General features: G+C 37.3%; 1 protein-coding gene and 2 long non-coding RNA genes across 4 annotated transcripts in view; 2 read left to right on the top strand and 1 right to left on the bottom strand.

The window, feature by feature from the left end:
* Positions 1–22810, bottom strand: part of ARID2 (AT-rich interaction domain 2) — a 169422-nt gene extending 146612 nt beyond the window's left edge. For both annotated transcript variants that reach the window (XM_077870350.1, XM_077870349.1), the window contains exons 1-3: positions 22569–22810; positions 22289–22382; positions 21008–21105 (exon numbers count right to left, since the gene is read on the bottom strand). In XM_077870350.1, coding sequence (XP_077726476.1) covers positions 21008–21105; positions 22289–22382; positions 22569–22660 — 284 coding nt within the window. In that variant the 5' untranslated portion in view covers positions 22661–22810. The remainder of the gene's footprint in view (positions 1–21007; positions 21106–22288; positions 22383–22568) is intronic.
* Positions 22811–52244: 29434 nt separating this feature from the next.
* Positions 52245–65159, top strand: LOC144296954 (uncharacterized). The gene is made up of 2 exons (XR_013363910.1): positions 52245–52508; positions 64788–65159. It is a non-coding gene; the product is annotated as an uncharacterized LOC144296954 (long non-coding RNA).
* A 19964-nt stretch (positions 65160–85123) lies between these two features.
* LOC144297592 (uncharacterized) lies at positions 85124–105196 on the top strand. Its single transcript, XR_013364557.1, has 3 exons — positions 85124–85217; positions 103454–103549; positions 105044–105196. It is a non-coding gene; the product is annotated as an uncharacterized LOC144297592 (long non-coding RNA).
* The last annotated feature ends 29551 nt before the right edge of the window (positions 105197–134747 follow it).

Genomic DNA, 134747 nt, shown 5'->3' on the forward strand with positions numbered 1-134747 from the left:
GCTAATTCACTATCAAGGTTCATAACCTTATGACTTTAAAAGACTCCTCTCTCAAAGTACCCTATTCTCCCTTAGTATAGTAACTGCATCTTAAATCAAAGCCATTAAAATTTGGCTTCTCTCTTTTTTTCAACCAAGCTATCTATGATTAATCATGTTTCCCATGCATCTCAGAACTGGGAAAGCAATGGGCTTTCACATCTATCTTAGTAAACTAAGCATTTTTCAAGACCACTCCAGCTGGGTCTATTTTATCTAGCAAGTTTTTTGCTGACGGCAGCATTTTACAGTAACCCTGTAAGTAGATATGCATGCTGGGGGCTGGTGAGGCCAGGAGTAGAAGGGATGGGACAATATGGGCTCAATGTGTCTGGAAAATTCCATAGACAGTCATAAGACACATTATAAGCACACTGGTTTTGAGAAGTGTTGCAGAAAAGAACAATTTTTAACTCTTCTAACAAAGTTTCCAAACTGTACTTAAGTCAGAATACTTTTTCCCATAGCCCACCTAATTAACAGTTTGAGAATACTGGCCTAAAGACCCTTTGTGAAGACAACCAGTCCTCAGCCAACCATCTAAAATTGTGCAGTGAAAGAGGACTTGACATTTCTTCAGGAGTGTAAACTCCTTTTCCTCTTAATAATGATGCTGAGAAGGAACTGGACTGAGCTATTCTCAACCCAGGCTGTAGTTTGGAAGGCTGACTCCTTCCTGCTGGGCAGCAAAGGGAACAATCCTGAATTTTCTCTGAATATCCTAGAGAAAGCTCCATATTTTGTCCATGTCACAACTTCCTCTGCTCTTACAGGCAAAATTAAACCCATTCCTTGGGTGTTACAGCTAAAGAAGCACAGAAAAAATCATCTTCATTCTAAATGTTGGATTTATCGTCATTTGGGAATATCAGTACTCTCTTTATTTGTAGTCAGAATGTTTCTCAGTAATGAATTTCTTCATATATTAAGATGAGTTAGAGTGGAGGTAATTTTTATTAGTCCTAACCTTTGTGATCACTGAAAAATCACTTACAAATGAATATAGAAATATCCAAACCAAATCAAATCAGTTTATTGTCAAAATAAGACTACAAATAATGACAAAGCACTTACAGGAGAATTTTGATAAGATATGGTCCTATGCACATCCTACCAGACCGTTCTCCTCACTCCTAAGCACCCTTTCCAAAATAATCCTTTTTCTTAACCACACATAATAGTCACACAAATGTGTGTCCAAGAATATCCTAAGTTAGAAAACTTATTCTAAAGAACTCTAAATCTATCAAATATGTTCATCTGTCTTCAGTGCAGCCTGTTTCTGTCAAGAGGATATCTACTTATCCCCACTAGACCTTACTCATATGGTTTTAGAAAAACAGAATGGAAAATATTGCTAAATTATTTGAGCAAATAAACAGAAGTGCTAAGTTCCAAGCTTAGGGAAAGAAGTGAACTCAGAGAGGAAGTTATAAAAAGTTCCTTCCAGCACAGAGAGAGAAGATAAACTGAATTTACATATAAAATGAATCTACATATAATCTAAAATTTTGCACAACTGTAAACTAACGATGGACCTACACTCAAAAAAATAAAATGAAGTACCACAAGTCAGTTTATTAAACTTGCCAGCACCTGGAATTCTCTAGTACTCTATCTTCAGTAAATTGACAGTTCAATGAAAACTGTTACATTATTTACAATAAATAACCAACACATGGAAACCACTTATATGTCCATCAATGGATGAATGGACAAAACAAATGTGGTATACACATACAAAATAGAATATTGCCTCAGCCTTAAAAAAAAAAAAAAAAAAAAAGGAATCTTGCCATTTGTGACAGCATGGATGGACCTTGAGAGCATTATGCTAAATGAAACGTCAGACAGAAAAGGATAAATACCATATGATCTCACTCATATGTGTAATCTAAAAAAAAAAATCAAAAAACAAAAACACCCTGAGCTCATAGATATACAAAAAAGACTGATGCTTGCCTGAGGCAGGAGGGTGGGGAGTAGACGAAATGAGTGAAGGAAGTCAAAAGGTACAAATTTCCAATTACAAAGTAAATAAGTCATGGGGATATAATGTACGGTATAGTGACTATAGTTAATACTGTATCGTATATGTGAGAGAATATGATCCACTAGGAGATGGATCCTGAAAGTTCGAATCAGAAGAAAAAATTAACTATGTATGGTAACAGATGACATCTGGACTTATTGTGGTGATCATTTTATAATACATACAAATATCAAATCATTGTACTGTACACCTCAAACTAATATGAAAAAAGAGCAATTCATATTTATCTGAAAACTCGATTAATACCCCATTTTCTGATCAAACCAGACAAGTGTGTTGGTATTCCTGTCACTATCTGCCCCATCTCAAATCTATCCTACACACCAATGTAAGATTAATGTTCCCCAAATATTTTCATCAAGAAACTGTTCTGCTAAAAAACAACAATAAAAATCTCACATCCTCACTATATGCAAAATGATAAAGGTCAAACATCTTGATCTGATTTTCAAAGTCCTCCATGATATACTACCAAATGTTGGTCTCTATCTTACCTTAACCCCAATCACATGCACAAACCCTCTAAGGCAATGGGATTCATGAATATAACTAAAATACATTGTGCATACCCTCATTTCCTCATACTTAAAAAAATCTATCCTCCTTTATTTCCCCATTTGAATCCAACTGGTCTTTCGATGCCAAGCTTGAGACCTCTTCCATAAACTCCTCCCTACTCTTAAACCAAAGTGATTTCTTTCTTTCCTTATTTCCAAGGACCCTTTCTCCAGCATTCATTCATTGATTCCATTAGCCACACATTAACTCCTATGCACTAATAATCACTGTGTTATGATAATGTGACTACAAAGATACATAAAACTAAATCCCAGAAAAAAAAACAAAAAAAAACAAAAAAAAACAAAAAAAAAAAAAACAAAAAAAACTAAATCCCGGGCAGCCCAAGTGGCTCAGCGATTTAGGGCTGCCTTCGGCCCAGGGCATGATCCTGGAGACCCGGGATCGTGTCCCCACGTCGGGCTCCTTGCATGGAGCCTGCTTCTCCCTCTGCCTGTGTCTCTGCCTCCCTCTCTCTCTCTCTCTCTCTCTCTCTTTCTCTGTGTCTCTCATGAATAAATAAATAAAGTCTTTAAGAAAAAAAAGTTCATTTCTCTGATGAGCATTAAAAAAAAAAAAAAAAAACTAAATCTCTACTTCCTTCGGCTTAAAGTGCAATATGGGAGACAGACCTGAAAGAAATATATTATAGCAACATCTATAATAGAGGTATACATGGGAGGAAAAGTGGGATCATAAGGATCACTTCAAGCTGTTTGGTAAGATAAGAAAAAGCTTTTCAGAGAAGGTGACATTTACGTTGTTTCAAAGATGGGTAGGAGTATGTCAGGCAAAAAAGAAGGGAAAGGAATTCCAGGCAGAGAAAACAGCACATGCAAAGGCAGAGAGGCGAGAAAAACTTGGCATGTTTAGACCACTATAAATAGATGAGCATGGCTGGAGTTCAGAGCACATTAACTAAGTCTACCAACACTTATTGGCTTCCCATTCACCAAGCCTTAAAACAAATGAAAAAGTGCGGTATCTCTTAAAAAAAAAAGTGCAAGAATATAGCGCCCAATTGTTGGCACAATTAATTTAAACAAAACAAGCAGTACTGAACACTTATTATGAACTATGTACCTACGACAGAGAAATAAAGAGCTAACATTTTAGCAAAAGAGACAGTCAGCTTTCAGTAGATAGGTTTTAAGGTTTAATCCTTATAACAAAAGACTAGGAGAAAACACACTACAATTATTAATTGTGCTCAATACTTTCTCCCTCTTTGTATTTCCTAGATTGTGTACAATGAGCAAGTGTTACTCTACTTTGATAATTATGGAAAATAGTTTATAACTGAAATAGTACAAAAATTGACACCCGATGGGTTCTCCGTAAGTCTCTCGAGTAGGTGTCTGCTAATTAAAGTCTCAAAAGTTTCAGATTCAGAACTTTAGATATACAAAATATGGCTACTTATCAACACCTCAAGAACTATGAATCTTGTTGGTACAAACCAAAGTCATATCTCATCTGGATTATTCAATCAGCTCCCTAACATGTCTCCTTGCTTCTGGCCCTGACCCCCCCTTCATCTATATATAACAAACACCCAGAGAGATCCAGACAATGGCACATCATCCTTAAAATCCTCCAATGGCTTCAGTATAAGGGAAAGACCTTACAAAGGCCCTACAAGATAAGCTACTAGCTCATTCTCCCTCCCTCCCTCCCCACCGCCCAAAATTGCCTCTCTACTGTTTCTTGAACACACCAGGCATACTCCATTTCTGTCTGTTCACTCTTATCCCAGATATCCACTGCTGTCTGCTCCCCTCATCTCCCTTGAGTCTTTATTCAAATGTCTCCCTCTATTATAAAGGCACTCTATCTAAAGAAGTTGCACTCTCTCCATGCAAAAGCTACCTCCTTCATTTGCTTTATTTTTCTCCCTGTGCTTTTCTAATACACTGTGTACTATCAGTCTCCTTTCCTGAGCTCCAAAGGGGAAATATTTTCCTCTGTTTTCATTACTGATTTATGTCCAGTGCATAGAATGGTGTCTGGCAAATGAAAGATGATCGTTATTCACTGATTTGAATAAAGGGCAGTACTCTGCCTCGTGGTTACAAGCTTGGTCTCTAGGGGCGTTAAGACTGTTATCAAATTCCAGCTCCACCACTTGGCAGTTGTGTGACCTTGTGAAAGCTACTTACCCTCTCTCAATCTTAGTCTCCTCATCTATAAAATGATGATGATGGTATCAATCTTAGAGGATGGTTTTGAGGATTAGAATAATGCAGGATGAGCACAGTGTCTTGCAAACAGTAAATGTTCAATAAATGTTAGCTATTACTATGATGATAATGAACATTCCTGACTCTCAAAATCTTTCCACTGAGTTATGACATCATTTCCAACACCCATTTTTTTCAGAAATAGTAGTTACTTGGCAAAATCCTTGGCTCCTCATCTGCCAGTTCGAAACAAAATCTATTATTACGCTGGGTCAACTCTTACACAAGATTCTATTCTGTTGTAGTTTACAAAGAGATGGGGAAATGTTAGCGTCTATCTTACCTAAAAATAAATAAATAAACAAATAAATAAATGCATGCTATATAAAACAGCACAAAGTGCCACATTTATCACAATGTTAATCTTCTACTCTACAACTAGAACTGGCTCTTGGTCCTTGTTTCATAAAACCACACAAGAAAAGGTTAGGCTTAGGACCTGATCAATGGAATGCTACACTTCTAATTCTGTATTTTAGAATTGTTCAATTCTTTCAGAATTCTCAAATTAGATTTTCCATTTGCTGAAAGGCCTATGATGCCTATCTGGGTTCATAAGGATCTCCCCAATGGCAGAGGATCTAATTCGGTTCAACTGTAATGTGTCAAATATTGAATTAGGGGCTTTAAGAGGTACATAAAAGTAAAAAATAAATACATACAAATTTTAAAAATCCTTGACCCCAAGACTTTGGCAGTAAAATAAGAGAAATGAATTATAATTTGCAAAGCTAAACTCCAATCCTGATACTACTACTTTTTAGCAATGGTAAAGGCTTTTTTCCTCATCTAAAGGATAATACCTAACTTGTAGAGTTATGAAAATCCAGTAAGATGAATAATTATAGATATAAACTATAAATTGCACTGCAGCACACAAGTTCTGTTGAAAAAAGATACGTTAAAGAATTTTTTTAAAAAATAAAGGCCACAATCCCACAGTTACAACCATTTTCATACTTTGCTTATTTCCTTCAAGTCCTTGTCTTCATACACTTTTTTATCAAGTTGTAATCATGTGCACTCGGAGAAAGACAACATAGCATACCTTTTCTAAAGTCAAATGGCCCAGGTTCAAAGACCAGCTCATGAACTTACTGTATGGCCTTAGGCAAGATTCTTAGACCTCTCTGTCCTATTTCCTTTTCTATAACATTGGCATATTAATAACAGTGCCTACATCATAGGTAAGTACAAAGAAAAAATGAGTTACAGTAAACCATTTTAGTACAGTGTCTGGCATATGATAAATTCAATACACAGCTAAAAAGCAAAACTCAAATATAAGCTTGGTATTCTGCTTTATAAAAAACTTAAGATGATGTCATAAAACCAAAAGTATACTATTATTATCTAAAGTACCATAAGAAAGATTCTTTTAAAAGGACTCTAGGATACTTTACATTGACTATTTCTGAAGTAAAATTCCTTGCCATCCCTTTGTCTAGATATTTAATAATGTATAATAGAATCCATCTATTGCTTCATACTTCCAGTAGAGGTCTCCATCTAAAAAATAATGTACCAGACTGAAAACTTTAAATTAGTATTCCTGGCTATTAAAAAAAAAAAAATTATCAAATATGTAAGTTTAAGTGTTTCCAAGCAAAACATTTAAAAACAAGGAATATCACCCAAGTAAAAAGTGACTTTTTTTCCCCCACAGTGATTGTTATACGTTTTGCTATGGGCTTTCCAATAATACTTACTGTCTTATAAACATAATCTTTTGCACAAGAAGGGGAAAGAGATAAGAGATAAGACTGTTGAAACAAATGACAAATCAGATACATAATTATCACTGCTACTGGCCAACAATTTAAAACCTATGCCTCATATATGGTATAAGTCAGTAGAATCATCTTAACATAAAAATAAAGGTCACATTTTATAGTGGCAAAGAAATCTCTTGATAATCTACATTTCCTCCTTTTAAGTCAGAATAGAGTAGCTAGAGTAATAAAGGCAGCTCTGGCTTCTACTTTCCCCTTCCATTATTCAGTAATAGTGATTGTAGGCAAGTTAATTATCCTTATGTAGGCCTAACAGAAAAAATATCCTTATTTCTAGCTTACGAAAAAGCATGGGGTTAGACCACTTTCTTAAAATCCCTCTAAGTTCTAAGAATAAAGATGCTATGAATTGATAGATTAGGTAGCCATATCCAAGTCTTTCTAACTATATACTTCTTGTTCCTATCTTTAGGAACCTAAAGCTATACTACGAGGCCTCTAAATGTAACATCTGCAAATAGTATCTAATGTCTACCTCAGCTTCACCCCTTAAATGTATAAGATTTGGTAATATCTATAAGAGTTGGTATGTCCAAGTACTGACCAAGAAATACCAAGCTGTTTGCTTAAAGCTAATAAACAGTATTGCATGCACTTGTGCACACACATACAGGCCAACTCTTATAGATATTACCAAATCTTATACATTTAAGGGGACACACATACCCACACACACACCCATTTAAGTTAATTCTCATAGTTTATAAAAAAGGAAGGATGTTCCAAGCAACTCTCAAAATTAATAAGACTTTAATATCCAAATTATAACTAAATCTGAGGATCAGATACGCAATATAAAAACATAACATTTAACTTTGTGGTAATGGATTTGAATGGATTCACTGAAACAAGCATGTAAGATTTCTGATTATAACTAAAATATGAATTTGCTTTTCATCTCTACAGGGTGGATAACCTATAAAGAAAACTTTTAGACAAAAACAATGACTTCTCATCTTGAGAATATAAAAATTAAACAATGATTGAATCATAGTTTACACTAGTTTTAACAACATAAAATCAGCAATGAATTAAATTATCTTGTTTTCACATAGCAGGTGATGCAACGGCCAGGCCAGCAAAGAATAAAATAGTAACGACTTTTTAATGGATAGATAAAACAGAAAAGGTAACCTTCCTCTGAGGTTATCATTTAGCACTGTAGCTAATTTTTATTTATATGTTAAATTCCTAGAATATGAGAAATATTCACATTCAAATAAATATAAGCTGTGAAATGGGACTTAAAATTTTTAATATTCAGTTTTAGCTCTTCTCTTGAATACAGTTAATAAAGAAATAATTACAGATTAAAAAAAGCCAAATTCTAGTAGATAATACATATGAAGGTTATCTCTAAATCTGACTTCTAAGTCTCACAGTATTGTTCATCCAATAAACAGATACAGAAATACTATGTTAGTACAACATACAGAGTTAAGACTATATCAAGAACACATAGCAGAGGGTGCCTGGGTGGCTTAGTCATTGAGCATAGGTCATTGGTTTCAGTTCAGGTCATGATCTCAGGGCTGTGAGATCAAGCCACAGGTTGGGCTCTGTACTCAGTGCAGACAGAGTCTGCTTGAGATTCTCTCCCTTTCCCTTTCCCTCCTCCTCTGCCCCTTTCCATGCTCAAATGCATGCTCTCTCTCTAAAATAAATAAATAAAACTCTTAAAACAAAACACATAGGAGGCAATATCTTAGTCAATAAGGAAATGCTAGAAATACCAAATTAAGGTCAGCATCAAGGCAAAGACATCACCTTTTCAACTATTGAACAGTGGCCAATACAACTGGACAAAAGAAAATAATTAAGGACATAAAATAATTGAAGGCATAAAATTTAGGAAAGAAGTAAAACCATCTCTATTTGCAGAGTACATGTTAGCACACTTAAAAATTCTTAAAAATCGATGATAAAACTAATATAAACAGTAAAACAATTAGGCACCTGGGTAGTTCAGTTGGTTAAGCAGCAGACTCTTGATCTCAGCTCAGGTCAGAATCTCAGTGTTGTGAGATCAGCCCCCCGAGTGGGCATGGAGCTTGCTTAGAATTCTCCCTTCCCTTCTGCTCCTTACCAACTTTCCCTCCCCCTCTCTCAAAACAAACAACCCCCCCCCCCCAACAAACCCAGTGAAAAAACAATTCAGAAGGGCAGATTATAATATAAAAACTTTCATCTAAATAAATAATAAGATTAAAATGAAAGAAAAACCACATTTGTAGTAGGAACAAAAATTATATCTAAGATTAAACTTTAAAAATGTCTAAAACCTATAAAAGGAAAATTTTAGACTCTTGCATAACACAAAAAGATCTGAATGGGAGGACTTCTGTAGTTCTTGGATAATTCAACTCAATATCATCATCTCAGTTATCTATAATAATTTATAAATTTACTGCAATCTCCATTCAAAAAAAACCCCAACAAGTTCCTTTTTTCTGGAACTAGAACAAATTGATATTAAAGTTCATATGGAGGGGATCGCTGGGTGGCTCAGCGGTTTAGCACCTGCCTTTGGCCCAGGGCGCGATCCTGGAGTCCAGGGATCGAGTCCCATGTCAGGCTCCTGGCATGGAGCCTGCTTCTCCCTCCTCCTGTGTCTCTGCCTCTCCCTCTCTCTCTCTCTCTCTCTCTCTCTATGTCTATCATAAATAAATAAATAAATATTTAAAAAAATAATAAATAAAGTTCATATGGAAAAACAAACATAAAGCAGCCAAGAAAACTTCACAAAATCCCCCCACACAAAACTCTGCAATGGAAACGGCACTACCAAATATTAACACATGCTATCTGTGGGATGCCTGGGTGGCTCAGTCAGTTAAATGACAGACTCTTGGTTCAGCTGAGGTCTTGATCTTAGGATCATGAGATTGAGCTCCCAGAAAGGTTAATGTGGAGTCTGCCTGTCCCTCTCCACCCCTGTCCCTCCCACTGCTCACACGTGCACACGTGTTCGCTCGCTCCAAAATAGTAAGTAAAATCGTAAAACACGCTATGTATGCCACAGCAGTTAAAATATAGTGAGATACCATTTTTTAACCCCTCACATTGGAAAAACTTAAAAAGCATATGGCAAGGCTGTGGGAAATAGGCACTTCCATATACTGTGGTAGAAATGCTACATAGTTTCCACAAAGACACTTTGGCAATATTGAACAAAACTGCATATGCATTTATTCTCTGATTACTACATCAACACTCGCTTTGTGTAAGTGACTCTGAAGATGCATCTCCAAAACTTTAAAAATAGGTTTGCATAAGGTTACTAGATTTGCAGAAGATTACTCATACGGCATTATTTCCTATTCTAAATATTGGAAACAACTTAAGTGCCACTGTATGGGGAATTGATTGGATAAACTAGGAGATATATATATATATATAATGGAATACTATGCAGATGTTAAACAAAGGAACAGGACTTTATGAATTTGAATTTATTTAGAGTGATATTTGAGATACATGAAATTAAAAAAGCAAAATGTATTCTTCATTTTTATAACAGATATTAAGATAACCGGATACTAAGGAAATTGGTTACCAACAAAGCATGTGTGGGAAGAGGGTAGAAGTAAAAGGAAGGGAAGAGGATAACCTCCAAGTATCTTAAATTTTGATTTTAGAATTTTGTTAAGTGTCTTACATATTCATAAATAAAACTTAAAAAACAAAAGTGGGGAAATCACAAAATTGAAATACAAATGGAAAAAATGGGAATTTCACTGTATTTTTAAGTGAATAGCAGTAATGGGAAAAGAAGAATCTAACCACTGTAAATCTGTTAACAAAATACTAACATTATAGCTTCAGTCTGAACACAAAAAAAATTGCAAAGAAATCTGTACCTCTACTTAGCAGGTTTGTTGTTTGTAGTGGTACAGGTATAACAGTTCTGAAACTATACTCTGTGTATTACAGATCTGACAAGATGAGTAAATATGCTGGTGTTAGAACTACAGTTCTCAATGCAGAAGAAGGAAGATACATCCACGGTATGGAAGAAGGCAAGAAGAAATTTGTGTGGATTTGTAGCCAGAGGTATCAGTATATACAGCATTGTGATTTTTAACCTATGTATGTTTATGTTTAAAATAAACTTCCTAGCTCTTACTCTGAAAGAGCCTGGAAGAAAGACAACTCAACAACAATTAGTACACCTACCAACAAGACGTTGGTTTCTGTATACCATTCCACACTAAAAAAAAAAAGAAAAAGAAAAACCACAACCTAGGGCACTCCTTGGGAGAAATAGATGATGCGAGAGATGGGTAAGCAAAACACAAGTTGACCCTGGAAGGTCTTGTCAGAAAACACAGAAGAGCTTAAATATGAGGACATGTTAAAGACATAGGAGCCAGCTTGAAAGGGCTCCTACTGGCCAAATTTAAGCAGCAATAATTGATACTAATCCACTGTATAAAATAAAGATAGAATAAATAATAAGAACGAAAATATTTTCCTTATCATAGATTGCTAACTAAGAAATGCAGAAGGAATGATAAAGTTAGAAAACAAGCGCTGCATGTCATTATAATTAACTGATTCAGGCAAGAATCATCAATGAATGTTAAAATTATTGGGTAAAAGTATAATGATGAGCAAGATATTTATATGCTTTCAAAATATCCCCACAGGTTAATAATTAATTACAAAAGAGAAAATGCAAACTTTACAGCAGAGAATCCAGGAGGATACCACCTTAAACCAAAGTTAACATCAACAATAGGACAAAGTGACATTTGGCCTCCTGCCAAAAATACCTAACCTAAATCAAATCCTGAAAAACCATCAGACAAATCCAAATTTTATAGTACAGTTGGCCTGTACTGCTCAAAAAACAGTAATATCATGAAAGGCTGAAAAACTTGGAGATATAACTAAATATAATACAAGATCATGGACTTGTGGGGGTGGGTATGATTGCTAAAAAAGACATCTTTGGGACAACTGGCAAAATTTGAATAAAGTCTATATATAATACAGATAATATGATTGTATCCATGTTAAGTTTTCTCAATGTGATAATTATACTGTTGCTACATTAAGAGAATGTTTTATTCTTAATATATACTCGTATTTAGAAGTAAACAGCACTATACCTATAACAATATCAAATGATTACACAACAGTAATAATACTGTCTGTATATATACATACCATCACATATAAAGACAAAACTACAAAGCAAATGTGGCAAAATATACCAGTATAAATGAGGTGTGAACAAGAATTCACGTTATAGTAAAAAAAAAAAAAAAAAAAAAAAAAAAAAAAATTCAACAATTTCTAAAAAAGAAAACATAGCAAGGAAGGAAAATGATTAGGTTTAGTATTTCTCACAGATTTTTTTTTTTTTAATTTTAGTTATTTATGCATGAGAGAAGCAGAGACATAGGCAGAGGGAGAAGCAGGCGGCTTGCTACAGGGAACCCGATGCAGGACTTGATCCCAGGATGCCAGGATCACGATCTGAGCCAAAAGCAGATGCTCAACCGCTGAGCCACGCAGGTGTTCCTCTCACACAGATTTTTTTTACTACCAGGCTGAACTAATGAATTGCAATGTGGAGCTACCTGGAAAAACGACTCAAATTCAGAGGTTTGACTTTTTAAAGGTATAAACTAAAGATCATACCAAACCACTTAAGCACATTTCACCTATTACTTGGGGGTACACTTGGAGGTACATACAGCCTGCTAAGGTAGGGACTTCTGTTTATGAAGTACAAAGTGGTCCTATCTGAGTTCCAGTATGGTGAAAATTCACTTAAAGTATGATCAACCTGGGCATTATTACTGATGATTTTAAATTTAGCTCCTTCTCTAAAATACCGTAAGTTAGGTATTTTCTACATAGAGCCCTAACTTATGGCCTCTTCTTTGTCCTATTTTAAAAAGTGAATGTTCCTATTCACCTCATGTATGTTTCTATTAACTTTTTATTCATTTAAAATTAGCCAATGGCCTAGGAGAGGAACAAAATAAAATTTCATCTGAAAACACTTCACCACGAAAGATACGTTAGAATTACAGAATAAAAATAATCTTTGTGCACAGAGCAGTTGACCCCTGAACACTGTAAGTAAGAAATTAACCAAGAACAACAGTAAGAACTAAGAAAGGCTAGAATCAGATACCTGCCATATTTCATAATAAGACGTATACTCAAACAATAGATTCTTATACAACTTTATTTAAATCCTGCTCCATAAGAAAGCAACATTTTATTTTGGCCCCACTAAATGGTAAGGAAAAAAATCATCTACTGATAGAAACCAAAGATGAACATACCAAGAACGTGGAATATCCCTGAAGATATGTTAAAACTGTGGATAATGATGGGTGATAAATAAGATGATGCTTTGCTAAAGCAAGGGAATCTCTAGGGAAGGAAACAGAAAGGCAAAGGGGGGAAAAGTGTGCTCTGAAAATATATTTTAAAAAATGTTTTCTAACTGGCCATTATGGTTGACACTTGAGACTGAAAGTTGGATATAACCTACAGCCTTTTTCATTTTTTTTTTTTTAAGAAGTAGCCCATATGCTCCAAAAGAGTTTGAATGGTGTAAAGAATTTTTTTTCTAAGTGCTATTTTTTCTAAGATTAAATAACAGCAATTACTTCTGAAATTTGAAATGATAAAAATAAAATCTCACATATGAAAATGGTTTGTAAAATGAAAACAGTACATTAAAAAACAAGTTACTGTTGATGTTGTTATTTGTATAGGAACTTATGCCATATAAGTTTACTCCCCTCAGCAGTACTGGGACCAATCGATAAAATCCTCACAAAGTGGAAAAGCATTCAATAAATTCAATAAAACAAATGGCATCTCATTTGGGATGAATATCACAAAGTCCTGCACAGGGGAAAAAACAACAACAACAACAACAACAACAACAAACCACCTAGATACTGAGGAAAACGTAATTACTTTTTAAAATCCAAATTACACAAAATACAGTTAGGATAAGTTTGAATTGGTTAATTCATGTGCCCTTTTATTCCCCTTAACTGAAGTGGAGCCCTTGTTAGCTTCTCTGGAGTCCAGAGACAAAGTATAGGGTGTGGTCCAAGCTCTGCTTAGAGATGACAGGTGCAGCTTAAGCAGGTGCCCCAGACCAGATGTCACCCAGAGGTTTTGTTCTGGATGTAACCCTGGCCAATATATTGATGCCAAGTTAAACTGGTTATCTCAGCAACTAAGTTATTAGTTTCATTACAGTACTTAGATCAGCTGTTCTCAAACTTCAGCACACTCTAAGAGTCACCCATGGCACACTTTTTAAAAATACAGACTATTACTATTTAAAACCACTGATCAATCTTAGCACCACTAAAATGGGACAACATAAACATTGTATGTCTCATGATTTGATGAAAAGCACAGCACTACATATAAAGTATGCCTAAAATACTGAAGTTGAATGTTACCAAGCTTTAAATCTAACTATCAATTTTCAGGAAATAAATACAGGGGATAGTGGAACAAGTTAACTGACACTAGAAGGAAGCAACGAACCAAATCCAGAATTTGGTGCAGCCTGAAGAACAAATGACCCCATTTACTTCAACAAATCAATGGCATAATAGGAAAAGAAAAAGGGAACTGTTAAGAGACTACTGAGATAAAGCAGCCAAAACAACAGATTCAGCCGCACCGCAAAATCTCTTGCAATAAGATGGGGTGGACCCTGTAAACGCTGACTTAGATACTAATAATTTATGGATCTATCATTTTGGGGCAACAATTCAGAATGTTGACAGCTACTGCTAGAGATCACCAAAAGACTGCAGTACCAGCAACAGGTTATTACAATATACTTAGTTAACAGAGTATTTACCTTGTAGAAATGAATTAATTTCCATCTCACAACATAATGAATATACAAAAGACATTTCTTTATATTTAGAAACAGAAAAATACATGTTAGACCCTGATGTTAGTAACAAAATTCTTGGAAAGCTTAGTGAAATTCACAGATAATCTGAACAGTACTGAGAGTGACATTTGCTCTAAACCATTTTTTTAATTCTAGGTCCCCCAGAAGGATAGGTAACCAAAAACAATTATCAATTGGCATATATGCATTTTTGCGCACTTCTGAATAAACAGAATCAATCTGCCTATTTTCTTTAGTTCTATTATGGATAAACTGTACTAACCATATTATTTAAATTTATTTCAAATTCACAATGCTTTTGCTTTTCATAAAAATTATGCTTTTAACTTCAAGCCATAAAATATTTGAAGATAATCTTTAATGCTAACATCTCCATTTTTAACTCCAGTAAGTTTGGTCCTTAAAACAATATTTACTTCTAAACAGCTTTTCCTAACGTCAAAATTGATGATACGACTTATCAATTTTTAAAGTCATAGAATTGAAGCAAATATAAATTTTTAACAGGACTATCACTATATTTTAACAAAAGTAGTACTATTCCATAAAATAATGTGATCAATAATTCTGCTATAATTCTTTAAAGAACCTTGCATAAACAGAAATTGTTTTAAAAATTTAAATATAAATACCCTCTTTAAAAAAAGCCTTCAGTTAGAACAATGGACAACAGCAGAAATAAAGGGCAATTACTTGCTTTTTTTTTGGGGGGGGGGTGTTGCTGATTCAAACAAGAATCTTAAGCTAAAACAAGACTAAGTGGTCAAATAAAATCAATCATTAATTCCTTTGTCATAAAGAATATCAAGCTACTATAGGAACACTGCCTAAGACTTAAAAATCTTTATCATGGACTTTTTTTTTTTTTTTTTTTGGTCTTCTGTCCTTCATCACGTTGTAGTTTAAATAATAGAAAAAAAATATTGTTATGTATCTACAAGGACAGCTTTCTCCATTCCAGACTAAGGCCACTGCTTATCTTACAGGTTCAATTTTTCTTCTTCCATCTGGACTGCAATATTTCTTTACCTTTCTTTTACTAGCAATGAACACAAGATAATTTTAATGTCCTTTTATTTCAAACAAATATTTAACAAGTATTACCAAGTAATTTTGCACAGCCATTGATAAGGACGTGAAAATGGTAACTCCTAATTATTTACGTTTATATTTATATATATCTCTCTATAAATACACATAATTACCTCTCATTTCTCATTTCCTCATAATTTTCCACATTTAAAATTTCTCTTCCTTAAGCCTCATTTCTTCGGTCTAGATCAGAGTTTCCCAAACTATGCTCTACAGAACTTAATAAGTGTTCCTCAAACATGGGGTTTCACACCACACTACTGCGATCTGTGGTAGCATTTGAGAAACACCATTTACTATGGGTAGGCAGAAGAATGTAATAAATCGTGTTTCTCCAAGCTGTCTAGAGAATCCACATGCACATTAACAATATAAAGTCTCTGGAAGTCCTGCAATAAAGTAACCCAAGTTTAGCTTTACTGCTCAAATTCATTTGGCCCTTTTTCAAGGAAACATATTGACATTTCAAGAGAACAAGTACTTCATAAAGCACAAATTGGGAATTTCTACACTAATTGATCCTAAATACCAAAGAGTATGGTGATAACGGGTGGTGGCAGATCAAAGAAGTGGAGACAGAGAAAATCCCTCTCACTCTGCCCCATGTGTCCTCTAATTCCCAATTCAGACAAATCCTATTTTTGCCAGTAAACTTCAGTAAGATCTATACCACTCTGGAAAATGCCCAGTAAGTAGACTTTACCAAATATTAATAAAAGCTCTAAACACTTCACTTAAAAATATGTACTGAGTGAGTACCTGCTTGTAGACTAACGCGACTAAATTCCAATGAATTAAAATGTTTGTTCTTCATTCCTTTTCCAACTTCCATTATCATTCAGTTTGACAATAAAAATGATTCACAGTAGTGATATGCTTTTCTAGCAAAGTTACAGTGGATTTCCCACACGACCAACTACGAAAATACTCCACAACAGAGTACAGGTAGGATTATAAAAGAGTGCTCCTATTTAGAAACAGACATTTTTAGTTAACTGCAAAGGCAGAAAATGTGAAATGTTAAGAAACGCAAATATTTTTGGGAGTTACTACGGTTCAGTTTCTAGTTGGTATACTCGGTAAAATACGTGTATCTTCGGTGAACGAACTATTTTGGTGTTAGATTTCTTTCTACTTTGTGGCAAATTTAAGCTGTTTAAACATGATTTCTAAGACACAACATTAACCCAGCCAAGTGCTGATCAGTCTTTCAACCTTCTCTGCATTCTACTCCTCCTTTCAACATGTCTGCATGCCCTTTAAAATGTAACAGAATATCCAAAGAGATCAAAATCAAGTTTGTTCAAAATGAAAGGATACAGTTTATAAGATTAAATGTAAAATGCATATTTGAATAATTTATTTAAATACAGTTATCCTTCCAATCTCCATATTACTTTTATTTTTCTTCCTTGAATAAAGCAAGCAGTGTCTGCTTAACAATTCTATTTGGCAAGTCACAAAGTCAGCGTACTACTTTATATATCACAATTGTGAAGCATTCATTCACTGAACGTCAAGTGATTCATAGAACGTTTTCTCTTAAAAGAGGTGATCTACATGGTGTACACCAACTAGAGAACACAAGTGTATTCATTCTATTTACTGACAAATGTAAACTCTTTCTATTGGTATAATTTAAGGGAGGGCTTTATTCACCAAGGGGGAAAAAACAGAATAAATTCACAATGCAATTAAAAATTCACCCTGGTGGATACAATGCTATGATTAAGTGGCCAACTTTTCTAAAGGTAGGTACGTGTAAAAAAAAAAAAAATCATTTAATATTATAATAATATCACTAGTACATAGTTTTGTACCACAAGTTTTTTAAGGTCCAAAATATTTCACCTCCTTACCAAAAACTCAAGTTTTATAATAGAAACATCAAGTTAACCTTGACTACTGTTGGCGTAAGCTACAGCAAAATTCTTCAACTAAGTATTTGAAATATTTACATAAATCTTCATACCAAAGCTTCAAATTTTTAACAGAAATAGAGGGGCAAATTGTCCCCCAATCTTTGCACCAAAACAGAAAATTAGAAACAAAACAAAAATTCATGGAGTAAATACAGAACACATCATGTATAGCTATACATTCCTATCAGGCATACATTTAACCATTTGTAACTTACAACCATATTTTAATTTAAAATCATTTGTGACTAACTGAATTCATAACAGACTAAGTATTACAGAACATGTGTCAGGAACACAACTTTTTTGTCCAGTTAACAAGTGCCCCTAAAGCCATTTAGATTTTTTTCTACACTTTTAATTTCTCCAACTACGAAATGTAGAAAATATTACCTTATCTTGTTATACTTAAAGGGATATTCTAGTAATAAACATTTGTGGAAGAAATGGAGATGTAGAGGCCAAGAAAGGAACTAAGTGAAAACAAAATATATGGACATCACAGAGGATTAATACCCAATTTTTAAATAGAGTACTTTTTACCCGTTACTTGTAGGTACTAACGTTTAAACCATCACCTGCTGATGCCTAAACAAATAATCAATCACATTTTCAATTTCAGACTGAGGAATTTTTACACGCAATCTACAACTGAATAAATGTATGCTTGATACAATCAAGCAAAGTTTTGGCAGACCACTAAACTCAAGTCTCTACGTTCAATGACTGTCTGTGTTTGTATCCAAACGAATACAGAACTATTAGAATATATACACGGCCAGCATACTAGTTTGCTCCTCTTTATTTACATGTCTGTAATACCATGAAGATGTAATCACATCTTCATACTGGCCATACTAAGCTAACAGCCATCCATCCAATTAATAAAATTACAGAGGAATGTCAGCAAATATTAAACTTACAGAGTAAATGAGAATTGATATGTAATAGCAATCTTACAATAAGTCAAATGAAAAAGCGGTCCTTATTTAAAAAAAAAAATTATTCTACCTGTGATTTAGAAAACACAATGCGCTATCTACTCATCAGAAACCATGATATTCAGTTTGATACATCAGAGAGGGAACTCACAAAGTCACTCAATTACTATTTCTTACTCTGAAGAGGCACTCTTAAGGTTAAGTAAGAGAATTACTGTGAAAGCTTGGCATCCTGTCTGCCAGTTAAGATTTTTCAGAGGAAGGTGTAAAACCCAGCATAATACATGTCCTCTAATTGTGCAATATTACACCACCATGGAAAAAAAAAAATCTTCCAAGGTTGGTAGTACCCAATTTTTGACCAGCATATTTCTCTTGTATTTCTTTACAAGCCATGCAAATCTTCACATGGCTTTATTTTCCAAAACAAATGCTTCAACTTTTTTCCTAGTAGCCTAGCTACAACCCTACAAAAACAAACCTGGAGAGTGACATATGGAGGAAAAACAAGTTTAGCTAAGGACATAGTTCAAAAAGCAGCTTCTAATGGGAGCGTAAAGCTCAAATTGATCTGAGAACAATGTAAAGAGTTGCAAACAACCCTGAAGCTATATAGTTGAAAATAGTACTTATAAGTATAATCAGTGAATGATATCATCTCAGAAATCACAACTGGAAAAACAGTATTTATGTGACTTGTAAAAAAACAAAAAAACAAAAAAACAAAAAAAAACTAGAGTTCTAGACATTTAATTGATTATGCTAAAACCCTCTTAGTATGCGTGCAATTTCTTCAGTATAACACACATCTCCTGAATCATATGTATCTTTCAGTACCTTCCGGATATTAAATTTCAATCATCAGTCAACCCAATAAGGCATAACTTTAAACTGTGTTTAAAACAGTTTAAAATCCAAATAGTTCAAACTGGTTGCCAGAAAACCAAGACCTGTATAAATAATATTCCTCTCAATGTTATAAATGGAAATGTACAAATGAATATCACCACAAATATAAAATTCTCCACTTCTCACCACATTACCAAATCAGCAGTTTGGGGGGTGAATTTCACTTTGTTTTTTGTTTGTTTGTTTGTTTTGTTTTGTTTTGTTTTAGACCTTTATTTAAAAATGTACTCTGCCACACACTGCCATCACACACACACATCAGAACAGATAACAACTAGCCATATTTAATATTTTCGAGACTTCTGTGTAACTCAGTAACTACCCACAAAGTTCTGTGAACTCTTCAGCTTCAAGCCTGAAGTCAATCTAAGATAGCCAATAGAAAGTACACCTGGGCAATTACCGCATTTCCTACTTCAGAAAGCTGAACTTAACACAGCATATCTACATTTGGGTATTGCATTTGGAGCAATGATAAATGCCAAACTCAAACTATGTAGAAGGTACATTAACTAAAAAAAAAAAAAAAAAAAAAAAGGCTATCCCTTTTTTATATCCCTTAATGGTATCATTATTAAACAGCAATAAATACGAAGAGCACCCTCTGAGTTTTAAATCACCACCACCACCTAAAGACCCTCTATGAGTAAGCAAGCATTAAAAATAAAAGATGACCTCATAATAGGTTACAATATGAAAATATTCTTAGCAGAAAAAGGAAAAAATAAAGCTTAATCAGAAAATACAATATCTAAAGCGTACCACACATCAACTAAGAAACTTACTTTGTCAAAGACTGTCAAAAAAGGAGGGAGAGAATGAAAGAAAATCCAAATCATAGTATTCCATTTCATAGTATCCTTAATCTTCCTACATATATAATAATCCTTCTGAACGTTTTTAAGTCACTCAAAAATCCCAAAGAACTTATTCTAAAAAGAATCCTGGTCACCTAAGGCACCAAACATGCTATGCTGTGTGTAAATATTCTACTGAAAAACTACTCTGTTACACGGTTCCATGCAAGAGGTATCATTTTTGTTTTGTTTTGTTTGAGAATCTTAAAGTGAGGATTTTAAAAGGCAAAGGAGTTTCCGAAGCCAAGCAAAAAATTTTCCCAGGGGATACAAAGTTTCATTAACTATCTTAACTCTTTTACTAAGCATCACCTCTCTGCCCCTCCGTGGATATCAACCAATCAATAACAATGTCACAAAAGAACGTTTACCAAGATGGGAGGTGGGGTGTCACCTGTAATGATCCCGTATGAAAAATGTAAACAGTCCTAAAATAGGCGAGGAAAACTTTCACCTTCCTATACAACCTCACTTTATGGATATTTGATGTTTGTCGGACTGAAAAGATGAAGACAAGTTTAGAAACTGGTGTGCAAGGTTTGTTTGGGGGGAGTGGGGGGCTTATCCCTACCACCACCACCAAAAAACAAACAAACAACAACAACAACAACAAAAAAAAAACACCCACAAATCTCCCCTTGAGTCCCTCAGTTCCAAATACTGTGCAAGAGTCACTACTACTCACCGCAAGTAATACTGTTTTAAAGCAAAGGCAGCGTTAGAACAACTTCTGGGAAAGTTGAACTCTTCAACAATTTCTCCCCACTGATTCTTCTCAGAAACCTGTTAAAAACACAGCCACACTTGTCTGAGAGTGCACCGTCCAGGGAGACTGCAGCCTAACCGTGAAATAAATACCCATTCTACAGAGATCTGAGGATACACCACCTCGGGCATCAGTGGGTGTTTGGGATCGATCCGTGAGGAGAACTAAGCAAGGGAGTGGGGGGGGGGGGGAGGTTGGAATCACTGTGTTTTCACCCGAGAGCCCTGTATTTAATAGCACTTGTTTTGTTTGGGGGGGGGGGGCGGCGGCGGGGGGCCCGGGAGGGGGTGTGTGGGGGAGACTGGTGGGTTTGTTTTGTTTTTGAAGCCCGGACAATAACCAATCGCAAGTCCCTCTGTCGCCCCCTTTTAAATCTCAACGCGGTCCGTTTACACTAAAAAAAAAAAAAAAAAAGTTCAAAAGGATCAATACTGTTCCGGACAGCGACGTCGGCGGGTTCCGGGGGGGGGGCCGGGCCCGGGGCCGCTCCCGATCCCTCTCCCACATCTCTCCATCTCCATAGGCCCTTCTTTGAGGCCTACAGCTTCTGCCTAGCCTTGAAGCCTAAGATGGCTATTTGGAGACAGGTCCTGGTTTCTTTTGTTAGCCGTATAAACCGAGGGCGACGGGGCCGAGGCTGTGCCCCCGGCCGCCGGGATCATTTGGCGGCCGATTATCGATGTGAAACCTGCCCGCGCTAATTTTGAGTTGCACGAAAACTGCTCTCAGAGTCTGTGTGTCTCTGTGTCTCCGCCTGTGCTAGAGCGGCAGCCGCGGCGGAGCCGACTCGCGAGCGAGCGGGCGGGCGGGCGCGCGGGCGGGCGGGCGGGCGGGCGCGGGGCGGCGGGGCTCGGCCGGGCGGCGGGGCTCGGGCGGGCGCCCCCTGCACGCCCGCGCTCCCCGCCGCGGCGCTCGGACCCCGCCGGGCCGGCCGGGCGGGCAGGGCGCGAGCCGGCGCCGGGCCGCCCGCCCGCCCGAGCCCCGCCGCCCCGCCGCGCGCACGCGAGCCACCAGGCCAAAAAAACAGCCCCGCCGCCCGGCCGCCTCCGTGCCACCGGCTGCGAGCGCCGAGAACGCCTTTTGCCCCCGCGGGCCACCGGGCCCCCCCCGCCCCGGGCCCCGAGCGCCCACTCCGGGGTCAAAGGAGACTTTTCGGAGCAGGCCGGCGAGAGGGAAATACGAATTAAAACTTCCACTCACCTTCGCGAATCCGCCTAAAGTAGTGACTCTGGTGTAGAGACCGTGAAGATCCAGCTCCTTCCCACCCACCGCAGGGATTTTTTTAAAAGGCGACCTGCGGGAGAGGAGACGAGAGAGAGAGAGAGAGAGAGAGGAGAGGAGAGCGAGAGGAGAGCGAGAGAGAGCGAGAGAGAGAGAGAAAGCCCCGCACTTGTCAGCCGGGACCCCGCGCCCGGCCCGGGCGGGAGAGCCCCGTTCGCCCCGGCTCGCCCCGGCGCTGCCCCCCCGGCTCTGCGCTCACCCTCTGCTGTGGTGGAACTGCCGCAGCTCGTCCAGGAAAGCGAGTCCCTTTCTCCGCTCGTCCGGAGGCGCCTTCCCCGTCGAGTTTGCCATTATTTTTGCAAAGGAGGTTTCAAAAAAAACCCGGATCGGCGTCTTAAAAGCGGCCCCCGCTCCCCGCGCGTCCTACCAGAGCCCGGAGCCCATTCCTCGGCCGGCGGCGGCGGCGGGGCTCAGTCATGGGCCGGCGGTGGCGGCGGCGGCGGCGGCGGCGGCGGCGGCGGCGGCGGCGGCGGCGCAGGGAGGGAGGGAGGGAGGGGGAGGAGGAGGAGGAGGAGGGGAAGGAGGGAGCCGGAGGCCGGGGGGAGAGGAGGGAAGGAGGGAGGGGAATTTCTAAAAAAGTTTAAAGAAATCGGAGCGAAACTAGAGGGGCAGGCGACTGCCGGATCGGCGCGAAGCCGCGGGGCGAGCGCGGCCCCCACCCCTTCCTTCCCTCCCTCCCTCCCTCCCTCCCCGCGGCCCGGCTCTCGCCCGCCTCTCAGCGCCGCCGGCCCAGGCGGCTCGGCCTGCGGACGCGATTCAACATGGGGCTGCTGCCGGGGGCGCGCGGGCGGGCGAGGGGCCGGGCGAGCGGACGGTGAGCGGCCGGAGGCCCGGAGTTTCGGCGGCGGCGGCGGCGGCGGCGGCGGCGGCGGGGCTGGGGCAGGCGGGGCTGGGGGTGGGGAGGGGGAGGTCTGTGTGGTGGTTTGTGGAGAGAGGGGTGACAGCGTGTATTCCGGCCGCGGCTCCGCGGGGCCCTCGCACACATTCACGCGCGGCCTGGGCCGCGGCGGCCGGGGCGTCCCCGGGCAGAAAGCACCGGCGGCGGCCGAGCCGCTGCGCGCCGCCCGCCCGCTTCCTTCCCCGCCAGCCTCGCTCTCTGCCGCCGCCGCCAGCGCCGCCGCCGCCGCCGCCGCCGCCGCCGCCACGGCCGGGCAGCCAGCGCCGCACAGCGACCCCCGAGGGCCGGCCGCGGCACTGCGCCCGGCTCCACACCGCCCCGGCAGCTCCTCGCGGGGAACAATAGACTCGGCTCGCCGGGCTTAGGGTTCATCTGCAATGTGCCGCACATTTCACACGCACACAAAGCCGGCGGAAAGGGGGGCGGCGCGGGGAAACGGCCACTACCGGTTGTTCCAGGGTTAGGGGTGGAGGCGATGTTCGCGTCCCCGGCCCGGCTGTTGCCAGGGCCGCCCCGGGGTCCCCGCCGGCCCCGCAGCACCCAGCACCGGCCTGGCGCTCGGCGGGCAAGGGAAGCTCCGAGGGGCAGCTCCTGCCGCTACGCATCCTTCACGGATCCGAATAAAGTCCTTTTTTTTTTTTTTTTTTTTTGAGGGTCTAAGGGAATCGGCGTTTCCGAGCCTTCTGCTAGTATTTTGGGGCCTGATTAGCACATTTTCCATGAATTATCCACAAACTAACTTGAGCGAACTGGAAATCAAATACGATGGGAACTGTGTGTGTGTGTGTGTGTGTGTGTGTGTGTGTGTGTCCTAGTTCTCCTGGAAATACACGGATGCCCACGTCGTCTTGCCTCTCTGGTCGCTTTCACCTATCAAACTAGATTATTTTATGCTGAGTTATGCAAAAACAGTAATTAAACCGGCTCGGGAGCCAACCTTCTGAACTTGGACGATAATTAACGTTTTATATTTTCGCGTTAAGGTGCCTTCAAGATAGATGCGCTTATAAATACATAGCAAGACCTGGTGCCTCCTTGCTTTCAAACGTCTCAAAAGCCATCCCCGTGTTAAAAAAAAAAAAAAAAACAAAAAAAAACGCTGAAGGTTAATAAGAAAAAGGCTGCTTAAAGGGAGGCTAATCTGCTCAACAAATACTCCCACCTAAGTTTGCATTTACAAGGGGGTGTCGGCTCCTCGCCACGAATGGTAATGAGGCTTCGCTGTAACGGGAGGCGTCTCCTCATTCCCATTTTAGCGATGGCCACTACGGGCAAAGTCACCGAGTAACCCCAAGGTCACAGGCTTATAAAGGTCTGGAGGATGATCATTTCAGGTAGTGGTTCCAATGGGAACATTTATTCGGCGGTGGTGGGGGAATAAAAAAAAAAAAAATTATGTAATACAGCCCAGCGTGCTTCCGGTGCTCACTCTAGGAAACGGATTTATTTCCCAAGTAAAGTTTGTGTCTTCAACGGGGATTGGAATGAGGCTGTGGCTAGGAAGTTCCTGACACCCGAGGGCCAGTGAGTGTCACGGAAGCCGGGGAAAGGCGGAGACCCGGCTGGGGGAGTGGAGGAGCCGGGCCCCGGCTGGCTGGGGGGGCAGGGGGGGGCGGGGGGAGGGAGGGAGGGAGGGGGCGGGGTAGGAGGGAGGCCAGGTCATCTGTCCCTTCCCCCCACCGGTCCTCTTAGGGGTGGTGGAGATGTGGGCCGCAGAGCTGCGTGGCCGGGGCTGTGCGGATTCCCTAAACGCCGCACTTGCGCACAGCCCCTTACGTAACTGTCAGCGCCGGGGATTCCCTAGAGGGGGTCATTCTATTCAACCATTACACACACCCCGGGCCGCTGCCGCCGCGCCGCCGCCGCCGCCTCACAAAATGGCGGCGCCCATAGAGGAGACAGCGGCCGCCTCCTCGGCCCCATTTTGTGGGAGGCGAGAGATCTGTCAACATGGAATACCTCGGCTGAGGATGCAATCGGAGTTTGGAGATTCTGCTCAAGGGCTGGAGCCGAGGGGAAACGAGTTTCCGCGTTCGACGGAAAATGTCCGCGACGTCTCTTCCCTCCACGCTTTTTGTTTTGTTTTGTTTTTACTATTTTCATTGTCTCGAAGGAAGCGCCAGCAGCCGCCGGGGTAACTGTAACTAAGGGGAGAAGGGAGAGCGGCGGCCGGCTGCTCGGGGCACTTGCCGCCGCCGCGGCTCGGCAGCTCCGGCGCGGCCCGGCCCGTCCCGCCATGTCGTCCCGGAGCGTCGCCTGCGCCGCTCGGCCCGCCGCGAGGGGCCGGGGCCGGGGCGACGCGCGACGGCAGCGGCCGCCTCCGTCTCCGCCTCAGCCGCGCCACTCGTGCCGCGAGACTTTCCGGTAGTTTGGAGACGCCGGAGCCCGCGGCAGCGTCGGTCGCCCGTGTGGGAGTCGCGGGCTCGGGGCGCTCGCGGCCGGCCGGGGGCCGGGGAGCCGGGGAGCCGCGGGGTCGGACGGCGGCGACGCCCGCAGCCCCGGCCCGGACGCCGGTCGCGCCCCGGTCGCGCCCCGGCCCCGGCCCCGGCCCCGGCCCCGGCCCCGGGCCGCTGCTGAGGGGGCCGGCCTGGGAACCGAGGCGCGGACGCGGAGATACAGCTCGGCCGGTCGGGATGTAGGTCTGTGCGTTCCTAGTGTCTCCGGTTCTCCGGCGTTGGGACATCTTCCCTAGTACCCCGGTGTGCGGTGGGCAGAGCTGTTTGGTCTTCTTTCGTAGGGAAGCGCGGAGTGGAAGGATGACCTTTTTCTTTCTTTTCTTTTTTTTTTTTTTCATTTTTCATTTTTTTAGATTTTTTTATTTTTTATTTTTCAGGGGGAGGTTGCCACTTGGAAGCCACAGTTTGCTGTCTGTCAGTCTGTGTTTGTGCGTACACACACATGCCTGTGCAATAGTGTGTCTTACTTTTAGGAACGAATTTCTAAGGGTAAAGACCTGGAAGGTGATACTAACGTTTTAATGCCCTTTAGGAAAAGAAAAAAAAAAAAAAAAAAAAGAAGAAAGATGTGATCTGTCACTGGAGAGTTGACTCTGGAAAAAACAAAACAAAAAGCCTTTTCTGAAGAGAAGCTGTCCTCTTCAAAATGGAGTCCTGAAGTATATCTAAATGAATAGAATTTAAATTCATGACACTTTGGATATGCTCTAGTCGGAGAAGAAAAAAAGAAAAAAACATAAAATTTGAGGGACGGATTACTACAACTTCTCCAGAACTAGAAAAATGTAAGGCAAGAGTAAGCTCTTAAGGGTATTTGCTTTAAGAGGAGTGCATAGGTTTTAAAAGAAGAGGAGATACAGCTGATGAAACTTAAGTGTTTTGGAAATTTATTGCAATTTTTTTTTTTTTTTTTTTTTTTTTTTTTTTTTTACAGCTGCAGCGGTCATTTGTATTTCCGTGAGTGTTTTGTTTTGTTTTGTCGAAGTGTTTTATTTATGTTGAGTTTGACCCTCGTATTTACTCTCGAGGGCAGAACTGCGTTTTCCTGCAGGCTGTGCCCCCATCACCAGGTTCCATGCCCCAGGCCCTGCCGCACCCAATTGCTACTCCTGGCGTGTGGATCACCAAGATACAGCTTCTGGCACTGTCTGTTCCTGCTGATGTTCTTTTTATTTAATAAATGTAGTTACCACGAAATCAGTCTGTATCTCTTGCAAGAATACCGCATCTTAGAACCCAAGAGGCCCAGGGAATGTTTTTTTATGGGACTGCATGCATGCACTACGAGTAACCCTGGCGGGTAGTATTACGTCCCTTCGAACCGTACTGCATTTCCTATAGTGGGCAGCATAGAGCCTGTGGATCCTGGAAAACCATGTCCCACAAGTGCCAACAGTCTGACAACGTTCTCTAGTTTGGTGATATAAATAAAATGTACTTCATCGTTTTCAAGCATTAATAGAAATCATTCCTATAAAAATTACCAGTGACCATGGAAATTGCTGAAATTCAGTTTGTGTAGTTTACTGTTCTGGTGAGAAATATTGACAAGACCTTTTGATGTGGAAAAAAAAAAAATGGAAAAGTAAGTGTGGTTTTTAATAGTAACTGCAAAGCCAGAACATCATAATTGGAGGTTTCTGTTATTCAATGTGCATCTCTGAGTCTTATGGTCAGTTTTAATATTATTTAGTCAAGAAATAGTGATGTTTAAAAGCCCCTCAGTAAACTTAAAAAAAAAAAATAAATAAACCAAATTTCAAATCAAGCATGTCAGGTTATAAAATTACAACAACTGGAACAGACTTAATTGAGGAATTGGTACAGGGATTTACTGGAGAAATTTTTGGATATTAAGTTACTCAACGGTTTAAAAGAACTGGTTAAACTGGGTATTGAATTTACATTTTTATTTCTTTAATGATCTTAAGAAAGGTATTGTTGTTAAGAAGAGAATGCTTTCACCTCTTGCTGCTCTTGCCTGTGTCTCCTGCTGTACTTTTCTATGTAATTTGTCTTATTTCAGCCTTTGATTACAATATAATATCACAGATAAGGCCTTTTTCCTCAGATAGTGACTCTGGGAATAGTAGTAACTAAGCTTTTTTAAAAAAGTGAGGACATAGTTTATTCTAATGCAGATTAAGGCACTTGTAAAGTTAGATGTTCTGAATCTGCAACTAACCGAGATTGGAGTGATTTGTCCCTAAGAATCTGATAAATTTCGGGGAATTTCTTTGTTATAGTTTCTTTTCAATAGATATTAAAGGCTATGCTTTGTGCATAATCTAGTGGAATTTGTTTTTAAAAAAAGATAATTTTCAGCCAATGAAGACTTTTTAATAAGACTTAAGAAATCATCTTTTAGCCAATTACAGTGTTCTTTTGAGAGACATCCCTGACTGTGCTTTTGACAGGGAGTTGTTCTCATTAATTGTTTAGGTCAGTTACCTAATCTTGAATTTTTAAGATTTTTATGGGTTTAAGGTGCTACATTTGTGCATTATTCATTTTATCTAATTTGATCACTGAAAAGAACAGTAGGCCCCAAATATCCTGTGCTCTTTATAAAGTGTCACAGTTTATAGTAGCTTAACACTTGGTTTTTTATAGCATTTAATCACTTGTGAAAACTATAAGAGCATAAACATAAATACTTATTTTTACCAGTGCAGATGACTGAATAAATTTTTATTGATTGCCTATTTTGGGCAAAAGGTAGGAGGGAGGAATTGGGAAATTGACTTGAGCCTCTAGGAAATTAGAATACTCTAGTACTACATTTTTCTTAACTGCTAGCTTTAAAAGATTATAATGAACTATTCAGACCATAGGGTTCTTAATTTTTAATACTTAAGCAGGATATTTAGCACAGAGTTAAATTCAAAATTCTAGTTAGAATAGAGACATTTAGATATAATTAGGTACAAATAGCATTACGTTACTGTTAGGATCAATGTAAGATTGGTGTTACTCCAAGTGCTGTAAAAATATTAAAAACAGCATTTAAATTACATTCTTTGAAAACTCAGATCCACAAAAAATATGATTCCAGTAATTAACTTTTTAATTATGGGAAAAGCAAAGGAGTGTAAAAAATATACTACTGAGCAAACGAACAGGAATTGTTTTAATGAAATTTGATTTTCTGTTTCAATTTTTTGGTACATTGACTCTTCTGACATTGCACTTTGCTATTAATTTAAAAAAATTAAACTCCAAAGACACATTAATTCAGTATTTAATGCAGATTTAATTCTTGACTAGCTGTAAAGCTTAAAGAGTTGGCAGTCTTGTTGGTGAAACAATAAAATAGGAATTAAGCCAAAATGCAAAACTATGTAATAATTAGGTTTCATAAATATATATGCAGGTTTTCTTTTGTAGCTATATGAATCAGAGTAGTAGTGACTTAATAGTTTATTTAGTTTTTTTTCTCTGAAAATATGCCACCAACTACATTTCAAAATTGCAAGTCAACCAAGGCCAGTATAAATTCTAGTATATAGAATTTAAAAATAGTCTAAAAAAATAAAAATAGTCTAGAATAATCTGTGATAATGCACTTGAGAAATACTTATAATCTGTTCTTTGGGGGTATAAAATAACTGACTTACTATTTTAGGGGTAACTACAATGCTTGCAGGTACTTTAAACAAAGATGAAAATTTTAAGAGTGTTGTACTATATCTTATAACCAAATTTCCTTCTTATTAATAATAGTTGTATTAAGCAGTTAGCCATCAGTCATCATTGATAGCCTAAATAAGTATAAGTGTAGGTCCTGTTCTAACATCTAGTAATTTTAAGTACATTGAAAGATAGATTGCCTCCCGGTTAACTGGGGGTTAAACGATGTCCTCTTCTTTTGGAAACTGAGAAGAAGCTTCCCACTCTTTAGGAAATGCAGGAATTTGCTCTCTTCCCACTGAATTAAATCCGTCTTTGACATGTCATTTGCAAACCTCAATAGTTTTTCTACCCCATTAAAGTTGGGGCCACCAAAAATAGTAATGATATCAGACTGCACCACTCTGCATGGGTTTGTGCTCACTATAGATACTCTCCTCCCTACCTTATCCTTGTTCTCAATGACAGTTTTTAAAGAAACTTGGAATATTACTCTTAGTATATTCCTAAACCAGGTAAGAGAGAGTTAACTTGTGGTCTATATATGGTGTTCAGAGAGTCCACTAACCCAGTGAAACAATGTGTTTATTCAGTTCTTCTAGGGAAAGGGTCTCAGCAGGCATGGGCATCTTAAAGGGCCCTGTGATCCCAAAAAGCTAAACTTTTATTTGCTAAGGACAAGTAATCAGTTTAGAGGATCACCTCAGGCACTGCTTTTTATTTTGTGTGGGAGCCTCAAGGGAAAGCCATTTTGAAACATTAGTTAAGGAATACCATTATAGTTCATCAAATTATAAAAATTAGAGCAAATGAGGGGTGCTTGAGTTGGCTCAGGAGGTTGAATGTCTGACTCTTGATCTAGGCTCAGGGTCATGAGTTCTGCTCTACATTGGGCTTCACGCTAGGTGTAGAGCCTACTTAAAAAAAAAATTACAGCAAACAAGCAAATGTTTCTAAAAAAACTAGATTTTTAAATGACGTGTAATTAAATGCACTTAACCACCTTTCTTCATTCCTTGCCAATGAACATCCTCTACTGAAAATTTATAGATAAGAAATTAAGTCAATTCAAAATGGGCCTCAAATATAATTCTTCAACTAACTAATAGGGAATGTCTAAGGATATATATGCATTTATTATAATTGCACGCATAGGAGTGTGTGCTTTGTGTTCCTGGGTGACATTGATCAGAATGTTTATAATGGCCTGGCCAGGTCACACTGCAATAATCTTCCTGTTCTCCACTGTGCTTACTTGGTCTATTCCTCTTTGCCGCAGTTTCTGAGGAATGTGCCTAGGAGTAGGCCCAGACCTTGCTTTTGTAGAGATCTGTCAACAGGGGTACTTTATCTCACAGCAGGTTCTTGCAGCTTATCTGTGGGCTCAGTGTATGATAATTGGAACTTCAAGGATACTAGTCTGACTGCAGTTCATCACAACCTTTTTTAAAAATGCTAAACTACTTGAGTAGCATATTCTGAATTGTTCAATGGATATTAGAAATATATTATTTCTCTGCCCTTTTTTGTTTATAGATCTTTATATGCATAATTCTTGTTATTTAAATCGAATTCCCTGCATCATCTGTGAGGGTGGGGGAAGGGTACCATCTCATCATGTTTTATATCTACATTAACAGTATGATTTTGGCCCACTCCCTACTGAACCAAAGGGAAAGGGCATATTTGAGAGAAAACATGTGCTTTACTCAGACTCCAATAATTAGGCTGATGCACTTGATTTATGTTACACATTGAGCTCATTCTTAAAAGGTAAACATTTTACAGTGTGCCTCCTGGCTCACAAATCAGTGCTTTTTTTTTTTTTTCCTACTAAACACTCCTTCTGTCTTGCTAATAAAATCCAATTTCCAGAGTCATAGTTAGTTGCTAAGCAAATATGCATAAAACCATAAATTTATCTGAATCATTTATTATTTAAAGAGTAGTATATAAAAGTTTAAACAGAAGTCATTGATCAGTGAAAGTGACAGAAAATAAGCAAAATAAAAATAGAATTATGGTAGAATAAGCTAAAAGACCTTACTTTAGGGAAAACTGAGCTCAAAAATGAGGTGTGGGGCTTCTTAGGCAATACTTTATCTTAAATTAGAATCTATAGGAATCCCCTTATCACTTATTCTTAGATTTTCTTTGCCAATGTGCGCTACTTGTTTATTAACCAGGTATAACATTTGAAATGAGTCTTTTAAGACTACAACTTCTATAACATATTTATAAATGTCACTGCTACATATGGACTAACAGTTTTAACCTTATTGCAATACCTTGTACAATTTTTGTAACTGCTAAAGGCCCTATAAAAGGCTAACAGCCCATGTAAATAGTTCTCAATCTGGTACAGATTGGCAAATTCTGTCTGACATAGCTTGAATTGCCAGGAATGTTGTGACATCATTCCTTGCCAATGAACATACATCCTTTCTTTGCTGGTGAAGGTGAAATCTGAGCCAAGTCATTCTGTAGGACCTAGTACAATGGCCATCCTCTGAGCAGATTTAGAGAAGCAGTCTTATTGCTCTCTTATCTTAATAATTTGTTATCTTTCTGAGATTGTGTATAACCTCACTTGGAATGCTATTTCCTTAAACCATTGTGCTTCACAGATGTGAATATTTCCCACTGGGAAATGTTGGAAGATACAAAGCCAGGCCAAATGTGTATGACCATGAGTGTGCATGAGTTTGACAAATGAAATACATATCTTTAAAAGTATCATGCTCTTTTCTTTAAAGTCACAATTTAAAGCTGGTGGTTTTGGGGTGCCTGGGTGGTTCAGTTGATTAAATGTCTGACTCTTGATTTCGGCTCGAGTCATGATCTCAGGGTTGTGGGATTGAGCCCCACATTGGGCTCCACGCTCAGCGTGAAGTCTGTCTCTCTTCCCTCTTCTCTTCCCCCCCCCCCCGCCCCCAACCACTCATGTGTGTATACGCTCTCAAATAAAATCTTTACAAAGTAAAATAAAGCTGGAGGTTTCACTCAGGGTCAAAATGACAGGTCGCATACTTGCTTGCTTATTTATTTATAAAGAACAACAGCATGTTTGAACAACATGTTTAGATTTAATTTCTTTTCATGAGACTGCTTTTTTTAAAATAAGTGTACTAGACACATAGTTTCAGCTGTACAACTTAGTAGTGATTTGATGAATTTATATATTATGCTGTGTTCACCATAACATGTAGCATTTTTTTAAAAATAGTCCAGAATAAGCTGTATAAGAATTAAGGGACATCAGTTGCTTAATGTAAGGCAGGTACCTCCATATTTTCCCACAAATTTTATCATGATAAAAGAGTGCCATATTCTGAACTTTAAAGGAGGCTTTTACTTCTAGGTATTCAAACATTTGCACACATTATTCAGGTAGAAGATGGTGGTAGTGTAAGAGTTTCTCCCTTAATGTTTTGGTTATTTGAGAACAAACCCAACATTTAAGGAATGTATTGTTACTGTATCTTTTGAGTTTCTACAGCCAAAAATATAAGAGCAATAACTAGGTACAGGTCTATTATTTTTAGAAAAGTTCGTTTTATTCAGTCTTTGATAAGAAACCCTCCTTGCCTTTAATTGAGATTCAATAAACCACAAAGCTCAAAAAGGGTGGTACAGCAAGTTGCCACCCTCACAGTGTTTGCTAGGTGTCATCCACTTATTGTTCTAGTGGTGGTCATTTGGCAGTTTTTGATGAAAGATTAGTGATCCTGGTTTCTCTGTGTTGCCTGCCGGGTCTCAAGTAAGAATTTATTTTCCAAGAAGAAAAATGATTAAATAGATGGAAAGATTTTCAGAACAGTAAATTTTACTGAAAAGTTATATAGTGTTTGGACTCAGTTCAGAAGTGTCCAAGACCAAACCTCAAAGCATGAAAGCAAAGGTTGGGCTATACTTCAGGGGGACAAGTTATAATCTAGTTAAGACCCATCAAATGAAGTCAGAGGCAAAACTTTGCTATTGACATTGCCTGTCGGCAAGTTAGTGCTATCTTCTGGAGATTTTAGTTATTTCATGATGAATTCTCTTGAAACAGGTCTGGAAGGTTTTTTTAGAATTGTCTGACATCCGAAGTTGAATTTTCCTGACCAGAAGAGAGCAGGGTTAGGATAGAAGGCTATCTAGATAGATAGACCCAGCACTACCAGGAGTTACCTGTAAGCTGCTGCTACTAGTCCAGTGCCTTAAGTAGGAAGCATTCAAGAAACTTTCTTCTATACATTGTATCTTTAGGAAACTAAAAATTAATAAGAAATCTTTTGATGGGTGACATAATGATCTTCTTAAAACATAGATCCAAGACAGGAGACTTTGAACCTGACAAATAGGAATATTTTAAAAGGCTCCCTTAGGTGAGGTTCGGGTTACATCTTCCACTAAGGAACCTAGAAGGAGATAAGGTGGTAAGTACCTGGAAATCTCATAGGCCATTAAGATTTTATGAGGTGTTTTGTTTGATTTTATGAGTTTAAAAAAGAAATCCAATCTGGTTGCTGAGGACTTCTTAAAAATGGCTAGTATACCTGGCCACTTTGATTGTTTTATAAGTTTCTTTTACACTCTATTAGAAAAAGTATATTTCCTGATTATTACTAGACAGAATGACACTGCTGGGCTTTAGCAACAGACTTGCCAACAGTCATTATGTCAGCTCTTGCATATAAGCGTGTTTCTACCTATCCTGCAAAGGTACACATAATCACTGAAACATATTCTTGTGAACAATACACATGATATTAACCTGAATATTTGCAGGGGACTCCTTAAAGGGATGGTTTTATTTAGTTTGCAGCCTCATCTTGCAAAACCGTAACATCTGAATGAGTTAGCAGAGGAAACCAGTTGGTTAATAAAGATAAGAGCAACGATGCCTGTGAACAAGAGGTCACCACAGCCTTAGTTTAGTAATAGCCACAACTCAAGACTATAAGGACGCCTAGATAGTTTAGTTCCTCCAAAAGTCAGGAACCTTAATTGTTATTAAAATTATCTAAAAGAACTATCCAAAAGCTTCAGGAGAATCTATCAGTTGTTAATGTTTGAGAAGGAGTATACTCAGGTAAAAGTAAAAACCGCACCTTCTGCCAAGTAGGAAGAATATGGAGGAAGGAAACATTTTTACTACTTTGTGCTGAAAACAAACTGCATATGCAGAGACCAATTTCTGTTTTTTTCTGAGCTATTAGTTCCCTCTTCAATAATTATACTTAAGTGTCTGTTTTGGTCATATTATTTATTTAAGCAAGATGAGTTGGTGAAAACTCTGTCTTTAAATAAGATATACATAATTGGAGATATGTGTGTGACCATATATTTGGTAACATATATATATATATTTGCAAGGGATGTGCCACTGATTCTGTTCTCACATTTGCCAAAAAAAAAAAAAAAAAAATCTTTCAGAAATCAAAATGTTACTTTAGGTATTATTAACAAAGCCACAAATTACTGAGACAATCAGAATTACAGCTTATAAAAATTATATTCACAAGATATAGCAACACTGAAGTCTCCAGTGTCTAACAGAACTACTTTTTTTTAAAAGTCATGTTTGCAAAGGCGCTTTTATCATATAGAATTTTATCTGCTTTTCTGCAGCCACGAGAAAGAGACTACATGATTTCCTCATTTAAGCTTCCTAATTTTTTTTTTTCAAACCATCAACCAGAAGTGCCTAAATACTAGAATTCCATTAGTATCCAGAGAGAAGAGCAGGTACAAACTTAAAATTCAGAAAACAGATAGTGAATGTTAACAAATGGAATATGGAGCATGTAATGTCTTGCCTCTGCATGAAGTAAGAACATAAGTAAAGTTTATTGCAGATTAAGATATGTTTATCTGAAAGAGTCTAAACAGTATAGTCACATAAGGTAGTTTTTACTAAAAGGCTTATATATTTAAATCACCTGTTAAAACTTTGTGACTATTTTTAGTCTTTATAAAACATTATTTATAGTTATTGTTTTCCTTGGTTTCAGAAAGTTACTTCTTACTCTCTTTCTAGCCCTTGACCCATCCATCAAATTATTTTTATAATTCCCAAGAATTTGCAAACAGAGGATCTATTTTTTGCGTATTTTCTCAAAATGTGAAAAATGTTAAGTTTGTGTTCTCAGTACCGTAGGAAATATTTAGGAATACAATTTTTAAAATCTGTACCCAAATCAGCATTTTTCAGAGTGTGCCATGATCTGTTTATAGGTATTAGAAAGAAGAAAAAAAAATGCAGTTACATAATTTTGGAAAGTACCAAGTTAAAGTTAAAATTCTTTTCTATACGACTTCTCAGGGCATTTCAGATCCTCCTATGTTATCCTCTGGGTATTTCCTATTTTCCAAATATACCTGGCCTGATACAGTTGATGTTCTATCAAAAATACTGAAAAGCGGTCTTAACGTTGTTAACAATTGAACACAAATGTCAAAAACAAAAGGTGCTATTCTGTGCTTGAGTGTGAGCTTCTTGAGAACAAGGACCGCTCTTTATTCTTTGTAACCCATATTGCGTAAAATCAATATAATATGCTGAGTATACATTAATTGAACAAGTCAATATAGATCTAATAACTCTTGAAAGCCCATTTTTATTTATATTTATTTAAATTCAATTTGCCAACATATAGATAACACCCAGTGCTCATCCCATCAAGTGCCCTCCTCAGTGCCCAACACCCAGTCACCCCGTCTCCCCACCTGCCTCCCTTAAAGTCTATTTTTAAAGTCTATCCTAATTAAACTTCTGATTTGCTGTAGTTAATTATATAGAATAACATTTAAAAATAACATTTTGTTAATAATCTGGAATAACATTTTGTGTATTTTTTTCTTCATACCTGGAAGAAGTAAAATCTTTAAATGGTCTGTTTTATTGTTTTATATTTAGGATGGTAACCAGTTATTTTTATCTCTTGAAGGATGTAGACCTAACCAATAATAGATCTGTTCTTAAACCATGGAGCACTTCAAAATTGCTAAGTACAGAAATCAGAAAATTTACTCACACTTGTATTTAATTTCAACCTAACATTTTTTCCTCTGAGAATCTGAAACTTTTCTCATATCCTTCTTTACCCTTGCTCCTACCTCCCAAGAAGACAATTTGTCTATTTTGTTCCCTTTCCTTTTTGGAGTCCAAATAGTTTACCAGAATTCATGGAATCCCCTGATCCATTTCCTATTGCCTCATTAAAGATCTCCCAGTGTTTTCCCATTAGATTTACTTCTTCACTTACCAGAGGCTCCCTTGGACGTTTTTTGGATGTTCTAAAGAGTACTAAGTATACCTAATCCAAAATAAAGAGACTTCATTGCTATACTAGTTGTAATAGGCCCTTACTCTAGAAGGAGGACATTTTTTAGCATCTCAGTTACAAAACGTGATGCATATTTATAGGCAACATTCACTACAGTGAATGGTTTTTATTGAAGAAACGGGAAATCTGGGTGTTTTTGGAGATTTCCGGGCTTTTAAGGTAATCAAAGAGTTTTGTAGATTTCAGCTGGCAATGTGGTTAATATTACAGACCACAGCCATAATATAATGTCAAGAGCAAATAGGAAAAAAAAATAAACAAGTTCTTGAATTAAAAATAGAGAATGGGAAAGAATATTACTATCTAGTCATTAAATCAGTTTCAAAATAGACACATTTAGAATGTCAGGCAAAACATAGGTTTTCTTAATTGGATGCTTTTTAGAGGACACTTATTAGGTACTGTGAAAGTTAAATTTTGAGGATTTAGGCATCTTTTTTTTTGGTAGAATCTTGTAAAAATTTCCTGTGTAAGAAAGAACTTTTAACATGGGCTATTTGATAAAGAAAAAAAATGTTTCTAATGAAAATTAAACAAGATTTCCTGCCTTGATTGCCTTTTAAAATAAGACCTTTTCATTGAATAGCTTAAATGAATCTGTCTTATCTAGTAAATAACAGGACAGTTCCCTAATGCCCCTTAGAAACAGATGTTTCATTGCTGGTTTTTTTTTTTTTTTTATATCTCCATTCAAACATTTGTGGAAGGCTCTATCAGCCAGGCAACATGGTAAGACAGGAAACTTTAAAGAAGGTGCAGGAAATGCTTTACAGTTTTAGAGTTCATGAGTGATAGAAGGAAGGAGTGGACATAGAAATAATTCAACTACAGTAGATCAAGGAATACAATGGAGGTGTTGGCTTCACCTGGAGAAGTCTGAGAACTTTATAGAATAAGGGGTATTTGAGTCTATCTTACAAGAATGTTCATAGTTGGTGGTGGAGAAGGAAGGCTATGGTTATTGATAGGCTCAAAGGCATGAAAATCTATGGCTCATTTGGGGAATGATGATTAGTCCACTGTGGGTGAGTCTATTTCTGGCTCATTGAGGCCAGTCTAGGAGAAGTATCTATGATGTTATGGAATTTGGACTTTTCAAGACTATTGTTTCCAGCCATTTTTCTTTTGCCACATAAATAATAGATGTATGTATATGCAATGACATGTAAATTCCTAGGCTCTCGCTTTTCCTGCAGTCATTTCCATCACATTCAAGCAGGAACTTATATGATTATAGATAATTATATAGAGATATACAGATTTGACTGTTTAAAATATGTTTGATTTACAATTATTTGTGCACAACTGGTAAAAATGGTTGTTTTGACTTAGGTTTAGAACAGAAGGTGATGCAGTAAAGAATGACTAGTAGTAAACTACTCTCATAACAGGAGACTGGAAGACTTGTGGATGGATTTGAGAAATCATGAAGTACAATTGCGAGGACTAATTTCAAAGACTCATCCATACTCTGAATGGGTCAATTCTAGTAATACCACCTTCAGATTCCCCTTCCTCACACACTCTGTCTCTCTGTCTCTCTCTCACACACACAGACTAATTACTCATCTATTGCCTCCACATCGCTGTGGCCACTACCTCATCACTACCATTTCCCGATAAATAGGACATTTTTCAGTAGCTGTTTTGACATAGGCTCATGCCTCTTTGAAATGACTGCTTAAAAACACACATCGAAAAAAAAAGAAAATTTAATAGGTATGCAACAGATATCCCTGGCCCTCATATTCCTTATCTTTGACCATCTCATCTTCTCGTCACTCATTTAGGTGATGAAGTACAACATAGAGATGTGAGGATGAGTAAGATTATCTGTTATATGCATTACTTGGCATAGTTGGTTAAAAACAAACACCTTTTAGGCATCTTCACAAAGTCCCTTGCATCAAAATACTTAAGAATGTTAGGTACAACTTCACTAGCATTTTCTTTCCCAAAAACATAAGTACTGATTTTTTTTCTCTTCCTCATTTAGAGGCTCATTTTTCCTCTAGGGTCTCCTAATATCCCTTTTATGCACTTAACTCCAGCTCTCTCATGTCTTTCAAGAGTACAACACCTGAAATTGCCTGTCGATTCTTTGTGCAGATACACCAGGCTTTGTTACAAAAGTAGAACAAAGCTTTCTAGTTCTTACATTCTTAAAGCTAAACAACTTGGCTGGTATTTAGATTTTAATATCTCCTTGATCTGGTGGTTTCAGACAATGATTTATAATGATTGATAGTTCACAATTCATCATAAAATACAGAGCTTAGAGATCAGCTAATCTTACTTGCACACTTTATAAATGAGAAAATGGAGATCAAGAGCACTTAAATATTTATTCCTGATATACAGCAAGTTAGGCCTAGAATGTCTTGATTCTGTGTCAGTGTCTTTTCTTCCCTTTCCTTTTTCTCTAATTAATTTTTGAATTGCATAATATAGATCTATTTCTCTCGTAAAAAGTTAAAATATTATTGGTAGCTTAAGGCCCTCTTTGCTCCCAGAATCACAGCCTTCTCCTTAGCAGTAACCGCTGTTACTGCTTTGATGTATATTCTATTAGCACTTTTCTTTGCATTTGTTTATGTAAATGTGTGAGTCTATGTGTGCCTATGTGTCACCTAAGTGTTTTTTTTTCATTAGTGAATTTTTCCGTGTACCCAGTCATCATGTAAGCATAGTCCGATTACTTTTTACAAATGTGTACTTTCCACTGCACACAGGTACACAGATCTGCTTATCTCTCCTTTCCTTTAGCCTCATCGGATCTTGGTCCATTTATTCATTCAATTAATATTAAGTGCCCATTACATACTCCCTTGAAGAATTTTATATTACATTTGCAAAAATAAAACATGTACAAAGATAACTAATATTAAATAAGTGCCATTAAATATGTATAAGAGATCATTCTGTTTTCTGTCTCATTACCCAGAAGACCTAAATAGCAAAGGAAAAGAATTTTAAATATAGAAATTCTTTGATGTCATTTTCTAAATTCAGTGTTTGTTTAGCTTAAAAGTATTTTGACAAGACTTCACTTCAAATGACCATAACTGGAGTATTAGAGCATTATAACGAAGACCTCAACTATTTTTGAATTTATGTAAGCTTAAGGGATAGCTTTAAATTAAAATGTCTGTCTTAACAGCTATTTTTTTTTTCAAAAATGAACTTGAGCCAGGTAGAATTGCAGAAGCTAACTGCAACCAGCAGTCATTCACAATAAAAACATTTTCAGTAAAAACGTATACTTATTTTAGAATTGGGCCAGACATAAGCAGGTGAGAAAAACTTTTGGGTGTTGATTGGTTTGAAAGCTTGCTCTCGCTACCCCCTGATTCAGTTACAGCATCTGGATATCTGAGCAGAGGAAATCCTGGATCTTATGACTCCTCTTAAAGAATAGAATCTAGATTCAGATCTAACCATGTACATAGAGCGCCTACTTGTGCCAGGAACATTCATGTATGAGGTTTCATTCAGTCACTCACAGATGATTGAATCAGCTCTAAAAAGTTAAAATGATTTTACTTGAAATGAGATTAATGTTCCCTGAGACCTAGCACTATAAAATAATTATTTTTCCAGCCTGGTCATTTATTACAGTTAAAGGAAATGTTATAAAACATTTGGATATTCCTCATATGCTCCTTGTTTAAAGTGAACAAATTTATAGCTCTTTCAGTGTGATTAAACCCTACAGCTTAAATGCGTTCTTTTGTAATTATTATAATTCATAATAATTTTAACAATAATAAATATTTAAATATATAAGAATTGTCTAAAACTAAAATAGAAGTTCTGGATCTTACTAGCTCTAGTACTAGTGTATTTTGAAATATTGGGTGAGGAATTCCAGATTTCCAACCTTTCTCTTTTAAATAGGGAAAAGACTTTCTACTAAATATGGTAGATTAAATTGCCCGAGAACTAGAGGTACAAGATATTGTATCAGTTTGAAGTGATAACTGCTTAAAGTATATTTTGGAGGGAAGAGGTTTAGGTTGAAAGATGTAAAGTGGGCAAAAAGAACATTCAATTTCATTGAACTTTTGAAAAGTACTCTCTGGGAGTGATAAGCCTTTAAGAACTATGTTTTTAAAAGCAGATATTGCTATTCATAGTTCTTTTAGAGAAAATAAAATCATGGGTGTTTGTATGTGAGCCAGTGTATTGATTATAATGGCAGACAAATCATGTCTATCATTTGGATCTGAAGCCTGTCAAAACATCAAAGGGTTAATCAGGGTCTTTGTATTCCTATGTTTAAAAGCATGAGACATAGGGGTGCCTGGTGGCTCAGTCAGTTAAGCATCTGACTCTGAACTCTTCAGTTCAGGTCATGGTCTCAGGGTCGTGAGATTGAGGTTCCATGCCCAGCATAGAGTCTGCTTGAGATTCGGTCTACCTCTCCCTTTACTCCTCCCTGTTCCCCATTCCTACACACATGCTCTGTCTCTCTGAAATAAATAATTTTTAAAATTTTATTTATTCATGAGAGAGAGGCAGAGACACAGGCAAAGGGAGAAGCAGGCTCCATGCAGGAAGCCCGACGTGGAACTTGATACCAAGTCCCCAGGATCACACCCTGGGCTGAAGGCGGCACTAAACCACTGAGCCATCGGGGCTGCCCAAAAATAAATTAAAAATTTTTAAAAAGCATGGAACATAGCTCAAAAAAATAGTCTGATTCTCAAGGTCTTGCACCAAAGCTACAGAGAAATATAAACATTGGTAAACCAATTTAAATATAAAACATGTAAAATTCACTTATAATCCTTTCCTATGTATTTGGCTATTCTATGACCTAAATTTAAAGTCTTGTCTTTGGGGCACCTGGGTGGCTCAGTGATTGATCATCTGCCTTTGACTCGGGTCATGGTCCTGGGGTCCTGGGATCGAGTCCCACATCGGGCTCCCGATAGGGAGCCTGCTTCTCCCTCTGCCTATGTCTCTGCCTCTCTGTCTCTCATGAATACATAAAATCTTAAAAAAAAATAATAAAATCTTGTCTTTAATTGTAAAAACGCTAATTTGCCATGTTTAATATTATTTATACTAGGTTAGGAAAAGTTTTATGGAGGGAAAAAAATATTTTAAATGAGATGAAGACTACTTAGTATACATGGAAAAAGATTATTTTGGTTTTTTTGAAGGAGTGGAGAGGGAAAGACAGAAAAAGAAGAGTTTGCCCATAGACTTGAGAGAGATAAAGGCAGGAGAGAAAATAGGTGATAAAATTGGCATATGCATCTTCATAGATTTGTTAAAGTTTTTTTTTTTTAATAATTGATACGATACCTAAGAGAAAATTATATTCAATAAATTTGTATACACAGAGTAGAGAAGAAAGCTGGAAGCCAGTGAGGAAGTGGTACCAGTTGGTAACAACATATATGGGGAATTGAGATAATAGGACATTGAGAAAGGAATGAATCTTTAAAGTGCTAAGGAATTACTGTCAACAGTTACTCCAAGGTCCAATGACCAGAGTCCAGCACTTCAAGATATAGTAACTATAGTGCTGTCTCATGAATTTTGCCATTTCCTGGGTTCATGCTACCTTTTTTGGACAACACTATCTACAATATCTTGTTATCATTTGTCTCCTACACCCATACTGGCTGCATTAGAATGTAAACTCCCTGAGGTTAAAAGTTTCTCTCTCTCTTTTTACAACTGTATCCTCAGTGCCTAGGATAGTGTATAATAAGTGAATTCCAGATCTAACTATCAGTGGTTGAAGTGTAGGCTCTCATTTCAATATTTAGAATCAATAAATGAAAATCAAATTATCTAAAATTTGGTAGGGGCCTCAGGTCATACAGCTACTGTTTTTTCCACTGTCTGTGGGTCTTTGAGGGAGATTTTTACTACTATGAGTCTTGCGTCAGGTTTGGGAATGACAGTTGTGATTCAGTGCATTTCTTTTCTCCATTTCTCTTTTTTGGGGATCCAAAGTACGTAATTTAACTACTTTTCCAGGTAGTTCCTGATCTGGTTCAAATTTCCCACAGGAAAATATGCAGGAATTCCTTATAGGGCATATGGTTCCATGAGGGGACCCTTCTAGGAGTAAAGAGCACACCATTGCGGTATGTGTGTGCGTGTGTTTACGCATGCACATGTGTTTCATCCAAGAAATATTTATTGAACAACTCTTATGTGCAAGACTAAGGATATAATGTGATAAAAGAGATGCATTATTCCCTGTCCCCTCAGGGCTTACAGTCTGGTGGAATTTTACAAACAACAAATGAAGTCTCTAAACTCTTTCCCTATTTTGTCTTCTCAAAGTTGTTTCTTTCTAGAAAAGGCAGAATAATGGGAAGAAATCAAGAACCATGGGAGTTAAACTTTTAATGAATGGTATTAAGGACAAATACCCATTTTTGTTTAGTTTGCAGGGCCTTTAAATTCAATCCAGTTCATCCAACAAACACCTGCTGGGGGGGAAAAAAGACCACCTGCTGAGCATCTCTAGCCCTTGGCTAACTTCTGAAGAATGAAAACAGAGTAGGATACAGCCCCTACTCACAAGGGGAAAAAAAATGCAAATGTATACTCTTCAGTGTGTTAAGTGCCACATGTAACTATCTTTTGAGTGAGTCATTCCGTTGGACAGTTTTAGCTAATACAAAATCATTCATACTAAATTTAAAAAAAAATTTATTTGAGAGGGAGAGAGAGCACAAAGCAGGCAGAGCAGCAGGCAGAGGGAGAAGCAGGCTCTGTGCTGAGCAGAGAGCCCGACATGGGGCTCGATCCCAGGACCCAGAGATCATGACCTGAGCCAAAGGCAGACACTTAACAGACTAAGCCACCCAGGTGCCCCAAAATCTGCCTCTATTTGATTTTTATTTTCTGGTTCCAGTTGTGTCCTCTGTGCTCTTCATTCATTTATTCAACCCATAAACATCTGTTAGGGATCTACCATGTGCCATATGTCAACAAGTTTTCTTCACAAATAGGACAGATCCTTGCTCTCAAAAAGATAAGGATATAATTTTATGACTGAGGAAGTTGCTTAACCTGTAAGCTCAGTTTCCTCCCCTGGGAATCACAAATAGTATTAGTAACTACTTCTTAGGATTGTTGTGAGAATTAAATGTATAATGCATACAATGCACTTAACAGAGAGCCTGGTACAGAGCTTTCAACAAATGTTGGGTATTATTATCGGTGTGCTTAAAGAAGGATCCCAATAAGCAAATTAGCAGTTGCAGGGTTGATATGAATGTCCTAATAGAAGTAATAAACCCAGAATGCTACAGGAATATAGCAGAGGAACACCTAATCTTGTCTGGAGAAGCTGGGGAAACAGCCTGCAGGAGGAGATATCTGAACTGAGTATTGCAGGACTAAATAGCGTAGGAAGAGCATAGGTAAAGAGGTGAAAGAGAATGATACATTTTGGGTACTTGCTACTTTTAGGAAAGCTACAATATGAATGGCTTTGGATGCCATGCTAATTAAAACTGTGTCATGAAGATAATGGGAACTATTGAAAGCATGCTGCACAATTAAACTTTCTGTATTAGGGCAGCGATGTAGGAGAGTAGAAGACTGATTGAAGAAAAAATTAGAATTTGATGACCAACTAAACGCAAACGTAGGAGGAAAGGAAGAGAAGGTGTCAAAAATAATTTCTAAATGACTGATTTGAATGAGTGAAAGGCAATGACATAGGAAGAGTGGAGGGGGACAGATAAGTTCAATTATAAGCATGTTGGGTTTGAAGACAGGTAAGCACTTGAATATTCCGATCAGGAGTTTAGAACTGGTCTAAGGTTGCAGATTGGGGATTTGTCAATAGGTATTAGTTGAAGCCAACATGTATATACTAGATAGAGGAAGGCCAACATTTTGGGGTTATCAAACAGCTCATAAAATCAATTGAAAATGAATGTCCAGGCAGGTTAGTGGAAAATCAAGATACGGCACTATCCCAGAAACTAAGAGAGGATTGAGTTGAAAAGAAGTTAACAGTCACCAATGCTATGAGGAAAAGAAAAAAGTGTTCTTTGAATTAAGCAACTAGGAAGTCATTGGGCAAGAGTTATTTCAGTAGTGAAGGGACCAGAATGTAAATTGCCAGAGATTGTGGCGTTGATAGGAAGTGAGTGCAGAAGACATCGCCTGCAGGCCTCCTTTTCAAAAGTCGTGAAGAGCAGAGAGATAGTGTAGAAACTCTAGAGGACAAAGAGCAAGTCTGGTTTATTTAAAGATCATGGAGACTTGACCTCCTTTCTGTGTCCATAGGAAAGAGCCTGGAGAAAGGGAGAGTTGAAGATACAGAATAGGGTGTAAATAAATAATAAAAAATTCTTAAGAAGGCAGAAGAGGTGACATCCTGTGGATTAATGTGTCTTGAACAGGCGAATGGATACCTCTGCCACAAACCAGAGCTATGTGAACACAGGTACATCTAAAGTGGGGGAGCAGACTTGAATTGTTTGATGATGTCTCTGAAGCCAGGTCATCTTCTGAGAGTTGATGAAGGTAGTGGGGGTGGAATTGAAGTACAAAAACTTGAAAATGTCCCTTGAAAGGAGAAGAAACCTAGAAATAGTGGACAATTGGCATTGCCATCTGGGGCTCCATGCTTTGTCAATGTCTCACTTTAGGAATGGAGACACCCACAATGAGCTATGGGATCTGACCAGCGCGGTGTTAAGGTAAGACCACAATCCCCCTTTAAGTGTTAGTTCCCTGGTTTGGAATCTTCTACTTTTACTAATGTAGCCTGTATTTGGATGGACTATTTTTAAACTGGTCCTTCAAACTGAAAGGCCAAGAAAATGCATTTCTTCAGAAGCCAGGGTCAGAGGAAATCTTGAGGCAGTAATGATTACCGTTCAAAAGAACATGCTACTTATAAAAGCCAAGCATTAACTCAGAAATTTTTGTTCAAATTTAATTAGAAACCCTCCTAAATATATTTTCAACAAAGTGATAGACACAAGCAAGAATGAGTTGAAAAGTGAAGGCCTGGTTAATGTTTAAAAATGTCTATTGAATATTGAATGCAGATGGCAAGACATCAAATAACCATATTATATGGATATGTCATTATTCCCAACTGTCAGTCACTGGGTTGGAAACCAGATTCAACTGTAGGTTGATTTTGTTTTTCAAAGTATTGTTTAAAAATTTTTTTTTCCACTAACCATTTCCTCTTATCCCATACCTGGCTACTTGACAGTCTTAGGTTCATTCCCTTGCCACTGAGCCCATTTAAGTATGTTACTCCTGCTCCACTGTGCCCTGAAGTCTACCATGTAACTAGATCAGCTGAAAGTTAGGGCCAATCAGGTTACGTTAAACTCAAATACAGTTGCTTTTACTAAATTGCTGTTTGTGTGCACTCACTGGTTTGCACTGAGGGAGGCAATAATAAAATATCTTCACAAAATATGTAGGGTAAGTGTACATTTTTATTTTGGAGGGACAGTCTTCATTTATACCTGTTGTCCCAGCATAATGTCTAATAGTTCCCTTCACTCAAAAAATTGCACAGTTATGTGGTCAGGATGTTGTTCTTCTCATTATACAATGTCCTGTTTCTGAGGTGCTTTGTGAGAAACTTCTGATCCTGTTCATAGGGATCAGTCATATCTGTGCTTCAGAACAATGAGATTGTTTTTATTATATATACATGGTGACTCATAACTACTCAGGTAGCCCTTTTTAAGTTGGCCTGAGAAAGCCAGATTTGCCAGCTGTCTCATGATGAGCTCAGTGGTATACATTTTTTATTTTAATCTTCTCTGTTTTCCCTTTTTTTTCTTCTGGTTTCTTTTTCCCTCACCTATTTCTAATTTATATCTTGAATGTTATGCATTCTCATCAGCTATCTTAAGTTCTTTTTGAGATAAGGCAGCGAATAAAGCACAAAACAAATATATTGCTTCTAGAACTTATCTGATATTCTTAAATGACTGAAAAGATCTCTTTTCAACTTGACTGTTTGATGTTTCCCATTTTTGTCTCTTTCTTTGATCCATGATAAGTTTTGTAGAAACTGTCAGATTTTGGCCAAATTTTTGATACATCGTAAAGAGATGAAGGTTGCTTACTGCAAAGTTGATCTCTGATCAGTTTGCACATTAAAACAAAATATAGGGATCCCTGGGTGGCGCAGCGGTTTGGCGCCTGCCTTTGGCCCAGGGCGCGATCCTGGAGACCCGGGATCGAATCCCACGTCGGGCTCCCGGTGCATGGAGCCTGCTTCTCCCTCTGCCTATGTCTCTGCCTCTCTCTCTCTCTCCCTGTGTGACTATCATAAATAAATAAAGAAAAAATATTTAAAAAAAAAAAAAAAAAAAAATATAGCTCGTAACATTTTTCAAATGGCTTTATCTTCTGTGATTGCAGAGCTTGAATAAAGAGGCAGTCCAGGGGCGGGGCAGGGGGTGGGGAGAGCACACAAAGGTTTATCAGACAAACTTATCCCTGCCATTTATTATGTGACTTTAAGAAAGTTTCTGAGTTATCTAAGTCTCACATCTTCCATCTGTAGCTTATACATAATATTACCTTATTCTTAGGGAGATGAAACAACATGCATTATCTACCATTATTGTTATCTTTCCGATTTACAAATCACTAATAGTAATGGCTTTGCGCTTGATAAGAAGTCTGATTTTTTAATTTTTTAACAAAAAAAGGTTTGAAAATCAAACTGTTTATGACTTAATCCTCTGGCAGCATAGCAATCCGGATATTTTTGAAAAGGCGCTCTCAACAGCTAAACACTTAGACACTGGATAAAGTACAATAAACAAACATTTTTAAATGTGTTGTATACCTTGCAAGAAAGTACGGAAAATCCTCAAGATTCTCACCCTTCCCCAACAAAAACAAAGCACCACGCTGAAATCAAAGGTGATTAAATGAGGAATTATGGATACTTTGGGGTTACATGCCAAGATTGAGAACCTAGCATCTTTTATATTATATAGCATTCAGGACCCAAAAAACTAGGTCCCAAGGCCCATACAAGTTGAGAGAAGTAATTCTGAGACACACCCCCTAAATGCTTACTGAATAAAATTGAGACATGTGAAGAGGCTATAGTCTCAGTGAATGGATGAGTGAAGAAAATCCCCTGCAGTAACATAGGCAAAATAAAAAAACAAAAACAAAACCTATATATCATCACCATAGCTTCAAGAGGAAAACAAAACAGAATAATAGAATGTATAAACTATTATCACATGGGTCTGGATTGAGATGTATACATTCCTTATGCACAGGGCCAAGAAATTAAAATGATCCCAGGTTGGTAGCCCCTTTTGACACCCAACAAAAATAATCAAATCTTTTCCACAGCAAAGTATTATCAGCTTAATACTTATAAGTATTATAAGTATTATAAGCCCCTCAGAATTTCCTGAAAATAAATTCACCCAAAAACAAGTTCACTGTAAAATTAAACAAATGCACAAGGAATAAAAAACAAAAAACAACAGATTTAGACTTGTAATGACTTCCAATATTAGCATTATGAGATGAACAACAATAACAAAAAGACTGAATGTGAAGTGTTAAAGATGGAATTGAAAATATCACAAGAAAAGGCACTATCAATATGTGACCAGGCAGATGTTAAATGGAACCACATACAACTTCTAGGAAGAAAATACAATCATTGCAATTCCCAAAGCAACAGACAGGTTAAATGGTAGATTAGGCATAGTAGAAGAGAGAATTAATGAATTGAAAGATAAATTTGAAGATACTACCCAGAATGCATCAGAATTGTAACAGATGGAAAATAAGAAAGAGACATGACGATAGAGTGAGAAAGATAATAGAGAAAACAGGAAAAGGAAAAATATCTTTTTTATTGAAGTAAAGTGGGCACACAATGTAACATTAATTTCAGAGTGACTTTAGGACTCAACACATTATGCAATGCTCACCATAAGTGTAGCTACATCTGTTACCATTCAACATATTACAGTACCACTGAGTATATTCCCTGTGCTGTGCCTTTCATTCCTCTGAATTATTCATCATGTAACTGGAGGCCATACCTCCCTCTTCACTGTACCATTTTACTTATCTCCCTAACCCCATTCTCTCTGGCAGCCATCAGTTTTTTTTCTCTGTATTTATGGGTCTGTTTCTGATTTGTTTGAATTTTGTTCATTTGCTTTTTTAGATTCCATATGTAAGTGTAATCATATTAGTCTCACTTAATTCACTTAGCATGATATCTTCTAGGTCCATCCATGTTGTTGCAAATGGCTACATCATCTTTTTTAGCGCTGAGTAATATGGAAGAGGAAATTAAAAAAAATATATATATATATATGTCTATGTATATATATAGACTTCAGGATAAGATTCTTTTTCAGATTCAGGAGGCCCAGTGAATTACAACAGGATAAATACAATAAGAAATCACATTTAAAAAGAAGAAGAAGAAATCGCATTTAGAAACATTACAGGGAAATTGTATTACTTCCCAAACAAATAGATATATTAGTAACAAACCAGAGAAAAGATCACCTTCAAGGGGGCAACGAGTAGATTAACAGCCGATTTCTCAACAGCAACAATAGGAATCAGAAGGCAGTGAAAGCATATCTACAAAATACCAACAGAAGATGACTTTCCACTTATAACAGTCTACCCAGCAAAACTGTTTCAAAATGAAAGTGGAATAAGTATGTTTTCAGATAAAGAAGAACATTTTATAACCAATAAGCCCTACCAAAAGAATTTTCAAAGGATATTATTTCAGGAAGAACGGAAGTCTGAGATGCAAGCAGCAAAGATTTCTAGAGAAATTGGTGTGAATGTGCACAGATCTAAACAATTAATGTAAAAATAGCAAAATGACCCAGCTAAAAATAAGGGACACTAATTACTTTACTGTTTCCTTCTAATTTTTTTTTCTAATTTTGATCATATAAAATTAAAAAAATTTAAAAAATTAAACTGTCTTTTTGAAATAGCTGAAGGTTCAACATTAAGACTCTTTGTTTTAGGGAAATAACAATTTACTTGTAACAATACCAGTTATAAAGGAACTATTCTAGATTCTAAAAACCATGGTGAAATGAAAAAGAAGCAACTTTGTTGTGCAGGATACATGTTGCCTACAGTATTCTAGCACATACCTCTTTTTGGAGCCTCCAGTTCTCTCTTTTAAATACTTCTGCATGTATATTAGATCAATAAAAATGTAGAACATTAATTTCATAGAACACTAAGCAAAATTATAGCACAATTCCATAAGCAAATAGGAATGATACACACCACAATAACTCAGGAAAATTATTTCAAATGTGTCCTAGTAAGTAAAGGATAGTTACATTCAAGATTTCATTTGAAAAATGTGATACACCATTTGAGATGAGCAATGCTTTTAGTATTAGCAAAACACTTAGCTACTCATTCAACTTTTCTTAATATGTAATTTTTTATGGTAGCAGAAACTTCTTTATTTAGATGGAACTTAAGTTGGGCACTCTCTAGAATTTTCTGCTGAATACCATTTCTCAAAGGATTGCAAAATGTGAGGAACAATCCAAAAATGTGCCTTTGTTTTTATTATTGAAGTTATATGCATATCTCAGTAGAAGGGGGAAAGACACAAAGATAATTTTGTATCTTTTATATAAAATAACCCTTTCACTTGGATGTGATACCCAGAGATATTTTATGGTGACAATGTGCTTACAGTGCATCTGTTGCATGAGACAGACTTTTTCTAGCATTATCAATAAAGACTCTTAGGTTAAGCTGTCAATGATCTAGAATCAACAGTAAGAGACTTGGGCATTTAACAAGCAGGACATTGACAATAGAAGAAATCAAAGGCAATTATAGGGAAGCAATGTTCAAAAAATGAAATCGATGCTCTATCAAATTCCAGACCTTGACCCTCACTGCAGCTATTATTCGAGACCCTGGAGAAGGGGATTATAAAGTCAGCTTCTTTGGGACTTTTGAGTTTAAGATCTATGATACTAAATTGTGAACAGCTTGAGGTGAAAGATGCAGTGGTTTTCAACCATGTTTGAACTCTCAATTTATATTTAAAATGTTTACATTCATACTTATAAATTATATTTTTTCTAAAGTATTCTTATCCAAAAACAAAACAAATTAAAAAATAAAGTATTATCCAGTTTTTTGATAAGGTATGTATTAGTCCTATACTTAATCCTTTCTATATTTTAAGGATTTATCATGACTCACTGTGAAATTTTCTACATTTTATTGGTAAATTTTGCTAATTTATTTATATAATGATTGTTGGTCCTTTGAATAAATATGTTATAATTATTTTTCTGGGAATTATAATTAAATCTAAAGTTTTAAAATATTTTTACAGCAAATAATATTTATTCCTGTGTTATTTTATTTCCTTTCTTTTTTCATCAATCTTACTGGTGTTTTGTAATTTTTCTAATCATTTAAAAGCCTTAAGATTATGGACACTGTTGGGACACCTGGGTGGCTTACCGGTTGAGCATCTGCATTTGACTCAGGGCATGGTCCCAGGGTCCTGGATGGAGTACCACATTGGGCTCCTGCAGGGAGCCTGCTTCTCTCTCTGCCTATGTCTCTGCCTCTCTCTGTGTGTCTCTCATGAATAAATAAATAAAATCTTTAAAAAAAAAGATTATGGACACTGTTGATAAACCTCATTTTTCTTAAATCATTATACTGATTTTTGCTCTTATTTCTTTTTCTCTAAAAAATGAGTTCTGTGATACTGTATATTGCCTTTACAGTGAATTGGGGGGTTGGATGAAATTGGTCAAAAGGCATAAACTTCCAGTTACAAGATAAATTCTGAGATTATAATCTACCACATGATGACTAGCTAACATTTCTGTATGATGTATTTGAAATTTGCTAAAAGAATAGATTCAAAGATTCTCATCAAAAGGAAAAAGCTTTCTGAGGGGTAACTATATAAGATGATGAATGTTAACTAACTAAACTCATTATGGTGATCATTTTGTGCTACATGGGGGTCAAGTCATTATGCTGTATATCTCAAATGTGAACAGTGCTGTATGTCAGTTACATCTCATTAAAACTGGAAAAAAATATTCCACTTTGGAATATTCAGCTTTTTTAATGTTTTAATTTTTATTTTTTAAAAAGATTTTATTTATTTATTCATGAAAGACACAGAGAGAGAGGCAGAGACACAGGTCAAGGGAAAAGCAGGCTCCCTGCAAGGAGCCTGATGCAGGACTTGATTCTGGATTCTGGGATCACGCCCTGGGCCAAAGGCAGATGTTCAACCGCTGCATCCCATTCAGCTTTTTTAAAAAAGGAAACCCTGCCACTTTTAACAACATAGAAGAACCTAAAGGACCTTATGCTGGCTGAAATGAGTCAGACACAGAAATACAAATACTGCATTATGTGACTCCCATATAGAATCCAAAACAGTCAAACTCTTAGAAGCAGTGGGGATCAAGGAAGGGGGCAATGGGGAGATGTTGAGGGGTTAAAAATTTAAGTTGTGCAAGATAACTGAGTTCTGGAAATAGAATGTACAATGATGTGACCACATACCATATTACATACTTGAAATTTACTACATAGGTAGATCTTAAGTGTTCTCACCACAAACATTTTTTGAAAAAGAGGAAATGTAGTGACATCATCAAGGTGGCACCAAGAATGACAACATCATTCTTGACTTTGCATCTCCACACAAGAACAACAATTATTCAAGAACAAGATGGCACTGAGAGAATCCTAGATGATGGAGGTGAGGTTGAAGCACCCCTCTGTACCTGAAAGACCAAGACAGACTACATTACAAGGTAAGAGCAGCACTACATAATGGCTGCGTTGCCCCTCCCCTAGATCAGCGCAGGACCATGCAGAGAGGTCTCTCCTGAACGTCTGGTTCCCCCAGTGGGCAGAGAACCCAGGGGTACGAACAGCCTCCCCAGCATTGCAGGCCATTTTGTGGGAGCCTCTAATCTGATGTCATACCATAAGGACTGTAGAAGGATGTTCAGAGCTCAGTCGTTTGGAATCTGAATGTGACAGGAGGGGAATGGGCTTGCAACAACTAGTACATGGATCTTGGCAGACTGAGTTCATACTGGCAAATAGTAATTCCAACCAGCAACCTTGCTTACCCACAGAGCCAAGTTGGGGATGGACTCTCACCCAGGAACTTGGAAGGGTGCAGATCCGCCTCAACTGGATCCTCAAGCAAAGAGTTTTGCGGGTTCTAGAGCCCAGTTTGTGCATGTCTAAGCAAGGTGCTGAGTCACAGTCCCACGTACTGTGGAGAGTGGCTCCATCTGACAAGAGGGCTGGATGGTGACCACTCCTGGAAGCTGTGCAGTCCAGTGGTGCTCCAGCTGAGAGGAAAGCAGGTATTGCTGATTGTTCCCAGAACAAAGCCAATACAGAGCAAGGAGTGTTCCCATATTATGTCAGGCTAGGGGATTGATTCACAGACAATGCTCAGGGTAGCTCTATCCCTTCCCAACCAGAGAGCCTGTATGGGAAACTGATAGCCTGGAGCATCACCTCCCTTTTCTACCCAGGCAAAGGGGCTGAGTTATAGCCTCACTGGCTGCGGAGGGTGTCTTCTAGCTCCATCTGACCATAAGGGCTGGCAAAAATATCTGAAAGCTATGTGGCCTGGCAATACTCAAGCTGAGAGAAGGGCAGACAGAGCTAATAATTTGAAGAGCAAAGCCAGTGGCTGTGTTTGGCCAGGGAACTTGACCTGTGGGTCAGCTTGAGTTAAGACAACAAAGAGCTTTACCAGCTTTAGAGCAGCCTCTTCTCACTGTGCCCAGGAAAGAAATCTAATTCATAGTCTCATTACTGAATACAGCCTTTAGCCTGTCACCAGGAAACTTAACCAGAGCACATGGAAAGCTGTATAGCCCTTTCAACAGTCTGATATACAATAGTGTTTGAACAGAGTGCAGCCTGTGATTTCTCCACCTGCAGAGCAAAATAGGTGGCCTCACCAGACCAGGGAATTAAGTGCACAATGAGCTTTTTGGCCCTGCACCCTGGCTTGCTGTCCTGCCAGGGTATGGAAGCTAATTTCCAACCCCATCTACAACTGCATGTAGTACTACAGCCTCACTTGGGTAAGGAACAAAGCCATCAGTCCTACCCAATTTTTCTCTAGTCAGTGACTCACCATTCCCAACCTATCCCCATCCTTAGAGCTCAAAACGGTTGCCTTGTCCCAAAGTAGACCATAATAGTAGACCCTACCTGCTGAAAAACATTACCCACAGACACCTCCAGAAACCCAAACTGAACTGACAGGTAAAGAATTCTCTCTGCTAAGCAAACCTGTAAAGTCTGGAAAAGGAGATTTTCATATGCACAGACACTAATGTAAGGAATCAAAGATCACAAAAAACATCAGATAAATATGACATCATCCAAAGAAACTAATAAAGCACCAGCAATCCACCCTAAAGAAATGGAGATCTATGAACTGTCAGGTAAAGAGTTCAGAATAATCCTCTTAAGGAACTTTAGTGAATTCTAAGAAAATGCAGACAATTATGTGAAATTGAAAAAAAAAATGCTGGATAAAAAGAAATTTGATAAGCAAATAGCAACCACCAAAAAAAAAAAAAAATCTAGACTTGAATAACTGAACTGAAGAATTCAGCAGAGTTTCAAAAGTAGACTCAACCTTGCAGAAGAAAGGATCAGCACCCTGGAAGATAGGACATTGAAAATTACCTAGTCAGAGGAGTAAAAAAAAAAAAAAAGAAAAAGAAAAGAAAATGAAGAAAGCCTACAGGATTTATAGGATGCAATGAAAAGAAGAAATATTCACACTGTGGTAATTCCAGAAGAAGAGAAAGAGAAAGGGACAGAAGGTATGTTTCAAGCAGTAATAGCTGAGAGCTCCCCAAACCTGGGAAAAGAAATGGACAATCAAATCTTTAAGGCCTAAGGGACCCTAAATAGGTTGAACTTAAATAGGATAAATAGGATTACACCAAGACACAATATAATTAAATTCTCAAAAGTCCAAAACCAAAGAAAGAATTTTGAGAACAGGAAGAGAAAAGAGAGGTTACGTAACAGGAACTCCTATAAGAGTAGAAGGAGATTTCTCAACAGAAATTTTTCAGGTCAACAGAGACAGGAATGATGTATTCAAAATATCAAAAGAAAATAACTGGTAACCAAGACTTCTATACCAGTTTGACTTCTATACCAGCTGTGCTTCAGAAATGAAGGATGGATAAAGACTTTTCCAAACAAAAGCTGAAGGAGTTCATTCCCACTGGATTTGCCTTACAAGAAATGGTAAAAAAAGACTTCTCTGAGTGGCAGTTAAAGAACACTAATATCATAAAGACACAAAAAGGTAGTATAAATCTCAGTGGTAATGGTAAATATACAGTCATAATGTGATTCTGCAATATCATGCACAAAGAAATTCTAGTTTAAAAGTTAAAGAAGGGGCACCTGGGTGGTTCAGTGGTTGAGCAACTGCCTTTGGTTCAGGTCGTGATCCCAGGGTCCTGGGATTGAGTCCTGCATCAGGCTCCCTACAGAAGGAGTCTGTTTCTCCCTTTGCCTATATCTCTGCCTCTTTCCTGTGTCTGTCTTTCTTTCTTTCTTTCTTTCTTTCTTTCTTTCTTTCTTTCTTTCTTTCTTTTTCTTTTCTTTTCTTTTCTTTTCTTTTCTTTTCTTTTCTTTTCTTTTCTTTTTTATTTATGATAGTCACACAGAGAGGGAGAGGCAGGATCCATGCACTGGGAGCCCGACGTGGGATTCGATCCCGGGTCTCCAGGATCGGGCCCTGGGCCAAAGGCAGGCACTAAACTGCTGTGCCACCCAGGGATCCCCCCTGTGTCTTTCTTGAATAAATAAAATCTTTTTAAAAAGTTAAAAAAAAGGAGCAAAGGTAACCATAATTCAATAATCTATTATTAGTTACATGATATAAAAACCATGTAAGTTGTATCAGCAGCAATCTAAAATGTGAAAGAGAAAAGAAGTAAAAGTGTAAAGTATATAAATTCTATTAAAATTAAGTTATCAGTTTAAAGTAGGGTATTATGAGTTTAGGATATTTATGTAAGCCTCATGGTAACCAAAAGGGGAAATCTTTAGCAATTACACTAAAGAACACAATAAAGGAGTCAAAACATACTGATACCAAAGACATCAAAACACACAAAAAAGATAGCAAGATAAGAAACAATACTGGATCTACAAAACAACCAGAAAACAATAAAGAGAATGGCAATAGTAAAAGTGTAAAAAAATATAAGTCCTTACCTATCAATAATTATTTTAAACGTAAAGAACATAAAGAACATTCTCCAATCAAAAGACATAGAATGACAGACTGGATTTAAAAAAAAAAAAAAAGGTTCGACAAATGCTGCCCATAAGAGATTCACTTTAGCCTTAAAGACACACTGATGGGATCCCTGGGTGGCGCAGCGGTTTGGCGCCTGCCTTTGGCTCAGGGCGCGATCCTGGAGACCCGGGATCGAATCCCACATCGGGCTCCCGGTGCATGGAGCCTGCTTCTCCCTCTGCCTGTGTCTCTGCGCCCCTCTCTCTCTGTGACTATCATAAATAAATAAAAATTAAAAAAAAAAAAAAAAGACACACTGAGAGCAAGGTAATAGAAAAAGACCTTTCAGGGGATCCCTGGGTGGCTCAGCAGTTTGGCCTCTGCCTTTGGCCCAGGGCGCAATCCTGAAGTCCCGGGACCGAGTCCCACGTCAGGCTCCCGGCATGGGCCTGCTTCTCCCTCCTTCTGTGTCTCTGCCTCTCTCTCTCTCTCTCTCTCTCTGTGTCTATCATAAATAAATAAATCTTTAAAAAAAAGAAAAAAAAAGAAAAAGATCTTTCAAGCAGATGGTAGCAACAACAAAAAAGTAGGGTTAGTAATATTTATATCAGATAAAATAGACTTTAAACTAAAAATTATAAAAAAACAAAAAGGTCATTATATAATGAGAAAAGGATCAATCAAGAAGCATAAAAATTGTAGGAGCACCTGGGTGGCTTTGTAGTTTAAGCGTTTGACTCTTGGCTTCAGCTCAGGTCATGATCTCAGGGCCATGAGATCAAGCACCTGTTGAGCTCCGTGCCCTGCGTGGAGTGAGTCTGCTTGAGATTCATTCCCTCCCCTTTGCTCCTCCCCCAGCATGCTCTTTCTCTCTCATAAATAAATAAATAAATAAATAAATAAATAAATAAATATCTTTTAAAAAAAGTGACAGTTATAAATATTTATGCACCCAACATCAGAACACCTAAATATATAAAGCAAAAATTGACAGAGCTATAAGGAGAAATAAACAGTAATATAGTACTAGTTGGGGGCTTTAATACCTCACTCTCAACAATGGATAGATCATCCAGGCAGAGAATCGATAAGGAAACAGTTTCTTATTGAAAGAAAAACCTTTCTACAATACTGTAGACCAAATGGACCTAATAAAATATACAGAGCCTTCTATCCAACAACAGCAGAATACACATTTTTCTAAAGCACAGAACATTTTCTAGGATAGAACATACGTAAGGCCACAGAATAGCCTTAGATAATTCAAGAAGATTGAAACCATATCAAGTATCTTCTCTGGCTACAATATACTGTACTATGTTGAACAACCAACGAATCAAAAAAATTAAAGGGGAAAGAAAGTTTCTTGAGACAAATGAAAATGTGTCAATTTCGAATGTCAGAACTTATTGGATATAGCAAAAGCAGTTTTAAGATGGAAGTTCATAGCAATAAATGCCTACAGTAAGAAGTAATAAATATCCCAGATAAACAACATAATTTTATGCCTTAACGAACTAGAAAAAGAACAAACTGATCCCAAAGTTAGCAGTAGAAGAAAAATAACTAAGATTAGAGCAGAAATGAATGAAATAACAGAAAAACAATAGAAAAGATTAACCAAACTAAAATAGTTTTCTGAAAAGATAACAAAATTGACAAGCCCTTAGCTAGACCAGCCAAGGAAAAAATAGGGAGGACCCAAATCAACAAAATCATAAATGGAAAAGGAGACATTATAATGGATACCACAGAAATTCAAAAGATCACAAGGGGCTGCTATAAACAAATATATGCCAACAAACTGGACAATCTAGAAGAGATGGAAAAATTCTTAGACACCTACAACTTACAAAGAATAACTCAGGAAGAAATAGAAAACCTGAATATACCGATTACTAGTAAGAAGATTAAATCAGTAATAAAAAAGCTCTCAATGAAATAAAGCCTAGAATCAGATGACTTCATTAGTGAATTTTACTAATTTATTTAAATTTACATCTAAAGAATTAACACCAATGTTCTTCAAACTCTTCCCCAAAACTAAAGAGTGAATACTCCCAAACTCCTTTTAGGAAGTCAATATTGTCCTCATACCAAAATCAAAAGAGAATACTACTTGAAAAGAAAACTCTCATAAATAAATAAATAAATAAAAAAGAAAAACTATAAATCACTATCCCTGATGAATATAGATGCAAGAATTCCCAATAATAACTAGCAAACTGAATTTAGCAGCATATTAAAAGGATCATTCAGCATGATCAAATGGGATTTATTCCTGTTGTACAGGAATATATCACATTAATAGAATCATGTTCATCTCAATAGATGCAGAAAAAGCATCTGACAAAATTCAACATCCATTCACAATAAAAATGCTTAACAAATTAGACATAGAAGAAATGTATCTCAACATAATAAAGGCCAAATATGACAAGCCCACAGCTAACATCATACTCAATGGTGAAAGGATGAAAGCTTCTCCTCTAAGATCAGGGATAAGACAAGGATGCCCACTGTCACCATTCCTATTCAACATAGTCCTGGAAGTCCTAGGTAAAGCAATCAGGCAAAACAAAACAAAACAAAAGTTATCAGAATTGGAAAGGAAGAAGTAAAATTTTCTTTATTTGCAGACAACATGATTTTATATAGGGACAATCCAAAATAATCTTTAAAAACCTGTTCTATCTAATCAATGAATTCAATAAAGTTACAGGATAAAGAATTAATATACAAAAATCAGCAGTAGTATACACTAGTAATACACTAGTAATGAAACTTCTGAAAAAGAAATAAATTGTTCCTGTTTGCAATAGCATCAAAAATAATAAAATACTTAGGAATAAATGTAACCGAAGAGGCAGAAAAAAAAAAATCTCTTCACTGAAAACTCCAAAACACTGATGAAAAATATTGGAGAAGACACAATTAAATGAAAAGGCATGCCATGTTCATGGACTGGAAGAATTAACATTGTTAAAATTCCAATACTACCAGAAACCATCTACAGATTCAGTGAAATCCCTATTAAGATTCCAGTGGCATTTTTTATAAAAGTAGAAAAAAATACTCCTAAAATTTGTATGGAACCACAAAAGACCCCAAACAGGAAAAAAAAAAAAAAAAAATCCAGAGAAAGGAGAACAAAGCAGGAGTTAACACATTTTCTGATTTCAAGCTATCAGATAAAGCTATAGTCATCAAAACAATATGGTAATGGCATAAAAACAGACACATAGGGGCACCTGGGTCGCTCAGTTGGTTGAGTGTCTCTGCCTTTGGCTCAGGTCATGATCCCAGGGTCTTGGGATTGAGCCCCATGCCAGGCTGCCTGCTCAGTGGAGAGTAAGCCTCTCCCCCCCTCCATCTGCCTCTCCCCACTGCTCCTGCTCTCTCTCTCTCTCTCTCTCTCTCTCTCTCTCTCTCGTGCACTTTCTCTCTCAAATAAAATCATTTAAAGAAATTTTTAAAAAACCAAATGGACACATAGACCAATGGAACAGAACTGAGAGCCCAGAAATACACCCAAGTATATATGGTAACTAATATACAACAAGGTAGCCAAGACTACTCAATGGAGAGTCTTTTCAATAAACGGTGCTGGGATAATTGGATATTTGCATGTGAAAGAATGAAACTAGACCCCCGTCTCACACCATTCACAAAAATTAACTTGGAATGGGTTAAAGTCTTAAATGTAAGACCTGAAACATTGAACTCCTAGAAGAAAACATAGAAACAAAGCTCCTTGACATGATCTTAGTAATGATTTTTTGGTTATGACGCCTGAATCACAGTAACAAAGGCACAAGTAAACAAGTTGGGACCACATCAAACTAACAAGCTTCTGTACAGCAAATGAAACCATCAACAAAGTGAAAAAACATCCTGTGGAATAGGAAAAAATATTTGTGAACCATATATCTCATACCAAAATGTACAAAGAACACATACAACTCAATAGCAAAAAACTCAAATAATCCAATTTAAAAATGGGCAAAGGGCCTGAATAGATATTTCTACAGAAAAAATATGAAAGGCCAACAGGTACATTGAAAAGATTCTCAAAATCACTAGTCATAAGGGAAATGCAAATTAAAATCACGTGAGATATCACCTGATGCCTGTTAGAATGGCCATCCTCAAAAAGACAAGAGATAACAAATGCTGGCATTGATGTGGCAAAAAGGGAACACTTGTGCACTGTTGGTTGGACTGTAAACTGGTACAGCCATTAAGGAAAACAGTATGGAGGATCCTCAAAAAATTAAAAATTGAACCATATGATCCAGCAATTCCACTTCTGGGAATATATTCAAAGACAATGAAAATGCTACCTTGGAAAGATATCTGTATCCTCATGTTCAAAGCAGCAGCATTTATAATAGCCAAGATGTAGAAACAACCTAAGTATCCACTAATGGATGAATGGATAAAGAAGTTGTGTGAGAGAGATATAGAAAATGGAATCTTATTCAGCCATAAAAAAAAGTGAGGAAATCCTGCCTTTTGTGACAACATGGATAGACTTTGAAAGCATGGTCCTAAGTGAGACAGAGAGAAGCAAAAATTGTATGCTCTCATGTATATGTGTAATGTGAAAAGAAAAAATTTTAAAACTCTAAACTCATAGAAAGATAGATTAAACTTATGATTGCCAGAGGTAGGAGTGGGGGAAGGAGGTTTGGATTAGGGCAATCAAAAGGTACAAACATTCAGTTATGAGGTAAGTAAGACCTAGGGATGTAAAATACAACATAATGAATATAGATACCACTACTATAAGATACATGAGAAAGTTGTTAAGAGACTAAATCCTAAAAGTTCTAGTCACAGAAGAGATATTTTCCTATGTTCTTTTTTCTTTTCTTCTTATTGTATGTGTATTGAGAAGGTGGATGTTAACCTGTTATAATAGTTTCATAAAACATGTAAATCAAACCATCATGCCATACATCTTATACAGTGATATATGTCAACTATTTCTCAATAAAACTAGGGGAAGGGGCACCTGAGTGGCTCAGTGGTTGAGAGTCAGCCTTCAGCCCAGGGTGTGACCCCGGGGTCCTGGGATGGAGTCCCACATCAGGCTCCCTGCAGGGAGCCTGCTTCTTCCTCTGTCTATGTCTCTGCCTCTCTGTGTCTCTCATAAATAAATAAATAAAATCTTTTTAAAAAAACTAGGTGGAAAAAAGAAAATGGTAACTATATGAAGCTATGCTTAATATGTTAATTAGCTTGATTGTGATTATATCACAATGTATATCAAAGTATGTTATATATGTCTTATATATAACTATGTCAATTACATCTGAAAGCTGCAAGAATTTAAAAAAATATTGGCACTCAATAAGTAGAAAATAGCATATCATCTCAGTTCATAAACGTATTATTAATCTGACACATAGATAGGCTAGTCTATAAAGGCCTGGCTAAAAAGCAGAAAATACAAGTATAGTAACACAATACTAAGAACAGAGGTGCTTGATAAATATTTGCCATTAACTATGCCTTTGGACAAGTCATCATTACCTTTTTATGCCTCTGCTTTCCCCTCTTAAATCAAGATAATAACTTCTACAGTTTCCTCATTAGCTAAGCATCAAGAGTTAATGTGTTAGTAGTGTTTGAAAGTGCTCTTGTCATAGCTCCACAGAACAAAACTAAATGAAGAATTATGCCTGTTTATTAAGAGAGAAACTGAAAGAACTGAGAAAAGACGTATATTTTTATCAAAATTGGGTTGTACCTTGAACAAAACGGGGTTTTTCTGAAGGATCAACAAAGTTCAAATCAAAAGAAGCCACAGAATTGCAGAAACTTTAGAAGTCACATGTCCTAGAAGTAGTAAAGTTAGTTTGTGATTTGAGGCAGAGGGAGAAAATATATTATCTCTGTTGGATGAAGTCATCCACTCCCAAACTGCTAATGTTTTTTTCTACTATTTTGAAACAGATCAGGGAGGAATATTTCAGCTACTGCTTTTAGCATGCCACTGAGTGAGACTATTGGACGGTCTAAGGGCAAGCCAGTTCCTGGTTTCCATCTATTACATGCTTACCGTGTCATTAAAAAAAAAAAGTATTTTAAGAAAGCCTTTTGAAAACAGTAAAAGCAATATTTTTGAAATGGTGAAAACCTTTTGTCAAGCAACTGTGCTTCCAACTTTTTCCATTATATCCATGGCACATGCTAAAAACAGTAAATTTTGTACGGTAAAATAGGATGAACATAGGGGGTTGCTTAAAGAAGAGACTGTCCCTATCCACTTGCTACAAGGATAGAGGGGATCATTGTATTGAAACACGTGCAACCCATTCAGGCACAGAGGGCTAGGATGTTGTACTCTAGACTTTATGTGGTATTTGGTGAAGAAAGAAGTTCCATGCATTAATGACTCATTTTTGATGCATTGTCATCAAAACCTCAGTCAGTAGTCCCGGAAGAAGCTTTGCCTATTGCTAGGAAAGCCAGTGAGTCCCTTAAAATCATTTTGTCATGAAATGTGAATATATGACATTCTCATTTGCACGGAAATGTACTGACTCTCCCAAGGAACAATCGCAAAGCGTGTGATTAAGTTTTAAACATTTTTCTTTTGTTATTTTTGAAAAGAAAACAAAGCCCATTCTAAGAACAGTATGACAGGGAAAAGCCCATTCGAGTCTTCTTTGGTAAATTAACTGAGGTGAATTTTTAAATGTTGCTTAAGGTCATGAGAGAAAAGATTTAAGAGAAACAGCTATGTAAAGTGTCCAGTGATACAGGAAGTGATTCTGCAAATAAAGTGGGGGTGGGAGGTGGGGATAAGCTTTATCAATTTTTCTGAAGGCAGTAATCCACAAAACCCAAGAAACAATGCAAAGCCCTTTTGAAGGTTGCTTCCTCCGATAATCTTAAAAATTGTTACAGATGTTACGCATGACATGAATGTTGCTATGGGTAAAGACTACTCCTTAGAGTCTATTTTTGCAAAGAGAACAACCTTCTCAATGAAATTTTCTTTTGAGGAGAATTAAAGATAACTTTTTCCTTCCAGTTTGCATTTTAATTCTTTTTCCAGAATGAAGCTGTTAATCTTTGTGTGAAAAAACAAGGAGGACATAGTCTTGGTAAAGATTTTTTTTGTGTGTTTGTTATGTAAGGAAGATCAATAATCAATGTAATAAAAATAATTGTATGTGAACATTATAGTGCATGCTTTATGAACATTTTTCCAGAGAGAATATAGTTTTCATTTGATTCACATAAAGGTCTGGCTCCACTTCTTCTACCTCATAGTTTATGGATTGCTATTACAGAGTATCAGAATACTGTTCAGATCATACAATCTTTCCTTTGAACTCCCAATAACCTAATTATTATCAACACTCCTTTGGTATCTTTAATATCACTTTTACTATTGGATATATGTTTTAGGTTTATCTCATCTTTATAACATACATCCTAAGGGTAGAGGGATACCTTTTCTCCCAGTTTAACTGGCAGTACATGGCAAATTTTTCTTTGGTTGCTAGTTAATTTTTTAAAATTCTATTTTAAGATCAAACAATATGACAATACATTAATGGACTGCTGCATGTATTGTACTGATCCAAAGGGTGTGCTAGTTTTGCGCTTTTGAGAATTTGAATTACGTTGGTCACAGATTAGATCCTAAGCACCTACTTCTATTGTATATACCTAATGTAAGTTCTAAGTATTTTAACTTTATAGTATACATTCCTATTCCAGTAAGGGCAAATTCCCCTAGATTTTTGCCCAGATTTTCCCCAACACCTAGAATTTTGCTTTGCACATAATAAGTCCTCAAAAAAAAAAAAAAGTCCTCAACAAATATTTATTAACTGGGGAAATTGTAACAATTCAGTGACAGATTCAGTGACAGGTGGGTTGCCTAAAAACTGTAGGCTTTTCCCTACATATTATAGGTACAAGAACAGGATGAGGAGTGCATAGTACTGATTTTACTACTAACTTTGCTTTGCCTTACTTCTCTCTCTTCCTGTTCAAGTGTTTGGTGGAAGGAAAGAGCAGTACATAAAATAATGAAGTTTGAGGGGCACCTGGGTGGTACAGTTGGTTGAGTGTCTGACTCTTGGTTTCTCTCAGGTTTTGATCTCAGGGTCATAAGATCGATCCCTGCTTTGGGCTCTGTGCTCAGTGCAGTCTGCTTGGGATTCTCTCTCCCTCTCTCTTGTCCCTCTTCACCTGACTTTCTCTCTCTTTCTAAAAATAAATAAATCTTTTTAAAAACTATTTTATCTATTTATTCATGAGAGACACAGAGAGAGGCAGACATATAGGCAGAGGAAGAAGCAGGCTCCACTCAGGAAGCCTGATATGGGACTTGATTCTGGGACTCCAGGATCATGACCTGAGCCAAAGGTAGATGCTCTACTGCTGAGCCACCCAGACATCCCTAAGTAAATAAATCTTTAAAAAAATAGCAAAGATTGAAAGTTGTGACTAAATGCTTTATCACCATTAATCCTGGTAAGGATATTGTTATTTCTATACCAAACTCTATTTATACATCAAAGAGACTTTTTACTTCTCCATCAAATCAAGTCATCTGTACAACAAATACAGTAACCAAAGCTAATTTTTTTATTAAATACTTACTATGTACCGGGAACTGTATTAAATACTTTAATCTTCCATTTAATACTTGTAACAATCCTGTAAAGTAGATACTGTGATTATCCCCATTTTATATATGAAGAAATAGGACTTAGAGATGGTTAAGTATTTCACTTGTTATCACTCCCATAAGGTGAACCTGGGATTTGCATCCTGGCAGTCTGGACCCAGACCCAACATGTTGACTACTTCAGGTCATTACATTTGAAGTTGAAGCATGACAATGGCAAGGAGCTGTATTTCTCTACTTCTGTGTTGACAAAGTCAGTGTTATACTTTTCATTGGCTAGTGAGAACTTTGAGGGACAATCAACCTTTCTTTTGTAAAGCCTTTTTTGTGTGTGTGCGTATGTGTTTAATGTGCAAGGTTAATTCCTTAGTGTGGCCTCATTTTAATGTCTGTAGCTGTTAACAAAATTTGGAACAGTATTTGAAAATGAAGTGTTGCACAATGTTATTTTTATCCTTATTTTTCATTTTAATACAATAAATTGCAGATATAGTTCAGGGTTACCATAAGTGTCCTTCTTCACAACTTTAAAGGGTCAATGCCAAGTACAATTTTTTCAAGATTCAGATTTTCTAGATCAGCACAATATCAATTTCCTATTATTCCTTTTGCGAATAATAAATTGAGAACCTTAATCACAATAGTATACTTTGATTTCTCCCCTCCAGACACTTATATTATCGTTGAGTATGTTTTTCTTGTATCCATATTAAACTTATACATGTACTATTAGGACTACATATATTATAAACCCCCAACACAATGTTATTGTTTTAGTTTAAGTGGAATTTTTATACGTAGAGCTTTATATGAACCTAAGTAAATGCTCAACAAATATTAATGTTCTTTTTAGAGTGCGTATAATATGTTTTGCCCCCCTGAATAGTTTAAAAGTAGCATTTTGTATAAAACACAACAAAATTAACTCCTCAAAAAAGATACTCAGAAAGATTCAAGTTCTGACACACAGTATTTTAATAAATATTAACTTAATGTGTATTAAAGAATGTTTAAAAATATTAAGTTTCTGGGGGTGTCTGGGTGGCTCAGTTGTGTCCAACTCTTGATTTTAGCTCAGGTCATGATCTCAGGGTCATAAGATCCAACCTAGTGTCAGGCTCCACACTCAGCACAGAGTCTGCTTAGGATTCTCTCTTTCGGGATCCCTGGGTGGCGCAGCGGTTTGGCGCCTGCCTTTGGCCCAGGGCGCGATCCTCGAGACCCGGGATTGAATCCCACGTCGGGCTCCCGGTGCATGGAGCCTGCTTCTCCCTCTGCCTGTGTCTCTGCCTCTCTCTCTCTCTCTCTCTCTCTGCTTCTCATGAATAAATAAAATCTTTAAAAAAAAAAAAAAAAAAAAGGATTCTCTCTTTCCCTATCCTTTTGCCCCTCCCCCTGCTCATTCTCTCTCTCTCTCTCTCTCTCTCTCTCTCTCTCTCTCGTAAATAAAATCTTTTGGAAAATTAAGTTTTGGCACACACACACATACACACGCACACCTGGAATGTATTATAAGCAACTACATTTTTATTATGATCTTTTAATTACATCTCTGTTCTTTCTTTATTATTCATTTGGCATTTGAAGTATTCCTTCAAAGAGCTATGACTTGATATTTTGCAGGAAAATGGACACCACTACACTGTCCCAAAATATGCTACCATGAAGGAAATTCCTTCCTTTCTCCTCAGACCCAGAAAAAGTTGGGGGAATATTTACTGAGAATGGCCATTTAGTGGCCCAATATCACAATAATAACACAAATAATAGAACTAAATCTGTTCTTTCTCACCATCATCCTGATGATCTCCAGTAGGAAACAGGTCATCATATTAGATCTATGAGATTTGAAAGGGAATTGCACAATGATATACAAAAGGTATCTGATGAACATACAATTACTTTTCTTAATCTATGGAGACCCAAAAATAGACACACACATTCAGTATTTGGTTTGGCTTGTACATTAAATTGTACAGGCATATGAGAAGTATTTATTAGCAATTGATTTCTCTTCAAAGTAAGAATTCAGCATGCTAATCTGAATTGCATAAATTCTGAGAAAGAGGTCTACAGGGATATTATTCCTGACAGAAATAGCACCAATTCTAAGTAATTTTAAGACAAGGAACATATGGTATTGTTCTTGATATTCTCCACAGTACCCCCAGCACAATGCTACATGTGGAATAGGTTCTTAGTATTTGTTAAATACACAGATCAGCAGGTCTCTGGTACATGCTGCTGCTATCTGGTGTGTTTCTTTTTATTTGTTCATTGATTGAATTTCTTAGCTATATTTGGAAAAATTCTTTTGAACATTAAACTTAAAACATCAGAGTCCTCATTAGAATTCTATAAGACACATGGATCTTAGATATTTCTGTATTTTGTAAAGGGGCATATATAGGGCAGGCCATTGTAATGATCCATCAGTCACTCTTATCCTGATGAACCAAAGTGGTTTTAGGCAAAGGTAGGATTTAACCATTTAAGTGTTTTTTTGTTTTATTTTGACTGAACTCCACAGGTGAACTCAAAAATTTGAGCATGCTAAATATTCAAATTAGAGTCAGGTGCACAGTTATAAGCAGGTGCTCAATAAATAGTGCACTTGATAACAATGCTAAAAATGAGTGGTATAAGATTTACTCTATTAGAAGTGACTTACCAACCACACAAATTTTCGTCCTGGATTTCCAGTGGATTCTTTTTCCTAAGTTGTTATAATTCCTTACTCCTGTAAAGCTCTTTTAATATAAAACAGTGATTTCCAATTTGTATTTATCATATTTATTACTAAGGAATTGCATTTCCCCCACAAAATGAATAATTCAATTTAAAAATGGGCAGGAGACATGAATAGACATTTTCCCAAAGAAGGCATACAGATGTCCAGTAGACAAATGAAAAGATACTCAACATCACTCATGATTAGGGAAATACAAATCAAAACTATAGTGAGCTATCACCTCATACCTGTCAGAATGGCTAAAATCAACAACACAAGAAACAACGGGTGTTGGCAAGGATGTGGAGAAAGGGGAATCCTCCTGCACTGTTGGTGGGGATGCAAACTGGTGCAACCATTGTGGAAAACAGTATGGACGTTCCTCAAAAAGTTAAAAATAGAGCTACCCTATGACCCAGCAATTGTACTACTAGGTATTTACCCAAAGGACACAAAAATACTAATTCAAAAGGATACATGCACCCTGATATTATAGCAGCATTATCTACAATAGCCAAATTATGGAAACAGCCTAAATGTCCATTGACTGATAAATGGATGAAGAATATGTGAAGGATATATATATAACTTTTAATATATATATCATTTTTATGGACGAATATTACTTGGCCGTAAAAAAGAAGGAAACCTTTCATTTGCAATGATGTGGATGGAGCTAGAGAGTATTATGCCAAGTGAAATAAGTCAGGCAAAGACAAATATCATATGATTTCACTCGTGTGTGAACTTAAGAAATGAAACAAGTGAGCATATGGGGAAAAAAGAGAGGCAAACCAAGAAACAGACTTGACTATAGAGAACAAACTGATGATTACCAGAGGAGAGGGGAATGTGGTGGAAGGATGGGTTAAACAGGTGATAGGGATTAAGGAGTTCACTTATGATGAGCACCAGGTGTTGTATGGAAGTGTTGAATCACTAAATTGTACACCTGAAACTAATATACTGTATGTTAACTAACTGGAATTTAAATAAAAAGTTTAAAAAGGCATTTTTTTAATCTTCTTTCTTATTCTGGTTGCTTTAGAAAGCAGACTCTGAGAAAGGATTTGAGAGTGAGAGTTTATTTGGAAAATAGGGAAAACAAGAGGGCAGGAAAGTGGGGAACTATTACCAGGAAAGAAAGGTAGCTAATAAAGGGTGCATTATAAAGTCAGCTAGTGACTGGCTGTAGCTTAATTCTATGAGAAAACTCTGGGAAGTGGTTAAAAATATGTGTCTTGGGCAGCCCCGGGGTGGGGGGGGTGCTCAGCGGTTTAGCGTCGCCTTCAGCCCAGGGCCTGATCCTGGAGACCTGGGATCGAGTCCCATGTCAGGCTTCCTGCGTGAAGCCTGCTTCTCCCTCTGCCTGTGTCTCTGCCCTTCTCTCTCTCTCTGTGTCTCTCATGAATAAATAAATAAAATCTTAAAAAAAAAAAAATACGTGTCTCAGAATGACCCCAACTGAGAGATGAGGAAGCTGTAGCATTTATACACCAACTCATGAGATGAATCACTGGATGAGAACTTTTAGGGTGGGTGTGGGAGTGTTGATTCCTTGGCACCTTGGCCTGCTGGATGCAAGGGCTGGGGCTTTCTATCTTCTAGAATGGTGGGAAGAGTGAAAGGAAGGAGGCTTCAGGAGCAAAGATTCAGACACTGAGAGTGCAAGTTGTTGGTCAGAGCACAACAAAAGGCCAGGGCACTGAAAAGGGGCTACAGTCCTCTAGAGTTGGACAAATACACCCCTTAGAATAGCAGGTTGTGCCTTATATATATCATTATTTAATCAGATATTTTAATTCCATATTGTTAATTCAATTTTTCTTTTTTATTCTTTTGTGTCTTCTAGGCAAGTTATTAAATATTGTATTTGCTTTTTATTGTTGCCAGCCAGTGTTCAGTGTCCAAGTATTGTTTGACAAATGTTGCATTATGCAATACTTTCTTTTTTTTTTATTATTATTATTTTTTTTATTGGTGTTCAATTTACTAACATACAGAATAACACCCAGTGCCCGTCACCCATTCACTCCCACCCCCCGCCCTCCTCCCCTTCTACCACCCCTAGTTCGTTTCCCAGAGTTAGCAGTCTTTACGTTCTGTCTCCCTTTCTGATATTTCCCACACATTTCTTCTCCCTTCCCTTATTTTCCCTTTCACTATTATTTATATTCCCCAAATGAATGAGAACATATAATGTTTGTCCTTCTCCGACTGACTTACTTCACTCAGCATAATACCCTCCAGTTCCATCCACGTTGAAGCAAATGGTGGGTATTTGTCATTTCTAATAGCTGAGTAATATTCCATTGTATACATAAACCACATCTTCTTTATCCATTCATCTTTCGTTGGACACCGAGGCTCCTTCCACAGTTTGGCTATCGTGGCCATTGCTGCTAGAAACATCGGGGTGCAGGTGTCCCGGCGTTTCATTGCATTTGTATCTTTGGGGTAAATCCCCAACAGTGCAATTGCTGGGTCGTAGGGCAGGTCTATTTTTAACTGTTTGAGGAACCTCCACACAGTTTTCCAGAGTGGCTGCACCAGTTCACATTCCCACCAACAGTGTAAGAGGGTTCCCTTTTCTCCGCATCCTCTCCAACATTTGTTGTTTCCTGCCTTGTTAATTTTCCCCATTCTCACTGGTGTGAGGTGGTATCTCATTGTAGTTTTGATTTGTATTTCCCTGATGGCAAGTGATGCAGAGCATTTTCTCATATGCATGTTGGCCATGTCTATGTCTTCCTCTGTGAGATTTCTGTTCATGTCTTTTGCCCATTTCATGATTGGATTGTTTGTTTCTTTGGTGTTGAGTTTAAGAAGTTCTTTATAGATCTTGGAAACTAGCCCTTTATCTGATATGTCATTTGCAAATATCTTCTCCCATTCTGTAGGTTGTCTTTGAGTTTTGTTGACTGTATCCTTTGCTGTGCAAAAGCTTCTTATCTTGATGAAGTCCCAATAGTTCATTTTTGCTTTTGTTTCTTTTGCCTTCGTGGATGTATCTTGCAAGAAGTTACTATGGCCGAGTTCAAAAAGGGTGTTGCCTGTGTTCTTCTCTAGGATTTTGATGGAATCTTGTCTCACATTTAGATCTTTCATCCATTTTGAGTTTATCTTGGTGTATGGTGAAAGAGAGTGGTCTAGTTTCATTCTTCTGCATGTGCATGTCCAATTTTCCCAGCACCATTTATTGAAGAGACTGTCTTTCTTCCAATGGATAGTCTTTCCTCCTTTATCGAATATTAGTTGCCCATAAAGTTCAGGGTCCACTTCTGGGTTCTCTATTCTGTTCCACTGATCTATGTGTCTGTTTTTGTGCCAGTACCACACTGTCTTGATGACCACAGCTTTGTAGTACAACCTGAAATCTGGCATTGTGATGCCTCCAGATATGGTTTTCTTTTTTAAAATTCCCCTGGCTATTCGGGGTCTTTTCTGATTCCACACAAATCTTAAAATAATTTGTTCTAACTCTCTGAAGAAAGTCCATGGTATTTTGATAGGGATTGCATTAAACGTGTATATTGCCCTGGGTAACATTGACATTTTCACAATATTAATTCTGCCAATCCATGAGCATGGAATATTTTTCCATCTCTTTGTGTCTTCCTCAATTTCTTTCAGAAGTGTTCTATAGTTTTGAGGGTATAGATCCTTTACATCTTTGGTGAGGTTTATTCCTAGGTATCTTATGCTTTTGGGTGCAATTGTAAATGGGATTGACTCCTTAATTTCTCTTTCTTCAGTCTCATTGTTAGTGTATAGAAATGCCACTGACTTCTGGGCATTGATTTTGTATCCTGCCATGCTACCGAATTGCTGTATGAGTTCTAGCAATCTTGGGGTGGAGACTTTTGGGTTTTCTATGTAGAGTATCATGTCATCGGCGAAGAGGGAGAGTTTGACTTCTTCTTTGCCAATTTGAATGCCTTTAATGTCTTTTTGTTGTCTGATTGCTGAGGCTAGGACTTCCAGTACTATGTTGAATAGCAGTGGTGAGAGTGGACATCCCTGTCTTGTTCCTGATCTTAGGGGAAAGGCTCCCAGTGCTTCCCCATTGAGAATGATATTTGCTGTGGGCTTTTCATAGATGGCTTTTAAGATGTCGAGGAATGTTCCCTCTATCCCTACACTCTGAAGAGTTTTGATCAGGAATGGATGCTGTATTTTGTCAAATGCTTTCTCTGCATCCAATGAGAGGATCATATGGTTCTTGGTTTTTCTCTTGCTGATATGATGAATCACATTGATTGTTTTACGGGTGTTGAACCAGCCTTGTGTCCCAGGGATAAATCCTACTTGGTCATGGTGAATAATTTTCTTAATGTACTGTTGGATCCTATTGGCCAGTATCTTGTTGAGAATTTTTGCATCCATGTTCATCAGGGATATTGGTCTGTAATTCTCCTTTTTGGCGGGGTCTTTGTCTGGCTTTGGAATTAAGGTGATGCTGGCTTCATAGAACGAATTTGGAAGTACTCCATCTCTTTCTATCTTTCCAAACAGCTTTAGGAGAATAGGTATGATTTCTCCTTTAAACGTTTGATAAAATTCTCCTGGGAAGCCATCTGGCCCTGGACTCTTGTGTCTTGGGAGGTTTTTGATGACTGCTTCAATTTCCTCCCTGGTTATTGGCCTGTTCAGGTTTTCTATTTCTTCCTGTTCCAGTTTTGGTAGTTTGTGGCTTTCCAGGAATGCGTCCATTTCTTCTAGATTGCCTAATTTATTGGCGTATAGCTGTTCATAATATGTTTTTAAAATCGTTTGTATTTCCTTGGTGTTGGTAGTGATCTCTCCTTTCTCATTCATGATTTTATTAATTTGAGTCTTCTCTCTCTTCTTTTTAATAAGGCTGGCTAATGGTTTATCTATCTTATTAATTCTTTCAAAGAACCAACTCCTGGTTCTGTTGATCTGTTCCACAGTTCTTCTGGTCTCGATTTCGTTGAGTTCTGCTCGAATCTTTATTAACTCCCTTCTTCTCTTGGGTGTAGGATCTATTTGCTGTTTTTTCTCTAGCTCCTTTATGTGTAAGGTGAGCTTTTGTATTTGAGTTCTTTCCAGTTTTTGAATGGATGCTTGTATTGCGATGTATTTCCCCCTTAGGACTGCTTTTGCTGCATCCCAAAGATTTTGAACGGTTGTATCTTCATTCTCATTAGTTTCCATGAATCTTTTTAATTCTTCCTTAATTTCCTGGTTGACCCTTTTATCTTTTAGCAGGATGGTCCTTAACCTCCATGTGTTTGAGGTCCTTCCAAACTTCTTGTTGTGATTTAGTTCTAATTTCAAGGCATTATGGTCTGAGAATATGCAGGGGACAATCCCAATCTTTTGGTATCGGTTCAGACCCGATTTGTGACCCAATATGTGGTCTATTCTGGAGAAAGTTCCATGTGCGCTTGAGAAGAATGTGTATTCAGTTGAGTTTGGATGTAAAGTTCTGTAGATATCTGTGAAATCCATCTGGTCCAGTGTATCATTTAAAGCTCTCGTTTCTTTGGAGATGTTTTGCTTAGAAGACCTATCGAGTATAGAAAGAGCTAGATTGAAGTCACCAAGTATAAGTGTATTATTATCTAAGTATTTCTTCACTTTGGTTAATAATTGATTGATATATTTGGCAGCTCCCACATTCGGAGCATATATATTGAGGATTGTTAAGTCCTCTTGTTGAATAGATCCTTTAAGTATGATATAGTGTCCTTCTTCATCTCTCACTACAGTCTTTGGGGTAAATTTTAGTTTATCTGATATAAGGATGGCTACCCCTGCTTTCTTTTGAGGACCATTCGAATGGTAAATGGTTCTCCAACCTTTTATTTTCAGGCTGTAGGTGTCCTTCTGTCTAAAATGAGTCTCTTGTAGACAGCAAATAGATGGGTCCTGCTTTTTTATCCAGTCTGAAACCCTGCGCCTTTTGATGGGGTCATTAAGCCCGTTCACATTCAGAGTTACTATTGAGAGATATGAGTTTAGTGTCATCATGATATCTATTCAGTCTTTGTTTTTGTGGACTGTTCCACTGAACTTCTTCTTAAAGGGGAATTTTAAGAGGCCCCCTTAAAATTTCTTGCAGAGCTGGTTTGGAGGTCACATATTCTTTTAGTTGCTGCCTGTCTTGGAAGCTCTTTATCTCTCCTTCCATTTTGAATGAGAGCCTTGCTGGATAAAGTATTCTTGGTTGCATGTTCTTCTCCTTTAGGACCCTGAATATATCCTGCCAGCCCTTTCTGGCCTGCCAGGTCTCTGTGGAGAGGTCTGCTGTTACCCTAATACTCCTCCCCATAAAAGTCAGGGATTTCTTGTCTCTTGCTGCTTTAAGGATCTTCTCTTTATCTTTGGAATTTGCAAGCTTCACAGTTAAATGTTGAGGTGTTGAACGGTTTTTATTGATTTTAGGGGGGGATCTCTCTATTTCCTGGATCTGAATGCCTGTTTCCCTTCCCAGATTAGGAAAGTTTTCAGCTAGAATTTGTTCAAATACATATTCTGGCCCTCTGTCCCTTTCGGCGCCCTCGGGAACCCCAATTAAACGTAGGTTTTTCTTCCTCAGGCTGTCGTTTATTTCCCTTAATCTATTTTCATGGTCTTTTAATTGTTTGTCTCTTTTTTCCTCAGTTTCCCTCTTTGCTATCAACTTGTCTTCTAGGTCACTCACTCGTTCTTCCACCTCGTTAACCCTCGTCGTTAGGACTTCTAGTTTGGATTGCATCTCATTCAATTGGTTTTTAATTTCTGCCTGATTAGCTCTAAATTCTGCAGTCATGAAGTCTCTTGAGTCCTTTATACTTTTTTCTAGAGCCACCAGTAGCTGTATAATAGTGCTTCTGAATTGGCTTTCTGACATTGAATTGTAATCCAGATTTTGTAACTCTGTGGGAGAGAGGACTGTTTCTGATTCTTTCTTTTGAGGTGAGGTTTTCCTTCTAGTCATTTTGCTCAGTGCAGAGTGGCCAAAAGCAAGTTGTATTGGGAAAAAGAGAAAAAGAGAGGAGAGAAAGAAGGAAAGAAAAGAGAAAGAGAAAAAAAAAGGGAAGAAAAAGAAAAAAAAACAAAAAAAAAGAAAAAGAGAAAGAAAAAGAAAGGAGAAAAAAAGGGGGTGGGGGAAGGAAACAAATCAAAAAGCAAAACAAAACAAAAACAAAAACAAACAAACAAAAAAAGAACCACCGGGGAGTATCTTCTGATTCTGTGTACTTTAAGTCCCTTGGCTTCTCCTGGAAGTTGTCAGTCTAGCTGGTGTTCTGGGGGAGGGGCCTGTTGTGCTGATTTTCAGGTGTTAGCAGTTGGGGGAGCTGCTGTGCCCCTGCCTGGTGCAGGGCTCGGTGGGGGTTGTTTACCCCGTGAGGCCGCAGGAGGAACAGCCCCAGTGGCGGGGCAGCTCTGGAGCCCTGGATTCAGCTCCGGCAGGAACTCCGTCTGCAGGGCCTGGAGGCTCCGGGGCGGGGCCGCGGATCTGCTCAGCTGGGGCAGGAGCGTCCTCGCTGTCCTGGGCCCTCCCGGCCTCTGCCTGTCCCGGGGGAGGCCGGATCCTGGGCTGTGTCCCGGCGCCCTGTGCTCCGGAGCCTGCGCTGGTGGATTCGCGCTCCCGCCCCGCAGCCCCCTCCGCGGAGCCGCCGCCCAAGCCCCTCCGAGCTGCTCCGGGTCCCGCCGTGCGCGCTGCAGCCCTTAGGGAGCTCGGCGCACTCTCCTGGGCGCGCAGTTGCTGTTACTGTCCCCGGGAGCCCGAGGGCATCCCCGCCCTCCTGGGTCCTGCTCCAACTCCCTGCGAGCCCCTTTCCCCCGGGAAGGTCGGTGCAGCTCCTGCTCCTCCGGGACGGGGCTCTCCTGTCCTGGGGACACTCGCCCCGGCCTCAGCCCGGCTCCTCGCGGGGCCCCTCCCCCTTGGAGGCCTTTGTTCCTTTATTTCTTTTTCCCCGTCTTCCTACCTTGATAGAAGCGCGAACTCTTCTCACTGTAGTGTTCCAGCTGGTCTCTCTTTAAATCTCAGGCCGAATTCATAGATTTTCAGGATAATTTGAAGGTTTTCTAGGTAGTTTGGTGGAGACAGGTGATTTGGGGACCCTACTCTTCCGCCGTCTTGCTCCTCCCCCCTATGCAATACTTTCTGCTTGTACGAAATGTATTAAGAGTTATCATCCTGAGTTTTGACATATATGTGTTACATTTTCAAAGTTTCTCTTGATTACTTTTTTGTTTCCTCTCTAGAAATCTTGAATATGTCTTTTGAATTCAACCCTACTTAATTCTCTAGGGCATAACCATGGTTTCATTACCTTACATTTCTTTAGCGTTTCTCCTCCTATCCCCAAATACTTACCAAAAATGTTATATATGTGCTCATAATAAAGAAATTGAATCAGAGTGTAACCATTAGCCTCAATCCAATTCCTCATTATCATCACCTCTCAGAGGTAGATCTGCTTAATTCTCTGGCTCCAAAATTTAATATTTGTATGACCCTGGACAAGCTATGTTACCTGTCTGTGCCTCAATTTCCTCAGCTACAAAACAGGCATAATGAAATTTCACACCAATAGGCATGTTTTGAGAATTTATGGAGATAATTCAGGTGTAACTCTTAGGACAGAGGTTAACATATAGTGTGTGTTTTATAAATGTTAGCTACTATTATATCTCTTTTCCACATATGTAAATGCATGTCAGGGTTTTTTTATTCCCCCCACAAAAATGGAGCTATACAAGTGGTTCTGACTTTAGCTTATCTATATATCTACCTGTTCTTTTTAATAATTGCATAGTATCCCAGGCCTCTATTAATGAACCATTTTGTAGTTTTACAGTGTTTGTCACTGTATGTGAGGCAATTACCTAATAAATTGAAAAATGGGATTTTTATTTTTATTTATTTATTTTCTATTTTTTTAATTTAAATTCAATTTGCTAGCATATAGTATAACCCCCAGTGCTCATCCCATCAAGTGCCCTCCTTAGTACTCGTCACACAGTTACCCCATCCCTCCAGCCACCTCCCCTTCTGTAACTCTGTTTCCCAGAATTAGGAATCTCTCATAGTTTGTCTCAATAGTGGGATTTTTATATTGCTTTTCTCTCCTGTCAGATTGTCCAATATTCAGAATTTAGCATACATTGGAGTTTTCTCACTTTATTATAATAATCTGTATGCCTCTGGACTCTGGTTATTGCTTATAAATATTTGGGCTATGAAATAGATGGTAGATGGATAGATAGATAGATAGATAGATAGATAGATAACCTATTGCATCAGTTAGAATTAGGCTTGTTTGCAAGTAACAGAAATCCAAAAGAACAGTGGTCGTACAAGACAGAATATTTCTCTCTTAGGAAAAAGTCTAGATATTCTGTGTAAATGGTGCCCTCAAAGTTGTGCAAAGCTCAACCTATGAGGTCCAAGAAGATTGTTTGAGATTCAGCCATCACAGCTGCATTCCAGCTAGCAGGAAAGAGGAATAAACAAAGAAAAGAGGGCAAAAGGCTCACCAACTACATTTTAAAATGTAGTTATAAGACATAAAATTGACCATTTAAACCATTTTTAAATGTATGGTTAGGTTAGTGGCATTAAGTACATTCATATTGTTGGGCAATCATCACTAATATCCATCTCCAGAATTACTTTTCTCTCTTCCCAAACAGAAACTCTGAACCCATTAAATAATAGCTCCCCATTCTCTCTTCTCCCCAGCCCCTGGCACCATTCTACCTTCTACCTTTACAATTTGACTACTTGAGTTATCTCATATGAGTACAGTTATGCAGTATTCGTCTTTTATAATTTATTTCACTTAGCATCACATTTTCAAGGGTCATCCATGTTGTAGCACATGTCAGAATTTCCCTTATTAAAAAAAAAGATGTATTTATTTGTGAGAGAGAGAGAGACACAGAGACAGAGATGGAGAGCAGGGGCGATGGGCAGGGGGAGAGAGAGAGACTCTAGCTGACTCCCCACTGAGTGTGGAGCCCAATGCAGGGCTCTATCTCAATACCCTGAGATCATGACCTGAGCCAAAACCAAGAAATCAAGAGTCAGACACTTAACCAGCTGAGCCACCCAGGCACCCCTCCTTCCTTTTTAAGGCTGCTACATTTTATTTATCTGTGTAACCATCAACGAACTAGTGGATTGCTTCTACCTTTTGGCTATTGTCAATAAGGGTGCTGTGAAATATGGGTGCCCAAATATCTGTTTGGGTCCTTGCTTTCAATCCTTTTGGATATTAACCCACAAGTGGAATTGATAGATTATATGGTGGTTCTATTTTTAACTTTTTAAGGAATAGCTATTCTGTTTTCCACAGTGGCTGTATCATTTTATATTCCCACCAGCAATGCACAGGGGTTCCAATTTCTCCATATCCTCACCAAAATTTGTTATTTTCTGATTTCTTGATTATAGCCATCCTAATGGGCATGAGGTAGTATCTCATTGTGTTTTTGATTTGCATTTCTCTAATGATCAGTGATATTGAATATCTTTTCAGGTATTTATTGGCCATTTGTATATTTTCTTTGGAAAAATGTTATTTAACTCCTTTGTCTATTTTTTAATTGGATTTTTTTGTTGCTGTTGTTGAATTGTAAGGGTTCTTTATATATTCTGGGTATTAATTCCTTATCAGATATATGATTTGCATGCATTGCCTTTTCACTCTGTTGATGGTGTCCTTTGATGCATGAAAGGTTTTCATTTAATACAATTTATCTATTTTTTTCTTTTGTTGCTCATGCTTTTGTTGTCATATTCAAGAAATCATTGCCAAACCCAATGTCATGAATTTTTTCCCTGTTATCTTCCAAGAGTTTGATAGTTTTAGCTCTTATGTTTAGGTCTTTGATACATATTGGATTAATTTTTGCACATGATGTTAGAAAAGGGTCCAATTTTACTCTTTTGCACATAGATACCTAGTTTTTCCAGCAACATTTGCTTGAAAGACACCAACTACTTTTATTAAAAGGGTCCTGTAAACTGCCACATAATACTTTTATTTTAACTTAGTCCCAGGGTTTCACTTAGCTGCAAGGTTGGCAATTTAAGTAGGAGAAGCTATTTTAGTTAAAAATAAAATTCAAAACTTTAATCTTTTCCTTTTCTTCTTTGATTATCTTGAAGATGCTACAAAATAGCATTGTACAATGATGCGCATTCAGGTGTCTGTATTAATGTTGAGAGCAGGATAATTGTATTTTATACACGTGATATAGTCTTAAGGGCTAGTATAATATCTCAATAGGAATAAATGTAAAATAAATGGTAGTAGTGGAGTTGGTGGGGCTGAAACACTTTTACAGAGCCTATAAATCTATTATGGTGATACTGATCTTGCTGCTGAGTCACCAGTATTATGTTTTCCATTATTCTTGCCCAGATACTTGAGGATTTTTAAAGGTTAAAGATGTATCTGCTACATTCAAGTGTCTTGGCATCATTTCAAATATTTTGCAGTGTGCCCTATTCTAAACAAACAATAGTGGATGTTGTAGACTTCGGCTTTCTTCAGAGCAATTTATCACATTTAACTTTTCCTACAAAGTTATTGATATGGGAATGTTTTCAAGCACCAACATCAGCACTTGATGGCATTTTTTGGCTATTAAAAACAATTTACATTAAAATAATGGTGAATGTTAAACAGCAGAGTGATCACCAAAATTATTCCATTCCAAACCAAATAATTGGGATGTTCCTAGTGTATGAAGGATAGATAGCTAGGCATTTCTGTTGAGCAGTCATGGTGACAAAAGCATGAAAAATATTTACTTTCCTACTAGCTCTGAAACTGCAGTTTTTAATAATTTTTTTCTTGATAATTAAAAAAATAATTTTAAACTAGCATCTAAAATGAGACTCTTATATTAATATTTTTGATGTGCAGGGCACCTGGGTGCCTCAGTTGGTTAAGCTTCTGCTTAAAGGTCCTGGGATAGAGCCCTGCATTGGCTCCCTGCTCAGCTGGGAGTCTGCTTCTCCATCTCTCTCTGCCCCTCCTCCTGCTCTCTCTCTCAAATAAATAAAATCTTTAAAAAATATTTCTGATGTGCTATTTCAACTTTGCATAAAGTAGTACTATACTGAGTCTTGGTGTATCTTGTGTTTTGGTCATGTGATTGATGAAAGAGAAATAGATATCTGAAGTGTTTAAGTTTAAAAGTCCTATTTTTGGGGGGGTCCCTAAGTGGCTCAGTTGGTTAAGTATCTGCCTTTGGCCCAGGTCATGATTTCAGGGTCCTGGGATCAAGCCCTGCGTTGGGCTCCCTACTCAGCAGGGAGTCTGCTTCTCTCTCCTCTCCTTCTTTCCCTCCTAGCTGCTCATTGTCTCTTTCTCAAATAAATAAATAAAATATTTTTTTAAGTCCTACTTTTTAAAGGAATCCAACTTGGTTTCCAAAACCAGGATGTAGATGGGAGGATGGAGAGGGGAAAATATAGATGAAACAAAATTGACCATAGGTTGTAATTATTGAAGTGATTAGTAAATGGGAGTTCTATTATCCCCTTCACTTTTGTGTATGTTTAAAAATTTCCATGATAAAAGTTAAAAATAAAGAAGGCTTGTTCTCTTAACATGAAGTTGTATCTAATTAGATTGGTTTTCTCCCTCTTCATTTTTCTATCAGAAACATAGGAAAAGGTAGGGAGGGGCAAGATAGCACATATACATTGGTCAGAGAGCTCTTTTGAAAGAGATCGGTATTATTTATGAAATTGATTGCCTTGAGGACAATGAGATTTTTACTTTCTCTTTTAATATATATATATTTTAAAGATTTTATTTATTTATTCATAGAGACACAGAGAAAGAATGAACACAGACAGAGGGAGAAGCAGGCTCCACGCAGAGAGCCCGACGTGGGACTCGATCCAGGGTCTCCAGGATCACGCCCTGGGCTGAAGGCGGCACTAAACCGCTGCGCCACCGGGGCTGCCCTTTTTTTAAAAGATATTTTAAAAATATTTTTTTTTAAATTTATTCATGAGAGAGAGAGAAACAGGTTCCAGGCAGGGAGCCTGATGTGGGACTCGATCCCTGGACTCCAGGATCACACCCTAGGCTGAAGACGGCTAAACTGCTGAGCCACCCGGGCTGCCCAATTTTTACTTTCTCAATCTAAACTTGAACATTCTAAGACCCAATAGAAGTTTCCTGTGGTAGGAGATAAACCCCATTGACAGTGTGTGGCATCCTGATATTGGATGAAGGAGAACTTAACTCAGGTGTCACTGCCTCAGGCGGAGGCCTGTGAGTATGAGTATTCCTGATAGACAGAAACCACGGAAAGAAAGTATATTTAATTCTTGGGATTCACCCTCACAGCTTTCCCTCTAGACTCAGAAAATTAATTGTTTCTTCTCCTGTTCAAAGTTAACTCCCACACCTAAACTGTTGATCACATTTATTTCATCTCCTGTGGGATTTTACAACACCAATTGCTCCCTTATTCCTCTCTCATATGTTCACCTTTTCTATCGACTGGCCCCTTCCCCACAGCAGGAAAGTGTATTCAGATCTCCCATAACTTCCCATCCTCCTATAGCCAAGACTGCCTCAAGGGGGCACCTGGCTGGGTCCCTGGGTAGCACAGGGCTCTTGATTTCATTGAGTTCAAGCCCCACATTAGCCATAGAGCTTACTTAAAAAAAAAAAAAAAAAAAAAAAAGGACAGCTCCAGACCCCTTTCTCTTTCCATTCCTAAATAATTCCTCAAAATAATTGTGTGTACTTTTTTTATCCTATGTCTTAACCTTTATTTTACTGTAATTAGACCACAACCACTATATTCCTGAAACTGCAATGCTAAAGATCACTAATTGCCTAATGAACAAATCCAATGGCCAGTTTTAATTCCTTGCCTTATTTAATCTCTCTAATTGCTTCTAAAAAAAACAACTATAAGCCAGACACACCTTTAGGTGCTTTATAAAGATTAGCTCCTATAACAAACCTATGAGGTAGTTACCATTTTTATCTCTGTTTTGTAGATACACAGAAAGATTGAGTAATTTGTCCAGGATCACTACCATCTACTCCTTTATTTCTTTAATGTTTTTGTTTAGGTTGATTCGTTTCTGAGATGACAGCTGGGGTAGTCAGAATAGTGCACACACACCCCTAGCCACCCATGACTTAATATCCTTAGAACCTCTGAATATGTTAGGTTACATGGCAAAGGAGAATTAAGGTTGCAGAGAGATTAAAATGACTGATCAGCTGGTAGGGAGAACAACCTGAATTATTCAAGTGAACCCAATATAATTACAAGAGTACTCAAAAGTGGAAGAGACAGAGACAGAGACAGGCACAGCCAGAAGGAGAGCCTGGAAGAAGGTGGTATGATGGCAGAAGCAAGAGTGATGTGGCATAGAATGATAAAGACTGGAGTTGCTATTGCTGGCTTCGAAGACTGGAAAAGGCCAAGGAATGCTGATGACCTCTAGGATCCAGAAGAGGCAAGGAAACCGCTTCTCCTCCAGAATCTCTAGAAAGGAATGCTGCTCTGCTGACACCCTGGGTTTAGACTAGTAAGACATAGGTTGGACTTCTAAAGCTAAAGAACTGTAATAAATTTGTGTTATTATAAGCTGCTGAAGTTGTGGTGATTTGTTAAGGCATCAATAAGAAACTCATACCATAGCCTATCTTGGCTACTTTGACCATTTCTTCCCAGGGTCCTTTCCTGGTTCCTTTTACTCTGATACCCTAATGGTTGTTGTTTCCCAGAGTTCTGTCCTTAGCACCTGTTCTCATCACATACATTTACTCTGGGTAATGTTACCCATTCTAATGGGCTTGACCACTATTTATACTCTGATTCTCAAATCTCTAATTCTAACCCTCCCAAATCCTGAACTTAAGAACTTTGCATCTGACAGCCTCTAAGATTTTCTACCTCAATGTCTAACTGGCCACTCAAACTTACTGTATACCCTCCTTCTAAGAAGCATCAATTCCTCCTTTATTTTCTGTTTAGGATATACCCTTCGGTAGATCTGTAGATAGATAAGTAGATGATATCAAGCCAGAAACTCAGAAGTCATTGTTATCTTTCTTTTTCCTTATCCCCTAAAACCCAACAGTAGATGAGTCCTATTAATTTCACCTCTTTGATATCTGTATAACCCATTTTCTTCTCTCCATCCCACCACCACCTCCTACATCATTATGTGCCTGGTTCTTCTGACTTCTCTGGACTATAACTATTGCTTTCTGCCTAGCACTCACCCCTCCCCAATTTTTTTTCCATATAGCCACCACAGGTGCTTTTCAAAACACAAATCTAATTATGTTACTTCATTGCTTAAAATTCTTTAGTGTTTACTCACTCCCTCAAATGCAAAACAAGGCAAAATAAGATCTGGCCCCAGCCCAGCTCCAGTCTCATGTGTTCCGGTCATACTGGAGTACTCACGGTTTCCTGTTGAGCTGTGCTGTTTATTGCTTTGTGCCTTTGCAATCCTAGTCTTGCTGCTTGGAACCCTGTCCTTGTCTTTTTCTACCTACTGTCGGCTCAAACATTACCTCATGTGTGAAGCCTATCTTGTTCTTCTCAGGTAGAGTGAAATACACTCTTTTGTTCTGTACTTTTCTCTTAGAGTGACTTTTGGTCCCTACTGTATTTCTTTTCCTGTCTACCTTCCCCACGAAACCGAAGCTCTTAGTGAGTAACAAGCAGGTTTTATTCACCTTTCCATTCCTGCCACCCAAGATAATGTCTAGCTTATGGATAAGACATGCATTAATTGTTGAACACATGAAAGATTTGAGAATAGAGTCAGAGGGAAGCAGGTAAGTGAGGGGCTCTTAGAAACCTCTGTGACTGCTAGAGGACCTAAAATACTGTTGAAGCCGATAATGTGGTGAACTTGAGCTTAATAACCCTTTGTGGTCCATTCACTGACATGGAAAACTAGTCCATATTCCCCATGGCGTAGGTCAATGTCTGGCAAACAGTACATGGTTAAGAACTATGTATTAAATGAAGGATTGGATATGTAAAGGGATGAAGGAGAGACCATGATGGGGGTGACGGTAATTGGGAAGGAAGAGTAGAATTACATACTATTGCAAGGAGCAGCGCTGAGAGCATAGGTATGGAGGTGAAAATGAAGCAAGTTAGAGAAAAAAGGAATAGAGCAGTTAAATAGTACAAAGCAGTTAAATAGTACAGGCAATAAAGGATGTGGGGGTGAAGACAGGGAGATGTGAAAATGACGAAGACAAATCTGGCAGATAAGGAGACCCAATGAGATATCTTAGTGCTCCAAGTGTGAGGTATTGAGGGCCGAAACCAGGAGATGGTATGGGATTAGAATGGAAAAGGGCTGTGTGAAATAAAGAAAGGCTCATCAGGAGAACTTAATGAGTGACTCCATATAGAAAAGAGAGTGGAATTAAGAATGATTCCAAGATTTTGAACATCAGAGACATGACCAAATTAAGCAAGCCCAGGAAAGGGAGTTGGCTTTGCAACAAAATGGAAGACTTTAGCTTTCCCAAAGGTTTTAGAAGACTGTGATAGAAATAGGAGGCATCATGGCCCTTTTAAAAAACTAGATTAAAAGCACACTTGGGTGGCTCAGTAGTTGAGCATCTTCCTTTGGCTCAGGTCATGATCCCGGGGTCCTGGAATTGAATCCCGCATTGGGCTCCCCACAGGGAGTCTGCTTCTCCCTCTGCCTCTGTCTCTCTCTCTGTGTCTCTCATGAATAAATAAAACCTTTAAAAATAACAGTAGATTAAGATAAACAGATTTTTTCTCATAAATTCTAATAGTTGTGTAATCTATAAATTAAACATTACTGTAGTTTATTCTTTTCTCAAATTACAAAATAAATACATAATTAATAGAAAGGACTTGGAAAACACACATACACACACACACAAACACACACACAGACATTAGCCATAATCCTATCACAGAGCCATAACAACCAAAGTCAAAATTTGGTAATACATCATTTGAATAAGTTTCTGATGGATTAATGTCTTATGCACAGTTTTTCCATCAGAAATACCATTATTTTTCAATGTATTTACATAAGATCTGTTCATTCTCATTTTCCTTCAATTCTACAAATCCCACTCTTCTAAAGGAACCACTGTGAACAGTTTGTGCACCAAAAGAATTCTGAAAATTAATACAATCCCATTAACCCATATTGTGATGTACAAACATATTATCTATACAGATGGATAGATATAGATCTCTACATATTGTGTATACATGAATCTCATTCATATGCATGCATACATACATGTACAATAATATAACAGCCATGTAGTGTCCCATATTATGAGTATCATAAATTAATTGTTGAACATTTAGATTTTCATTTTTGTGCTCTAACAGATAATGCGATAAAGAATACACTTGTCTTAATTCTGACTTTATTGGAAATTCTTCTAGTGTTTCACTGTTAAACATGATATTAGTTTAGATACATATTCTTTGTCATGATAAAGTAGGGTTCCTTTATCCCAATTTACTGAGATACTTTTCTTCAATTATGAGATACTTTTCCACATTCTTGCAAATACCTTTTTTGGATTCTACTGAAATAGCGTTACTCCTTTGACTTATTAATGAGATGAATCATTAGTATAGATGGCCCCTGACTTACTGACAGTTTGACATAAGATGTTTTGACTTTACAGTGGTCCAAAAGCAATACACATTCATTGGAAACATATTTTGAATTTTGATCTTTTCCCAGTCCAGTAATATGCAGTGTAATATACTCTCGAGATGCCAGGCAGCAGCAGCAGCAGTGAACCACAGCTCCCAGTCAGCTACATGGTCATGAGGTAAAATTACAACTATTCCTGTTTTCACTTTCAGTACAGTAATTCAATAAATTGCACGAGATATTCATACTTTATTGTAAAATAGACTTTGCATTAGATGATTTTGCTTGACTGTAGGCTAATATAAGTGTTGAGTATGTTTCAGAGAGGCTAGGTTAATCTATGATATTCAATAAGGTTAAGTATATTAAATGCACTTTCAACTTATAATATTTTCAACTTTGTGATGGGTCTACTGGGACGTAAGCCTATTTTAAGTCAGGGAAAATCTGTATGTTAATAATCCTTCCTTATTACTGGATTAACCCTTCTTGGCAAATGTTACTATTCTTTCAATGACAAACTGTTGAATTTCCTTTGCTCATCTTTTATTTAGAATTTTGAATCTATATTCATTTGCTGATATTTTTAACTTGAGCAGGAACTGGCTTCTAGATGTTTAAAGGATGTGTCATTGCAAATATCTGAGGCTTGAAAATAGACACATACCCAGGGGCCTAGGAATCTGGGATGTCTTCCACATAGCTCTCATAATAAGCAACTGCTTTAGTCTCTATTAATAATAGGAGAGAGGACTTCCAGCCCCTCCTGTCCTAAGTGATTCTACCTCTTTCTCAGGCCTCTAAGGGGCAGGGCCAAAGGGAGAGAGAGTCTGATCACTGTGTTTGTGCCCCCTTCCACTCAAATCCCTATAGCCTGGGATCTTTCAGAGGAAATGTTTGCTCTATTATCTTTCTTTAGGTTGACCAACTGGGAGCCAGTCACATCAACTCTTTGAGAAGAAACAGGATCTAAACAAATTTAAAAGTGAATTAAAACAGCAATTCATTTGGATATCTTGAATCCTTATAACTTTTAATACCAAAAACTTAAGAAGATTTTTATTCAGTTTTTAAAACCGAATAAAAAAAGATATATTCATTTTTGTAAGTTATAATGGAAACAAATAACAGTTTAAAAATTTCACTTATTTTAGAATAACTCTTCTTCCCCATCCTGAGGACTAGTAGAGCTAGAGGAGAACTTTTTGTGAAAATACTGTTTGCCACTAGCTAGAAAAGGCCCACTTTGTGGATAAGAGAAAAGATTCTTAAGAAGGGTGTGGTTGTGGTAAAGTCAGGTTATGAGAATAGGTTTGGAGCATTCTAACATTTTCTCCATTAGAATATGGGAGCATGGCATTCTTTATTCTTTCCACCTCTAAGTGTAACCATGGCATTCCTCATTCCTGTTCCTCTGTCGTTTGGGCCTTGTTGCAAAGATTAAATGAATTAATATAGGTAAAATATTTGAATTGTTACCTGGCACATAGGAAGCCCTCAATAAACATTAGGCACTGTTAATTATTATGGAGGTAAGAAGCTCTGATATGACTCCCACTGATTCTCACCTCCTAGTATTCATGTTCTTGTGTAATCTCCTCATCTTGAGTGTTACTAGACTTAGAATATGGCAACAGTGATAAGCTATCTCTCCTATGATTGCATTATAATAGATCACAACTTCATTTTGCTGAACTCTATTGTCTTCCCAGTTGGCACACTTCGCAATCTGCCATATTTGGCAGAGAATTAGGGTAGCTTTGTCTCACTGCCTGCAAGAACCTGAATCTTACCAGTAACTATATGAGTGAGCTTAGAAGTGGATCCTTCCCCAGTCGAGCCTTGAAATGATTATAGCCCCAGATGACACCTTGACTGCATCTTGTGAAAGACCTGGAAACAGAGGCTCCAGCTGCATTGTATTCAGATTCCTAACCCAGAAACACTGCTGGTGTTTTAAGCCCCTAAAATTGGAGCCCCTAATATTTGTTACATAACTTGTTATGTAACAATAGATAATAATACAATTTCTATTAATATTGTGATTATTAGCAGTATAGCAAATTTAAACTATTGACTCTGAAGCCTGATTCTGGAGTTTTGATCCCAGTTCTCTCATTTACTAGCTGTTTGACTTCATATAAACTACTTAACCTCTCTGTGCCTCAGTTTCCTTATTTGTAATATAAGGATAAATAATAGTTGTGAAGAGTAAATGAGAATACACCTAACGACTCTGATACATGGTAAGTGCTATATATGTTGGATGTTATTTATATGAAGAAGAGACTAGTGCATAGACTATCGTTGCTCACATTAACCACCAGCTCTGGTTTTTTACTAAGGTCTTTTGCAAACAAGGGTTTGCCTTATAGTTTTAGTTTATAAGTACATTTTGCCCAGTGCTGAAGTGAGAGAGGAACAGAAGGAATAATGGTGTCTATATTATTTCATGAGGAGAAATTGGGTGTTCTTCCAAGTACATCTTCTTAAAGATAAGGAATTGGTTTATTTCTCTGAAAAAGAAGCATAATTCCACGCCACCTTGTCTTCTCAAATACTGAATATTACTAGATGGGTTACAGTGGATAGGGGAGTGTGCTCTAATTTTACACTCACAGTTCTTATGTGGCAGATTCAGCATGGGCCTAAAATTAAATTGAGTCAAATGGAAGCCAGAGAAGTAATAAAGTTCTAATAGTCCAAGAAAGAGGTGGGCAGAGGCAAGGTCTAAAGCAATAACTTCAATATGTAAGAAATGAAATCTTGAGCCAATGTGAGATCAGACCTGAACAACCTTGAAGGAGGTCACTGATTGATTCAGTGAGTAGGTGCCAAAGATCTCTAAAGAGCAAAAATTATACATTTGTATAGCACTTCGAGTTTACCGAATATTTTCACACTATTTCATAAGATTATGTTTGAATCTGCACTAACATGTTATCCTCATTTGGTGATGAGGTGATGGAAGCTCAGAGGGGTTGCGTTTCTTGTTTGAGGACCCACAGCCTCTCAGTGGGCTGAGATTCAAAGCTGCTTTCTGATCTGTATAATAGGACATTCTGTCTGCTGGGTTATTTTTATCCATTTCTGTGTCATTCAGAATAGAATTATTTAGGACTTAAAATTCCTAACTAGGAACGTACCCTACATGAGCTGTGCATGGCAGACAACCTATAAATGAGCTGGGAATTCAAATTCTAAGTTCCAAGTAGGTTTATTTTACTTCAGTTAACAAACACTGTTTTTCTCTATTACTGTTCCTGCTCAGCAGCTATTTTGTGACACTTTCCCCAAAGATTTCCCCTGAAATCTCTTGATGAATGGGAAAATGTTACATGGGCTTTCAAAAATGGGTAATAGAAAAATGAGCCTAGAGTCTCTGTTGACCAGTTTTGATGCATGTTTTGTACTCTTTGTTCTAATATCTTCTATAAAGACTTTATTTATTTACTCATGAGAAACACAGATAGAGAGAGGCAGAGACAGGCAGAGGGAGAAGCAGGGTCCCTGCAGGGAGCCTGAAGCAGGACTTGATCCCAGGACCCCAGGATTATGACCTGAGCCAAAGGCAGATGCTCAACCACTGAGGCACCCAGGTGTCCCTAATATGAGGGTTTTATCTAACTTTATGTTTGAAGCAAATGGTGCCTTAGCTTTATCTTTCTTTGTCAAATAGTATGCATCAGTAATCTTTATGAATGGTCCATTATTAAATATGAACAATGCCTGGGACCCAAGGCCTTCCCTAGTAATGAGTGTCAAAAAGATGTAATGTCATCAGGTCCACGTTGAGAAGTTTTGTTCCCCTAACAATTTGTGCCTTCATGGTGTAACTGGCTGAGTTGTTTCTCACTGGTATATTCTATTCAGATGTGCCATTCTCTGGAACCATCTCAGGATTCCAAATCTTTTTGCTATACACCTGATCTACTGAGTGCCAGATGCTCTGTTAGGTCCTCCAGGGATATGGTAAGACTATGCAAACACATTTAGTCATTAAACAACTATTTACTTGACCTCATAGAGCTTACATTCTGATGAAGGAGTCATCCAATAAACACAGTAACAAGATAGTGAAATAAAATGTATGGTATATAGAGGGAAGTGCTAAGGATTTAAAAAATCAGAAAAGATGTTTTGCAATTTTAGATAGACGGACCGGAAAGGCCTCACTGAGAAGGTGAGTTCTGAGTAAAAACTAAGGAGAAAAGGCTTAGAAATAGGACACAAGCCATGCTACAGTGGAAGTCTGTAGAAGGAATTTCAGAAACATGTGACGATGGTGATGCAGCTGATGTAGCCAGCACTCCCATAATACATGTGATATTCCAGGCAAGTTTGTGAGCACTTTATTTTAAAGATTTTATTTATTCATTCATGAGAGATATAGAGAGTGAGGCAGAGACACAGGCAGAGGGAGAAGCAGGCTCCCCACGGGGAGCCTGATGCGGGACTCAATACTAGGACCCTAGGATCACTCCCTGAGCTGAAGGTAGATGCTCAACCACTGAGCCACCCAGGTGCCCCTGTGAGCACTTTTAGTAGATTAATTCATTTAATCTTCACAACAACCCCATTCTAAGAAAGCAGTCACCTGTGAGAAAGTGTGCTTCGAGGTGAGAGTGGGAAGGAAATAAGGGAAAGCCACATAGTGGTGATGTAAGAGTGGCCCAAAATGATAACTGTAGTGGGAAGGGAGAGCTCCTGGATGCAGGAACAGGAGAAGAGAAACAGACGAACAGAGACATACATGCAAAGTGCAGAGACAGAAATATGTTTGGTATGAACAAGGAATGTGTCTGTGAGTCAAAGTCATTTTTAAAAATAACTGTGTCTTGATATTTTTCCTAAGAGGAAAAAAAATCTTTTTTATTGAAGATAATAACATTAAGGGGTAGAGGAGGAATACTTTTTATTTATGAGGCACAAAGGATCTTTCTACTGTCTAGGATTCTATCAGAGTGGAGGGAAAAAAGACTTCCATCTACCACTGCTGACTTCTCTCAGGGAAGGCCAGGATTCAAGAAATGAAACATTAGAAAACTCCCTGTCTCATTCCCATCATCCCTTTTTCTAATCAGGTAGATATAAATGATTTTCAAATCATTTAAGTAACTACCACTTTACCTAAATATTGGGCCAACTTTGGCGGTACCATGTGATATGCACAAAATAGCCCTGCCTTCTGGTTTGTGTACATGGTCTATTGATTTTCAATGTCCAAGAGAATTTTTATTTATTTTTAAATTTATTTATTTGAGAGGGAGAGAGTGCATGGTCTTAGGGGGGCAGAGGTAGAGGGAGAGAGTCTTAAGCACTCTGCTGAACATGGAGGTCAACGTGGGACTCAATCTCACAATCCCAAGATCATGGTTTCATCATCATGAAACCAAGGGTGGGAGGCTTAACCAGTTGTGCCATCCAGGTGCCCTTCCAAGAGAATTTTTAAGTGCCTCATGAATTTTCTTATGCAATTTTTCTCCAAACTAACATCAAGGTGTTGTGCATCTTGCTAAAGAAATTCTAATTCCATGCCTCTTTGAAAACTCCTAGTACAAAAGACAATGGTAATTTGAATATTTTAAAGCCATTACATTAGTTAGGAAATTACTTCATGACACTGTCACAATTTACATTACAAATATGAGCAAATGGAAGGAAATTTTTCTCGTGAGATTACGAGGCTGTTAAAGGACAACATTTCTCTCCTGAACTTGTCTACAGAGCTGCCCAAACTCTTGCAGTATTTTAACAAGTACCTTTAACTATTAAACAAATCTTTCTTCTGGATAGTCTTATTTTTTAAAGCAGAAATGCCTCTGTAAATGAATTCAAATCACATGGGCATTAATCTATTGGCTTTAAAACAAAAACCATCATCAATGACATAAGTAGGTGACTCTTCGGAATGAAAATAGGGAGTCTGACCTTATGTCTCAGTTTCTGAATAAGCTAATAACTATTAACTTGTTCTGTTTTGTGGATTTTTGTTCCAGTAGCTCTTCAAGAACTTTGAAATGGCAATTTGCCAGGTGACTTTATCTCTCTCTCTCTCTCAAAAGCAGAGTAGAGTTGTAATAATATTTGAGTAATAAAAACAATAGTAGACAAATGGAATAAGAGGCAAGGAGGAAATCATTTCAAGGTTCATCTGTGTCTACCTATTTTAAATGAAAGATATAAAGTGACCATGATTTATGGTTATGTTTTACATAACTAAAACATATAAAAAGATTAAAGTATTAGCCTTGAATTATTGTAAATAGCAACAGTGTCAACACTGCATGTAAGTTGCTAAAATGAAATTATGGAATTCTCTAATCAGAGTGAAGAACTAAGTTATTAAAATTAAATCAATGGAAGAAATCTATAAAATAAGCCATAGTTTGATATTGAAATGAACTGTACATATTCCACAAGGGTCCACACTCAGTCCCTTTCTATTCTCCTTTCTCTGTTCCCTAGGCAATTCTCTACTCATATCTGTAACTATCATCTGTGAACTTATCATTGCCAAATCTCATTCTCACCTCTAGCCACTGTCATGAGTTACAGACTTATATTTTTAATTACTAGATCTTTCCAGATTGGGGAACCTAAGAAGCAACATATCTCCAAACATTCTCCTCTTCTTTCTCCCCCAATTTTTGGCACTGTGGTTCATCCAGGTGCTCAAGCCAGAAACCTGTGAATCACCCAGGAGACTCCCCCTCCATCTGTCTCTGTATCCCACTGGTAACTATCTTCTTTTGCTTATTCTATTTTTTTAATATCCCCATCATTTACCCCTTTTCTTTTCTCTGCCCCTCCCACATTCAAGTCCTCATCACTTCTCAAATGAATTCCTGGTGTCTACTCCTCCTTGCCATTCCAACTTATTAGCTAATTTTGGCTAGAGTGATTTCTCTAAAATGCAGATCTGATCATGTTCTTCTCAGCCTTGTCATCTCAAGTCTCGTAGTCACTTACAAGGTAAAGGTATAACTTCTTAGTGCAGCCTGGCCTTTGTCCTTATTCTAGGCTCATCTGTTGCTACGCTGTATCACCTTGTGTTTGCAGCCACGTTGAATGACTCATGATCCCTCAGATGATCCTCTCTTTATCTTTATGGATCATCTTCTGGATTGCTTTTCCTCTGTTCTTTATTCAGAAAATTTCTTGGCATACTTTAAGACAGCTCAAGCACAACTTCCTTCAGGAATCTTCTTTATACTCCACGAGCAGTTAAGCACCTTCTCCTCTGTCCTGTTCACAGTGCTTGGTTTGTATCTCTAACATACTGTGTATTTACTCTGCTCTAATTATTAATTTATATTTTTCTTCCCTAAAATCAGACTTCTGAACAGCTGGAGTGGTCTACTCACTTTTTCATCTCCAGTGCCTAGGATATAGCCAACAAATTTATCAAACCACACTGTATATACCAAGCACTTTAGGAAGTGCTGGGGTACAAAGGTAAATAATACATAATATATTGATATATTAACCTATCCATCCATGTATCTACACACTGATCCTCCCATCCAGCCATCCAATACATAATTGTTGAGGGCCTACTAAGTACTGATACTGTATTCTCTAATGGTAAACAAGGGCATGTGATCTCTCTTCTTGTGAAGCTTATAATCTACAAAGAGAAATAGGCATCAAGAGAAGAAATACACTATTCCAAATTATGAAAAGTCTATGAAGGTCAGGAACAATATGATGAGAGAAGTGATAGAGGGAATCTTCTTTAGATTGGATCACGAGAGAAGGCTGCTCTGAAGAGTGGCAAGTCACTACACAGTAGGCTGTATGTGTTTGGTAAATAAATGAGTGACCTCCAACAAAGTTGTAAATGGTTGTTCTGGAGGAAGCCTATTCCTTTGCTATAGCATGTAGGAAGTCAGTAGGTACCGGAGGCTGAATGGTGATAGGTGCTAAAGCTTCTGAAAGATGGAGACTATTTTCTAACAGGACCATAGCCCTTGTCCATGGAGTTGGTAAACATACAGCTGTGGGCTAAGGGAAGAGGAGGGTGTCTTGTGGCTCCTTTCCCTAAGGTTTGAGTGTGAAGAACACAATAGCACTGGAGAGGATTTCCCCAGGAAGGCTTTTTCAACCAGTCTTACCAAGGACTGAGACCATTTACTGGTTTAGAGTTGGATTTCTTTACTACAGGACTCTCTCCTTTCTCTTGTATCTTCACTTGTCTTCGTACTCGGACTAGAGCTCAGCATCTTGACTCCCTGTAACAATTTCTTGCTGTCACAATGCCCACTTGTTGACTTTTTTTCTCTTTCTCCTTCATTTACCTCCTATTTCATCATTTACCTTCTTGTTTTCTCCTTGCCTTACTTTAGTGTAGGTCTTCATTTCCAGAGCTTAGGGATTTTTAATTCTATTTTACACTCTTAGGCTATCTTATTTTCTGATTTTTATTTGCACCTTTTTTGCTTTTTATCACTTACTTTAATGTTTTAACTTTTAAACTATGGTTCTTATGCCAAGATAGAATCTATCATTTAAAATACCTGACTTGGGATTCCTGGGTGGCGCAGCGGTTTGGTGCCTGCCTTTGGCCCAGGGCGTGATCCTGGAGACCCGGGATTGAATCCTACATCGGGCTCCCGGTGCATGGAGCCTGCTTCTCCCTCTGCCTGTGTCTCTGCCTCTCTCTCTCTCTCTCTGTGAGTATCATAAATAAATAAAAATTTAAATAAAATACCTGACTTTCAGAATTTTGATGGTTTTTAATTTTAGTTTAATTTCCAGTTTATTTTGTAAATAATTTAGTTTTTAAAATTACACTTTCTGAATATAAAGAAATTTGTTTTGTAACAAAGTTTGTGAGACCTGTAAAAATACAAAGAAAGTAAAAATTACCTGTAATTCCACCATCCTGAGGTAGCCACTGTTAAAATAATATGTACATATATTATATATATATACAATGGAGGCATATATTATATGCACATATATGCAAATTTATGTATCTATGTGGATTACACTTAAGATTAGTGACATATGGAGTTTTGTATTTAATTTTTTATTTTAGTTTATATTTAGGGCACATTACTACATTATTAATATTCTTTAAGCATTTCCTGGTAGATTCCAATATGAGCGCTTAGGCAAGAAGACCATTATTGAGCATTCTGAACTGGTCTGGAAACTATATTCTCCATTCTTTGTCTTGCTCAGACATTCTGAAGAAGATACAAATCATCCTAATAGACTGGATCCTGGGTATTGGAGCTTACCAGATCCCCTTATCAGAAACAGTCCCAGTTCTCATCTCTTCCTTAGATGTCTTAGATAGCTGGAGCAGATACTCACATGAAGAAATGTGATCCCATTTGTTTTTTTGTAGCTTCTGCTCCAGCATGTGGATTTGTAGAGCAATTACTTGAGAAACTCCAGTTTTGACACAATATGGGAGTTCATGTGCTGCTTATGCTTATGATACCTGTCTCTATTCCAAACCACTGTTTGGTAAATAGATCTTTAGTTTCCAATCTGGGAAACTTATGTGTGATCCCTACTCTTCAGTGTCTCCATTATTATATGATATGATGCAACGAGGAACCTCTACAAACCATGTTCATTGTCTTGACCTAGGCAGAGTTTTGGCTCAGGTGTAACCTCTCCTGGCCTCAATGCAAAGCTACTCACACTTTCATCATACTGCCTTGGTCAGCTAAAGTTGGGCTAATTTCCACAAAGCCTTCTGGGCAGAGGATATTGTGGGGCAATCTAGGACCACCTGGAAGTTCTATTTCTTCTCTTGATGCCTAGTTCTATGATGGTAATCCAGACATGTTCTCAGAAAGATGAATCACCTCGCCTGCTGTGAACAGAGTTACCTTGTCTAAGCAGGTTTCTCCATTGCATGGTAGTTGGAGCATGTTGTCCATATATTCATGAACTTCTTAAGATACTACTTTTAACAGAAAGACTCTCATCTCCCAACCGGATGAGTGATATCAGCTGAGCTATCATGAGAAATAGCTGCAGTGGCAGAGTTTCTAGAACTGAATCCTCCTGGGAGAAACTGAGCTGCAGGCGTCTGTTTTGACCATGTAAGACAGGTCTGTTTGGGGCAAGACAGGATAGAAATGAAGTTAAATAAGCTTTTTAGTGTTTTAGTTCTTAGTTTCTTATAGCTATTAAAACAAATTACCATAAACTTAGTGACTTAAAACAACATGAATTTATCCTTTTACAGTTCTGGAAGCCAGAAGGACAAAATCAATTTCACCAGGCTAAAGTCATGGTGTCAGCAGAGCTGGTTTCTTCTGGAAGCTCTAGGAGAGAACCCATTTCTTGACTCTTCTGTGTCTAGAGGCTGCTAGCATTCCTTGTGGTGTCCTCATTCTAATCTCTCTGCTTCAGTTGTCATATTTCTATCTTATCTCCTGCCTCCCTCTTAAAGGGACCCCTGTGAAATGTTAGGCCCACTTAGATAATCCAGGATAATTTTTCCAACTCAAAATCTTTAATTGTACCTGCAAAGTCCCTTTCGCCATATAAAGTGACATTGACAGGTTCTGGGGATTAGGATGTGGACATCACTGGGGTCACTATTCATCCTACCAAAGCTAAAATGCAATAACAACCTCTGAAGTTCGTAAAAGTGATCTAGTGAGCATTCTGGGAATCATACACTGCCTCTATGATTTTATTTGAGGCAGTCTTAATAAAAATAGGAAAAATAATATGCAAATTGTGGGTCAAATTCCAGGAAATGAGAATCTTTGATTTTCTGGAGAGTAGGTAAAGAAAAAATTTCGAATCCAAAATTCTTGATAATTTATTTGCATCATGTAGGCCATCTAAATGGACATGATAAAGCAGATAAATTCAAACAGGAGTCTCAAATACAGTTCATATGATGGTAAGTCCAGATACTATCTCTTGACATAAGAGGTCACCTGGAAGGTAGTGTGGCCATTTCTTAGACTAAGCACTATTTATGGTATTGTCATTCAGCATGTTCTGAAGGCCATCTTCCACTCCTCACTTTCCTGGGTTCAGAAAATTTATAGGGCCTCTGGGGTATAGTTTGTTAGAGCTTGTGTCCCATCAAGTTGAGACAGGGGGCTAGAGAGTAGTAAATGTAGATAATGGTTACAGATTGTGACTATTTAATGCCATGATGCCCCTGTGTAGAGCTCTCCATTCTTTTTTCATTATGAAGAATATCAGGAGTCCTGCAAGGAAAGTTAGAGGAACCCTCATCCATTATATTCTTGTGAAGTACCTCAGCTCAGAGAAAGGAAAACGAGCTCTTGGGATCTAGGCATGACATCAGCTGCAGAGTTGTCTCTCAATCAGAATTGGGGTGACAAACAATTGTTTCTTATGTCTGTGAAAACAACCAACCCAGGCAGAAACTTGAAACCATCTTTGATGAGTCTGTTTCCTCTCACTGCTAGTAAGTCAAGTCCTATCAATACTAATCTCAGTATACCATTTTAACCATCCACTTCACTCCACTGGCTTTGTCCTGGCCTTGATAAGCTCCCACCTGGATTTCTGAAATAGCCTCCTAATTTCTCTATATTCTATCTTACCATGCTTACTCTACTCTCTATACTAAAATGAGACTTCATGTCACTCTCTGGGTCAGTTTAAGTCCTCAGGGAAGCAAATGCCAAGATAGACTTAGAAGTGCAAGAGATTTATTTGATTTGGGGGGGGGGCGGGGAGGGGGATACACTTAAAGATAAAAGAGGGAAGAATTTATTGGGGAGAGCCTCAGACCACGGTGTAGGGGATGGGAGAGAAGGAAGGAAGGAGGACTGGGTAGAAAGAGCCTCACACTTGAGAAAGTCTTGGAAAATCTGGTGAGAAGCCTAAGAGCACAAATCTCCTGTGAGAGGAGTCCCATGTTGGGCCATAATGGTGTGGCTCTAACACCCCCACTATACTGTACTCAGTTCCAGGCTGGAAGCAGCCCAGGAGAAATGTGACCTCAGAATGAAGACTAGTGGATGCAGGTGCGGCAGCTGGACGCTATTAGTTAACTATGTTCCTTGCAGCTGATTCTCTTGAAGGAAGATTTGAGTGGCACATTCCTATGACTATCATGTGCTCCTTTGTAGAAGAGTTCCTTAGCTTCTCCTCTGAGCTCCTTAACGTGGCTCACAAGCCCTGGCTCTCCTCTGTCCCTCCAACTTCATTTCAGTTTTCCCCTTCCACATTTCTCAGCCAATGAAATTCTTCTGTGCTGGGCCCTCTTTCCTCTTTCTTTTTATTTAAGTAACTCATACTCTTCCCCCCTTCCGGGTTTCTGCTTAAATATCCCTTCTTCCAGAAAGTCGTGCACTCCTCTATTTACTTTCATCCATTTATCTGTCCATCCACACACTGACCCAATTCTAATTTTAAAGTAATACATTCACATGATAAAAAAGAAACGAAACCCACCAGCAACAAAAATACTCTTCAAATGTAGCTCTTTTTAGCCATTTCTGATTTTAACGTAATGGTTATCATTATATCTACTTATACCTCTGCTTCTTGGTTTACAAAATTTAAGCAGTACCTATTGACTTTATGCTATGAGAGGTATAAAGAATTTAGAGCACTTATATTCATCACCCCTCTGCTTTTCCTTTTCCACCTCCAAGTACAGGTTAGGTATACTTTTACCTATGTAAATGTTCACCTTTGTAAGTGTGTGGTAGTTTATATTTGTATTTAATAACTTTTTGCCCTAAAAAAAAGAATAACTCTTTGCTCTATAAAATAAGGAAATAAGCACAGCTCTCTACTTCCCTTGCATATACCTTTCCTGTCCCTTCTTTTTTTTTACATCTTAATCACTTGTTTACTTATATGTTAACAAGGATTCTATTTTCTTTGCTTTATAAAAAGTACACTTGTTTTTCATGCTTTTTCTATAATTCTAAAAATCGAAAACCAGTAAGGTGCATTTACAGTATTGAGTATGTAAATATACATTGGAGAGGCAACTGGTGTGATTGGACTCACACTGACAGAAATGTTTGTGTGACTGATTCTGTCTCTTCAGAATGAGAATGTTCTAAGCATTCTCTTTTTTTCACTCCAGAATATGGCTCAAGATTGAGTTTCCAATTGCCATTCTCTTTTCTTGACAGGAAAAATACCTGCCATCATTTTACTATTAAGGGTTTCTGTGTTTTAATCATACAGTTTGTGTAATAGGATCTCCTTTTTGAGAGCACCTGGGTGGCTCAGTAGTTCAATGTCTGCCTTTGGCTCAGGTTGTGACCCCAGGGTCCTGGGATTGAGTCCCACGTCCAGTTCCTCGCAGGGAGCCTACTTCTCCCTCTGCCTATATATCTCTCTCTCTGTGTCTCTCATGAATAAATAAATAAAATCTTAAAAAAAAAAGAATTTCCTTTCTGATTTTCTATTTTGATTTCCTTGGCATCCTGCAGAGCTGTCATCCTGAAACCTCTGGATTCTCAGGTCACTGCCATTATCTCCTGGATTTCTCTTTCATCTTACTGAAGTATATCCTCAAGTAATTTTTTTTTTTCAAGAAGGCTATGTGGGATATGAATTTTCTGAGTGCCTGAACAACAGAATGACACTATTGTCTCATAAGTAAGAGCATGTACTCTGCAGCCAAGCTCCCTGGATCCAAAGCCCAGCTCTGCCTCCTCCAAGTAGCATAATCTTCGGCAGGTTTCTTATCCTCTCTATGCCTCTGTTTTCTCATTTGTGAAACCAGGGATAATAGAACCAAATTAATTGGATTGTTCTGAGGATTAAAGAAGTTAATAATTACAAAGTACGTGGTTCATAGTAAGTAAAATAAATATTAGCCATTACGATATGCCTGAAAATGTTATTATTTTCCCTTACCCTTGATTAATAGTTAAATTAATCTGAGTATAGAATTCTAGATTCCAAATCCTTTTAAGTTTCTACAGAAACTTAAGTGTTGCTATTTAGATGCTTAATTTTATTTCATTTGTAGATGGCCTGCTTTTGGTTTTATCTCTTAACCATTCTGGGATATTTTCACATCTTTTCTTTGTGCTTGAAATTCTAAAATTTCATGAGGATGTACCTAAGTATAGTTTTTCTTTCATGCTCACTACTTGGTGAACTCCTTCATTTTGAGAATTCTAGTTTTTCTCCCAATGACATTCTGTTCTATTAATATTTCTTTTTCTTCCTTGCATTATCTTCTTTAGTTATATTGACCATTTCTGTGACTTTATTTTCAAGATCACTAATTTAGTCCTTAACTTTGTTCATTCTGTTAATTCCATTACTTAGCTTTCCTACTTTTTATTTTAACTGTCCTGTTTTAAAGCCTATTTTCTTGATCTTTTTAAAATTAGTTAAAATTTTTTAAAAGATTTATTTAATTTTTAGACTGTGTGTACATGAGTGCAGGGTAGTGGGTAAAGGAAGAAAATCTTCAAGGAGACCCCACACTGAGCATGGGGCCTCAGAGGGGGCTGCATCCCACGATCCATGAAATCATGACCCGAACTGAACCAGGAGTTGGATGTTTACCCAACTGAACCATCTAGCCACCCTTTATTGTTCTTTATTTATAGCAGCCTATTTTCCATTCTTCAATATCTTCTTAAATATCCTTGCAAATACTATTTTTAATGTATGAAAGTTCTTTTCTGTTCCTTGCCTCTTCTCTTTCTTCTTGATCAAATGTTTGTTGCTTGTTGATCTTTTCTTTCATGCTTTAACTTTTTCTCGGATATTTGGCTGTCTGACTATATTTAAGGATAAAGGACTATGTTGGTCAGTATAGGTAGGCAGCCTGGGCTTGTACAGATCTGAGAACAATAGTATAGGTCTGATTACCCAGAAGTCCTCTCTCCTAATGGAGGGCTGACTTTGAATGAGTGGTGGTTTCTGTGGCTCAGGCATCCTATACATTCATGGGCAAGGGATGAGCAGGTAATAAGCAAAGTAAGGAGGCCTTCTTGGGGTGGAGCAGATTCTGAGCAGCAGCTAATCATAGTGTTCTAGGAGCCTCCAGAATACGCATATACTTGTATGTATGTTATCTCTATTTTTGTTTTGGGGACCCAAAGTTACTTTGGGCCTTTTTCTGCCTTTATTCCTCCAATCCCAACAACCTATCCAAGTGGAATGAAATGCTGTAATCAGCTGCCCTCTATTCATATGAGAAAAGGATAGGGAATTTAGTAGCTTCTCAGAATTTCTGCCCTTCCATCCAAATGACTTGATCTTTGTACCTGCAGAATACCACAGACTGGGTGACTTATTAACAACAGAAATTTATTTCTCACAATTCTGAAGGTTCGAAAGTCCAAGACTAAGGCACTGGTAGATTTGACGTCTGGTGAGGTCCAGTTTCTTGGTTCATAGATGGTGGTCTTGTTGCTGTGCCCTCCCATGGTGGAAGCTGCAAGGGAGCTCTCTGGGGTCTCTTTCAGAGGAGTACTAATCTCTTCCTAGAGATCCCACCAACTAGTACTGTCACATTTTAGAGGGTAGGATTTCAACATATAAATTTGGGGAGTGAAGACAGACACATCCAGTCCATTGCAATCACTTTAAACTAGAGCTTTCCCACTAATTTTTAAAAATTAAATTTAAACTTATTTCATCTTTTGAAGGGTAATATATTCATATCATTTGAAATCACAAGACATAAAGTAATACTGTACTTTTAGAAAAATCTCTCTGGCTTAAGTATGAGGCAATTCCTTGAATTAAGAATGACAAATGTATTTACTTATCAACAGAAAAAAATAATCTTGAATTTCATAAAAGTTAGTTGTGCTTCTAAACTTTTTATTTTCTTGTTTTGTTTTTGTTTTTTTTTTTTTTTTCTGTATGAGGTCAGTCATATTTAAGAAAATTCCTAAGCAGGATTAATAAAGTGTTTCTTTTGCCCCATCTGCCCAATACCTCCCTTTTCTTTCAAAAGTATACTACTATGAGGGTGTAAATACAGATGACTCTTGAACAATGAGAGGGTAGGGATGCCAGCCCTCACTCACCCTCACTCACCTACACAGTCAACACTCTGTATACTTTTGAGGAACACTGAGTGGCTTAATTGGTTAAGTGTCTGACTCTTGATCTCATCTCAGATCTTGATCTCAGGGTTGTGGGTTTAGGCCCCATGTTGGGCTCCATGCTGGGAATGGAGTGTACTTTAAAAAAATCGGTTTATAAATTTTTACTCCCCCTAAAAGTTACCTACTAATAGCCTACTGTTGACTAGAAGACTTACTGATAAGATAAAGTTGATTAACACACATTTTGTATGCTATATGTTATATACTATATTTTTACTATATTTTAAGCTAGACAAAAAAATGTTATAAAGAAAATTGTAAGGAAGAGAGAATACATTTATATTGCTATATTGCATTTATAAAAAAATCCACATATAGGTGGATCTATTCAGTTCTAACTCCTGTTGTTCGTGTCAATTGGGTGGATATATATATTATCTTTATTTAACCCAAGTAGAACATACTCTAGACAGTGCTCTATATTTGCTTCTTTCTTTCAATAATGTGCCTTATAGATATTTTTCTTTTAAATTTTATTTTATTTAAATTCAATTAACTATAGTATAGCATTCATTTCAGAGGTAGATGTCAGTGATTTATCAGTTGCATATAACACCCAGTGCTCATTATATCATGTGCCCTCCTTAATGTCCATCACCCAATTACCATCTCATCACCCACCTCCCCTCCAGCAATCCTCAGTTTGTTTCCTAGAGATAAGAGTCTCTTATGGTTTGTCTCCCTCTCTGATTTCATCTTCTTTTATTTTTCCCTCCCTTCCCCATATGATCTTCTGTTTTGTTTCTTAAATTCCCCATATGAATGAAATCATATAATTGTCTTTCTCTGATTGACTTATTTTGCTTAGCGTAATACCCTCTGTTTTCCATCTATGTCATTGCAAATGGCAAGATTTCTTTTATTTTTTTATTTTTTTATTTTTTATTTATGATAGTCAAGAGAGAGAGAGAGAGAGAGGCAGAGACACAGGCAGAGGGAGAAGCAGGCTCCATGCACCGGGAGCCCGATGTGGGACTCGATCCCGGGTCCCCAGGATCGTGCCCTGGGCCAAAGACAGGCGCCAAACCGCTGTGCCACCCAGGGATCCCCAAGATTTCATTTTTTGATGGCTAGGTAATATTCTATTTATATAATATATATGTATATTATATATATTTTATATATATATATTTATTTATAAAAATAGCTTCCTCATTTTTTATAGCCATGTAGGATTCAATTTTTTGAATATACTATAATTCGATTCTTACAATGCTTCAGTGAATAATACTGTACATGTTGTATTTTCCATTTGTGCAAGTATACTGTAGGATAAATTTAAAAAGGCACAACTTTTGGAGCAATTTTATATTTTACTAGCTATTGCCAAATGGATCTCTATAGGTGTTTTATCAATTAACACCCCCACTAGCAAGGTTTGAAAATGTTTTTCAAATATACAATATACAATATGGTGTATTATCAAACTTGGAGATACTTGTTATTGTGATGTGAAAAATAGTATCAATATAGTTTTTATTTGTATTTTTCTTATTATGAGTGTGGTTAAACATATCTTCAAATAGTTAACCATTTTTCTTCCTTTTTTGTAAATTGTCTTCACACATCTTTTGCCATTTTTCTAATTAGTCTTGAAATAATTTTCTTAATTTTAGAAGCTTCTTATGTTATCTGTGACATGAGTTGTCAAGTATTTTTTGTTTTGCTTTTGTATATTATTTATGGTGTTTGTATGATCTGAGTGTTTGTGTTCCCCCAAAGTTCATATGTTGAAAACTGATCCCCAAGGTGATGGGATTAGGAAGTGGGGAGATGATTAGGTCATGAGGGTGGAGTTTTTATGCATGGGATCATACGAGGGGCCTTTGAGAGCTCCCCTCTAGTTTCTTTGTGAGGTTGCAGTGAAGGAAGAGCTGTCTATGAGCCAGGAAGGTTGCCCTCATCAGACACGGAGTCTGCAATTACCTTGGTCTTGGACTTATCTGCCTCTAGAACTGTGAGAACTAAATTTCTATTGTTTATAAACTACTTAGTTTATGGTATTTGTTACAGTAGTCCAAGAGGACTAAGACAGATGTGTTTTGCCATGCAGTTGTTTTTTACTTCAATATGCTTAAATTCACTTTTGTTAATGGCTTCTTGATTTTGTGTCATAGTCAAAGACCATCCCTACTCTGAAGTTCTAAAATTTTGTTTTGTTCTAGTCCTTTCAGTTTTTCTTTTTCACATTTAAATGTTTGGCCATTGGATTTGGCTTCATGTTAACTGTGAGGCTTTAATCATGAGATGAGTGCTGGGTGTTATAATGTATGTTGACAAATTGAATTTAAATAAAATAAAATTAAAAAGTGTGAAGCTTTAATCCAAATTCATTTTTTTTTTTCAGATGGCCACCCATATGTCCCAAGAACGTATGCACTCATTTATGATTTTGGCATCAGCATCATTTCCCTCAACGATGGTGAATCTTTTAACATTCTAGGTATAATCTGAGCAAAATGGTATAACCTCTTTTCATTAGAATGGCTTGGGAGCCAGGAGCAAGGCCAGCAGAAGAAGACAGCCAGTAGACTTTGAGCCAGTGAATCCCAGCACTGGGAACCACCAGAATTAGTTCACTGACTGTGTCCTTTTAGACACAGTATACTCCCTTCACATGACTTAACAGTAGAGTGAGTGCCTTCACAGTAGACTCTCCTAGAATGTAGCTTGTTGCTGTTCTAAAGGTAAGGCTCCTTATCCATTGGGTTTTCTGTTGGTTTTTAATATCATATGCCCAAAATAGCCCTGGATTTCAGAATGTTCAGTTTCTTATATTGTCATGTATTTTGAACTTTTATCTCTAGCTATCAGAGAAAAACCTTCAGTCAAAGATAACAGTAGATTGGAAGCCTTTTTCTTGTTAACCTCCAAGGGGCATGGACAAGTTTCCTGACTTATAAACATGAGGAATTTTTCTGATTATTTTCTTGGCAAGATGAATGTGATTTGCCTTCATACTTACATAGTTCCTGTCAGGAGACACATTGTCTAATTTGATATATGGCACCTTTTTATGTTCTTTCAACTTTTATTTATTCTACATACTCTGTAGTTGGTTAAGTTGCTGCTGGGGACCTCAGTGCTATGACAAGAGGTATATTCAGCGGAGCCTTCCTAATATGGCATTTTTGGGGTATGAGAGAGCTCTTCCCGGAAGTAGTTTAAAAAGACAGAAAAAAAAAAAAAAAGAGAGAGATACATTTTCTACCTAAAATTTGTCTCTCCATATTTAGTAACCTAATCTGTTGGAGTGAAAAGGAAGAACATGGTGTCAATCAGGGGGGATTTATCCATAATATCTTTTAGAAACTAGTATCATAGATTATGTTAGTTATTGTTCCTGTATCCTAAACTACCATGACTATTTTAGAGTTCATGAAAAGTGATGATTTCCATTTCATTATTTTCATCTCAGAGTCTGTCTGTATTTGTAATGAGATCTGGGGACATTAGAAGATTGGCACAAGTGAAGGGCTGCAAATGATGGGTACATTTTACTTTCTGAAAACTTTTAAAACTTAAAAAAAAATCATCCTCAGGTACTTTGAAGGAGAGGTTTCTTTTGCCAATTTCTATTATCAGGCGACTAATGATTTAAAACCAATTTAAACTGCACTATAGTCTAGGAAATTCTTCTTCCTACTGCCTGGTTTGCAAGAATGCTTAGCTTGCAGACAACCCTGTAGTAAGGTAGCATATAAGAAAACAATAGGGTAACATATGAAAAGGAAATTAGAAGAGGTCACCTCAGATTTTACGAAATATAAATCATATCAATTTTTTACTATCTGAAAAAAAGTGGTTGTCAGGTATTATAAATATGGAAAGACCTAAATTTGACTTAACCATCCAGTGATTATGGCAGATTCAGGGGCAAAGCCATACAAGGTATTAATTTTTTTTTAATATTTTTTTCTTTATTTACTTATGATAGTCACACACAGAGAGAGAGAGAGAGAGGCAGAGACATAGGCAGAGGGAGAAGCAGGCTCCATGAACCAGGAGCCCGACGTGGGATTCGATCCCGGGTCTCCAGGATCGCGCCCTGGGCCAAAGGCAGGCGCCAAACCGCTGCGCCACCCAGGGATCCCCACAAGGTATTAATTTGATGTAAAGTTATAGAAGTATAGATTTCATTCGTTTTCTGAGTACTTCACTTCTCTAAGTTTATAAATCAAGGTTAAGTTCCCTAAACTTTGTAGACTCCACACCAAGTTTCTGCTGGAGTGTTATTAATACATATCTAGATTCTATAATCACTTAAACAAAAATACCCGAAGATTTCCTACCTTCACAACGATTGATATACAACTCAAGGCTCAACAACTGAACAAAGAGTTTTGAGTCTTCACTATTTGTTTGCTTTTATTAAAGTTATGAATATGGTTTTCTTAGTTGAGGTTAGATTATGGCCTGCTATTAGGAGAGAAAACACCTCTCTCCCCCTCTAAAATATTGACCTATGGGCTTCTAGACATTCCATTCAAAAATGTCCTCTTGTTAAATTCTAAGTCTGGGCCTCACAGACCAAAATTGTACTTGAAGTGCAGGTTGGCTTTAGGCTTCATCATCACACTACAGATTGTTTCACATTTTGTGAGAAGAAAATGTTAGAATTACATATGATTTTTTATGATGTATTGACCTTTTATTTACATTCCATTGCATTGGTGTGAATAAGCTATGTGCTAAGATATATTATTAAGCTAGGAGCTTAATAAAGACTAATGTGTTTATGCTTTTTTTAAATTGACATTTTTAAGACACTTTTCTTTTTTTTTTAAGGTTTTATTTATTTATTCATGATAGACATAGAGAGAGAGAGAGAGAGAGGTAGAGACACAGGCAGAGGGAGAAGCAGGCGCCATGCCAGGAGCTCGATGAGGAACTCGATCCCAGGACTTCAGAATCACGCCTTGGGCCAAAGGCAGGCGCCAAACCGCTAAGCCACCCAGGGATCCCCTGTGTTTATGCTTTTGCACAGCATGCAAATTGATAGGAATTTGGCCAAACTGAGGCCAAATTTATCTGTAACCTCGGAAAGAGTATAGAACCCAATGTCATATATTTATGTCCTAATCTCCCTGAGGGTTGCATCTTGTTTTTCTGATACTTGTCTTTCCTTCCCCTGATTTCTTTACCTAATTATATCCCTGTTGTATTTAAATCCCATCTTCAATAACTTTGCAAAGAGGTGATATACAAATATGTTTTAGTATTCTTTTGTTCCAAAATAGCTCAGTTTTTGTTTGGGAATGGTTCTGAGAGGGTTAACATTTGATGTTAATAGATACTTATACTCTCATTCTATAATACTATCCTATAGAATTATAGTGGTGCCATGCTCTGTACAAAACACAGTTTTCTGTGGCTGAATCTTATAAAATGGTGTGATCAGCATTTTTGTAGTCCATAAGCTGCAAGTAATGCAAGCTTGAAAATCAATTGTGTACAATTTTCTGTAAGACTGATTTTATCTAGAAGAATTGTATTCCTTTTTTAGGTATTTGATATATAACTTCTTATTTGGGGAGTTTATAGAATGGGAGTTATAAATAGAGCTGATCTTATTTTTAGGTTGGTATCCTGTTAAGACACATCTAAAGAGCAATAATTCTCTTTTCACTAAAGTTGGCATACATTATAAAAAGAATTGTAGCACTTCTTCTTAATCCAGTTTTAGTACTCATATAATTATACTGCCAACATATTTTTTTAAAATTTCATCTTTTTTTGGGAGATGAGAGTACATGGTAAGCTTATTTACCTATTTATTGAATAATTACTTGCAGATAGTCTATTATGTCATTCAGTGCTAAGTTCTAGTAATTCAATGATAAATTAATGTAAATTTCTTGGTCTGGAGGAATTTACCAGCTACATTTAAATATTCAGACAACTAAAGACAACGTAATTTCATAATTTCTATATGAATGTAGAGATAATCTTCAATGGCAGCAAATAAGAACACTTCAGCCTATCTGGGATAGCATTTTAGCTGAAGTTTCAAACATGAGAAGAGTTTTCCAAATCCAAAAGCAGCAGAGGGAATATCATGTGCAAAGAAAGGAAGTGTGAAAGCTTGGTATATTCTGGGGGAACAAAAGGAAGGTTCCTTTATCATAGAGAAACCTGGATTGGATGATGAAGCTTAGATGTACAGTCATACGGGGCTTCTTAGTACTTCCTTCTGAATTACATTCGTGTCCTAACCTGCAACACCCCTTCCTCAAAGGGACAGAGGCCTGCCCCTAAAATATTACCTTACGGATGAGCAGCAAATGAAGTATGTGTACAGATCAGCTGACTCTGGAAGGCTGAGCCAAGCATATTCCCTGAAATTCACCAAGCAGATCAGTGAGGCTTCATGAGAAGATGTGAGTTGGGGATGGTAGGCAGTTTAAAAGAGAACATGTATTACTGTGGCAGGAGTCTAAACATGAGACCAAAGGAATGAATGGAGATGATCTGCATTGAAAAGTTTTGAACGGGGGGTGGGGGGGGGTGAGGGGGGTGGGGGGGTGGGGGGGGTGGTTTCCACTTTCATTATAATGAGAGCATTCAGGGTGAGGTATGAAGGAGACAGAGAAGGCAAGCCTGGAGGCAGAAATTTCTCAGGAGGCTAAGGTAGCATTCTAGAAAGAGATGATCTGGGCTCAAACAAGAGTGGTCAAGGTGCATAGAGTTAAAAATTGGTGGGAACTGGAGTTTGATTGCATAAAGAAAACAAGAAAAAAATCAAGAATGACTCTCAGATTTATGGCTAAGGAACTTAATTGTGATTCATTAATCTAGGTGATATAAAAAGAAAGCAAAGGGGCAAATTCAGTTTGGGGCTCATTGAGTTGAATACACTTAAAGGAAATCTGAGAATAGATATTAGAGATTGGGTAGATGGATCTGAAGGTAAGGAAAAGGATGTGAATTAGGGATAGAGATTTGGGGTGATTAGCAATTTGGTTGTAGTTAAAACCAAAGGCATGATTAAGTGAGTTGAGGAGAGGATAAGAAGGTGGTCCTACCTCTTCACTCCATGGGCCCAAATTATTTGGGATGGATATGGGGTACTTATAGAGTCTACCTATTTCCATCCTACACAGCACTATGTTCACTCTTTCTCTGTTAGAATATAGCTGTATACTTTATTTTTTTTATTTATTTTTTATTTTTTTAAAAATTTATTTATGATAATCACACAGAGAGAGAGAGAGAGAGAGGCAGAGACACAGGCAGAGGGAGAAGCAGGCTCCATGCACCGGGAACCCGACGTGGGATTCGATCCCGGGTTTCCAGGATCGCGCCCTGGGCCAAAAGCAGGCGCCAAACCGCTGCGCCACCCAGGGATCCCTATTTTTTATTTTTAAATATTTTATTTATTTATTCATGAGAGACACAGAGAGAAAGCAGAGATATAGGCAGAAGGAGAAGCAGGGTCTCTGCTAGGAGCCTGAGGTGGGACTCAATCCCAGGACCCCGGGAACATGACCTGAGCCAAAGGCAGATGATTAACCACTGCGCCACATGATTGCCCTAATAGTTGTATAATTTAAACTTGAACTCAATCTCAGGTTAAGGAAGTTTCTCCTATTGTTTCATACAAGTCAGTGTATTATCAGAGTGTAAATTAGAGGCAAAATTTGAATTGTAGGCCTTAAGACATAACTAATGCTGACAACATTTTTTATCTGTAATAAACTCAGTTGACTAAGGCCCAAAATAATTATTTAGAAATTGAGTAGGAAGTATTGATAGCACTTACCAAATCATTGTCCTAAGCTCAATATAGGTCTAAGACCATAATTCTAAAGCATGCATTCTCAATGAAGGCAATAGGTGTCCCCTCCTGGGGTGGGAACAAAAATTGGTTCTTGTGGGGCAAAAATCGTAGATATAACCATGGTGGTCCTCCATGGCTCAACCCTACCTGACAGAAATCTTACTTCTTAGTACTTAATTTTTCTTATTACAGAGAATTTAAATCAAGTTTTTCTCCTTAGAGGCTAAAAATGAAAAAAGAAAAAGGTAAGGAAATACTATTCTCCAGATATTAAGAAAATAATTTGTAGAAGAAATTAATTTTAGGTATCTTCCCTATGGTGTCTGAGATGGACTGGCTTGTCTTTTTTTTTTTCTTTTTTTCTTTGTAGAATTCATTCAGCCAAGAGAATGGAAGACAATCACTTGACCTAATTGTAAAGTTTTTTGCTACTGTTTGGTGTAGGGATTACAGAAAATATGGGCATCTAACGATATAAACCTTCAACTCTGATTTTTTTTTTTTTGGTCCATCTGACGCTAAAAATACCCGATTATTTTGGGTTTTAGCTAACATACGAAATAAATATGTATCAACCTATCATTGGCAATTTGAATATTAAATCTATACCAACTCTTTGAGCTTAGGGATTGAGTCTTTTATGTGATGGTGTGTTTTAGTCAGGATTTTTAAATTATGAAAATGGAAATATCCTCTGCATATAAGTGCAAAAAGAATCCAGGGTAAGGTTGGGGAGCCAGACTGGAGCAGGTTCCAAGCTAGATGAGGCACAGCCAAGATCCCGCCACAGGCTGCCTCTGTTTAGGATACTGCTGCTTGCACAATTGCCACTGGACACTGCCACTGCAGCTGTTGGCAGCACTGCCCTGCATGTGTGCCATCAAGAGACTAAGTTCCAAGCCACCACAGCTGCTGCGATGACTCTCTGACTCTGTGCCTGTGATTGTCATGGTCCAGGCAGGAGCCTCTGCTTGGGTCTGCTCTACCAGCCAGAAGTTAGGGAATATTTACCGTTACTCTTGGTGAGGTGAGGTGGGCCTTGCTCCCATCTTGAGAAAATGCCAAGAATTCCTTACAATATCAATAACTAAGATCTGAATAATGCTTTGCGTTTGTAGAGTGCCTTGGAATATTTTTCATTTGATTCTTAGTATAGCACAAAGTATTTCAGTTTTTGAGATGAGAAAACTAAAGTTCAAAGAGGTTAATTGACAAGTCAACAGTTGCAATGTCAAGGAAGAAATGAAAAATTTTGAGTGGCTGTCATATACTAAATATAGTCCTAGATGCTTGCACGTACAGTATCTCTTAAAAAATGTTTACTTTAAATATTTTATTTGACCATATATATTTACACATTAGCTTTTGAACATGTAATCAATATTAAACTGTCAATAGATAGTTTACTCTTTTTCTCCTATGAAGCTTGAAAAATCAAGTTTATGTTTTCTATTTACAGTACCTCTCAATTAAGATACTAAATATTTGTTGGATATATTTACTCTGTATTTATATTTCATAAAATGTATGGTTGAAAACAAAGATTTGTATATTCAAGTTCAAAACTAACAGTTTCTTTTTGCATTGGCCCTATATATACACACACATATATATACATATATAAAGCTGCGCATAATTAATTAACATATATATACACATATAGTTGTTGAGTTTGGAGATAAGTATATATCTGGTAAAAAAAAAAAATTACTACCATCTATGCCTTCAGCCTATCACTTCCAGTGATTTCTCCCTGCCCTCTTATTTTATAATTGTTATTTTATTATTTTTTGAGAAGAATACTTAAAATCTACCCTCTTAGCATAGTTTAAGGTATACAGTACTTTTAACTATAGGCTCTGTGCCATACACTAGATCTCTAGGGCTTATTCATAACTGAGTAACTGAAACTTTATACCCTTTAACCACTACCTCCCTGTTTCCATATCTTCCCAGTCTCTGGCAATCATCATTCCATTCTGTGCTTCTGAGTTTGACTATTTTAGATTAATCATATAAAGTAGTATTATGTAAGTATTTGTTTTTCTGTATCTGTCTTCTTTCACTTATCACAATATCCTCCAGTTTTATTCATGCCAAAAATGGCAGGATTTTTTTTAAAGGCTGAATAATATTCCATTGTACGTATATACCACATTTTCTTTAACCATTCATTCATCCATGGACACTTAGGTTGTTTCCATGTGTTGGCTATTGTGAAAAATGCTGGGCAATTAACATGGGCGTATAGAAACCCCTTTAAGATCCTAATTTCAGTTCCATTGGATATGTACCCCAAATAGGATTTGTGGATCATATGATGTTTCTGTTTTTAGTTTTTTGAGAAACTTGTTTTTTTTTTTTTTTTTTTATAGCAGCTGCACTGATTTACGTTCCCACCAACAGTATGCAGAGATTCCCCTTCCTCCACATCCTCACCAATTGTTATTATTTTTGGGTAATAGGTGATATCTCATTGTGGTTTTGGTTTGCATTTCCCTGCTGATTAGTGATTTTGAGCATTTTTTTATAAGCCTATTGGCCATTTATATGTCATCTTTGGAAAAAAGTCTATTCAGTTCCTTTGCCCAATTTCAAGTTTGAGTTTCTTATACATTTCAATATTAATCCTTTATCAGATAATGGTTAGCAAATATTTTCTCCCATTCTGTAAGTTGCCTTTTCATTTTGTTGATCATTTCCTTTGCTGTGCAGAGGCTTTTTAGTTAGATGTAGTCTCACTGTCTATTTTTATTTTGGTTGCCTGTACTTTTTATGTTTTATCCAATAAATCATTGCCAAGACCAATGTCAAGGGAATTTTCCTTATGTTTTCATCTAGGAATTTTATGGTCTATGTGTTTAATACATTTTGAGTTAATCTTTGTCTATAGTGTAAGATAAGGGTCCAATTTTATTCTTTTGCATGAGGATATCCAGTTTTCCCAACACTACTTATTAAAAAGAATATACTTTCCCATTGTGTATTCCTAGCATCCTTATCAAAATCAGTTAACCATGTATGCATGGCTCCATTCTGAGCTCTGTTCTATTCCACTGCTTTTATTATGTATTTCTGTTTATGCTGGTACCTTGCTGTTTTGATTACTGTAGCTTTGTAATATATTTTGAATTCAGAAAGTGTGATGCTTCTTTGTTCTTTCTCAAGATTTCTTTGGCTGTTTGGGTTATTTTGTGGTTCCTTACAAATTTTAGGATTGTTTGTTATATTTCTCTGAAAAAAATGCCACTGGGATTTTGATAGGAATTGCATTGGATCTGTAGATCACTTTGAGTACTATGGAAATTTTAACAATTATAATTCTTCAATCCATGAACATGGGTTATCTTTTTATTTATTTGTGTCTGCTTTAATTTCTTTCACTAGCATTTTACAGTTTTTTTGTGTATAAATTTTTTAAGTTTATTCCTAAATATTTTAATTTTTTATGATTTTGTAAATGGGATTGTTAATTTCCTTTCTGGATAATTTGCTGTTAGTATATAGAAGTGCAACTGATTTGTGTTGATTTTGAATCAATTTTTGCAGACTCTTTAGGATTTGCTAGATATAAAATCATGTCATCTGCCAACAGAGATAACTTTGCTTTTTCCTATTCTATTTTAAAATGCCTTTTCTTTTTTCTTGTGTAATTCCTCTGGCTAGGACTTTTAGTACTTTGTTGAATAGAAATGGCAAAAGTGAGTATCCTTGCCTTGCTCCAGATCTTAGAGTAAAAGCTTAGTTTTTCACCATTGTGTATTAGATTTTAGCTGTGAGCTTTTCATATATGGCTTTTATTGTGTTGAGGTTAAGTTCCTTCTATACCTAATTTTTAAGAGTTTTCATTATGGAAGAGTATTAAACTTTGCCACATGCTTTTTCTTCAAGATAATCATGTGATTTTTACCCTTTATTCTGTTAATGTGGTGTATCACATTGATTGATTTTTTTACATGTATTTATATTGAACCATCCTTGCACCCCAGGGATAAATCACATTTGGTCATGCTGTATGATCCTTTTAATGTGCTGTTAAATTTGGTTTGCTAATATTTTGTTGAGGTTTTTTGCATTGGTGTTCATCAAGGATGATGATGACCTATAGTTTTCACTTCTTATGGTGTCTTTAGCTTTGATACTAGGGTAATTGTGGCCCTGTAAAATGAGTTGGGAGTGTTCTTCACTCTTCTAATTTTTGGAAAAGCCTGAGAAGGATAGAAATTAATTCTTTAAATGTTTAGCAGAATTTGCTTCTGAAGTCATCTGATTCTGAGTTTTTCTTTCTTGGAAGGTTATTTTATTACTGATTCAATATCCTTATTTGTTATTGGTCAGTTCAGGCTTCTATTTTTTTCTTGATTTGATCTTAGTGGATTGTATATTTGTAGAAGTTTATCCATTTCTTCTAGGTTGTCCAACTTGTTGGCATATAATTTTTCACAATAATTTTTTTCATAATAATATAATTTTTTCTAATGATATTAGTTGTCTCCTTTTCCATTTTTCATTTTATTTACTTGATTCTTCTTACTCTGTTGATTTTGTGTATCTTTTCAAAGGATCACTATTGGTTCTATTGATTTATTCTTTTTTATTCTTTATTTCATTTTTTTCTGCTCTATTCTTTATTATTTTCTTCCTCCTGCTAACTTTGGCCTTAGTTTGTTCTTTTTATTAGTTTTTTAAGGTGTAATGTAAGGTTGTTTATAGAAAGTCTTTTTTCTTTCTTTTTTTTTTAAAGATTTACTTATTTTAGAGAGAGTGAGCATGAGAGTAGGGAGAGGGAAAGAGAGAGAGAAGCAGACTTCCCCTGAGCATAGAGACTGACACAGGTCTCAATCTCATGATTCTGAGATGGTGACCTGAGCCAAAATCAAGAGTCAGATGCTTAACTCTCTGAGGTCCCCAGACATCCTTTCTTCTTTTTTGATGTAGGCATTTATCATTGAAATTTCCCTCAATACTGCTTTTCGATGTATCCCATAAATTTTGATACATTGTGTTTTTATTTTCATTTGTCTTGTGATGATATTTTGTAATTTTTCTTTTTGATTTCTTCTTTAATCCAATGGCTATTTAAGAGTGCTTAATTTCCATGTATTTGTGATTTTTTTCATTTCCTAATGTTACTGAGTTCTAGTTTCATTGCATTGTGGTTAGAAAAATTCCTTGAAATGATTTTGATCTTAAGTTTGTTGTTTTGTGGCCTCACATGTGATGTATCCTGGAGAATGTTCTGTGAGCAATCGAAATATGTATGTTCTGCTGCTGATTGGTGGAATGTACTATGTAAGTCTTTTTGATCCATTTGGTAGTGTAGTTAAGTCTGCTATTTCCTTCTTGGTTTTGTCTGTATAATTTGTTTATTATTTTAAGTGGAGTACTGAAGTCTCCTATTATTGTATTGCTATCTATTTCTCCTATTTCAGATCTGTCATTGTTTCCTTTATGAATTTTAGTGCTCTGATGTTGGGTGCATATATCTGGTGCATGAATATTTATAATTATTATATCCTCTTGTTGAATTGATCCTTTAAACATTCTGTAATAACCTTCTTTGTCTCTTTTAATAGTTTTTTACTTAAAAGCGTATTTTGTCTGACATAATTATAGTCACTCCTGCTCTCTTTTGGTTATCACTTGCAAGGAATATCATTGTTCATTCCTTCACTTTCAGCCTACAAGTGTCCTTAAATCTAAAGTGGGTCTCATGTAGATAGTACATAGTTAGATCTTTTTTTTCTTTTCATTCTACCACTCCATTTCTTTTAATTGATGAGTTTAATTTATTTACATTTGAAGTATTATTGATAGGTAAGGAGTTACTATTGTCATTTTGTTGATTGTTTACTGTCTGCTTTGTAGGTTTTTTTTGTTCTTCCTCTCTAATTTGGTGACTTTTTAAAAAAATAGTGATACACTTTGATTTTTTTTTTCTCTTCGCCTTTTTTTTGGATCTGTTGTAGGCTTTTTCTTTGTGGCTACCATGAGGCTTGCATAAAATTTATTGTTGTAAAAGGTCTTTTTTGAACTGTTAGCAGCTGAACTTCACTTGCATAAAAAATTTGACACCTGTCTTTCCCTCCATACATACTTTGCTATTGATGGTCAGAATTTGCCTTTTTTATATTCTATATTCATTAACCAATATTTTGTGTTTATAGTTCTTAATACTTTTAACTTTTATAGTGTGTTTAAAAGTGATTAATGCACATTTATTCAGTATTTTTTTTGTTCAGTATTGTATTATGCTGTATTTACCTATATATTTGATTTTACCTGTGAACTTATACTTTCATGTGATTTTATGTTGCTATTTAGTATCCTTTTTGTTTCAACTTGAATTCACTTTAGCAGACTTTGTACATCAGGTTTAGAGGTGACAAACTCCCTCAGTTTTTCTTTGTTTCAGAAAATCATTATTTTTCCTTAAATTTTCAAGGACAGTTTTGCCAGGTGTACTATTATTTGTTGGCAATTTTTTCCTTCAGCCCTTTGAATATATCCTCTTACTTTGTCCTAGCTTGTAAGGATGCTAGAAGAGGATTATAAGGACTCACTTGTATATGATAAGTCACGTTTCTTCTGCTGCTTTCAAAATTCCCTTTGTCTTTGACTTTTGACAATTCATTTATAATAAGTCTCAGTGTAGATCTCTTTAGAGTCACTATATTTGGGATCTTTTGGACTTCATGAATTTGGATGTCCATTTCTTTGCCCCGATTTGGGTAGTTTTCTGCCATTATTTCTTTAAACAAGATTTCCACCCTTTCTCTTTCTCTTCTTCTTCTGAGATTTCCATATACAAATATCGGTCTGCCTGATGATTCCCCGTAAGTCCTGTAGGCTTTCTTCACTCCCCCCCGCCCTTTTCTTTCTTTTTTTGTTCTTATGCCTGGGTAATTGTAAATGACTTGTTTGAAAGTTGGTTGATTCTTCCACTGTTGAAGCTCTCTATTGACTTTTTCAGGTTAGTCATTGGTTCTTTAGCTTCAGAATTTGGTTCTTTTTTATGATTTTTATTTCCTTGTTGAACTCCATTTTATTCATGTATAGTTTACCTCATTTAGCTGTGTTCCCTTGTTTCTCACTGGACTTTTTAAAGATAATAGTCTTGAATTATTTGTCAGGCAGTTCTTAGATTTTCATTTCCTTAGGGCTAGTTACTGGTGCTTTATTTTGTTCCTTTGGTGGTGTTGTTTCCCTGATTCTCTGTGGCCCTTGTAGCCTCATAACATTGGTGTCTGCATATTTGAAGAAATAGTCACCTTTTCCATTCTTTAAAGACTAGTTTCTTCAAGGAAAACCCTTCACCATTCAGCCTGGCCAGAGATTCTGGGTAGGTCGTTGGTAGAGTCTGCAGGTAGGGTGTTTCTGATGCCTGAGTCTGTATGCAGGTAGGTCTGGCACTTAGTCTCATAGGGACCAGTTGGGGACCACTAGAGTGAATGTGGAGTGCAGGTCTATGAGGAGCAGGCCTGGAGCCTGGTATACAGTGACAAGCCCCACCCTGGGGTCCACTGGGATGGGTCTGGAGCCTAGGTCTACAGAGGCTGCCCTGGTGCTGGGTTTCACTGGAGTGGACCTAGTACCAGCTTCCATAGCAAAATCAGACATTCTTTTTCACTCTGCTTTCCCCATAAGAGAACGCTCAGGCAGAGGGGATCTCTCTCAGCACTGCGATGCATGGCCTTGGGGGAAAGGTGATGCAAGTAAAATGAAACCATTCTTCTTAGCCTCTTCAATGCATCTTTTCTCATTTCCATACTCCACTCAAGTGCTGTAATCTGTCACCTGGATTCTGGAACTCTTGTGAAGGTACTCTTTATCTTTTGGTGGTTTTCAAATTTGCATTTTTGTGAAGGCATAAGGGCTTGAAACTTCTGTCATCTTGCTGATGTCACTGCTACACACAGTATCTTATTTGATTCTCACAAAATTTTATGATGTAGGATGTAGTATAGTTAACCTGTTTTTCCCCAGCTGGTACTAGCAAGTGGCAGAACTGGGATTTGTTCCCAAATCTTTTGACTCCAAATCCTATTCTCATTCCATGGCCCAATGAGGTTACTTTCATTCTTTCCCTCCCTCTTCTGATATTTTTCATGTCCTTTTAGTACCAGCTAATATCATACTACTCTTGCATCTCAAAAATTTTTATTGAATAAATTCATCTGTAAAACTTTACCCAAAGCATGGGGATGGAGGGATATTCTGTAGTTATTTTTAGACAGTTTTTCTCCAGGACATTGCTCAATATAAAAATGCAAAATAGAAATAGATTTGTGTCTATTTGTGACTTCTGTACTCTGGAGATCTTTCCATGTCAAAGATGTCATAAAAAAGGTAAACATTACCAAATGCCAAAAATGCTAAAAATGAAGTGTTTTTGTGTGGTATATATTATATGTAATCTGTGACTCACTCACTGCTAATCATAGTTTCTACTATCCCTTCTCTACGCATGATCCCCAGAAGCCTTGTTATGTCATGTAATTTGCTTATGTTATGGGGAGGACGGTTGGTCACTCGAGCATTGCAATAGGATAATGGTTAACCTGCAGTCACTGCCTAGTCTCTTTCTACTGTGATAAACATCTGAGAGTCGAAGGATGTCAAATTCCAGCAGTCAAACTCATGATTTGGCATAGAATTTAGCTTTGTTTCCTGTTGTTATTCTTGCTGACTCTCTGCATTTCCAGATTTTAGCGTAGAGTTGAGAGGATTTAATGGCTTACCTGTGTTTCCTTTCATGCCTTAGTTTATTTTTCCAGATTTAGTCCTTGACCCCTACATCTCTAGGATTCTTTGGTTGTATTTCCTCACCTACATTGTCTTTTTGATTTTCTCCTATAAGTACTCTAATTATTTCTAGGATTTTGAGTTAAAGAAGTCTGACCAATTGGATATCTACTCAAAACTAAGGAAAGGATTTACTTGGGCAGGCCTGGTTAGTCACTTTTCCTTCTTTTCTCCAGCACCTAGGTCTTAACTTTATTTGGTATGCCTAACCCCATTGTTCCTTTCTACAGCAATTCAGACAAAGAACAGTTGAAGATATCTCAGAAAGTTTGTTGTCCTCTAGATTATAAGAAGGTAACTTGAAGAAAAGCCATTTGGCCTGACCAGGGGACAGGAATATAGGGCTGGCTTAATGGATAAGTGTAAAGGTATTATAAAGGCACTTGATGCAACTACTGTTTAAAAGTTTCCATCTTAATTTGTTTTTCTGATAGCACAGATATGCTAACTGGCTTTTAGATTTGTGGTTTCATTGGTTTCCTGAGAACAGATTCTCTAATTCAGAGAGGTTTCTTCCCGCTATCCTTTCATTGCTTAGTCCAGTGGATTCTATGCCTCTGAGATAAAGAAGGAGCTCGCAGGGGAAGTAAGAGACCTAAGCCCTGTAGAACTGAGTTTGGTTACAAAACCAAACTCTAGGGGCACAAAAGACAAAGGCTGTCTAAACGCTGGTGGTTAAATTATAGCCCTAAAGGAAGATGGGAAGTACAGTTTTAATCATTCATTTTTTAAGCATTTATTGATTTATTGATGTGTCAGACTTAAGATAAATAAGATCAAGGACCTCTCCCTACAGTCCTATTGACATAGACTCTCAAACTGGTAAGTCATAATGTAATGTGGCAAGAAATATAACAGGTTATGTTAACCAACAGGGAGATGATATTCAAGCAAGATTTTGAAGATAATAGACTCCACTTAGAACTCTGTGATCAAGTTTTCCTTCAGAATTATCCAGGCAATTATGCTGAGGTAACACAATGGAGTTTCAACCACTGTTGACACAATTAAAGCTTGGGGTATGAGTGTGGGTAGGAAGGTAGAGCTTGAAGATTCCAGGAAGAAGTACGGATTAAAGTGATGTCTTTATTTCAGGGTCATGAGATGGAGCAGCAGATGGGGCTCTGTGCTCATCACAAGATTCTCTCCCTCTTCCTCTGCCCCTCCCCCCACAGGCACACATGTTCTTTCTCTAAAATAAAATCAAATCTTTTTTTTTTTAAAGATTTTATTTATTTATTCATGAAAGACAGAGAGAGAGAGAGAGAGAGAGGCAGAGACACAGGCAGAAGGAGAAGCAGGCTCCATGCAGGGAGCCCGTGGGACTCGATCCTGGATGTCCAGGATCACACCCCAGGCTGAAGGCGGTGCTAAACCGCTGAGCCACACGGGCTGCCCATAAAATCAAATCTTTAAAAATAAAGTGATGTTTTAGTGGAAGAATGTGTATTTTTATATATAAGAAAATCTTATAAATAGTTTTATTTTCTAAACATCAATAAAAGGATTTAGAATTTGAAAATATGGAGCAATTATATATGTACAAGAATGTGTTTGTATAGATGTATACACATTCACACCACAAATACAAAAATATATATATAACATTTTTTTTCACAGACTTACTACTTCAACTCTGAAACTTTCTTTTCACAACATTACTAAATATGCAAATACTAATTGGCTTAGATTATTATAAGAAAGGGTGCTAATAAAATAATAGCCTATATTTGAAGCTTGATTTGTACATATTAAGAAAGGTTATAATTTAAAAGATTGTGAAGCTTTGACACATGAATTAGAACATAACCCAAAATAAAGTATGACTAATGTAAGAAGTTTCCTAAAACACAATTTTCTTATATTCCAGAAAATTTTTTTTTACAGCTCAAAAAGAATGTAAAATATTCTACAACATACTCATTACTTTAAGTCTGTAGTTTTAATTGTTTAGTTGGGAAATGAAATACTTTAGTGATATAAGTGCTGAAAAAATGTCTTAACAAAAATTGAGAATCAGAAATACATGCATAAAAAAAAAAAGAAATACACGCATACTTTAAAAATCTACTTTCCTTGGTCCTTCCCAGACCCATCAAATCAGATCATCAGGAGCAGGTATGAGTATGTACATGTAGATTTTTCAGACATGACATCCCTGTGTAAAGTACCATTGCTAATAGATGTTAGATGTTACTGATTTTAAGCTCCATGAGTGCAAGAGGTTGGTCTTATTTATTTTGTCCCTAACAACTGACATATAATGGGGTTTGCAGAGTGGATGGATGGGTGGATGGATAAATAGGTTGACTTGCTCTGTTTTAGATTCATTTAATTCTTTTTTCTATTAAATTCAGACCCAGTACCAACAAGTTCTTATTCTGGCACTAGGAAAGGAGTGTTTGATCTAAGTCCTTTGAGCAGATCTAGTCTCTGCTTAAAGGTCTCATTCTGTGGGGGTTTTAGACCTTGGCCTTTGTCCCTGTGAGGCTCTAATTGTAATGTACTAATGAGCTGCACATTAGTACATGCTTCCACATTTCCTCCTTTTCTGGGCTTCTCCCTTTTCTGTGCTCTTCTATCCTTGTGCTATGGTCCTTTTAGAAATGCTTCCACATTTCCTCCTTTTCTGGGCTTCTCCCTTTTCTGTGCTCTTCTATCCTTGTGCTATGGTCAAGGATGTTTTCTAGCTGGGGCGGCAGGAACTTACATGTCTCAACTCTATCTCCTCAGACTCCTCCCCCCTACAGAAAGCACTTTCTTCCCCTTCCTATGTGGCAGGAAGCTGCCGTTTTGTCATATCTTGCATCTTCCTACTCTATAGCTTATGAGAAAACCTCTGTTCTAGTCTTCTAGACTTGGTCCACAGAGAGTTAAAGGATCAGCTTTGGAAGATTTCCAAAAATAAGCAAAGGAACTGATCTGAGACCCATCCTCCCTCAAGTGCCTAGCTCTTAAAATTTAAAACCAGAATTTTCATGATTATTTCATTAACTTTGAATCATTTTAAGATTTATTTTGAAAATCAAAGCTAGAAAATGATTTCTCTATTTTAGATTATTGCTACTCAAAGTGTGGTCTACTTTAAGCAGCAGCATTTCGGCCTACCCCAGAACTTGTAAAAATACGGAATCTCAGCCCCTATCCTACCTGCTGAATCAGAATCTGCACTTAAACAGCCTCCCCTGGTAATTTGTATGTACATTAACATTTGAAAAGCAGCCATTCTTGGTGATTTTTGCTCTGTTCCTAAAGTATCATCTCTGCTACAATAAGTTGCTAGTGACAGCTTTGCTAGGCATTGAAGATGCTCCAGAAAATTATGTGTATTGCATCCCCAAAGCCAGAACCATACTTAATGAGAAAATACCTGCCAAAGACAGGAATAAGACAAGAATGGCCAATATCATTATTATTATTTAAAACCATTTGAAATTGTCATCTAGTGCCAATAGAGAGAATCATATGAATTAGAAAGAGGTAAAATCATCTCTGTTTTCAGATTATATATCTGGAAAATTGAAAAAAATCATTGAAAAAAATCTAGCAAAACATTTAAGAGAATTTAGTAAAGTAGCAGTTTATGAAACGAATGTATGGAAACTCAACAATTTTCATATATAAAAATAACTGATTGGAAGTTAAAGACTCCTTTTATAATTGCAACAAAAAGAAAAAAAAAGTATGTAGGCATCATTCTAATAAGGGATGACTGAAAAATATCTGAAGAATTTTTAAAATATACCAGACCGACACAAAAATAGCCATAAACAAATAGTAAGCCTTACCATCAGTTTGAATAGGAAGACTCAATATCATAAAATTTTCTTCTGGTGATACACATTTTTTTTCTTGAAGCTAAAGAGCAAATTGATTTTATATTTCATTTGTAAAAGCAATTAAACATAAATGGACTGGAAAACCTTAAGAAAAACAGTGAAGGGGGGCTATATCTTAAACCAGATGTTGAAAAACATATTATAAAGTCTCTATAATTAGAAGAAATTATATTAACAAGTGAGTAAACAGACAAGCTAATGGAACCAAATAGAAAATCCAGAAGTAAACTTAATTGCACATGGAAATTTAGACCACAATAAAGGCAGGATCTGAAATCAGTAGAGAAAGACTTTTCAAAAAGTGATGTTGGTGTTATGCTGTATGTTGGAAAATTGAATTTATATAAAAAGTTAAAAAATAAAGGGCACTTGATGGGATGAGCACTGGGTGTTATACTATATGTGGGCAAATTGAATTTAAACAAAAAATTTAAAAAAGAAGCAATGTTGGGACAACTGGATAGGTATATGAAAAAAATGGATTCATCTGCATATTGTATACTGTTGTAAATCTGAATAGGTAAGATATCTGAATGTTAAAGATGAAATTGTATAAACACTAAAAGAAAACACGAGTGAATCTTTCATTACATGTGAGTGAAAATTTCCCAAATTAAGGGAAAATTTCGATAACTTGGCTACATTTTAAAAATCCTGCATGGCAAAAAGCCATTAAAAGCAAAGTAAAAATACAAGTGACACAGGGGGAAATATTTACAACTTCTCTCACAGAAAGTAAATATCTCTAATATTTGAAGAACTTTTACAAATTGAGAAGAAAACAAATAACCTTATAAAACTGGTCAAGAAATACATATGCATAGTTCACAGGAAAAGAAAAGCAAATAATGCTTACAGATACAAAAAAATGCTCAAACTTGCTCATAATAAAAGAGTTGTAAGTTAAAACTATATTAAAATATCATCTTTCATCTATGAGATTGGCAAAAATTAAAGACTGTAACAATTGCATTTTGTTGGCAAGACTGCAGAGAAATAGGTATTCATTCCTCCAATACTTTACTGATGAGAGTACAGCCCTGGTGGAGGGAACTTGTCCATATCTTACAACATTGATAAGCATTTATGCTTGACCCAGGATTCCTACTTCAAGGACTCTTTCCTAAAGATTCACTGGGGAAAGTATGGAATGACATGTATAAGGCAATTCATAGTAGTACTAATTTGTATTAGCAAAATAGAAAACAATTCAAATGTCCAACAATGAGGCTAATTGAAATAAACTATGGTGTCTATGGTCCTCCTCACAGAACGGATGACCAGGAAATAGTTAAAATAAATGAAAATTATATCCTTTTCTGGATATTTTAGGTGAAAAAAATAAAGGGCAGAACAATGTCTATAATATGCTACCTTTTATCTAAGAAGGGGGAGATTATAAATATATATTTCTATTTGCATGTATTAATAAAACATTGGAAGGATAAACTACTATAAATAGTTGTCTGATGAGGGAAGTAACAGGATGATGGGGATAAAAGTGGATATTAGATTTCTTTAAATATAGTTTGATAATTTGATTTTGGAACCATGTAAATGTCTTTACCCTATATTAAAACAAAATTAGATAAAAATGAAAACAACAAAGAAGGCAAATTCGTAAAATTGAAAGAAATGAAGCCAAACAAATGTATTTCAAACTTGTGGATTTGTGTAGTATTATTTCATGTCACTTTAGAACAAATGTAATTTAAAAATACATTCTTAGTGAAATATGTCCTTAGGACAAAAAGAACTGCAAAGAAATCTTAAATTGTACTTAGTAATTATATTGTTTTAATTAATACCAGTATTAATACTGGTATTGTTTTGAAAACATGTATGTTATAGGATAAATAATGATGTTATGTCATTAAGGAACCAAAATTTTCAGGATAAAAGAGATACATATATAAAATTAGAGAAGTTAAATTAAAACTTGTACTTTGGAAAGATGATATGTACTCATAAGTACAAGTTGAAAAAAAAATCAAGCATATTAACAACTTATATTTGAAACAAAACAAACTAATTGGTAATCTTTGAAAGTTTTTAGGCACCAACACATTACTCTAAAAACAAATAAGGAAAAGTATCAAGCATTTTTCCTGACTTCTTGGACAAATTATCTTAGAGTTACCAAATACTTTTGATGAAAAAGTTGTCTTTATAGAAGAAATCAAACAAGTGAGTTTTGAGAGAATGATAGAATTAGAAAATCACCATTTTGAATCCCATAATGAAATAATGGCTATAGGTCATCAATGATCATCAATGGCTACTAGAAATATTGCGTGAAAGGTTGATGGAAAATCTTATAATGGATGGATTAAGCTGACAACATGTGAATGCACTCAGTCTTAACATTAGAAAAAGAATGGCAATCAGACATCAGTTCTTTTCTGACGTGATGCAATAGGAAGCACACAACATCACCTAGAAAGTATTATTGCCAAAAAAAAACTGAACTTGAATTTAATCAGACCCTTACATCTAAGTACTAGGCTATATGAGACAGAAGAACATGTTAAATGAAACTACGAATGCAATCAGCCAATCCAGAATGCAGGAAATTCACAAACCAAACAACTTGGTCCCTTCAACAATAAAAGGTAAAAAAAGAGGTAGGTGAGAGGGAATTGCTTTTAGTTAATAGAGACTTTCAAGACCAGTCAATTAAATGCAATATGTGGACTATGGATGCCGATTCAGACAAACAAGCTGTAAAAAGAAATTTATGAAGCAATTGGAAATTTTAAAAATTGGGGTAATATGTTTAAATTTTACCATTTTAATGGTAACAAACTGTTTATTGAATGAATTAATAAAGAAAATTGTGTGTGTGTGTGTATGTATATAATGGAATATTATTCAACCATAAAAAATAATAGAATCTTGTTATTTGCCGCCACATAGATGGACCTTGTGGGCATTATGCTAAGTGAAGTAAATCAGGCAGAGAGAGACAAATACCGTCTGATTTCACTTACATGTGAAATCAAAACAAACCAAAAACAACCAAAAAAAAAAAAATTAAGGCTAATAGATACAAAGAACAGATTGGTGATTGCCAGCAGTAGGGAACAGGATGGGGTGGGAGAAATGGATGAAAAAGGTGAAAAGGTAAAAACTTCTAGTTGTGAATAAATAAGTCATGGGGATGTAATGCACAGGATGTGATTATTAGTTAACATTGTATTGTATATTTGGAAGTTGATAACAGAGTGGATCTTAAAAGTTCTCATCACAAGAAAAATTTTTATAACTAAAAATTATGCTATTATGGTGATCATTTTGCAATGTATACAAATATCAAATCATTATTTGTACACCTGAACCTAATATGTGTTACCTCAACTTTTAAAAATACCATTTTTAAGTGTACAGTTCAGTGACAAGAAGTATAGTCACACTGTTGTGCAATCGTCACACCATTCATCTCCAGACCTTTTTCATCTTCCCGAAGTGAAACTTGGTACCCATTAAAAGTGATTCCCCATTGGAGCTCCTGGGTGGCTTGTTCTGTTAAGCGCCTGCCTTTAGCTCAGGTCATGATCTCAGGATCCTGGGAACGAGCCCCACATTGGGTTCTCTGCTCAGCGGGAAATCTGCTTCTCCCTCTTACTCTCCTTCTGTGATCTCTCTCTCTTAAATAAATAAATAAACAAAATCTTAAAAAAAAAAAAAAAAAAAACACTCTCCATCTTCTTCCCTCAAGTCCCTGGCAACTACTATTCTACATTCTGTCTCTATGAATTTGACTACTCAGACAAGTAGAATCAAATGATATTTGTCTTTTTGTGAATAGCCTATTGTACTTAGCACAATGTCTTCAAGGTTTATCCATATTGTAGTATGTGTCAGAATTTCCCCTGTAAGGCTGAATAAACTACATTTTGCTTATCCATTTATTCATCTATGGATACTTGTACTGTTTTTACCCTTCCAGCGTTGTTTCCATGCTGCTATGAAAATGAGTGTACAAATATCTGAGTTTCTGCTTTCAATTCTTTTGGCTATATACCCACAATTGAAATTATTAAATCATATGGTATTTCTATTTTTAATTTTTGGAGGAATCACTGTACTGTTTTCTGCAATGGCTGTACCATTTTACATTCTCACCCCAAAGCACAAGGGTTCCGACTTCTCCATATACTCACCAACACTTGTTATTTCTGAATTTTTGATAATAGCCATCCTGGTGGCATGATACAGTATCTCCTTGTGGTTTTGATTTGCATTTCCCAATGATTAGTGATGGTGGACATCTTTGTGCTTATTGGTTATTTATGTATCTTCTTTGGAGAAATGTCTTTTTAATTCCTTTGCCCATTTTTTAATTGGATTGTTTTTGTTGTTGAGTGGAAGAAGTTCTTGATATAGTCTAGATAATAACTCTTTATCAGATATATGATTTGCAAATGTTTTCTCCCTTTCTACGAGGTGCTTTTTCACTGTTAATGTCTTTTGATATACAAAAGTTTTCAATTTTGATAAAGTCTGATTGGTTTATTTTTCTTTTGTTGTCATATCCAAGAGATGATTGCCAAATTCAATGTCAGAAAGATTTTCCTTTATTGTTTTCTTCTAAGACTTATAGTTTTAGCTCTTAATTTTAGTTCTTTGAACTATTTTGAGTTTTTTGGCATATAGTATTAAATCTCATTCTTTTGCATGTGGATATCTAATTTTTTAAGCACCACTTGCTGAGAAGACTATCCTTTCACCATTGGATGGTCTTTGTACCCCTTTTGAAAATCAGTTTTGAAAATCATTGTATATGCAAGAGTTTATTTCTGAGGTCTCTATTCTATTCCAGTAATTGGGAAAATTTGAATAATGACTAGATAGTTGTTGCTATGAAGAAATTAATAGTAATTTTTATTAGATTTGAAAATAGTTTTATGGATATGTTATAAAATAAAAATATATACCAAGGCACTTATCTAAAATACAGATAAATGCTATAATATCTCAAAATTAATGTGAAATCCACCAATAGGGTGGAGTGAGGTCATAGGTGGGGCAACTGAATGTTAGGGAGAGAGATGAAACATGGTTTGCTGAATACTGATAGTTGTTTAAGCTGGATGGTGGCTATATGGGAACCTACTATATTATTCTCTCTTCTTTTGTGTATATTTGAATTTTTTCAAAGTAAAAAGTTAGAAATTATATAAGAAAAGCACCCTTAAAATATCATCATACCATAGATACCTAATAGGCATCTCAAACTTTACATATCTCTGCACTTGCTCTCCAAACCTACTCTTCACTCACCACCTTAGTCAATAGACCTTCATCATATGGTTGTTCAGGCCAAAACCATGGAGGCATCCAGGATTTCCTTCATGCCTCACAGTAAATCCATTATCAAATTCCTTTTGGCTCAACATCCAAACCACTTAACATTTTTGCTGGTGCCTCCCTGGGCCAAACCATCTCTCACTTGGACAACTTCAGTAGTTCTTGCATTCCTCTTTTCTTCCATCTTCCCATGCCACAGGCCCTCCAAGTCTAGCCCCTTAGTTGCTGGAGTAATCTTTTAAGAAATTGAATTGAATCAGATGATATGTCAACTGCTTCAAACTTTTTAATGGATTTCCTTCACATAAATAAATCCCGACTTCTACAAGGCTCTCTCTGAGCTGGGCCCTGCTTACTTCTCTCTTTGTAGACCTTCTTCCTGAAATATGTTGCTCTGAGAGGCAAGTCTCATCTCAGTCAGGTCTCAGCCAAGGGTAGTTTCCTCAGAGAGGTCTGTCTTCACTACTCTCTGGGAAGTTGTCAATTCCACTCCCAATGCATTATCCCCCACATTTATTGTTCTTTCATGGGACTTTTAAAGTCTTATTTACTTATTTGACCACTTGTTTGTTGTCTGTTGTCTAGAATTGTTTATTGTCTGTTGCCACTAAAATGTCAGCTTTAAGACAGTAGGAATATTGTCTTAATTACTCTTGGTTCACATTCGCTTAGAATGGTGTCTCATGCTTGGGCAGGTGGTCAATAAATTTGGGTTGGATGAGATTCTGGCACTGTATGAAATGCATTCTGGTTTTCTCTAGAGAGGGAACTAGCCAGAATTTGGAAGACTACTACTATTACAGTAGTCAAGGTAGAAGGTTAGTAGTCTAAGTAGGAAGATGTGCTGAAAAGGAGAAGAGGGAAACACACAAAGGAAAATCAACAGAGCTGAGCAACTGATTGTATGAAGAGGGAAAAGGATGAAAGGTAAAGAGATTTTGATCCAAATGACATGGTAGTAATAGTAGTATCATTAACAGGAATGGAAACAGGAGGATGAGGGAAATTATAGATTCTGTTTTTTATATATTAGGATGGGATGCTATGTTAGCAGGGAATTCGATATGAGGAATGTGACCCAGGAGAGAAGTCACCTCGAGAGATACTACTTTGGGAATCATCTTCTTGAAAGTGCTAATTGAACCCATGGGGCTGATTGGAAGCTGCCACAGGAGAGAGCCCAGAGAAAAAGAGTGAGACAGACCCCAACCTGGCAGAGGAGCAGCTCAGGGAGGAGGGATGGTCAGTGTTGAATGCTGCCCCAAGGCTGCTGAGGATGAAACTGATAGAGGGCCAGTGAATGTTGGTTTTGAGTCAAATCGTTCTCTGCTTTGTAAACCTTATTCTTTTCTACTATAAAAGTTGTTTATATTTTCATTCTAGTCTATCAGCTTACAGAAACACTCCCCAAATCCAAATACAGCAAAAATTCGGCTGTTCTCTATGTCTACAGTCCATGTCACATTCTAATCATTGCCTCTCATTGGGTTTTCACCTTTTCTCAGATTGAATCTTACGTTGCCTCATTCACTGTTTGTTACTGATCTGCCCATAAACAGCATAAAAGTAATAAAATAAGCATATGCCACCCTTATAGAAAAACCCCATATTTTCTTTCATTTTTAATTATACAGTGATAAATTTGTCTTTGTAAAAATTTAAACATTCAGAACCATAAAGAGTAAAAAACTACATTGTCCTCAAAATCAGCCAACTGCTCTCTCCAAAGTTTACTATTGTTTATCCTTTGGTGTGTATGCTTCCAGATGTGTGTGTATGCACACATGTTAGAGAAAGAAAAATTATAAATTTCAGGACACAGACTCAGGTGTGTAGGAAATATAAATTAATTTTTCTATAATTGAATTTCATTTGTATTTTAAGTCCTTTTATGCTAGATGGTAGGGAAAGAAATCTCAAGTGAATTCTAAGTTGTCCTAGTCATATATATGCCCTCCCTCTACTACTCTGTCTTTACCAGGACTGTATCTAAATTCCAAGAGCCTTGGGGTGTCAAGGTTTTGCAGGCAAGGGGAAGGGGCTTAGGTGGTCCTGGGCCATCATTTATCTACCCAGATGGTCCTTGGTTGTCCATTAGGTTGATAAGCCATCCTTCCCTATGTGGTCCATACAGGACACTGTTGTGTCCTCCTTATGTTCAATCTCAAGGCTTCCTGTATCTGATTCTTCAAGTTCCTCTTGGGCATGCAGAAAGCAGGCAACTGTTTCAGGTGGTTTCAGTTTCTCTTAGCCTAGACTTACCACAAACCTGTTTCTGTTATTGTTCTGAACCATGTTGCCTGGCATTACCAAGGCATCTTATCACTTCTTTAGGTTTTATCTCACAGGGAAGGCATAAGTCCCCTTGCTCTTGGATTTCCCAAATCTCTTTTAGGTTTTCATTATTCTTCCTTTGCAGAGACTAGTTCTTCAACACCCACATCAGCATCAAATTATTTTACTTCTCTTCTGATGCTCCCCCAATTCCAAGTCTGTGAACCATAATGGTTCACCTAAAGTTAATCTGAGAATACGGTAACCAACTGTCATGGTTTTCCTGAAATCAAGAGGGTTCTGGAGATGTGGGATTTTCATTGCTAAAACTGGGAAAGTTTGGGCCAAACAGGCACCTTATCTGGGAGTAGAAGTGGGGATGAGCAGTGAAGGAGAAAACGGTCTTTGATTGATCAAGAATTCTCCAAAAATCTTTTCTTTTTGTCATAAACTTTATACTCTAAATCTCTCAGGGATTAGATACTTTTTTAAATGCACAGGAAAGAATAAGCTATTTTTATAGTTTCTGTTTCTTTATCGCTTTCTGGATTTTTCTGAGCTTGTGTTTGCTTCTTGGACTGGCAGCTTCTTTAGACACATTGTCCCATTTTGTGTTTTAATTTCTTTCTTGAATGGTACCTTTTGTGTCACTTTTCTGGCCCCTATCCTCTGTAATTCATGGACAAATCCCTCCTTTCTTGGAGCCCAGAAGTTTCCCAGGACTCATACTTCAGCCTGAACTGGGGGCCATCAGTCTCTGCTTCTCTAAGAAAGGTATCATAGTGACACCCAAGATCATCAGGGTGAGCGGGGGCTATGGGCAGACTAGAAGAATATATTTGAACTTGCATTAATATTATACTTTATTCTAATTTAAAATATTTGTTATTAACATCATTTTATGAATTGATGCCAACACTCCCACACTTGATATCAGATAGTCACAGACCATATATAGTATGTGATGTATCCTGAGGGAAGAATGACAGCTCCACAATGTGGAAGGGGATGATGGCAGCACCCTTATCTTTGTTTATTTTCAGTTTTTTGCAAAGTATTGCAATTTATGTGTGCCTGGGTAAGTGGATTGTATTGGTTATATTATCTACATTCAGTAAAGCAAACACTATAAAATATTGAAATGACTTGAAGTATCAAAAGTTCTACCAGGAATGTAAGCACAAGAATAATAAGACCCACCCCCCACCCCTACTCACTCTTCAACATTCTTCAACATCCACACTGGTCTCTTTGATTTTCTTTAAACACTCTGGCCACATCCTGTCCCAGGGCCTTTGTCCTGGCTGGTCCTTTAGCCTGACATGCTCTTTCTTCAGCTATTGGCAGGGCTCACTCCCTGACTTTCATCAAGTCTTTGCTCACATGTCACCTGACTGTCATTTAAAACTGCAATGCTTACCCCTGTAATTCTCATTCCCTTCATCTGCTTTATTATTATTTTCTTATGCTAGCACTTCTCATCTGCTAACATGTCTTATAATTTATTTTTTAAATTGTATCTGTGATCTGCTCCAAAAAAAGCCTCACAAAGACACGAATATGGCCAGTGCTTAGAATAGTGTGCTAGCACATGGCACATCATACAGATATGTTGAATCAAGGTAAGAAAATTGCTGAACCAACACCCTTCCCACTCTTCGTACAAGTTTTTCACTAGCCATTGTATCTGAAAATGTGCAGAAGTGCAATTCCATTTATTTCTAGAAATTTCCAACATGATGCCTCACAAGTGCTCACACTAGTCTATTTTGCCAGCTGTGCTCATACTTCGCATCTGGCCCTAGTACTCACTCACGTGAAACCACTTGGAGAAGAGCAACATTGTGTCTATGCCAGGTACCTCCCAGGTTGTTTTATTCCCTAGACTCTCTTTATAGGGGGAGCTTCATGGTGGCAGTCTGAGTGGAAGAGGCGGCTTAGGAGATGGTCTTGAGCTACATCTGCACAGCAAACACCCCACTTTTTACTGAGATGCTCTTTTTCTTTGGCGTGGTTGGAAGCCTTAGGAGCTACCTTGGGCACCAGTTGTTACTGAGGTCTTAATAGTAGGGCATAAGGGGAAGAATGGCTATAGCTTTCTGCTATGCTTTGTTGCCTGCGTCTATGGGCCATCTCTGTGTCCAGAATCTCACAGGTTACTCTTGAAGAGATACATCAGATTGTCTTTACCTCCCTCTGTCTAAGGAGGGCACAAAATTTGTTTTAAAAGGATTAGATTCAAATAAATAAATAAATAAATAAATAAATAAATAAATAAATAAATAGATTAGATTCTTTTATATGCTTTTTTCTTCTCCATTTTTTGTTCTTTCCTCACCAAATACTGTCTTTATTCTTTCAAATGTAAAACATATCTTTCATGCTTATGCATAGTGTGCATTTGTATGTGCCTGTGTTGGGGAAGGGGAGGCAGTGGTAACAGAGAAGTTATATTAGCAACAACCAACAAGAGATGACCCATTATATTAATATTGATCATTTCTGAATGAAATATTATCTCAAACCTTGCAGATGTTACACCTCAAATTTATCACCACTTCCTGAACCTTCCCTTCTCTACAAAATTACTCCTATATCCTGTTTCTCTCATGATCCAACTCAAATATCATCTCCTCTATGAAGCCTTTCCAGCTCTCTTAAGAAGAGAAAAACTAATTATTGACTTGAATGAGTAAAGTTGACTACATGAAAGCTTAACGGAGAAATCACCTTATTATGCTGGCTTCTCAACATGTGTATGAATAATGCATGGAAATAAAGTGCTATAAGAGAATCAAGCTTTGGAACCACTAGAGAAACAACTGCTAACAGCAGAGGGCTAGTTTAAATCCACTGGAAAAGAGGCACTATTGATGAAAGTAGGAAATCATTTGCTTTCTTATTATCATAATGGTAAGTGATTTTACTCCTCTGTCCGGGAAAGGTGACATGTTGTAACTATAGGAAGAACCCCCAAACTCTGGGTCAACTAGCCTCTAAATCTCTGCTGGGACAAGAGACCCTTTGTTTTACTTCTGGGAGCTTTTTTCCCCTTTATTTTATTTTTTAATGTTATGCCCACTCACAGTATCTGCTGCGAATCAAGAGAAAGTCCTTCAAAACATATTTTCTTTATGACTTTTTTTTTTGAGAATTCAACTTACTTCAATCACTGGCCTGTCTAAAAAAAGTTTTGATAATAATGGTGGGTGGCATTTATTGAGTGCTTGTTTGTGCTTAGTACTGTTCTAAGTGATTGACATGTATTAAATAATTTAAAACTGGAGTGACTCCATGAGGTGAGTATTATTATTGTTATTATTATTTACAAATGAGGGACCTGAGATGCAGAGATATTAATTAACTTGCCCAAGGCCACTCAGCTATGAGATATGAACGCAGGTGGTTTGTTTGCTCTTCACCACCATGGCAGTTTACTGCTTCTCTTTAAGAAATTAACCATTAATACTGTTATTCAAGTTTACATTTTACATAGTAACTACAGAATAAGGTATTTACTATGAAAACTACAAAAATGAATCTATCACAAACATAATGTTTTTACAGTTTATAATGATTAGGCTGGTTTTAGAGGGCAAGCTAGCACCAGGAAACACAAACCCATACACTTCTTATTGTAATTAATGGTTCAATACCTCCCCAAGGCTCTTAAGCATTACATAATTTTGTTTTTATGTTACATTTATTGGTTACCTTGATTGCCCTGTAATGTAAGTCTCATGAGGGCAGGGGTCTCCTCTGTTTACTTCTGTCTCCATGAAAGCTGCAACATTGCCTGGAATATAGTGGGTGCCAAAAAAGGCAGACTCCTACTTTATTTATTATTTATTACATATTCATTATAGTGTTATATGCATTGTACATTATATGTTTATCTTTATGACACATTATAAAGAGAGAGATTATATATTAAATAAATATATATTTAAATATTATAAATATATACATGTAGATAAAAATATATAATTATTATAAACAATAAATAAATTATAAATAAAAATCCTAACAGCCTACCAATATTTGTTGAAATGAATGTTTATTTTTTGTAATTGTTCTTTACTGCCTTTTATCAGTAAACTATGCTACAGTTCTTTTTTTTAGTTACAGATTTTATTTATTTATTCACGACAGACAGAGAGAGAGAGAGAGAGAGGCAGAGACACAGGCAGAGGGAGAAGCAGGCTCCATGCAGGGAGCCCAATGTGGGACTCGATCCAGGGTCTCCAGGATCACACCCTGGGCTGAAGGCGGCGCCAAACCGCTGGGCCACCGGGGCTGCCCTGTTATAGTTCTTATTTTGTGTGTAGCATTGTGTTATTAAAGTTCTTTAGAAAATGAAGACATAGGAGTGCCTGGGTGGCACAGTTGGTTAATGTCTGCCGTTGATACCAGGGTCCTGGGATAGAGCCCCACCGAACAGGGAGCCTGCTTCTCCTTCTCCCTCTGCCTGCAGCTCCCCCTGCTTGCGCTCTCTCTGTCAAATAAATAAATAGACAAAATCTTAAAAAAAAAAAAAAAGAAAATGAAGACATAATCAACAACTTAAGTAACATTTAGTGAACTATGACAATTGTATCTTTCATAATTCATCCAAGGTGGCTTTAATTAACACCCATCTTCACCTTGTGTTCCAGCCTCAGCAAACACTAGCAATCCCAGACCATCCCTGGTCATACCTCCCTTTCCACCTTACTTGTTGAATTTTTGCTTTTTTTTTTTTTCTCCAGGACTTTGCTTGAATGTCAGTCCCCACAAAGGCTTCCCACACGCACCTCCCTATCAGAATACTTTACTTTTTTCCCCTTGGGATCTCAGAGCACTCTGTAATTACTCACTTGTTTATGTGTTTGCCTCTCTGACTAGACTTTTCTCTCCTAGGGGGAAGGATTATGTCTAACGCATTTTTATATGCATTTTTGTATCTGTGGTACCTGACCCATAGTAGCTACTTAGTAAATGCTCCATGAATGAGTCATCTTAATCAAATCAAAGGGGAAGTCAGATGGATAGACTTCCTAAACGGTCAGTGGGATAGATGAAGACAACATTTTAATTTAGCTAGCCTCTGTTTGAAATACTGTGCATAGCATTACATTGTAAGTGGTAGGAAGCTGGACTCACACCATCCTTAAAATATTTTTAAAAGTTTGCAGTCAGATGAGTTAGCCATTAGTTGCAAGGATCTCACATTAAAGTTCTGTTAATTGAAGCAAAAGAAAGGAAAACGCTAAATCTGTTGGGCCAGGAGAAGCCCTTCTTGGTGTTGACAGTACACAAATGAATTTATTCTGGGCGATTAGTAGGACACATCAGTAATGAATTATAAATTTTCCCTTGCAAAGGCAGCTCTTTCTCACTAATTTATATATAGGCAAAAGCCACATCCAGCACGGAAAACAAGATAAAAATAACTGCATGTATTTATAAGCAACTTCAGTTACAAATCAGTACATTCCCTTTTTGAGAAAATAGTGTAAAATCCAAGCGTGGGTGGCAGTTTGATTATGGAGATCTGTCATCTGCTTTCAGATACATTTCAAGAAAAGCACTGGCTAATTAAATTTATTATTCATCTTCTTCCTTCGAAGTCAAGCCTATGCAGATTTTCTGTG

The sequence above is a fragment of the Canis aureus genome, chromosome 25 (genome assembly GCF_053574225.1).
Source record: "Canis aureus isolate CA01 chromosome 25, VMU_Caureus_v.1.0, whole genome shotgun sequence".
NCBI lineage: Eukaryota > Metazoa > Chordata > Mammalia > Carnivora > Canidae > Canis > Canis aureus.